The following is a 143697-nucleotide window of genomic DNA, read 5'->3' as shown; positions in this document are numbered from 1 at the left end:
TATGAACAACACGTGTGGCAAGTGACTTCATCTCAATTTACATTTATACCCCAGTTCTCCTAGCTGAACAGTACCACTATCTTAAAACAACCAAGGAAAAATATGACTGAGAATAAGGTGGAAAAATGTGAGCAATGTTCAGTACAAAAATTTTGCCTCATCCTCTCCATACAACTTCACAAGCTGTCAAATCTCATTTCTTTCTCATAAACGGTGATTTTTAGTTTTTTAGCTTTGTATGGGTATTTTGACATCCTTCCTGCAATAATGTGCAACGAGGTGAGTCACAGCTGACAAGGAGGAGGAGGGGAATACTGGAAGGCAAGTTATGAGCTAAAATCCAGGAAAGGAGCTTTTCATGAGCTGCCAAAGAAATTTTGACATTACTAGGCAATTTTAATGAGGTTATGCCCGGAAGTTTGCAAATGAACCACACAGTATTATCCCAGCATATGCCATTCATGATATGTGATGACAAATAAAGGAGTCATACTTGTGACTACTAGAAGATCCTCCCTGTCCTTACTCAGTGGGGAGAAAAGCCTAAGCTAAGCCTGTCTGGGTGCCTCCTATAGCCTTCCCAGTTCTCTTAAACAGCCACAAAACATTTGCTAATTTTTCTGAACTTTGGAGTTGCACTAAGTATTGATTCTGAAGAGAAGGAAAGACATTGTCTCAGGATTTCACACAATAAAGACTGGACCAAATGTGTCCACAGTTAGAGCAATCAGACATTTGTTTGCTTCTCTAAATTGTTTACCCAATTTGTCTTTGCAGTTTGGTGGCAGGTTGCCACCTCTTGAGAACTAGAAAGTATCCCTTCCAGAATGCAGTTTTTACAGCATGGAGTTAACAAAACATTCAAGGGCTCAATAGATTCTTGTCACTTTTCAGCCATCTTGCTTCATTAGCTATTTCCTTTGATTTCCAACTTGTCTCTTCTGGCTCCTGAAACATTATTTCTCATGGAGAATTAGCCTGATATAAAAAAAGCTGTTTGGCTTTCATTAAAATATTTTGTGGGTAGAACATTTCAATAGTGCTGCTGAGAGAGAGCTCCCCAGAAGTGTTTTTCATTCCATGCACTTTATTAACTTTAAGGTTACAATCATATGGAGGGCTGAGAATAAAAGCCTTTGCTGGAGTAGGCCAGAAGGACTTCCCACTTTGTAAAATGCACTTGGATTGTATCTTATTTTACACAATCACTTCTTCAGTTTGGAACAGTCCTTTTTTACACGAAGCCAGATTCTCTTTGACCTGGCTTATTTTTCAAAATTAATGGTATTTGCATCAGGCAGAGGAAATTCTGCAAAACTTTGTAATTTCTTTACATCACTTTGGAAGGGACTGACCTTTTGGAGAGATTTTGGTTTCTGCTACAGCAGTGTAGTAAGGGACTGGCAGCTAGCCCTCCAGTTAATGCTTTGCAATGAATCAAATAAGCATTCCTAGCCAGGGACTAAAAATACCATTTGTGGACCTGAGACCTGCCATGATAAGTGCATGGAGGGTAAGAATTCATCTCATTCAACCAGCTGTGAAAAAAAAACGTGCTTTTCTTAAAGTGTAGCACTCTCACTCCTTATGTTTTATAATACCCTGTGCAGGGAGTAAAGGGCAAAGCATATAGACAAGTCTCCAAGCAGGGTGTCCAAAGACTGGGTCAGGGGATATGGCTGCCTTGCTCTGTGACAAGCCATTCCCAGTCACCCTGCTTCTCTTGTTCCTCATTTTGTCCTGGATCTGTACTGAGACCTTGCAGGTCCTCCCCAGCCAGCTTAGGCCTCCTGCACAGGCAGACAGGGGGCAGAGGAGGCAGGCAGAGGGTGGTGGAGTATGATGAGGTTGAATGTATCCCCAGGATATGTGTGAGCCTGAGGAATAGGGCACCTCCTCCCTCAGAGAGACATGGGAACTGAAGAAGCATGTATACCAGAATATGAGCCCTTCTGGGGTGAAATTACCCATGAACAGGTCCTAGCCCTCCAGGAATTCCAAAGGGCCTGAAGGCCAAGGTGGGAAGGAGCTGGCTTGAAGATCAGGGAGGCAATATACTGAGAAATTCAGCTGTCCTGCCCCAAGAAACTTTCATCTGGCAGGTCCAAGCCACCCAGAGACATGTTCTTCTATGGCACATGGAACACGGAAAGCTCTCCAAGCCCCATGGTAGGGGAGGGACGTAGGGGGAGAGAGGAGTCAAAACTTTTAACTGAGACTAACCACAATTCTAAGAACATGCATTTTCAGCTCTTCAAACTCTCACCCATGCACTCTGTTCAAACTAGGGTAGCAGCCCTTGAAGAGCAATTTAATTTAACTGGAGATCCTTTTGCTGTTGTCTATCCCCGACATGATACCAAGTCGCCATGCATTATGTGCCTTGGAGATACATATTCCAAACTGAAGGAAAGGAGTAGAAAAACAAACGAAATATTTGGCACTGTGAGTGGCATTGACATGTGCCAGTGGAAAAAGCTTTTCACAAAAATTTAACTTGATACTACACTGTTTTTATGGTGGTGGTTTTGACGGTGGAAACACAGAATGAGACAATATCTATACGATTCCTGAATGAAATTGTTACCAGCTTTGAAACAAAAAATAGGTCACAGTCTTTTTTCCCTAAATTTGTAAAAAGCTCTTCAAGGATCATAGGCCAGCTTTCAAGCCACAGTCAATTTTCTTCACAGAAGAGGCTTTTTATCTCTCTCTAGGAAACTCACACTGTCAACTGGGAGTCTTTGAACTGATTTGGCCTTTAATAGTATTTGAAATCCTACCATTTTTGGTGATAACCCAAACTCAAAGTCAAAACACTTGTTTGTCCAATGGGCCAGCTGGTGAGGCACTCAAATGTTTCTGAATTTACATGTTGGCAAGAAAACAAACACATGGGAAAAGAATGAAGAGGAGAAATCTCCTTCATCTCTGGGCAGTTGCAAAGATGTCTGCGCTGCTAATCTCTCAAGTGTAAAGTAACTCAAGGAACAACTGCTTGAAGGGAAAGAGCTCACTTACCTCCCTTCTGATGCTTTGAGCATCTTGGTTTCTTTAGTGTAGTTCTTCATCTGCGAAACATAACACATAACCCTCATCCACACTTCAGAAAAGCCTCAGATATCAGGCTGTGCCTGTGTCTCCAAGTTGTAGCAGCCTAGGCTACACAGGCAGCTGAACAGGCATTTGCTGTCCCAGCTGAGGAAAAGGACTAAACTTTCCTCAGTTCATAGAGTTCAGCAGCATTATCTGACCCAAATTTAACCTGACTTTTTCAGCAGCCTCTTGTTATTTCCAGTGCCAGAATCTCCAGGCATTTCCTGGAGAACTGGGAAGAGCAAGGGGTGAAGTACTGTTTAACATCTGTGCTTACTGTGTTCTGTAAGAGCAAGACAGTGATGAGCCAATCAATCCAAGCAGTTTGATGATCCAATGACCTCACATGTATCTACTTTAGATTCAGCTGAATTGTCCTGTAAGCTGTCCTGCAAGCTCAGGTCTGTTCTCCACACAGAGATGTCCTTGGGGATCCCTCACAGAATCACAGGATTTTTTGAGTTGGAGGGGACCTTAAAGATCATTGATTTCCAACTCCCCTGTGTGGGCAGGGACACCTTCCACTAGAAAAGGCTGCTCAGAGCCCCATCCAACCTGCCCTTGAACACCTCCAGGGATGGAGCCACCACAACATCTCTGGGCAGCCTGTTCCAGTGTCACCTGGCTGCCACTTTCTGGAGCTGCCATTCCCTAAAGGCACACACTTCCAACAGTTCCCATGTCATATCTGCTAGATCCTTGAAGAAGTCTCAGATATCCAAGGGCATTTCAAAGAGCACCAGGTGAATGTATGTAGGGAATTCAGCCTCTGCTGACTGACTGTAACAGGACACATGTATGTTTAGACACTTGAACAGACATGTCCACCCAGTGGAGTTGAATCCCAGCCCACCTGTGCCAGTAGCACCACTGGGGACACCACTAGTTCTCTTGACATGTAGAAAAATGCAAGCTAATCTATCTTAAGCTACTATTGATAAGTAGATCTCAGGAATGTCCTGTGTATTTCTCTTACATTTTCTAGGTGTAGCTTTGAGGGCTGCACACTGCCAGATAAAGCTTAGAGGTGTCTATGATTCAGAATGCTAGGAGAATTAATTTGCCCCCAGAAGACAGCCATCACTTGATTTCCATGAAGATGACACTTGGTGAACACAGTGGAGGTCCAGCCCCAGCCCAGCCCCTGGATACAGAAGGATACTACTGTTCCTTCATAGACACAGAAATTATTTGATATTTTCTCTTGTAATCAGCTGCTAGCCCAGAAGGTCACAGGTAGAGAAGAGGAGACTGAGGGGAGACCTTGTGGCAGCTCACTGCTTCCTCATTAGGGAAGGAGGAGGAATAGGCACTCACATCTTCTCTCTGGTGACCAATGATAGAACTCAAGGGAATGGTAGGAAGATGTGCAGGGGGAGGTTTAGCCTGGACATTAGGAAGAGATTCTTCACCCAGAGGGTGGTGGAGCACTGGAATGGGCTACCCAGGGAAGCAGTAATAACACCAAGCCTGACAATACTCAAGAAGCAGTTGGACAACGCCCTCAGGGACATGGTGTGAACTTCGGGGTTGTCCTGTTCTGGGGCGGGAGTTGGACTTGGTGATCCAGGCTGTCCAAGGAAGTAGTTGAGCCACCGTTCCTGGAGACATCTAAAAAGACAGATGTGGGAACAGGGGACAGGGTTTAGTGATGAACGTGGCAGAGTTAGGGTAGTGGTTGGACTTGATGACCTTGAAGGCCTTTTCCAACCAGAAAGATACTACAATACTAGGTTTCCCACAGCTCCTGCATCCTGTTCACCAGCCCCCTCCCTGCCAGGCTACTCCTGAATGCCTCAGATTTCATTTAATTAACTGTATTGAGTTCCTGGTGTTTATAGACCATAGCTTGAGATTTCAAAACCAAAACAGCCTTCCATAAGGGTTCTTCTCATTCCCAGCAATCAGACTGCTCTAAGAGAAACTGCAGCACTACATTACAGTGTGTCATGTCATCGTTATCCTTCAAGGTAGCCACCTCACACTATGCCATGATTTCATTTATGAGAGTGTGTCCAGACATCAACATTGTAAGCAGAGACTTGCTTTTTTATGGTAACTTTTTAAAAACTTGAGCAGATTTTCAGAATGCAAATCACATTCCATCCTTTTTTGTTTTCTAATATTCACCAAACCTCATGAGCTTCATGGCCAGGCAGGAAAGTTACACATCTTCTTCCAAACGTGCCTTTGACAAAGGAGCTAAACTTAGCTGGTCATTAAAATAGTTTCAGAGTTCAGCTTTTCAAATGGCAGGGCCATTTGCCCAAGTAGGAAAAAAGAAAGTAAATGCTATCTGTCTTCTACAAAAGAGCACCTTTTTAGCAGTATGATTGGGCCATAAGCATAGGGTCCAATTTATAGAAGGAGTGACATCTATGACACAAAGTAGTGCTTTAACAAAGAGATGCTGACTTTTCTCATATGACCTTTGCATCCTCCTTGTCATAGCAATTGATGCAAATGTAGATAATTGCATGTAGAGAACTCTTCAAAATTCACACTTGCTTTTTCCACTTTGTAATGAATTAATCCTCAAAGACCCAATTTGTAAAATGACTGAAAGGTAAGTGGACTTTGGAAGAAATCACACTAATGCTTTTCAATGCCAAAATACATGTGGCAAGGTATGCCTTTTTTAAAAGACTTGAGTTAGTATTCAGGCCAATAAACTTTGTTTCCTGTAATAATAAAACACACTGACAATTCTTTTGTATCCTTATGGGAAACCGTGCAGCTGTAGTAATTTTAAATCTAGCTAAGTTGCAAGCACTCTCTCCTTTCATGACAAAAGAGAGAAAGTTGAATTGCTGCTTCTACATTATCTTCCATATGGTACCTCCAGACACAAGCCTTTGTTGATGACCAATCTGTAACTAAAATTCTCCCCTCACCTACTGCCCACCTGGCCATACATCTCACTGAGGGCCACTCCAATAAGAAGGCACGATGCAAAAGAAAGGGCTGGACAGACTGCCTGAACCAGAAGAAAAGATGGTCGCACACTCTCTAGGAGCATCTGGTTTACATCTATTTACACTTAAAACTCAACAGGGATTTCTCATTTTTTTTATCATCTGTTTTCAAGGAACAGTGCATGATATAAAGACAAGCACTGAAGAAAGCCACATGGGTATCAGGTTCTCACTAAATACCTCCTATTCCTGAGCACAGCAAAATAGAAACCAGCCAAAGACAGCTGACACATGCATCTAACCAAATCTAGTCCTTTAGTTCCAACATAATCTGGATTCAAACCAGCACTGGGAGATTAAATTAGGTCATAGTCACTGATAGAGGAACTTCCTCCTGGAAGAAAATTAGGCTGGTATACATTCTCGACTTCCTGGGATGTTTGACATGGGCAAGGATGCAGGAGAACTGATGGTAATCTAATGTCATAATGTGTGGCAGACTGAGGACTTCTTCTGATGGAAACTTACCTAATAGGTGCTCACAGAAGACTGAACCTGCAACTCCCTTGCAGAAATGTGAAGGGTTGGCTGATTCTCTGATCATTCTTGGCAGCCCTTGAGCAAACTGGTTAGACCAAGTGAGCCCAACACCAGCAATACTTGGGGGAGATACAGCTTTACCCACCATAAGATACAGACATTTCCTGTCAACAGATGGACCAACAGCTGTGAAAAGGTCAGATAAGCTGAAAAAGAATAAGCAGGAGTCAAACCTGAGCATCGTCTCAATGCCAGTGGTGGGCAGAGTAAAGACAGTGATGAGCTTAACACTGGAGGGCAGTGTTATTTCTCTGATAAATGCTCACCCAGTGATCAGTTCATTCTGAAGATTTGGAGAGCTTGGTTAGTCCTCACTGATGCTAAGACCCCCAGTAGATGCGTCCAGGTTTTCCTTCCCCATCTTCCTCCAGGCTGTCTGGAAAGTGTGTTAAACTAGAATGGGACTAAAGTATACAAACAAAACAACCCATATTTCCCTGTGAGCTCCAGTTTTCCCAAATATCACCTTCTTCTATTATGCTCAGGCAAATACAGGCCAAAGTTTTTCAGTCCTGTCTGTTGAGACAGGAAGAAAGAAAGGCAAAACATCTTTCTTTCCTGACAGATTCAGTCCAGAGTTATCATAAATTGTCTGTGTTCCTAGATCCTGTTTCAGCTGGCTGAGAAGCAGAGGAGCTGGTAATCAGCTTGCAGATTGTGTCACCACATGTTACAAGGTTCCTATATCCTGTTGCCTGAAGTAAAAATAAGTCTCCCTTTTTCCCCAAAAGGGAGACTTAATTGAGGTAGTAATAAATTATGACTGACTGCACATTACACTGATAAGCCAACCAGTTTTTGTTCATTTCTTTTCTTAAAAGATGCTTTAAAAAATTCTCAGGATGAAGGCTGTGGCTATTATACTCAAGGGGGCAATGCAACTATCTAGAAAAGGAGTCCAGCTTTCGGAGCTCAGTTAGGTGATGAAGCAAAGTGCCCCAGTACACAGAATCACAGAATGGTTGGAATACCTTCCTGATGTCTAACCTAAATCTCCCCTCTCTCAGTTTAAAACCATTACCCCTCTCTGGTGAAAAGCCCCTCCCCAGCTTTCCTGTAGCCCCTCAGGTACTGGAAGGTTTCTATAAGGTCTCCCTGGAGTGTTCTCTCCTCCAGACTGAACAGCCCCAACTCTCTCAGCCTGTCTTCATAGCAGAGGTGTTCCAGCCTTTTGATCATCTTTGTGGACCTTCTCTGGACAAGCTCCAACAGCTCCATGTCTTTCCTGTGCTGAGGGCACCAGAGCTGTACACAGCACTCCAGGTGGGGTCTCACCAGAGCAGGGTAGAGGGGCAGAATCACCTCCCTGGCCCTGCTGGCCACACTTCTTTTGATGCAGCTCAGGATGCAGTTGCTCTCTGGGCTGCAAAGCACACACTGGTGGCTCATGTCAAGCTTCTCATCAACTACCACCCCCAAGTCCTTCTCCTCAGGACTGCTCTCCAGCCATTCTCTCCTCTGCCTGTATTTGTGCCTGGGGTTGTGCTGACCCAGGTGCAGGACCCTGCACTTGGCCTTGTTGAACTTCATCAGGTTGGCACTGGCCCACCTCTCCAGCCTGTCAGGGTCCCTCTGGATGGCATCCCTTCCTTCTTGGGTGTCAACCACACCACACAGCTTGGTATTGTCAGCAAACTTGCTGAGGATACACTCAATCCCACTGTCCATGTCTCCAACAAAGATGTTGAACAGCACTGGTCCCAATACTGACCCCTGAGGGACACCACTTGTCGCCTGCCTCCACTGGGACAGTGAGCCATTGACCACAACTCTCTGGGTGTGGTCATCCAGCCAATCTCTTACCCACCAAGTGGTCCATCTGTCAAATCCATGCCTTGTCAGTTTGCAGACCAGGATGTTGTGTGGAATGGTGTCAAATGCCTTGCATAAATCCAGGTAGGTGACATCAGTTGCTCTGCCACCATCCACCATCTCTGTAGCCTTGTCATAGAAGTACCTAGGGACCATTGCAACCCTGGCACATGCTTCTTCCAGACTAAGCAGTTTGCTTTGACTCTGTCATCTCTATACAAATAAATACATGTAATATATGCCTATTTTTTCTTTAAAATCCCTTCTAGAACAAGGCATGTCACTGCATTCATTTCCACTCCCCAAGTACAAAAAGGAAGAGAGAACCAACAACATGACAGATGTTATTCATATTGCAGAAAGTGCTATTGGAAGACATCTGGATACTAAGTGATAATATCTACAAAAATCTCAATAGAATAAACTTCACAATAGCCTAACAAAAAGGTTGGTCAAGGCTTCCTTTGCATACATTGCCTGCTCCTCCCAACTCTGTTGTGGTGGTCCCATGCATCGAGGACTGCACCGGAACATTCCTCTTCCAGGCATGCACCACAAGCAGAGAAGGATTTGCATGGCATGGGAGCTGTGGGTGGTCTTAGGAGTCTGTTATCTGGAGAAGATGAAATGCTGAGTTGCTCACATCAACCTGAAGCACGCTGGCTTTGGAGGAAGTGTGTTCCACAAGGCTGCAGAGAATCAGACTCATCTGGTGTCCCTAAAAGGACTTTTTCAGAATGGATCTTCCTTTTGGCCTCTGTTGAACAATTCTTTCCATCATATATTAGAAGAAAAATAGGACTTCTAGTGAGAGGCAAATCTTCTCACTAGGCAGCTGGAAAGCACAACAAAGCTTTCAGGTCCACACGCTGCCTTTCCCATCCCGACCATGAGCCACAAGCTTCATGGAAAGCACAGGCTGGAACCAACTGCTCTAAGGTTAACATGCTAATGTTAATCAAGCAGATGATTTCAGAACAAAGGTGGCTGTTACCTGCAGAGCCAAGGAGTAGTGTGAGCAAAAGATAGTAAAGTTAGCAGAGTGAAAGCCAAGTAATTCTCACCTGAGAAACACTGAGATATTGTAGGGCAAGGGAGGCAGAAAAACCATTCTGTGACATAGATCCCAAACCTTTTAATATCATGCAAGACTTTTACTATCTTATAATTCAAATCTTAACTTTCTTTTGAAGATATCTTGTGATTACTATAAAGAGAAATTCATTTAATGATTTTACTTTGTTGAGATTAAATAATTAAATCAATCCTTCATATAAGTTATGGTGATTTTGTTTAATCTTGCCAACCCCTACATAAAACCAATAGGGCTGATCCTCTTTCTATTAAACAACAAAAACCTGCAACAGCTTGCATAGAAGAAGGATTAGATTTTGAATTAAGAACAAAACCACTGTTCACTCATCTGTCCCAAACACTGCTTCTTCTGAAAAATCAAATCCACTGTCATCTAGAACAGCTGACTATTTTCTTATGCAACCTTTTACAGCATTAATGTAATCAATTAACTCATCAGTTTCCATATTACCTCAGAGCCATGCACATGAGCTGGGAACTGTCCCTGAGTTCTGAGTTGGCAATTCCCCTTCTGTCTTGTACCTTTCCAAAATTCTGTCTTTCCATCCCGAAAGAAACAATGAGTTTTGATCAGTTTCATGCTACAGGTGTGGACTGCTCAAGTTAGCAGCCTTGCAGGAGTGGCAGAAGCCTTGTAGTGATGCTGCCAAGTTCTGAAAAAAGGTTTTTGCTTCTGCTTGTGGGAAAAGAATTGTAAGGAGGGAACAGTTACCAACAAGGGGTAATTTTAACCTGAGAATGATGACATTTGGGGTTGCCAATGTGTCAGAGGAGACCAACTCTGACCTGATTTTGTGGGTTCTCAGCCTGTTGCTCATCATGGTTTTTAAATCTTGCAAATTCAAACCTATCTATCCTGAACTCTCCCAGTCCAGGGTGAATGGATGCTAGAAGACAAAGGCAGTAGAAGCAGAGAGACTTTTCAGGATAAACAGAAGAAATTTAAATCAACATAGGAAGTTCTGTCAAGAACAAAGCCAGAGTTTCTATCTAGACATCTTTTAAAATTAGAAGGTAAAAAAGCTGAATTGTACAATACATCACCCCGGGCTGGTCAGCCTACTCCGGGTATGCTTATTGCTGCCTCTTTCACCACACCAATGGCATTAAAATCTCTGATATCCACAGACTCTCATTTTTTTACATGTCTGGTGAAAAATGCCTTGAACTTGGGACTCTCCTTTCATTGCCGATTTTGAAAGTTCAAGATCCAAATCACTCTGCTTATTGTCTGGTTTGGTTTTGTTTTTAAAAGAGCTACCACCTTCAAGATCCTGTACTTTCCCCTTTTGTTAGGAGAAATAGAGCAAGCAAACAAAATTATCCTTTATGGTTTGTTGTTTCTTGGTTTTTTTTCAACCCAGACGTGTTCACCTTCATCACATTTACCATTTCAGCTGATCAGTCTCAGCCTGCAGAGGTGACCGTTCACTCTATAAAACCAATGGATGATAATGAGGCACAGCTAATATGCATTTCATCACAGGTGTTTGCCCAAAGACACTTTGCTTTTCGATTTTCAATAAATATTACCCATAAAGTTCTTTATCCTCCTTTTCTTAAGCACAGTTTGTCACCTCAGAAACATCTTTTCCCTGCTGTCTCCTAGCAAGATTTATTCTACCTCACAGCAGCTGAGAACATGGCCAGCCTCCAAAATCTTACATCTATAGTTCAGTACCAGGCACTTCAATGAATCAAAAGAATAACTTTAAGAGAGAAAATAGCAACTCACTCGGTAAGTTCATTTTGAGTGGGTCAAGGAGAGAAGACATGTTTTTTCAAGAGGATAAGGGGGTTAACTTTGCTAAGTCTATTTTACTGTAAACCTGCATGTTTCTTACATGAGTATTTTATTAATTTATTCCTTTTGAATTGGAAATTTAATGTTTAATTTCTGGCAAAAATACCTACATTAATTCTAAAGCAAATAATGTATTTGTTGTAAGAAGGAAAGTCAAGGAATCACTCCAAATCAAAGTAAATTTGTTTCTTAAACAAAAAATGTGTTAACTATGGTCTTATTCATGTACCCGTGTGACTGATCTTCAAGACAGTTTGTACGAATAGCTGTGCACCTCCAGAAATGCTCTTTTTCCAAATATGAGATATTTCTAAACTCAGCTGTAAAAATATTTCAAAAATATTATAAATAAATAAATTCTTTCTGGGGAAAAAAAAAATGCTTCACCGAGGACAAGTTTCCTCGAAACCTAATAGCAAAGTCTTGATTAGGTAGTCATTAGTGCAGAAGCTGCTAAAGGATAAAATGTATTTGCACACACATTCATCCAGACTTACCAGGAATAGACTTATTAATATTATAATTTGTGCATAAATAACTCTCAAGCAGAAGAAAGACCAAAATACAACAAAAGACTTGTTCTCTGCCAATTATTTCTTCCTCCACTCAGTGTGAGAAAATCAGTAGAACACGGTCAAGAGCACACAAGGCTCAACACTAAAAATAAACTAACAAAAAAGTAATGTTTTCTGAGGAAATTCTTTCCTGGAGATTTGGAAAGGAAACTTCCGAGACTTACATACAGGAAACTCTGTTTTTTAGACACCTGAACTCTATGGTTGAGGAAGGCACGCTTAACATACCCCTCCAAAAAGCCTACAGTGTTGCAGTAGGATGGGTTTGTCTGCGTACTCCTCTCAGACCCAAAGTTCTGCTGCACCATCTCTTCCCTGCATGCCAGAGGACCCCTCCCTGCTGCCCAGGGCTTCTGTGGAAACCTACTGCCATCAGGAGCTTCGCTGCAGAAAGCAACCCCAGCAGAGACCTTTCTTTCAGCCTGCATGGGCCTCTCCTGACACCACATGGAAAGAGGTTCAATGTGTCAAACACCTCCCCTTCACCTCTGTCCCATACCAGCCTGAAATTTCCAAGAGCCCACAGAAAATGCCAGAACCTTTGTGACCTTTGCTACCTTCAAAAGGAGGACTTGCAGAAAAAGAAGTTCCCTCCTTGGACCTCCATGGGGTACAGTCTGCCTCCTGCTCACTGCAATCATGATTTTCATTTGCTTCAGCAAGCTCTCACTGATCAATACCGGGAGGTGCTGACTAGAAGCAGAATGAGCACAGAAAGCAGACTTGGAAAGAGCCTTCATGTTTTTGAGATAATCAGTTGGAATAAACAGTTTGGGGCCATAAAGATAAGATTAAAAATGCAGAATACTGTCAACAGGAGGTAAGGACAAAGTGATTTATGCAGCCCCCCAACCACAGCTCTCTCCATCCACATGTTGGCTGCTTTCTTCAGTTCCCACTGCCCTCAACATCCAAACTTTCCATGACTGTTCTCTGTCCCAGTGGTGATACTCTAACCTAATTCAGTAAGATGATGGATTTGCTCTGTATTTACAGCAGCAGAGGAGCTCAGCCCCACAGGGCACTGAGCCATGACCTTGGGTTATCAGACCTATATAGTCCTAGTGTTTCTGATGGGACTTGCAGGTGCTTAAAGCCAAGTGTGCAATTAAACAGTTCACTGAACTGTCACCTTTCTGTCAGTCAGCTTGGACACTGTAGGGCAGGGAAGCACCTAAAATTCTTACAGCAAAGATGTTTTCCATCCTCAATGCCTATTGAAGGAAAGTGTTCCTACAGCTATATTTCCTACTGTAACTACTACAAGGGCTATACTTCAATAATTGGTTGGGGGTCCAAGTGTATGCAAAAAAAACCACAAAAACACCTTGATGACATGAAAACATGAGGAGGAGAGAACAGAAACGAGGGAGGAAAGAACTGTCACTGTGCACAGAGGTGCAGGTACTTCTAAAACTGTGATAGAAGAGGTGGGATGCAAAACGGTGTGCAAAGCAATTGCATCCGTGCCTTGCTCAAAGCTGCTTCTGTCACTAGACTCAAGGCAGATTCATTTCCCATTCTGCAGCATTTACAATTTTTCTGTGGCATTTCCTGTTCTGAGGTATTTTTACTCAAGTTTGTATCAATATCATGTCAAGGAGAATGGTAAACAAAACTTATCACTGAGCCCTACAGCATTCCATATTTCACTCAAAGACTTTTTATGAAGGGAACATTTTTTCATGCTAAAAATATAAGATCAGTCCTGATAGTAAGTTTAATAAAAGGTCTGCATGGCATATAGTGCCCACACGTTTGATCTGAATGTGCAAAAAAGGAAGATGCAGCAAAGAAGAGAATTTTATTGTAGGGCTGCCTTTTATCAGTGAGAAAGAATCACAGAATCATAGAATCATTAAGGTTGGAAGTGACCTTAAAGACCATCAAGTTCCAACCCCCCTGCCATGAGCAGGGAACCCTACCACTAGACCAGGTTGCACAAAACTTCGTCCAACCTGGCCTTAAAAACCTCCAGGGATGGGGCATCAACAACCTCCCTGGGCAACCCATTTCAGTTCCAAAATAAACAGACATTAAAATAGTCACCATTGATCTTTTGGTAGCTAGAAATAAGATATCTAAATCTCAGTCAGTCATCCTTGGCTTCCTGGAACTGATGGAGAAAAATAGGCATCTCCATAAGACTGAGCCGCCTCACCCCGAGGTGAGATATATCCCAAGCCAAACATCTTCTCTCACAGGCAAACCTTAGGATAAGATAGCTCCTCCTGAGGAGCACTTGTCTTTCCACTAGGACTAGGAAGAAATTACAAGGTAGATTCTATTTAGGAGAAATTGTCACGCTTTTGAAATCGGTTTTCTCTTCAATTTGCCATGTCAAATTCTTTTCTTTTGTGGATCTACCTGATCTCATTTAAAATCACCTGAGTTATATGACTGGTTTAGGATATTCTTAATAATTTAAGGAAGTGCAGTTCCTATTTCAGAGTCACCATTTCTGAAGGACTTGCACAAAGATGATAGGTGTGAGCAAGACCCAGACCCTACCTATTGCCAAAGAACAGCTACAGCCATCAAGGAGGCAGCAAGCACCCATGTCTTTGCACTGCACTTGCACAGGCTTCTGAGGCACAACTGGATAATGTCCTGCTTTCCATAGACAGCACCGACAAACCCTGGAGAAGGACCCTGGTTACTTCCACTAGGTTTGGTGGGTAACGTTGATAGATCCCATATCTACTTCTGAAATCTGGATGAATGTCATGGTTTAACCTCAGCCAGCAGCTAAACACCACACAGCTGCTCACACCCTGCGGGGTGGGGGAGACCATTGGAAGAGTGACAATAAGTGAGAAAACTCATGGATTGAGATAAAGACACTTTAACAGGTAAAGCAGAAGACACACAAAAGCAAAGCAAAGCAAGGAATTCACTCCCCACTTTCCATGGACAGGCAGGTGTTCAGCCACTCTCAGGAAAGCCAAGTTCTGTCACACGGAACAGTTACCTGGGAAGGCAAATGTCATCACTCCAAACACCCTAACCCTTCCCTTCTTCCCCAGCTCTGTTGCTGAGCATGACATCATATGGTGTGGGATATCCCTTTGGTCAGCTGGGGTCAGCTGTCCTGGCTGTGCAACTTCCCAGCTTCTGGTGCACCCACACACTACAGAAACATGGGGTCCTTGATTTCTTAGCAACAATTAAAATCATCAGTGTATTATCAACATTCTTCTCACACCAAATCACATACTAAAGCCAAAAGGTAGCCCTATTCTAGCTACTAAGAAGAAAATTAATTCTATCCCAGGTGAAACCAGGACAATGAGTTATTTGGGGATTAAAATATGCAGTTAGAATCCTACCTGCAATCACCTGTCTTAGAAAAAAATCCAGTATATATTGTAGCATTTTGTTTATTCATAGCTGGCAGTGATTTTCCTGGTGGTTTATGGAGGTTAGAAATTCAATGGAAGAGTGTGTCTTCAGGATATGGGCTTTTGAGGCTGACTCCCTCATCTATAACACAGAAGCAGAATGTGTGCAAATGTAGAGATAAGCAGCAGACGACAGACATAAAAGGTACCAAGGGTCCTCTGCAATTTCAGGGTCAGTAAAATAAACCAAATGCAAATATTGAAAAGGATGTTCAAATATTAATGTGTAGCATTATCTCATTTGTAACTACTATATGCAAAGTGATAACAGTGATATTTAAACCAGCACGAAGACTGAAAAGTTCACAGGCACCAGCCCATTTGAATATGTTTTGCTAAATTTAAATTACTTAAGTATTAATCACTGTCTTTAAAAAGGATGTAAAATAACACTGAATTGAATGCAGAAACACTTTCAATTTATTCATTTTAATCACGTTTTTTTGCTACTGAAAGAAATAGGATTATGGAAATTGACAATACATGGATATCCTGAATATTTCTCAGTTAAAGGAAACTAAAAACTCTTTTGCCATTTAATATATTTTTTTAAACACATGCCCAGGAAGACATAAAATTAGACATAAACATCATGTAGCAGTTTTCATACTTGCTACTCTAAAGGGTTTGCTGCAGTTCATCCAGAAATTACAGAATTGTTTCATTAAATTGAACATAAACATCATGTAGCAGTTTTCATACTTGCTACTCTAAAGGTTTGCTGCAGTTCATCCAGAAATTACAGAATTGTTTCATTAAATTGAACGCTTGTGCTGTGCTGGACGGTTTAATGTCTATTTGATTTATCTATCTTCAGATTTACCAGATTACAAGGTACCATCTCCCCGTGGGCTCTGCTAAACAATCCATAAACATCAGATGTACCTGAATGTTGTGAGTTTTCAAAGTGCCAAATTTTCACCAATATTCTGAAAAAATAAAATAATAAAATAAAATATAAAATAAAATCTGATTGTTGACTAGAAAAAATGCTCACTTAGTTAGGATTACCAACAGCTACCTTAATCACCACCAAAAGAGAGAGTGATTATGGTTTTCCCACCCAAAAGAGAGAGTGATTATGGTTTTCCCACCTGTGCTTTTTTTCCTGTTTCTTTTTTTTAATTCCATTACAAGGACAAACTTGTCTTACAGTTTGTCCCCAGAATGAAGATCCATGTCTGCTTTCATGTTTGACAGCTCTTGCCAGCAAGGAAAGACACTGGCTGCTTTTCTCTATGAATGCCAGGGTTATCTTTAAAGGAAGGATAAACACTGAATTTGTGATCTGAACAACGGAAGTCATAGAAGTCCTTTGAAAATCTTCTTCAGAATGACAGAAGTCTGGGGAAAAAAAGATTGATGTTTCTTGCTTATCCCAATGCTGATGTGAATTTTCCCTCCCATTTCAAGCATAACTGAGGCCATCACCTCTTCAAGTTTTTGGGAGACAGCTTTAATCAGCTGCAATTTTCACAACTCAGGATTCACATCATATTTGCACCCATGTTTGTCTGTGCCTGCTCTTCCCATGTTAAACCCAGAGGATGACGTTAAGTGGCCTCACTCAACCCAGCAGCTCATGGTTGTACTCACTTAATGTAATTAAATTATGAAGCACTTTGGCTGCAATCATTCAAGTTTCCACCAGGGAGGAGAGATTCACTGCCCTGACTTGCACTTGACAAGGTGAAATCTAGGTTGCACTCCCTTTGCCAGTAAGTTTTTTTAGCATTTTTTGTCCTGAGGTGCCTGTGGAATAGGGAAGGGCACATGGAGGATCCATCCTCCCTGGGAAGACCCAAGGGCCCTGTCTCCTTCTCACTGTTTTCTCAGGGCTGTGCAAACTCCAATGGCTCTGAGGTGTGTGTCCTCCCCCCTCTACTTGGTACCTGGCATGGGGCTGGTGGACAGGGAGGAAAGAGGGCTCAGGACCCCCTGGGCAGAGGGGAAGACCAGCCTCCCCCCGTGAGTCTTGTAACCCTGAAGCTGTGGAGTTAAGTGGAGAAGAAAGGGACATCACTTGAAGAACCTGCTGCTTTATGAGGACCTGAGAGAATTAAGTCTGGTCAAAAGTAGACAAACAGGTACCCAAAGAAAGTTACATGTGGATAAAAGGAACACTTAGAGTTACACAGCAACTGAATAGGGGCTTTGACAGAAATAAAGGCAAGGAACTAGGACAAAAATTGTTGTATTTTAAGAAAAATAATAAACTGCATGCAATTAAAGCTCATCTCAGACTCTATGTCCACCCAGTGCCACTAACTACAGTCACTATCTTAAGGCTCTGGGAAGACTTTCTATCACCCTTCTAGCACCTGAAAGAGCCTACCAGAAAGCTGAAGAGGGACTTTTTACAAGGGCATGTAGTATCAGGATAAGGGGCAACAGTTTCAAACAGAAAAAGGGAAAATTTAGATCAGATATTAGGAAGAAATTCTTTACTGTGAGGGTGGTGAGACACTGGCACAGGTTACCCAGGGAAGTTGTGGAAGCCCCATCCTTGAGAGTGTTCAAGGCCAGGTTGGATGGGGCTTGGAGCAACCTGGTCTAGTGGGAGGTGTCCCTGCCCATGCAGGGGGGTTGGAACTAGATGATCTTTCAGGTCCCTTCCAACCAAAACCATTCTACAATTGATTGTATGATTCTTCCCATTCCTTCTGCCCAGGAAAAAAAAATTGACTATCCGGCTCCCACCTCAGCCAATGGAGGCTATGTACCTGTAGACCCTCCTTTCTCCACTGGCAGGACCTGGCTTCACATTAGCTCTCAATTTATGTCCTTCCTTTGAAGTCCCTCCCTTGGCGACTATCACAAGTTGTTCTAAATCTATTAACTCCACTCTGACAGACACCCTTTGACATTTCTCTCACACTGTGGACAAGTAGCAGGCCAAACTTGACCTCCCCTTGGTTTCACACAAGTGCTGAGCACAACCACTGTCAGAGCTAATCCTGCGTGCGAGTTGTAAACTGTGCAGCAATGCAGTGTAAATAACTACTTCTTGGGTGAGCTGACTGTACAAATAGAGACACGGAGGAGGAAAAGGACATGGTATTTCTGTTGTTAAAGAAGTCCAAATATTTCCAGAGAGGACCTGGAAATGTCTTAGCCAATTAGTTTCAGAAAAGTTCTTCCCCTTCACAACTTCTCCAAAATCCCCATGGTCTGAATACAGCCAGCCTGGGAGAGCAGTGGCTGTACTGAAACATCTAATTAATCCAAACTTAAGTTAGCTGCAGACCTTCCTCCACAAAGAGCTCTGAGAGGCTCAGAGCATGCACCATCCCTGCAGCACATTCAGGTTTCACAGGGAGAGTATCCTTGTGACCAGCACTATCCCTTCAGGGCAAGAGAGCACAGTTTGGTTCCACATTAATTGGCAGATCACATTATATCCATGTTTATCACTGAAAAAGGAAAATGGAGGATCTGCAACACATTTGACTGTTTTCTGTGTAAAGCCATGTTGATGTTAAGGGATAAACACCATTTGCTTTTGCACCTGGGAGAAAACCAGAGCTTGTTATGTGTCCTCTGAGGCTCTCAGATTTTTCTCTGGAAACAGTGATCCTTTTTTTGTAACCAGAGGTAGGTATTGTCATTCCTGAGACAGAAAACAGCATGAGATTTCCTTCTCCAATGTAGCCCACAGTGAGTTTAAGAATCACAGAAGATTCATGCCCAGGAGAGTTAATAAAACTTGGTTTCCTGGAGCTTTACATCATCTTTGGAGCTACCTCAGCTTTCTCCCTTGTCTCCTGCATGGCACAGCTCCAGCAGAACTCTTTTGTCAGGATGATGTTTTGCAGAATCTAACCCAGGTTAAGAGCAAAAGTTTAAATAAATTAACAGAAGTCTTGGATGCTATGGACTTGCCTTAGTGTTGATTTACTGGTGTCTTGTTGGATCACAGCCTGATAGCTACCCAGTACAACAAAATGGAAAAGCTGTTTGCTTACTGTCATAAAGCTGTTACCATTTCTTTTCCACAGAATTCTCTGTGTTTCGAAATTCACGGATGAAATCCCTACATTTGAGTTCCTATAAATCCTGGGGATTCTCAGATTGTAGCAGATCTGTTCATGTCAAGGGGTTATCAGCATCATGCTGTGGACTCTGCTGGGAACCAGCTTTGACAGTTTATCAATATTGTGAAACTAAGTAAAGATACCCTGCTGTCCAGCATCCTTCCACCCAGGAAGCTGCAGGAGGCAACTACTTAAATTAGCTGCTGGCTTCTTTCTCTTTCCAGTACACGTACTTTTCAGAGGCTGCTACCTGCTCTACAGTGGTCACTGCTGGGTCCTTTTCCATCCAAGGATGAATATTCAAACTGGCTGCTCCAGTGCTTCTCTCACTGAATCAGCTCATTCCTATATATTCAGTCAAAGTGTCACTTTGAAAGAGGCTCTGTCATATACGGTCTTCTATAACAACTGGGTGTCAGGACCAAAGAGCATGTCACAGCACACCACCATTGGCAACAAAAACGTCCTGGCAGGATCCAGCTGCCTGAATCCAAAATACCCAAGCCGAAGCCTCCCTTCTTGTGTTCTCTGATAAGCTTCTTAGACAGAAGCTGACAACCTATAGGGTGCAACTGCCACGATTTCTCCTAGGGGTTATCACCTTCTGTGATGCCTCCAGGCATTAGCAATCTCAGGCATACTTCCCAGTCCATGCAAAACATCCTTGAATGTCATATTCAGACATTTCCCAGTCCATTTTCTTACTGCACAATAGCAATGTGAAAAGCACAGAAGCTTGGATAAGCTTTTGTTAGGCCTTGGAAAGACTGCAGACCTCCTGTCTGCTGGCCAGTTCTCTGAATGCTTTTCCACAGGACTTGCAACCTTCCTTCTAGTCCATTTCCATGGCTACCAATAATCTGCTGAATATTTTTCAGACCTGGCTGAGCCAGGTATCCAACTTCGGAATATCTTCATCCTATTTACCACAAAATACTTTAAAAAGGTGTCAGTGCAGAGTGCCTTGTGTATCACACCATTTTGGCCACTGCATGGACCTAAAATGGGTATAGGAATTCTCATCATGACCACTCTGTTTTGCAACATACCAGCTGGCTTTTAGAAAAACACACATTTTTGCTTCTCATGGCCAGTGATGTAAAAATGTTTCTATGGGGATGTACCACTCATGCTCTTTAAACTAACACTTATTTTGGCTATGCTGCTTCCACTTCAGGCTGTTCTTTCCGTTCTGTTGTGTTGGTCAGAGCTGCTGACAGATGGATTGATTTGTTTGCTCCCAAATTATCAGGAAGATTCCTCTGTGACTTTTTACTGGGTAAAGAATGGAAGGTAGATGCATACCAGGGTATGGTGGAAAATAGATAGATAGATAGATAGATAGATAGATAGATAGATAGATAGATAGATAGATAGATAGATAATAAAGAACCCAGATGTAAAGTTTTGATCATGGAATCATAGAATGGTTTGGGTTGAAAGGGACCTTAAAGGTAATCTAGTTCCAAAACCCCTGCCATGGGCAGGGACACCTCCGACTGCACCAGGTTGCTCAAAGCCCCATCCAAACTTTTCTCCCCAGTCTTTCACAAAAGGATTCTGTAATCCTTCTTAATAGTCTTAATAGCTCTATCTCTTACACTCCATATACGGTGTCTTATCCCACGTAGCTCACTGGCTGAGCAAAGGAAGAGCATGCGTAAAGGCACAGACACCCAGATCTACCCCAGCTCAAGCAGAGATTGCATCTGAACACCAAGCATCAAAGATGCTTCTGCTTTCTTCAAGAGAGGAAGCATTATGTGCTTCTCTTCTAAGCTCCTGAACTGCCAGGAAAAACACGCTATAAACTCTGACACTTCTGATAAACCAGAGCATTAATAATAGGCAAGGACCAAGCAAACTGGAAGGCTCCCAGTGGATGCATGATGAAGATCTTGCTGAAATTCATATGACATAGACATATTCTGGCTTAGCAAGAGATAATATCAAAGTAATACATTAAGGATGCACTTCATGTTCTCCACTGCCTGGCTAATAAGTTAAATCACTTTAAAGGTCTTTATTTGCAAATCACATTATGGGCCTGATAACTTTACCCTGCTCCTTTCCTTTCCACCGGGAGCTGCACCAGGCTTGAAAATTCAGCTTTGGAAGAGATCAGTCATGGTAGCTGCTGAAGAGGCTCTTCTAAACACTGAAAATCTCTCCTAGTAAACTATGTCACTTACAATCATTGTTGGAGGATGTTGCATTGCTGATTGAAAAGAAAGCCTTCACACTTCAGAGCTACTTCTGAAACTAGAAGAAAAAGAAAAAAAAATTCATCAGCAAAAAGTGAATTTTTCCCCTTCATATTTTTCATTCCCACTACATTTCAAACCTCAGCATTTTTCCTTGATCTATAGATTCATTGTAAAAAGGGGTAGGGTGAACTTTTCCAATGTGCATTTTGGAATGCTTATTGTCTTGCACAAATACTTTTATTAAAGTAAGGAGGATGCTAAGGAGAGTGACAACACATTATCTGTATCAAAACAAAAGTGAAAAAAAAATAGTTGTAATATTTCATGCATGCTGTGCATCTGCAAAACACTGCAAAACAGAATTAAAGAATCATAGAATCATAGAATCATAGGATGGTTAAGGTTGGAAGGGACCTTAAAAATCATCAGGTTCCAACCCCTCTGCTATGAGCAGGGACACCTCACGCTAGACCAGGCTGCACAAGCCTCATCCAACCTAACCTTGAACACCTCCAGAGAGGGAGCTTCCACAGCCTCCCTGAGCAACCCATTCCAGCACCTTACTTCACTCTTGGTGAAAAATATCTTCCTGATTTCTAACCTAAATCTCCCCTCTCTCAGTTTAAAACCATTACCCCTTGTCCTATCACTTTCCTCTCTGGTGAAAAGCTCCTCCCCAGCTTTCCTGTAGCCCCTCAGGTACTGGAAGGTTTCTATAAGGTCTCCCTGGAGCCTTCTCTTCTCTAGCCTGAACAGCCCCAACTCTCTCAGCCTGTCTTCATAAGAAAGGTGTTCCAGCCTTTTGATCATCTTTGTGGACCTTCTCTGGACAAGCTCCAACAGCTCCATGTCTTTCCTGTGCTGAGGGCACCAGAGCTGTACACAGCACTCCAGGTGGGGTCTCACCAGAGCAGGGTAGAGGGGCAGAATCACCTCCCTGGCCCTGCTGGCCACACTTCTTTTGATGCAGCTCAGGATGCAGTTGCTCTCTGGGCTGCAAAGCACACACTGGTGACTCATGTTAATCTTCTCATCAACTACCACCCCCAAGTCCTTCTCCTCAGGACTGCTCTCCAGCCATTCTCTCCCCTGCCTGTATTTGTGCCTGGGGTTGTGCCGACCCAGGTGCAGGACCCTGCACTTGGCCTTGTTGAACTTCATGAGGTTGGCACTGACCTACCTCTCCAGCCTGTCAGGGTCCCTCTGAACGGCACCCCTTCCCTCTGTGGTGTCAACCCCACCACAACACAGCTTGGTATTGTCAGCAAACTTGCTGAGAATACACTCAATCCCACTGTCCATGTCTCCAACAAAGATGCTAAACAGCACTGGTCCCAATACTGACCCCTGAGGGACACCACTCATCACCTGCCTCCACTGGGACATTGAGCCATTGACCACAACTGTCTGGGTGTGGCCATCCAGCCAATCTCTTATCCACCGAGTGGTCCATCTGTCAAATCCATGCCTTGTCAGTTTGCAGACCAGGATGTTGTGTGGAACGGTGTCAAATGCCTTGCATAAATCCAGGTAGGTGACATCAGTTGCTCTGCCACCATCCACCATCTCTGTAGCCTTGTTGTAGAAGGCCACCAGATTGGTCAGGCATGATTTGCCATTAGTGAAGCCATGCTGGCTTTTGCCTATCACTGCCTATCACTTCCATGTGTCCCAGCAGATTTTCCAGTAGGATCTGCTCCATGATCTTGCCAGGCACAGAGATGAGACTGACCAGCCTGTTGTTTCCCAGTCTTCCTTCTTCCCCTTTTTAAAAATAGGGGCTATAAGCAGGAACCCCACCAACTGCTATGGGCTCTCAAACATGATGGACAGTGGCTTAGCAGCTACAGCCACCAACTTTGTGAGAGGTAGACCCTCTGAAGTTCTTGACAGCTATTGACTGGATGCCAGCACTGCTGGCCCAGAGGCATTTGGGCTTCTCTCTGTGCAAATGTGTTTTAAAAGAGGAGCTCTCCCAGCTCTCCAAAAATTACAGGCTTCACATGAAACCAAATCCTGAAGTCCTTCCATAAGTCCCACATCAAAACGGACCTATCGAACACATGCTAATAATTTCCTTAGCATCAAGCATAGCCTGATGTCCCACTGAAGTAGGGATTGCCAATACATGTGCTCAACTTAAAGTGCACAGTTGCATACACTCCTCAGCAGGGTCATGTTTCTGCACATGCTGAAGATTTTTTTCTGGGTGGGATTTTCTAATTTCAAAAAAATCTCTTTGACCTTAATGCAAATGCAAGCAAGAAATTCAAGACTGTCTCACTGAGCCTGCTGGACAGATTACATGGTTTTCTATGAGATCATGGGATTTCTCATTAAGCAAAAGCTGGAAAACTTATGATAAACTAGAGTGTCCTCGCAATCCAAAGGTGAATCTGCACTAAAAAGATTTGTCTGAAGACAAGGCATCAAGGAGTATAGAAAGTATAGATAATTTTAAGTTACTCCTTGGAAAAGTATTTTTATCTGATGCTTTACCTGGTGATCTTGACACCATCTAAATTAAGCATTTACAGTTCAGTTACAGATGGATACTTCAACTGTTCCAGAGGTTGGGACATATATACATATATATATATTATATATATTTTTTATTATTTATATATATATATATATATATATATATATAAAACTATCTTTGTCAGCACAAAGCCATAAAAATCTACATTAAATTAAGAAGCAATATTTTTTTCAGTATGCCTTCAGGTCTTCCTTTGTTTTGCTGTACTCTCTGAGCTCACCTGTATTCGATATTATTATTATAATTCACACAGCAGCTTGTCCACCAAATTAATTCACAATAAATAATCAAGGGATAATTTGATTATAAGTGATAATATTTAAAAATTCCTTGTCAAGAAACCAAGCCAAAGTCTCAGTATTGGCAAAGGGAGTCTTTCTACTTTCATCAGTGGATATCACATTGGACTCTTGGTTAATTGGTCTGCAGAAAAATGTGTGACCAGAGTGAAAAAGTGACTTTAAGATGTATTCACATATAAAGTTTACACAAACTTCTCCTCCAAAAATGATCTGTTGATTAAAATGTTCTGAGCCAACACTCAGCCAGTCAGTGCTGTAGAGCAGAAAAGGGCACAAAGTTTTCAGCAACAGATCATAGGACTGCAACCTTCGTACTGAAAGCACCCTACAATGATAAGGATGAAAGGGAACACCCATTTACTTGGTTGTCCTCCTATCCTCAAATGAAATACAGTAGAAGCTGAAACAGGATAAGTTCGTATTCTTTGCACAAAAATCCAGGACACGTGCTAAGAGATTCTATGGCTATTTACAGACCACCTCAAATAAAAGGAATTTTAAGATAACTCATTTCTATTCACTTCTACCTTGCAGGCAATTATGTTAAAATATCTCAGATTTATGAGCTTGCAGCACCTCAGCCTCAAAACTGATTTTTCTCTGCTGCCTGCCAACAACATTCACAAGTCATCTCTGACCCAACGTATAAGGCAGCTATACTCCAGGGTACTGAACTTGGCTTGATCTCAAGGTTAATGAGCCCAAGTTCTGGCATAATTTTGGGCAAGAATTTATCACACTCCCAGGCAGCAGCAAAGACCACTGCAACAGGGTTAATGCCAGGCAGGACTGCAGTCTCAGGTGAGACATTATCATCAAATACTAGCCTCAGGCTTTGACAACCTTAAAATCAACTGTCTGCCACTATCACCTGTGAGTTATTACTTGCTTTCCTGATTATTATGTATCTGGGGTGTTCCCACGTATCTGGTAATAAAACCTCCCCAAAGGAAGCGAAAACTACTCCACGTTTTTCACAGACACAAAGGTAGGAGGTGATGCAGTTCAGCACAGGATGTAAAGGCATACCAGGTAAAGCATATATTTCTCCTTGCACACATTCCTGCTAGCAACTGATAATGCCAGTCTGCTGATAGAGCTTTTTATTCTGATTCTGGGTATCTTTAGCTGAGGACATTCACACGGGTTGCTTTCTGTGATACAAAATTGCTTCCTTCCACACAGCCCAATTCCAGTCACTGAATTTAAAACTCGAGCAGGAACACTGTCCCAGTTAAAATATAAAATTTGCACAGACAGAGCAACTGCTCTCTTCTCAGAGACTGTGACAGTCTCGAGACAGACAGATAAGAGCAGTGCACACTGATGCCTTTGTGCAGCAGCCACTGCAAACAGCAGGTGCCATGCAACCTTATGCAACAAGGTCTTCATTTGCCAGCACCTTCTCCTGCTCAGTCAAGCAGTCCTTGTGTGATAAGAAGGCTGTTCACATAGCTTTTAAAATCTCCTTCGCAATAGACTGTCCCCATGAGGTAGTGCTAATCAACAAAATAACTAAAAAACAGGGCTGGGTGATGCTCTGTTACTCAACACCTTCTTCTCATCCCTCACAGGTATAATCAATCACCAGGAAGACCTCTCTGACAGGCACTGTCCTGAACTGTCTGTAATACTGCCTAAAGAAAATGACAAAAGTAATTCTCAAAGTAGTTTCTTCTAGTTCACATCTGAACCTCTTTTTTTGCTAGTTAAGCTGGTCAATTCCTATCCTACCACCCAGTTACAGGCAATAATGATCACCACTCTAGTTGTACCAATCAGCCAAACACTGGAAATTATTGTCATGTCTGGTCACTGAGCTGCTTTTCTAGAAAAAAAGGCAAGTCCTTCAGGCTTTTCTTATACAATCCAAAGTTTTTATTGTTCTTATTCCTATTTTATCTCTGTCTCCTACATATTCTCATTCCACTTTACAGATTGGTACCAGCACTCCAGACAAGGTCTCACCAGCACTGTGAAGAACCACACATTTATTTCCATGTTCTTTACATGTTACACTTTTGCTGATACAGCCCCAGAAAGAATCCAGCTTGCTCTCCACTCCAGCTCTCAAATGCTTTTTCACAGTACAGCTGCACTGGCAGATATTTCTCATTTTATAGCTGCTTTTTTGCATTTTTCTTTACTAGCCACACTTCTTTGCTCTTGCTTTGGTTGAAATCTCTCTCTTGTTGATTTTGGATCACTTCTCCAATATAGCTAGATTTTTTTTAATTAAAATCCTGCTCATCAATTCTTAACAATTTTGTTTCATTTGAAAAGTTTACAAGCATTTGTCATATTCCATCCTCTAAGTCATTAATGTCTATACTGAATAAAACAGACATACTTCTGCAGGACTCCACTTAAAATGTGCCACTAATTTAAGATGGAATCATCATAATTTTAATGAAGTTATTCACCCAACTCATCATCATTTCACCTGGATCATGGTTCTCTAACCTGCTTATGCAAGACAGTGCCAAAAGTCCGCTCAGGTGAAGACATATCACACCTTTTACTTCCCATTAATCAGCCAAATAGGTAGTTTAACACGCCTTCTTGACTAATCCACAGCTGCTGGCATGTATCACTGAAGTATTCACTGTATGGGCCTTTCAACTGCTTTATTCACTAGATCCTCCTTTTTCTCCTTCTCTGTGACCTTTGCAATGTCCTTCACTAGCCCTCTGGACCCCTTTTGCCAGGATCTCTGGGAGGTACTTGCAGGCTGATCAGAAACTGCTGCAGTTCCTACCTACCTACCCGTGGGAGGGCTCCTGTGGGACCTGCCAGCTAAAATGCCTCCCATTTACTTGCATATAAATGTTCTTTACCATGACCTTTTTCTTTTCTAGTGTAAACTTGTATCCCTGTGTTATAACTCATTACACTAAGTCCCCACTCACAGTTAACCTTTTGGAAGAGACTGAAGCAAAAAAGAAAAGAAAAAGAAAAAAAAAAAAAAAGGAACTGAAGGCACTAGCCTGCCCTGTGTCACCTGCTGTGCTTATGTCTCCTTCTCTTGTTTTCATACAGTCTTTCCTCAACTCCTTTCACAAGCCTCACCAGTTAGAATAGGCTTTTTGCAACAGCCTCTCTTTCCTTCCTCCTGTGCACATTACACTAACCCGGTAACTAAGGAAGGAACAGCAATCAATATCTAAGTGAGAAAATGGATGTATTAGAACTTCATCTCAAATGAGCATTCATATAAACCTGCTTTTCTTCAACACCTATTGTTTTTAAGCACCTTTGGCTGCATTCTGTATCCATACAAACAACTGGCTTACTCCCTTCAGCAGTTGTCTGGATACAGCCTGCTGCAGCTGAAACTGTGGTAGGTAGGTTTCAAAGTACATTTACAGAACAAAAATAATGCCCAAGATGCAGCTTTCCATGTCATTCATATGGACAGAAGTGGAGCCACTAAGGCTCCTTTTTGAAAAAATAACCCATCCCATAACCTAGCAGAAAAATAATAGAGCTATCCCTTCTGGCTGGCCAGAAATATGAATCTATAACATAAAGATATTGCTGGCACACATTAGCATTTTCAGGCTAAGCCTGTTATCTCTGCAGTTTATTCTGTCAGTCTTAAAAAACTGTAAAATCTTATCTTCTTTACATCATGCATTATGCAGTGGTTATATAAGATTTAATCACCTAAAGTTTTGCTGATCAACAAGTCTTGAGGGCTAGCACCAAACGTTTTCCTACACAGTATTTCTTGCCAGTGAAAAAAATGGTTTGAAAAAATTGAACCTTTCTGTAGGCACATATCACTTGCACTGAAACCTCAGTGTGTGAAATAGGACAATGAAAAGGAAAAGGGAAAGGAAAAGGAAAAAAGAAGGAAAAAAGAAGGAAAAAAGGAGAAGGAGAAGGAGAAGGAGAAGAAAAACAAAAGGAAAAGGAAAAGGAGAAGGAAAAAAAGATGCAGTCCTCTCAGGGCATTCTGCCAATGCATTTCTTTCAGTCCTTTATAAAATACAATGGTTGTGTTTTCAGCTTGAAATGGCATTTGACTTTGAAGTGTCATAGTATTGAAAAAGCAAAAGTTCCTCAAAGCATTTTAGTGTTAGCACTAAACCAAAACATTCAAGCAGATTTCCAAATAATTCTTAACTATTTTTGTGGCAAGCCTCAAAAAGTGACAGTTTTACTTTTAAAATTTTTTTTTAGCATTTTTAAAACTCCTGCAAAAAGGACAATCTGGTTCTCTCCTACTTTTCAGTGGGACTGCCTCTAATAGCATTTCAGTGGAAATACACTGAAAGGTGCTAACAAACTCCAAAGTTTCTTTGTCCTCAGCTGAACAGTAGCTTCTCATTTCCAATACCCACATTGTGCCACTGAGTCATGTATTACTTGCAATTTTCTCTGTGACAACACAAATTGACTTTGGGAATCTGCCCCTGGAGGATCTTTGGTTTTAGTTGGGAATCTCAAGAAACAAAATCAGTTTTGATTGATTTGTGCTGAGCCAGATTCCATCTGCAGACACTTAGGATAACTAGTTGCTAAAGACATTTGAGTTCTCAAAATAGAAGGATTTCATTATTTTAATGTTGCGCTGCTGTTAATATTATCCTTTGTTCTTCAAGCTAGAGTCCATCTTCAAACATCTTCTACTTCTTGCAAAGAGGACAGGGTTATCATCCTCTAATAAAGATAATATCTCTGCAGAAAATTACACAGAAATGGATTTACACTGGATTTGCAACACACAAAGGAGTGGAATATCCTATGTTTGAATGACATGATTTGTAGACACAGGAAAAACATTAATTTATTGTAATAACATTTAAACCCATAATTTCACATTAGGAAATGGAATTACAAGTGTAAGTGTCTAAAATAGAAAGTGGTTCTCTATACTTCATTTAACAGTAATGTATTTCTTCAATCATTTCAGCATCTCAAGTAATTTACTAGACACATAATGCTGGCCCTATTCCTCAGTCCACCTCACAGCCAGGTTCCTGAAGACTCTTCCCAGCAACACATCTCTCATTTTGCTGTTGTTAAATGGATACCAGGACCACCACTGAGCCAAAGACACAGATGTATTCTCTCTCCCATATGTCAAAGTGGCCTTGACTGGTCTCTCTCAGCTGCTTTTTGTGGATCTTGGTTGTCTGCAAGCAGGCTTCTAGAGGCCATCTGCAAACTCTAAGGAACAAGGCACTACCCTGTCTGTTCCACTGCCTTGTTCTTGGGCTCTTCTCCTTCTTTCTAGTATTTTTTATTTGCATTCTTGTAATGACTTTTACTACCATTTTTTTTTTTTCCTTCTATTCTTAATATGCTTAAGAAACTGCAGTACATATAACTTAGAATCATAGAATCATAGAATCATGGAATCATGGAATCATAGAATCATGGAATCATAGAATATGCTGAGTTGGAAGGATCACCAACTCCTGTCTAGGACAACCCTAGAGTCACACCATGTGCCCAAGAGCATCATCCAAACGCTCCTTGAACTTGTTCTATCCAAATAGTGACTTGCTAACTAAGTTGGGAGTGATCTGACATTAAGAATGTTTCTATCAAGTCATTTCCCCCATTGTTTTTAGGGATTCTGCCATTACATCTTTCCAAGTCCATATTCTAACCTTGGGGTTTTCCAGCAGGCAGTTGTTCTGACTGGCAGCTGCACAAGCTGTGCATGAACACATGAACATCGGCCTATTCCTGTTCCCTCACACTTGCATCCGTTGCTGGACCCTTAGGCACTCAAATGACAATTTGCATCTGCAATTACCTGTCTTTTACATGAAGTAGGAAGACGTGCACACGTCATGAGGTTTGAACAACAGCACAAAATACCTTATGGGCACTTCACTTGCCATTTGTTTGTTTGAGAAAATATTTTCAGATGTATTCACCAAATAGACTTACTTGCCAGTGCTTTGTAGTTTAAGTTTTCCTGAAGTGTGACATCAAACATTTCCAGTGCAGACCTTATTCTCATTTCTTTAAATAATCCCATTTCAAAGAAAGAACAGTGGCTTTCACTTCCAGAGAATAGATGAAATAAAAATTAAAAATTAGAAAAAAAAATAAAAATAAATTTAAAAAGCTGACTCGCAGTTATTTTTAAAGGGCAAAGACTAAAGCACAACTTCTGATTTTCTGTTTCAAGTGGGTGGAATTAATTTTTCATCTGAAATATTTTCCATTCAGACACTGGCAAAATATGTTTAATGCTATTGCAATTACGAATTGATTCATTTCCATGCTGCTATTATTTACACTCACATATGCAGCCTGCATAGGAAAAATAATAAATGTAGTTTTAAATAGCTGTTGAAGTTTAAGTCTGAATAATAAATTGGGTAAGTAACAAACACCCAGAGCTGTTAAAGATAAAATATGCAATTATTGAAAATACTATTTTACCAAGAAAATATCTCACCATGTTTGCATGGGATTCTAATTATTCCTTTAACAACTTTTGCTGAGTGCTGGGTTATTTTCAGTCCCGCTGCAATGCAATTATGGGACCAGCTGCCAGATGTTGCTGAATTACTAGCACTGGGTTCAGAAGTTCAGACTTTCCCAGTCAAGGGGCTTCCCCAAGTTGTTCATAACACACACGGCCTCAGAAGAGAGGACTCCACCAATGTGCACAGGAAGACTGAATCATCACTTCTCAGGCTAGATGAGCTTTAAAGGTTGTTTCCAATCCAAGCCGTTCTGTGATTCTTGAAGAAAGCAGCCAGCACACAAGAATTCCATATTGTTGCCCCAGTCTCTCAAGGCTGACTTTGCTAACAACCATTCCAGATTTTTCCACAATGCCTTTGAAATATATTGTGCTGGATAAAATTGGTAGAAAATACAGCCAATTTTAGGTTTTATATTTTGCAGAAGGTCTTTCAGAAGAGCGTTAGAATTGTGGCTTAACCCCAGCAGACAGCTCAGCACCACTCAGCCACTCACTCCACCCTAGTGGGATGGTAGAGAGAATCAGAAGGATAAAAGTGCAAAACTCATGGAGTGGTGTAAAGACACTTCAGTGGATAAAGCAAAGAAGCATTTCTGGATATGGCTAAACATTGGCAGGAAGGTACTTACCAATTTCCAGGAAAGCAGGGCTCCATCATGCCTAGCTGGAAGAAGGAACAACAAAATGCACCAGTGCAGGCCAGGAGGTGATCTGCTAGAGAGCAGCTCCATGGAGAAGGACCTTGGAGTCCTGGTAGACAACAAGTTATCCATGGGACAACAATGTGCCCTTGTGGCCAAAAAGGCCAATGGTATCTTGGGATGCATTAAGAAGAGTGTCTCCAGCAGATCAAGAGAGATTCTCCTCCCCCTCTACTCAGCCCTGCTGAGACCTCACTTGAAGTGTTGTGTCCATTTCTGGGCTCCCCAGTTCAAGAGGGACAGGGACCTACTCGAGAGAGTCCAATGGAGGGCTACAAAGATGATTAAGGGACTGCAACACCTGCTTTATGAGGAAAGGCTAAAAGACCTGGGGCTTTTCAGTCTAGAGAAAACAGAGGGGAGATCTAATAAATGTCTATAAATACATGAGGGCTGGGCATCAAGAAGGCAAAGACAATCTCTTTTCAGTTGTGCCCTGTGATAGGACAAGGGGCAATGGATTCAAACTCAAGCACAATAAGTTCCACCTCAACATGAGGAAGAATTTCTTTACTGTGAGGGTTACAGAGCACTGGAACAGGCTCCCCAGAGCAGTTGTGGAGTCTCCTTCTCTGGAGGCTTTCAAGACCTGTCTTGATGCCTTTCTGAGTGATCTGCCTTAGTTTTTTTGATCCTGCTCTGGCATGGGTGTTGGACTCGATGATCTTTGGAAGTGCCTTCCAATCCCTAATATTCTGTGATTCTGTGATTCTGTGAAGTGTAACTTGGGAAGACAAATATAGAATCATAGAATGGGTTAAGGGACCTTAGAGATCATCTAGATCCAACCCCCCTGCTTGGGCAGGGACACCTTCTGCTAGATCAGGTTGCTCAGAGCCCTATCTAACCTGCCTTTGAACACTACCATGGATAAGGCTTCCACAACTTTCCTGGGCAACTTATTCTGGGATCTTACACTAAGGAATTTCTTCCTAAAGTCTAACCTAAATTTCCCTGCTTCCAGTTTAAAGTCATTACTCCTTGTCCTACCACTACACACCCTTGCAGAAAGTCCCTCCCCAGCTTTCCTCTAATCCTTTCAGATACTGGAAGGCCACTATGAGGAGTCCCTGGAGCGTTCTCTTCTCTAGGCTGAACAACCCCAACTCCCTCTGCCTATCTTCATAGGAGAGGTGCTTCAGCCCTCTGATCTTCTTAGTTTCCCTCCTCTGGTCTTACTCCAGGACCTTCAAGTCCTTCTTATATTAGGGTACTGTACACAGCACTCCAGGTGGGGTCTCACAAAAGCAGAGTAAAGGGGCAGAATCACCTCCCTTGACCTGCTGGCCACACTTCTTTTGATGCAGCCCAGGACACGGTTAATTTCTGGGCTGCAAGCACACATTGCCAGCCCATGTTTAGCTTCTCACCCAAGTCTTTCTCCTCAGGGCTGTTTTCAATCCATTCTCCACCCAACCTATATTTGTGCTTGGGATTGCCCTCACCCAGGTACAGAACCGTGCACTTGGCCTTTTTTAACTTCATGCAGTTTGCACCATGACTGCAAACATCCCTCCTTCTGCTTCTTCCCCATAGCTTTTATTGCTGAGCACATCATCATTTGGTGTGTGATATTACTTTGGTCAGTCAGCATCATCTGTCCCAGCTGTATCCCCTCCCAGCTTTGTGTGCACCCCCAGCCTGCTCACTGGTGGGGTGAGAAACAGAAGTAAGTCCTTAGCTCTGTGCTAGCACTGTTCAACACTAAATAAAACATCTGCATGTTACCAACACCGTTTCGGTCACAAATCCAAAACCTAGCACCATACTAGCTAGTATGAAGAAAATTAACTCTATCCCAGTCAAAACCAGTACAGTTATGGAAAGAGCACAATCCATCTCCCACTGGTATAATTGCCTTTTGTGGAGACCAGGACAGACTTCCTCCTCTTCTTCATGAAGGAAGGGAAGGACCAATAAGAAAGATTTTAATTTCCTAAGTTATCCTGGTTACATGTCAGACTTAAGGCACTACTCTAGTTTCTATCAGATGAGGTCCAGCCAAGCCTAACTGTAAGGGGGCTTGAGTGTTGAAAGGTTCATAGTGCCAGCTAAATGAAACTCCTGAGAAGGTCTGCTTTACTGTCCGTGGCCTCTGCCCTTCACCCAGTATTGTCCTTCCCCTAATGCTTACTTGTAAGGATTAAAGAATAAACTATGTCTGCACAGGATCCAGCACATAAAGCTGTGCCCAATAACACAGCTGTGGGCAGTCAGAGGTTTGCACTGTGCCTCTCCAAGGTTCATTTATTTATGAGGAGCAAGGGTCACACCAAGCATTGCCTCCCTTATCTGTTCCTGTGACTCTGAACCTAGAAGAAGTGTGCAAAAGGCAATGTGGATGCCCCAGTGCTCCTCAGCAAGAGGTGGTCTCCACATGGTTGTGTCACTGACTCCATATAAACACAGGTGGGAGCCCACATAAAGCTCCCCAGTTGTGTCCTTTCTGATACTTCTCCATTTGGGACTTCAGCATCTGCTCATTATTCTTTTACATTTATGTAATTCCGTTTTTGCATCATTGGGAAATTTTAATTACATTTACCCTGAACTTCAACCCCCTTTACCTCCTGGTATTTGAAGCTCAACTGCATGGTTAATATGAAATGTCACAGATGCTTTTGGGTGTTTTTTTGTCCTTCTGGAAGCCCTGCATTAATTTATGGTGAAATTACAATTAACAAAATATTTTATTTTCCAAGTTGTCTATAAACCTACTCCTGCACACCACTCAGAAGTTATGCAAAATCCAATTGTCCATGGATTGTGCAGCACAGCATCACACTCTTGACCTGTTTTTTAAGAATTAGCATATACAGTGCATGCATTGCTGTGTGCTTCATCTTCATCCACAGCTAACTCTTTCACTAGGCCTGACAGGGAAAATTATATTTCTTGCAAATTACCAGCAATGAAGACAGTAGAAATACGTGTGTATGGGTAACCAGACCAAAGAATTAAGAACATGCGACTAGAAGAGCAAATATTTGATTAATTTTGTAAGTGCTCTTATTTACTCTCTATAAATGTGAAAAAGCTGAGTATGAGAGATAACTGTTTTCACTGGAGTTCAACTTCTTCAGCTAGCAGCAACATACCCAGGATCTTCTTGTAGCTATTGTGGAAGAGTACAAAATGTCTTCTCATTTAAACCAGACAAATGAAATGTGACAAAGCAGATTAAGAAAACAAGACTAGTACACTTGAGACTCCATGTGAATGCAAATTTTACTGATGGCACCCAGGGCCCTCTGGAAACTTCTGAGAGCTTGCTGCTCTACAAAATATCCACTTCTTCACCCACACACTCACTTGCTCAAGTACCTTTCTGCCCCACCCATTCTGCTCCTTTTTCCAGTATCTAAATGACTCTGTGAAGATAAGAATACTTCTCTGCTTAAATAAAGTACATCAAGAGAAAATTCATTTAGTGTGCCAGTGTTGTAAGAAGGCTCAAGTGCCTTGAAGGTTGACTGCACATGGGCTTGGAATGAATTAAAAGTTGCTTTGGCGCATTTCATGAGTGGAAGAAGCATTATTAGAAGCCAATGTTATACAAACAAGTCCCCATTCCTGAAATTTGTTCAAACAAAATAGTCCTTCAGACTGCTAATCTAACATTTCTCATTTCACGTCATCATTACTGCTCAGGAGAGATATCATCATACATTCATTGCTTGTATTTTATGTAGGATTGATGGGTACAGCCCCGATCTAGAGGGTATCACTGAACAGTACAAACTGCTGCAATTCAGTGATGAGTCTTTGTCCTCTTCCCTTGTTTTGATAGCAAGCATCTTGTACAATGTTGCAAACACTTTCTGTTTTTTAAGGTATTTTACCTAGAGGTGCTTCAAGCACTGTAAATTCCAGAAACCTTGAACTGTGGGAAGCATGAACAACAACTCATTTTGTCATGCTGGCTGTCTCTTGACTACTGTGGCATAATCACTACTGATCAGAATCATTAAGTCATTGAAGCCCTTCAGTGTTTCTTTGCTTATGTGGCTGCCTCTACTCACTAGCAAAGCATTAATCTCCCTCCACCACTTCTGTCCCAAAATAGAGCAGAATTACAGGTCTCTGTAAGCTACTTCAGAACTGAAGAAGCCTTTCTTCCCTCTGTCTCTGCAAGGATTGTCCTTGTCACACCAATTATCAACGCAGTTCCCCTCTTGAGTTTCCTGAGCCTTTTAGAGGCCGCTTGGTAGAATAGCCAGGTGCAGACATTTTCTGATATTATAAAACAGAGCAACATTGTCAGAAGATTTCCAATCACCAAGTGAGAGGAAATGGCCACAAGTTGCACTGGAGGAGGTTTAGATTAGATATTAGGAAAAATTTCTTTGATAAGGTTATCAGACATTGGAACAGGCTGCCCAGGGAAGCAGCTGAGTCACAGTCCCTGGAGGCATTTAACAGATATGCATTTAACAATCACAGAATCACAGAACGCCAGGTTGGAAGGGACCTCAAGGATCATCTGGTCCAATCTTTCTAGTTAATATTATCATTTATACAAGATGGCTCAACACCCTGTCAAGCTGAGACTTAAAACTATCCAATGTGGGGGAATCTACCACTTCCCTTGGGAGACTATTCCAATGTTTGACTGTCCTCATGGTAAAAAATTTACCTCTTCTGCCAATTGGAGTCTCCCCAGGAGAAACTTTTGCCCATTACCCCTTGTCATTTCCATGTGACTCCTTGTAAACAGGGAGTCTCCATCTTCTTGTTAGCCACCCTTTAAGTACTGGAACATGGTAATGAAGTCTTCCCTAAGCCTTCTTTTCTCAAGGCTGAACACACCCAGTTTTCTCAGCCTCTCCTCATATGAAGAGGCAGGTCCTCCAGTTCTCTGGCTGTCCTTGTGGCCCTTCTCTGGACCCTCTCAGCCTGTCTGCATCTTTTTTATAGAGCAGAGACCAAAACTGAACACAAAACTTCAGGTGTGGTCTGACAAGTGCCTGTTATTCACCAAGACCTCCAGGTCCTTTTCCACAGGGCTGCTCTCCAGCCAAGTGGATCCCAGCCTGACCTGTACTCCTGGGTTATGTATTCCCAGGTGCAAGACTTACACTTCTCCCCATTGAACTTCATAAGATTCCTGCTAGCCCACTCCTCCAGCCTCTCTGGGTCATCTTGGAGGGTGGCCCTCCTTTGTGAAGTGTCAGCCTCTCCACTCATCTTGGTGTCATCAGAAAACTTCATCTGAGTGCTCTTGATCCCAACAATCAGGTCACTTATGAAGATGTCAAACACACTGGGCCCATGTCACCATTTGACTCGGGTCTGACAACAATGCTCTCCATCCCCTCCCCCTCCCACTCAAATAGGGAAGGAGAGAGAGAAAGAGAGAGACTTGGCTGGATTGAAAACTAAACTACACAGCTTTAATCAAACACTAATGATATAAGAAAATATATACAATGATATACAAATGTGTTGGGGAACGTGCAAAAGCCTCTTGCCTCCCCCCACCCCCAGCAACTCCCATGACATTTCCTGAGCTGTGAACAGTCCTGAAAAAAATCCTGGAGCTGCTGGAGAGAGCAGAGAGTGATGAGGGTCAGGAGAGCTCGAGCCCGGGGGTCGACGGTGCTGGATGGATGGAGTCCTCCCTGGATGCCGGCCATGGACGGAGGAGAAGGGAAGAAGAAGCAGGAAGGAAGTTGTCTCCTGTGATCTCTGACCTTCCTCTGAGCTTACGTAGATATATGGAATGGAATATCTCTGGCCAGTTTTGCTGTCTGTCTAATTCAGCCTCCTACGGGGGGGGTCATAGATCTCTCCATAGTATCTGAGCCGAGAGAGTGAAGGTGTGACCTTGAAGACCCAGCAGTTAGAAAAGCATTTCACTCTTATCAGTCTTAGTTGGAACACTCTGGTGCTAGTTAAAAGAAAGCTTACTGAAGGAAAAAAAAATCAGTAAAAGGAAAATTGGCTTCATCCTAGCTTAAACCAGGACAGCCCAGTATCAATCCCTGGGGGACTCCACTTGTGACCGGTTGCTAGTTTGAGGAGAAACAATTTACTATCACCCTCTGGGTATAGTCTGTTGGCCAATTCCCCACCCACCACACAGACCACTTGTCAAGGCTGTAACGAGTCAGTTTCTCCAGGAGGAGGCTGGGGGGGACCATATCAAAAGCCTTGGAGAAGTCCAGGTAGACAATGCCCACCACTCACCCTGCATCAACCAAGCGGGTCACTTTGTCGTAGAAGGTGATCAGGTTTGTCAAGCACAATTTGCCCCTGGTAAGTCCATGTTGGCTTTTCCCAATCATGTGCTTCAATTGACTTGTGACTGTCTCCAGGAGGATTTGCTCCATAGCTTTCCCAGGGACTGAAGTGAGACTGATGGGCTTATAATTACCTGTGATCTCCTTTGAACCCTTCTTATATACATTAGCATTCCTCCAATCTTCAGGGACATCTTCCCATCTCCATGACTTCTCAAAGACTATGGAGAGTGGCTTTGCAATGACACCAGCAGCTCTCTCAACACCCTAGGGTGGGTGACATCCCAGCCCATTGATTTGTACGGGTCAAGCTCCTGTAATAGTTGACACACCAACTCTTCCTTCAATGACAGTGGGTCAGTGTCTGCATCAGCCTGGACTTTTGTTCCTGTGGCCTGGGACCCAACAGTGCTGGTAAAGATGGAGGTGAAGAAGGTGTTGAGGACTCTGCCTTTTCAGCATTGTTGGTGACTAATTCACCTCTCCTGTTTAATAGTGGACCAATATTATTCCTCTGGTTCTGCTTGTGTTTAACATATCTGAAGAACACTTTCTTGAAGTTTTTGACATCTCTGGCCAGTATCAGCTCACGCTGAGCTTTTGCTTTCCTAATTGCATCCCTGCATACCCTGGCAATGCTCTTGTAATTTCCAACTGGTAATGTTCCACTTTTCCACCTCTAGGTGGTTCTGAGCAGACCCAGTCTCACAGCTAAGCCAAGGGGGTTTCTCCCTCAGCCTACTTCCCTTTAGAGGAGATGAACTGGTTTTGCTTATCTAGGAGAGTGTTCTTGAAAAACTCTCAGCACTCATGAGCTCCTTTCCCCTCCAGGGAAGCTTCACATGGGATCCCTTCCAGCTGAGTACTGTGAATGTGCATTTCAAGCAGACATGCCTGGGCTTCCTTGTACCTGCAGACAGGTACAAGCCTTCTACAGTTTTTTTTTGCCATGAGTCTTAGGTGCTCAGAGGGCACCTGAGGCACTTGTCTTGCATGTAGATTTTCTATGATGTGCAGCTCCATGTTACAAGATTTGGTCATTTGAGTATTTAAGCTTTAAGTACATGAGTACATGTACTTAAACATCTAACTACTGACTTCAGAGTTCTAGTACTTCTCTAAATATGCCTTGAAGTGCCTGCAGAACTGAGGCCTGAGAGAACCACTGTATCAGAGAGCACCAATAATAAGTTTATTGAACTGTTTCATTAAAAACTCACCATTAAAAATCCCATAGGCAAGTCAGGAGCCCAGCAATAATCTCATCATTTGCTTTTGCATGGCTACACACACACTTCTTTCCACTCCTCTAGGGATGCCTAAAGCCACAGGTAAAGTCTGCAGCTCACAAAAATCACTTTCAGGCTAAACCTAAATAACTTGTGACGTCCACAGGCAACAGCAGCAGCTGCCTGCCCAGCACACACAGGCTGCTGAGCACTTGGACAGGGTCACAGGCAGATGTGACAGCCTGCCCTTGGCCACAGTGCTGTGGCTGCTGGGTGAGCTGCTGCAAGGCAAGGCTGAGTCTTTCTCCAGGATCTACCATCTTATTCTGGGATAAAAAAGAGTATTTACCCTCATTGCATTTGTCTGTGTGACAGAAGGCCCTGTAAAATGCCACCATTAGGTATAATTTCTTCTCAAAAAATGTCCTGTTCTATTCCATTATGCTGTCACTATTCCTTTGTTATTCCCATTTGTTAAATACCTGTGTTGGATTGGTTCTGGCATGGTTTCGGTAGCAGGCGAGGGGGCCTGGGGGTGGCTCCAGTAAGAAGATACCAAAAGCTCTCCCAGCTCAGGTGGCCAAGGCCAGAACCATCAGAGAGACAATGGATGCACCTCTGCAATTAACATGAATGAACTGATATAAGAGCTGAGCAGTGAGCAAGCAGAAAGAGCTGTGCTGGAGAGGTGAAAGGCAGTGCTGGGGTGAAGATCCAGAGGATGGTGAGGAAGAAGGGGAAGAAGGTGCCCAAGCAGAAGTTTCCCTGCAGCCCATGGCGAGAGGGCAGCTGTCCCCCTGCATTCCGTGAAGGCGCCAGGAGGGGCGAATGGCAATTTGCAACCTGTGGACTTGGATCTGCAGCCTTGGAGGACCCTGAGCCAGGGGAGGTGACTGTTCCCAACGCAGCCCGGGACTCTGTGGGAAGCCTGTGCCGGAGCAGTTTGCTCCTGAGGGACTGCACCTGGTGGGAAGGACTTGTGAAGGAGAGGTTCATGAAGGACTCTCTCCCATGGGAGGGACCCCGTGGGGAAGCAGGGCAGGACTGTAAGGAATCCTTCTTCCTGAGGAGGAAGGAGCGGCAGGAACCCCCAGCCTGTGAACTGACTCTAAACCCCATCCCCTGTCCCCCTGTGTCACTGGGGGGAAGGAGGGAGAGAAACCAGGAACAAAGGGATTTGGGCCTGGGAAGAAGGGAGGGGTAGAGGTAAGGTATTTATTTAAGCCCTGCTCTTTGTGTTGTCTGTGTCCTGTGTGCATCTGACTAGTGTGAAATTAAATTATTCGTTTTGCCCAAGCTGAGGCAGTTTTGCCCAGAACTGTAAATGGTGACCAAACCCTCCCTGTCCTTGTCTCAACCCATGAGTTTCTAGTCAGCCTTTATCCTCCCCATCCCAGTGTTGGGAGTGAGAGGACAGTTGAGTGGGTGGTCACCGGGCTGGTTCTTTGTTGTCATGTGAGGCCCAAACCAAAATACCATAAGACTATTTTGCAATGCTTAGTGTTTTAAACCTTTGGCTTTGAGCTTACATGCTAATATAGCATATCAGAGCACATGGTTTCAGCAATGCCAAAGCTGTAGAATTACCTTTACAAATGTTGCTCAGCTACCTGAGTGCTGGCCCTGTCCTTTATTGCTGCATTTTATTGCCATGTTGCTGACAGCAACACCGTATTGTATATTGGCCATCCCATCATCAGTCAACTCAGCTGCACAGCAGAAATTAATTCTGTTCTGGGACGACATCATTCAGTCACTCAGTACTGTCTAGCATTTTTTTTTTCCTTGTAGCTGATCAAGAATCTGACACCTGTTGTGCTAAATTTATCTCACCTCCCAATAGGATGAAAATAGGGATGTCTTTTGGCTCTATGATTCTTGCGTGGTACATCTATGCTACAAATGCACTTCAGAGACACAACAATTTATAATCCAAAGGCCTTAAATTATAATAGGTGTTTTTTTTTTAAGGGAAGCAACTCTCAGAGCAGGGCTTGTTTCACCCACCTGGAATTTCACAGATATGCAGACAAAGGGACTTAGTCAGAAACCCACACACTTCCAGAAGAAAGCACGAGCTATCAGCATGCTCCATACCAGCTTGTTGAAGCCAAGTATTAGGCAACATTTCAGGGCACACAAGGAGAGCTTGAAAGCCCTGTTCTCTGGCCAAGATTTTTTGAAAACAGGTCATGGGGAATGCTTGAGTTGTCTTTCAGAGGAAAAGCAGTACAAGGGCTGAGTATCAAAACCACTGGGGCACACACTGGAGAAGCCAAGACAGGGGATGCACCAAGGGAAGCTTGAGGTACTGACAAGTGGGAGGAGACATCAGACTGCTATCTGGAAGAGACATCAAGTGAAATGGTGCAGACAGAAAAAAAGTGGAGCACCTGCAAATGTGAAGAGCAAAGTTCTTTGCTCACCAAAGCCAGTGTACACACTGCACATTCATTTTCTGCTCCAAATATGAACTGGTATCAAGTAACACTTTGGGGCTAGAAAGGCCATGTTGAGACAGCCAACAAAAAGTCATATGGAAAAAATCTTACATTTGCCCCGTTGGCTGCTTCTTCTTTTTAAATCCAACTTCATAATTAAAAATCATAACCTACAGTTTATAGTACGTAACCTACGAATCAGGGCCCTGTGTGACCTGGACAACCAGCACAGCTTGAGCAAACACTTTGAGACTTAAACCAAGACAAACTTGCAAAAAGCTTCCCACACTAGCAACTTTGCTTTGCACAGGGCTGGTTGAATAATATATCTGACCCGGTGCATGCAGAGACATGTGAGTTTTCAAGGTCTGAGAAGGAAAACCAGGAGTTTAGATGGCCTCCTACCCACTACAGTGTGTTGAAAACCAGGCTGTTTCTCCAGCACAGGGGCTGAGATACCTGCAGGCATTAGTTATAACACTGATGCATTGTTAACTCATTCTGACAAATACAAAATATACATACTTTTCCAAAGGAGATTTTTATTACTCTTAGAAGTGACAGCATGGGGAAGAATCAGAAATTTAAAAATACATTGTGCCTTTAAGGATGAAAGTTAACTAGCTAGAATAGAAGTGCAAAACCACAGCTCTAAAATAGACAGAGAGGGAAAAATACGTTGCAGAAAAAGATCCATTAAACTCTTTTGAGAATGTTAAATAAATTTCCCTGTGTTCTCATGTATGAATTCTGAAGGTTTAGCTATGCCAAGAATTTATCTCTTCCTTTTGTTAGTTATACAGTGAAACTTGCAGAATTCTCAAGCACCGTTAAAGCTGATTTGAGATAATATTTCAGTAATTAATGGTATAAATGCTCCCTGATGAGATAATGAAAGGCACTTGAAATATGTCATTTTTACTTCATTGTTAGTAAAATCCTTTCACCTAGATCTTGGCCAATATAAGGAATCATGGACTCCAGTCAAGCAAGATATCTGAGCATCTGTGCCTAATCTGGAGTTATGAATAGCCCTATAAGCTTCAAAGAAGCAACCTGATTGAAGTTAGTTACTCAGTGCCCTAAAGTTAGGCATATGATTACGTACCTTACTGGATGAGGGCCATGGCAGATCAGATGTGTCTCTAGGGTAATTCCACCTACAGTAGTAGACTTAAGCATGGGTTAGCTCCAGACTGACCTACTCCAGAGTCTTTTTGAAGCTCCCAAGATCTGAAACCACCACCTCTATTTCAGCATATGAAAACAAGCTGCTCCTCCAAGATCTGGGGCGCTTCAAGAAACTGACTCAGATTCTGCATCTTTTGTGCTATCTTAAACATTCTTTGAACTTGAAAAATCCTGTGCCACAAATCCTGTGACAGTTGTGGTCAATGCTCATAAGTACAGTTGAAAATTGCATGCCACTATGATGGATGGAGCAAGTGGCCTGAGGAGGGCGAGGCAAGGTTCTCTCTGAGCTTAGCTATGTTTGGAAGCAGCACTCACTTTAAAGTTTGAAAAGCCTCTTATCTGGCTGGGGGCAAAATTTAGAAAATTCTGCCTCTGAAAAAGCTTCTGTATTAAAGATTTAGAGCTGGGGGAGAAGGGGGTGGCACGGAACCACCCACGAAGAAAACACAGATCGATTGGCATCAGTGGTAACAAGACAATTTGTTGCCTTTCATGGTCTGGCCTCTACTCTCTAAGAATCCGAGCTAACAGGACTAATCAAGGAAATGTCACACATGGTCTGACACAAGCAATCACTCTGATTTGACTCCTGACTGAGAATGATGCCTTCATTTCTAACAAATTGCTTTATTTTTATGCAAAAACATTTGCTTGTATGACAGAAATACTTGTAAACGCTGTAACTGCATCTAATTGTCTCAGAAAAGGTCATTTAGGTCCATTTTATCTTCTAGTTAATGGCATAAGACTTCAGATGTCACTTTCCTAACAAGAAACATCAGAAGCTGTTTTGCACTGCTCCTCAGCCCTAGAAGTTCTTACCCTTGATCCAGCACCATGACATACCATACAGGTCAACACTTTGGTCAGTGTAGAAATCTAGACTGGGTCCTGAAGCTTTACGTCATCCACAGATTATAGCAAAGTTGTTTGCATGGCTCACTGAGGTTTCAAGAAAAGAGACCAAGCTATTTGTTGTCACTTAGAGTCATGTAGCGGGTCTGACTTGAGCTCAGACTCCATGTTCTGAATCTTGCACAGCTGTCTCTGTGCCTTCTTCCTCATGATTCACGATCTCTGTCTGTTTTGGTTCACAGAGCAAACCATTCATTTCTATTTCTTCTTCATACTCTGTGCTTCTCTGATGCCCAAAGAGAGGGTAATGTGTACTAGAAGAAAAGCTAGCAGTGGTGGAAGAAAAGCAATGGTACACAATGCTCAGAAAACAAAACCAAACTCTGACATTTAACCCCAACAACCCAAAGGGAAGGGAAGGGAATATCTCCACTGTCCAAAAAGAACAGTATTCCATCCCCCCGGCTTTAAAGAGAAAGAAGGAGTCATCTGTTCCTAATGCTGATGAAATCTTAGCTATGCCACATTTTAACAAGAGGATAAGGCCAACAGTAATCCCTTTGTCATAACTGGGTGGTAAACACCTCTTTCAACAAAAGTGAGTTAAAAAACTTCCATCACAATAAATCAGATATTTAGTAGCACAAGCAAAGCACAGATAACAACATCACATCACACTCCTGCAATGATTTTCAATATAGATTTACATTACAAGAAACAGGATTCCCAGATCTGCCTCCCCAACCTGCATTTTAATCCAAATTGAAATGATGGCACAAGCCGTCCAGAAGACCCCGGAACATTGGATCTCCAGCTTCTGACAAGTCATGTATCCTTCTTATTAATTTTATATTTCATCCTTTCAAGGAGGTGGGATAGAGATGTTAGGCTAATCAAGCACAATTATGCTTTGGTGCAAGGAGGGATACCCAGAAAATTATGAGAAAGAGGGAGAGAAAAGGTGGTCACAGTAGGAAAAAGAGTAGTGAAACCTACCTAGAGAAAGAGAAGCAAAGGGCAGGAATCTGAGTCATATTGGAGAGAAAATATTTTCTAGTTGAATGTAGAAAGAAGTCATAAGTAATAATAACAAGGGATATTTTCAAATATCCATTGGACAATGCAAGCAGTTTGTATTGGCTGTTACATCAGTGATTTGGTGACAGGAGAGGCAGGAGATTCCCTGACTAAGAGAAGAAGAACATCCTTCCAACCTAGGTGGACATAGCAGCAGCCCATTGCTCTGGGTGATTTTGCTAAGGCTGTGGATGACTGTGCTAATGAAAGGCTTGGCTGATAGTAGGAAGAGAAGCAATGCTCTAAGTCTCCAGGGCAGAAGAAGGTGGTAATGACTGAAGCTGATGAGTCCTGGCTCTGATTTCAATGACATGTCATTACACTGGCATATACCCCAAAAATGAGATACAAATAGGGGAGAAAAACCTGAAACAGGAAGAACAGATGCAGGATAATGGCCATTGCATAAGAAAACTACAACATGTAAGACTACATTACCATGGTCATAAACTAATATAAACCCACTAATCTAATCCTGCAGCATCACAAGTGTATCACATAAGCAGGAGCAGTTGAGGGGACTGAACAGCAATGACAGTTCTCTAATTGAACTAACTAGGCAAGTCACTAGAAGAGGTAATCACTTCACATGAGATTATCTTCTCTGCAGGATCTAAAGCACTGATTTAACCAGAACCCATCTTTAAAAGGGAATACAGCTTATTCCTGTAAACTGAGAAGTAAAAGTAGTGATTCAGTTAATCAGCCAATCATGAAAGGTCTTTAGACAGGGATGAAAACCCATGCAAGCAGTGGATCCAGGAGAGATCATTGTTACTTCCTTCATCAGCCAGAGGATGGTGGAAATCCACAGGGTTAATGGTCATGAAAAACAATAAGACATGTTCAGTCCAGTGCTTTACACTCTAGCCTTTTATTTAGCTATTTATCTACTATTCTTAAAGCTACCAAGGAAGATTCATTAGTGGACAGAGTCTTGCTCTAGAAGTGATGCCCTTCAAAGGCCCATCTACGGGGCTCAATGAGGATGGGTCAGTCCAACAATAATTTTGGAAAGCTGACAAGGAAAAAACGCAGATAATTTCCTTGTGATCTGACAAACCAATGGTGTTGGCTCTTAGGAATCTTAGAAGGTAATTTTGGGAGTACTCAGATGTGCCCCAAAACAGTGCTAAGTGACCAGGTTCAAACCATCAGCTGAAGTTACATGCTCAGAGCCAGGTGCCTTCATTCCACTTAGCACTGAAAAAAGGAAGATGCACCTAATCCCAAGTAGACATGTTGCTAGGGAGCTCTGGTTCAAACTGTGCCTCTGATGAGGTCCTTATCTACTGGGCCATTAGCATTCTCATCTCAGTAGTTTAAGCTACCCCACCTACTGTAGAAGAATAAATAACAGCTTTGGAAATGTGCACATGAGACTTATAATTCTGCTTCTCTGTTTTGGACAAGGTGGAAAAAAGTTCAAGTTTTCCCTAGCAGGCAACCAGTCTGTCACAGATACCAGCAACACTCAACGTAAGTGATCTACCTCTGAACTTCCACCAGAAATCAGCAACAGGAAAAGGAGCTCCCTCTGTGTAATTTAAGGTAGAGCAAGAGACAAAAAACTGTATGTGGAAAATGAAGCAAGAAATGTGACAGATTGGAAAGGCAATGCAACCAACTTCAAGGAAATGGAAGCACAGTAAATGGTGGACAAAAATCTGTGAACTCTTCCCACAGAAAGCAGCTGAATGTTCAAGTGACTCTGGAGTAGAGAAATCTTGACAAGTACTTGACATGCCAGGACACTCACAAGTAGGCTGGTGAGATCTTGTGCCTGGGGACTGAACCCAGAACAGCTGTGGATATACCTGTATTCTCCTGTATAACAGATTAAATGCACATTAGAGAAGATTCTCTGTCCTTTATAATGAAATTACTTGCCTTTGCTGCTGTTTTTAATTGTCATTATTAGTGACTAAGACACACGAATGTCTCTGGAATGCCTTCCTTGAGGATTTAAACTTGCTAATAAGACCTCTCAACAACTAAAGAAAAGTTGCATTCGAAGAGCTGTGCCCGGTGAATTCTTAAGTATTAGGCTAATTAGTTTGTATTCTCAAACACGCGCTGTCAGCCAACACCAAACATACTGCAAGTGGATTTTGTGGCTTGAAATCTGCTCAGTTAGGACTGTTTACAGTATGGTCAACAGCAGTAATTCTGCTCCTGTTTCAGAAGGGTCACATTAGGCTACTCCAAGCTTAGCTCACCCTTCACCCTAACTGGGAACAACACTGCCCCAAAAACCACATGGGACTATAGCCACCAAAGCAGCTTCCAGCACGGAGGTTTAAATTATGAATTCAGCTAGAGTAGCTCTGTGCAAGGTCTGCTGTGGTTTTGGGGAGTGTTTGTTTTACCTACAACTCCAGGACAGAGGCTAGACAGGAGGTAAACTTACCTGGATTTCCCAGTGGATGAGCAGCTCAGTGCCAAGCTGTGGCTGGCATGGGCACCAGCAAGTACCACACACAGCCTCATCCCAAGGGCTTGGGGGCCATTGGGAACCTTCAGTAGCACCCACAGACACTATCAGGCTGCTGCAGTCTGGGCACCAGGGACACATGGGTTTGGATTCAGACACAAAAATGTTGACCAAGATCATAATCTAAGATCATCAGTGGGTTTTATGCTTGGGAGTATCAGTGATGGGAGGAAGAGGCACCATCTTTCACCTGCTGTTTGATCAGCTTGTCCCAGAGCTGGGAAGGGGAGCCATACAGTAACTGTGCGAGATGACTGTAGTCTAAGCACTTTGTATTGTACTCTAAGTCTTTGGGGACACAGGACAGAGCAATGCATAGAGCCCTCTTCTTCAAGAAGCAAATTTTGATTTGTACTGTTCTAATTCACCCATCCCTTTTATGTCAGTCTGAGCCACAGATGTCACTTCCCCTCTGGCAGGTACAGGAAGGAGATGGCCACATGTGTTGATGGCTCAGGTACTGTTGATCTCACAGCTGAATGCTGCTGCCCACATGTGCCAGCCAGCACAGCAGTAGCCTAGCAACACTGCCTGCACTGAGGTGTGGACACACCAAGTCCTGCTTGTTTTTAACAGAAAGAAAGGTCAGGTAGAAATAACCACACTGTAATTAATATATAATTGTCATTCTCTACCAGTATGGAGTTATTAATATCAGCCCTTTCAAACAAGAAATGATGCGAAGTGATTAGAACTGATCTTTACAAATAAGTAGGAAAAGCAACCACGGATTAGCTGGGTCAAAAGAAATCCATAGATCTTGCAGACACTGCCAACAATTGTGCAGTTTAATTTAATCAATAAAAATAAGATGTAGGCAAGGAAGCTCTTTATTGTAACTGTGGCATTTCATAGAAGATCTTGCAATCCCAGCTCAAAAACCCTCTACAGTACCTAGCAGTATTTTACTATGAAAAGCTGTTTATCTTGCAAGGCACTTGAAACAATACACGTTGCCAGAAAGCAGTCTGGGGAAATTACAAAGATAGAAAATGGCTTTACTGCATTAGCAACTCCCTGAATGTTTCCCTCATTAAAGTAATTAGACATTTAAAAACAAAACAAAAAAAAAACTCTTGAGGTGTGCAAATTTCAAATGTGGTTGACAGCGTTTTGGTACACAATATGATTTGATTAGTAGTTGCAACATACAGACCCACTACAGAGCATGAATAATATTTCAATTACAAAATGTATGAAAGGTAAACTTTTTACTTTAGTGGTGTTTTCAAACTTGTAGGGAAAATGAGTGGGCTGGGAAGTAGTCTTCAGCAAGCTGACCAGGTCCCGGGTGTTTAAACTGGAGTCATGATACATAATACTAATGTCAAGTGTTGCTTGGTGTGTTGTAGTCCAGTGCATGTTATCAGTGCAGCTATAACTGGAGAAGTGACCTACTTTGGAAATGTTTTCACCTAAAAATTCTCTGTTTGAAATCACAACCAAAGCACACATCATAAATAGCAATCAACACCTTTGTTAGATTTCTTGTTTGCCTTGGAGAAAGTTACGGCACTTCCTAGGTACTAAGTGTAGGGAAGGGACCTGGAATTGGCCTAACTCTTGACAACATCACTTAAAATAGTCAGATGTTTACTGTAATTTTCACTTGCTACACAGCTGGTTATAAAGCATGTAATTATATTCCTTGGTTCAGTGAAGTGAAAGATAGTAATTCCAATAAGACATTAAAACAATTCACCCAGACAGCTGCACATGAAAGTGCTCTGTTACCCAAAGTGAAGCAGCAGCTGGGAATTGGCACAAATTGTCCAGAAAATGACCAGACTCTTGCTAAAATTTAGCTCCAGTGCCTGTCAGCAAAGGCAAGTTCATTTACAACTCAACATGCTGCTTCAACAGTTTGCTTCTTCCTTTAACATTGTTTATTGCTCTATGCCTTCTTGTGTTCAAGTAATTAGGTTTTAGAGATAATTAAAATCTAAGGAAGCAAGGGAAAAATTTCCTTAGTTGTATTTCTGAAGCATATAAAAGTGCTATATTTCTTCTTTAGAAGGTATAATAAACTTACAGTAATAGCTTACTGTACAATTTAACTTTCCTAATTGTTGCAATAAAAAATTAAATAACCCTTTTTCTACTAGAAAACAAGTAAGTAAATTTAAAATGCCAGGAAAGAGTTGGTATTTCAACCTACACTGATGAATCTGTCACAGCTGGACTTTTGAAGTTCAGGTGTGTTCCCGGTGAGAGACTCAGTCATCTCCAGACTGCATGAAGACAAACGATGATGACCTATATACAATGACACACACTAGCTAGGAATACACAGAGCTTTCAAAAAGTATGTATATATCTTAAGGGGCCTAGAAGGATCTCTGATAACTTCACATTGGTTTAAAATACTCCATTGAGGCTGATGGAGACTTTAATTTAGGAAGGCGTTTGAACGTATGCTGAAGTTTTAATTAAGCCATGTATCTAACCAGGAGCTGAGGCAATACTGAATTCATGACGGTTCAGGAACATACCTGAAGTTTAAGCCACATCTAAAATCTTGCCCAGTCATGTGTTGCTCTGCTGCCATCACAGTGATAGAGTATCTGGACTCCAGCAGTGAGCTGATGAACTGTGAAGCACAAACTGATCTCCAAAGGCTGGCAACTAGTTTACTTGGACAAGGCAAGTGGAAGTGGCTGCTGGAATGTGGATTTATTTAAACTAGGTGCGGGAGCAGGTGCAGAGAAGAGCAACTAGGCTGGTGAAAGGCCTAGAGAACAAGTCTTGTGAGGAGCGGCTGAGGGAACTGGGGCTGTTTAGTCTAAAGAAAAAGAAGCTGAGGGGAGACCTCATTGACGTCTACAACTACCTGAAAGGAGGTTGCAAAGAGGTTAAGTGCTGGTCTCTTCTCACAATTAAATAGTGATAGGACAAGAAGGAATGGCCTAAAGATGCACCAGGGGAGGTTTAGGCTGGACATCAGGAAATTTTTTTACTCTGAAATGGTTGTCAGGTATTGGAACAGGCTGCCCAGGGTGGTGGTTGAGTCACCATCCCTGGATGTGTTTAAAAGTTGTATAGATGTGGTTCTTGGAGATTTGGTTTAGGGGTGAACATGGTAGAGTAGGGTTAAAGGTTGGACTTCATGACCTTAAAGGTCTTTTCCAACCTAAAGCATTCTATGATTCTATGATTTAAGAACCAGAGCTCACCCACTGAAAGTATAGGAAATGCTGATGGATATTTTTCTAAGTGTGGTTTAAAAATATATTTTAAAAATAGAATGCACTGTTTAAGATGTTATATATTATATAAAATATACACATATAGAAATAGTGATTTATCTATTTATATTGAATGAAGATATACTATATTTGATTGTAGCTTGAAGTGTTTTCCTATAAAAAGGATGATTAAGAATTTGTTGAACACTAAGAAGTAATAAATATCTGTTTAACCTTCAGATCATTACAAATAAAAATAAACAGAGTTCAAAATTAAAAGCCTGTGAATATGGCTTCTTTTTTTTCCACATTATATTCTTTTCAATCCTTTGTTACAAGCTGCAGTTTTCCAGCAATTAGTGAGAATTGTTGTTCCTCTCACATCAGCTGTGATCTGAGCTCAGGCAAAACCCCTAGTGCTCATGACTCTCCATGTTGTGCTCTATATTTCAGCAACAAAACCCCAGCTTCCTTCACATACAGATGAGTTTGTCAAAGTCAGACCTGTTGGCTACCCCACAGAGCTTGTATTCACACTTGGCTGCTTTCTGTATCAAATTATCCCACCTTTGTAAAGTTGTAAATCACTGTAGCCCTTTATCTGCTACTGAGAGCTGGATGAATCACAATTCTCCTTAAAGAGGATGCTTCCCTCAAAGCCTGCTTTGAAGAAGTAGCCTATTATAGAAGAAAACTATCACAGAGTTTATAAGATATGCACATCCTACCAATACATGAAGAAAAAAAAAGTTTTTATTCTTTTTTTCCTTTTCCCCCTCTGCAAGGTTGCTTAAGACTTCTGCCAAACCCTTTCTTAGGAGAGGAGGCAGCTCTACTCTCATGACTGAAATTATGTCATTACATTGAGATGAGTTCATTAAAACCTGCCCTCCAGGTTCTTTTCCATTGTTTCCTTTTTGTCTGCAAAGAAACAAGTAATCTATTCTGTCTTTCAGGCTGTTATTCTGTTTTTTCCTGATATTCTCATTCTTCAAGTCCAGGCTGCCTCTAGATCCCTAGGCAAGACCAGGTGCTTTTCCAGGCTTAGGAAGACAAATTCAAATGAAGAAAGAGACAAATACACCTGTTATTTTCTGAAGTACTTCCTCCTCCTTTTTTCCTTTGAAAATTTATGAACACAACCTTCACCAAGAATTACATTCATTGCTGCCTAAATGAAATCTGTAATGTGTTATTTTTAAAGTAACTTGCACTTTGTTCCTGATCCAGTTCTGAAGCTAGCCCTCCTTTGAACAGAAGGTTGGACTAGATCCTTTCCAAGGTGGCTTCCAACCTGAATTATTCTGCAGCTCTATTTGTTTGAACTCTGCCATTAATCTGCAGCCCTGGATGCAATGATTTGCAGAGCAGGGGTTAATGCACAGGCTACACAGTTACTCTTAGTCTCAGCCTTTTGCAGGGTAAGATGGCTGCAGTCATCCTGTTGGCCACTGAATTTTTACAAACAGGAAGAGTGGCTCCAAAAAGCACACACCAAGTAAAAAGTCAAGATGTTGAAACCAATCATGAAGACAGAAGGTATTAAGGAAAAGCTGAAAGTTTGAACACTAATGTTATGGATCATAATTTTGAGAAATTGATTTTGCCTCTTGATGGGCGTAACTGTGACCTAATCTATAATACAGACAATGGAAGGGAAGAGTGAAATGTCTGGAATTTTAAAAGCCCAAATAGTACTGTTGATGTGTTTGTAGATGATGTGATAACACTGTCAATAATAATGCAGAAAATGCAGAGGTTGTTAATAGATGTTTTTGCTCTATGCCAGGGAATCCAAAAGAAAATCAGACAGTCCAGGGTTTTCAGACAGAAATTAGTCTTGGGCAGGGAGGAAAGTTGGTAATTAATTCAAGTAATTCAGAAGAAAAAAATGAAGAATATATATTTTAGCCAACCAACACCATTTAAAAAAACAAACAAACAAACAAACAAAAAAACACCTCTTTGAATAAACTGATACTATTTTACATGAGGTTAAAAGTTTGATTTTTGCAGCACAATTAGTGCCATGGGCTCCTGTGATGTTTGGCTAAACATTCTGGTTACAAAGCACTATTAGAGATTGGCTGACACACTTGAAGGCTGTGCAGCCATTCAGCGAGATCCAGACAGGCTGGAGAGCTGAGCAAAGAGGAACCTCAGGAAGTTCAACAAGAATAAGTGTAGAGTCCTGCACTTGGGGAGAAAAAACACCATGCACTGATGTAGATTAGGGGTTGACCTGCTAGAAAGCGGCCCCATGGAGAAGGACCTTGGGGTGGACAACAAGTTATCCATGGGGCAGCAACGTGCCCTTGTGGACAAGAGAGCCAACAGTATCTTGGGATGCATTAAGAACAGCATGTCCAGCAGGTCAAGGGAGGTTCTCCTTCCCCTCTACTCTGCCCCCTTAAGACCACACCTGGAGTATTGTGTTCAGTTCTGGGCTCCCCAGTTCAAGAGGGACAGGGCTATGCTGGAAAGAGTCCAGTGGAGGCTAAAAGGGTGATTAAGGGATTGGAAGATCTGTCATATGAGGAAAGGCTAAGAGACCTGGAGCTGTTTAGTCTTGATAAGGCTAAGAGGGGACCTTATTAATGTCTATAAATACCTGAAGGCTGGATGTCAAGAATGGGCCAGTCTCTTCTCAGTGGTGCCCTGTGCTAGGATGAGGGGAAACGGCACCGAGTTACAGCGCAGAAAGTTCCACCTTAACATGAGGAAAAACTTCTTTACTGTGAGGGTGACATGAGCCCTGGAACAGGCTGCCCAGAGAGGTTGTGGAGTCTCCTTCTCTGGAGAATTTCAAGAGCCATCTGGATGCGTTCCTGTGATCTTCCCTACTTGAGGATCTTCAGAGGTCCCTTACAACCCCAATGATTCTATGATTCTAGGATACCTTATGTGGCACACAAGGTCAACAGATACAGAGGTACATGCAGCAGTCACTGGTCTCAGCTTCAAGATCTTCTAGATCTTCCGGTAAGTTCTGGGATCATCAGGGGAATAACAGAAACCCTGCAGAGAACATGAGGCTGCCTGCTGCCAGGGGAGGATAAGTTCAGGGGCCTAACACTGAGGCTGGGACCAAGAGTGATGGATTCCTCCCCTGCAGGATCTGTGTGCTGATGGAAGGTCTGTGTCACCAGGTAACAGCAACCTGCACAGCATTAGAGAAAATGAGGAAGGGATTGGTTGTATCTTCCCCAAGAGCCTGCTGACAAAAAACCCAAACTCCCATGAATGGAGGCAGCACAGGCAGGGTCCTTGCCTGTTGCATTGGGAATTGGAGACACACAAGATGGCAGAAGCTGGAAGTTCATGACTGCAGTTACTGAGACAGCTCTGCCTGCAGATCAGGCACTGAAGAATAGGTTCAGAAAGCAAATTGGAACAGGATAGTAGGTGAAGGTTGATTTTTGTCTTGATCTTTATAGTCAAGGCATATATTCTGGAGCACAAGAAAACAGTTCAACAGCACAGCTGAAACCAAACCAGAAAAGTACTTGCTCAGTAATGAACTAAGTATGGGTAAGTGGTAGGTCATTGTACAAAGCTGGGAGCAAACTTCTGTCCTGCTTATGGACTGGCCATTCCAGAGCTTTGGGTTATTGCTGAGTCTTACTGAAGCCACTGACAGGATTGCATGTGTATTTCAAATATGCCTTTTGGGGGGTTAGATACCTGAAAAGAGGTGCTAGTTCTAAGCAGGTCTGTACTATGAAATGCTGGGACAAAGGTAACATTGAACAACTGCAGCAATTTGCAACTATTCGGGCTAGATCAGTTACAAGAAGGATAACATCCAATGTCCAAAGTGAGACTGTTATGAAATCTTTTCCAACCCAGTTAGCTTCTAGTTTAAATTATCTAGTTTAAGTTCTTTTGGTTTTTTATAACATAGTTACATTTCATCTTGCTGTGCTCTTCTGTCTAGAGAAAAAAATTAGAGACCAAGTTCAGACATGAACTTTCTGGAGAACCAAAATAATTTTTCACAGTAATATAACCATACAGAAGCTGCAGGATTTAATGAGATGGGAAACAATATTATATGTGCCCCCTGTGTTTGCACTTAATAATTTTTAATATTTTTTTACAGAGATACAAGGGTTATGGTAGAAAACACTGTTGCAGGATGCTCCATCTCTCAATATGTCTTGCCTTATTTTCCCTCTATGATTCAACTGCTTTTTGGCTCTCAATTTTGCAGGCCCAGGCCTGGAGTGGAAATATTTCCAGGAAAAAGGAAAGGGCCTAGCAAAGTCTGAGCTGGTAATAACCTTGAGAGATACAAGCAGAGTCCAAGTTGATGTTTATAACACCAGCTGCTCTCCCATGGCTCAGCCCAGCCACAACTAGGCCCAAACTTGAGATAAAGAAAGATTAACAAAAGAGTTTTCTTGGTGAGAACATGGCCTTCATTGTTTTTTTCCACTGTTTTCCTTTTATTCTCCAATGAGATATTTTGGGGGTATGGCTAATGGTTAAATGACAGCAGTCAATCCACTTTTTTCTATAAAAGCCTGGTACCATCTTTGATCAAGGGGACTTCCCATACACTTTCCCAGGAGGTTGCTGGACCTTCTCTCCAGTGGGAACACCTGCCAGAGAGATTAATTATTGATAATTAAGACCCACTCAGGGACACCCAGATGTGGCCGGGCAAGAGTGAGAGATATTAACTCCCTTATTGTCTTTATTAGTTAACTAAACATTAAGCAGTCATTCACCATTAAGTTTTAAATTTTAAGATTCTAGGATCCTTTTAAAGTTGATAATGTTCTAGGCCTAGTATAAGACTTAGTAATAAGTAAGTTGCCAACATTTTAATGGTTAATGTTTATTGTTTGATGTAACTACTAGTAGTATATTTTATTGTTAAGATACTTTTTGCATTCTAACCTTAATTCCTGTTTCAGTCTCCCACTCTCCCCACAATTTAACTGTGCATGTGCCTTTTTCTTTAAAACAGTTAGACCCTGGTGCTGTTTGCAATAAATCTTGTTCTGTGCATATACATCTCCTCTGCTATCTCACCCTGTTTGGGACAAGCACCATCCACCCAGCTGGTGATTTGTACTCCATTCCCAGGCCCAGACTTTTCCTGTTAAACTAATGCTATTCCTTCACCTTCTTCCTTTTCTCTGTCTCTCCACTTTTATCCCTGCTCTAAGTCTTCAGACTGTGCAATGCCAAGGACACTTTGCCACATCTGTCAGATGGCAAAGACAGAGGTGTTTAGTTTTGCTGCCAGGCAGCACTGAATAAAATGTGACACAGCCTGTGCCCCTCCTTTCAGACATCAACTGCCATTCAGCTAGAAAAAACACCAGCAGTAGCTGGGAGGCAGAGAGCGAGCTGACAGGCTGCACGTGCTAGCAAGAGCACCTAATGGCTCCTGCACCCAGCTTTTCCTCAGCTTGGGAAGTTTCCCACTTCTGTAGACACTTAAAATAGTGGATTGGCAACTTTTTGAAGTCTTTTGTGCGTGCTGTTGCTTTCCTAATGTGCCTGAGTTCTTTTAATCTCTCACTTTAAAAATGCTGTTGTGTAGTAAACCCCAGGTATGAAACTGAAAAAGTGAAAGTTCATCAGCCCCTCTTCAGCTATGCCTTTGGCTGTAAATGCTCCCAGAGGCACCTAGGACTTCAAAAGTAGTTTCAAGTGCAATTCTGCTTCTTTTTTATCTCACAACTCTGTCAAAATAGTGAACGAGAAGTGAATCACAGAATCACAGAATCACAGAACCTTAGGGGTTGGAAGGGACCTTGAAAGATCATCTAGTCCAACCCCTCTGCCAGAGCAGGATCACCCAGAGCACATCACACAGGAACTTGTCCAGGCAGGTTTTGAATGTCTCCAGTGAAGGAGACTCCACAACCTCTCTGGGCAGCCTGTTCCAGTGCTCTGTCACTCTCACAGTAAAGAAGTTCTTCCTGATATTCACATGGAACCTCCTATGCTCCAGTTTGCATCCATTGCCCCTTGTCCTATCACTGGACATCACTGAAAAAAGCTTGGCTACATCCTCCTGACACTCACCCTTTACATATTTGTAAACATTGATGAGGTCGCCCCTCAGTCTCCTCTTCTCCAAGCTAAAGAGACCCAGCTCCCTCAGCCTTTCCTCATAAGGGAGATGTTCCACTCCATCATCTTTGTGGCTCTGTGCTAGACTCTTTCAAGCAGTTCCCTGTCCTTCTTGAACTGAGGGGCCCAGAACTGGACACAATATTCCAGATGCTGCCTCACCAAGGCAGAAAAGTGAGCCAGTAAATTGCCTCCCCACTGCAGGTACAAGCAAGAGGGGAGAGCAGATTGACAGTAAACACCAGCATTGTTCACGGCCAGGTTGGATGAGCAACTTGGTCTAGTGGAACATGCAGGAGGTTTTGAACTAGGTGATCTTTAAGGTCCCTTCCAACCCAAACCGTTCTATGATTCCATTATTTGTGACATCAAACTCTGCATGAGACACAGCCTTCACACCTGTTCCTAACCCTGACAGTTCAGAATTTCTTTTGATGAGAAGATTTACAATTATTTTGTGTTTGAAAAAGCAGTTCAGGGAATTGATGCAGGCTGATTGTAACCAATCACTTCAGGGCAACAAAAATCTTGCCCTCATTCCTGGGTGTTATCTCCAGCAGCACTTGCCTGCTCTGCACTTCCCCAGTGCCAAGAATGCAAAGCCAAGGAGCTTTGAGGGGGGAGGAGCAAAGCCAAGGAGCTTTGGGAGTCCTGGAGGGGGCACAGGGCTGTGAGAGGTTTAAAAGCATCACATATATTGCTTTCTGTTTTCTCAAACCTCACTTTTAATTGAAGATAAAAATAATAAGCCAAATTATCCTCTAGGGTAAGGAAGAAAGCACTGATTTCCCACACACATGTTTACGTGCTTATAGACAAACATAGTTGTTCACACAAAAAGGTCATTAATAACTTTGGGTGAAAGCATCAAATAATGGGTATCCGGTTGTGTTAAAATGTTCTCTTCACTTCTCTGCTCCTCCCTGAGGAAGCTTGTGGACTATTCTATGTGGTTTCAGTATGGCATGCACTGTGCTACTGCGTTTCTGCTTTTCCCTTGCAAGTCCCCAGGGAATAACCTCACTGTGTCTTAGTACACCTGAAAAACAGTTTTGGAGATGGCAAAGAAGATGGCATGAGATTAGGATTGTTTCTGAAATTAAGTGCTCAAAAATGACCCCTTGGCAGAACAGAGCAATTTATACTATTTATTGGGTGAGTAAACTTGGAATGAAATGCTATCTACCCCACAGTGCACAGAATGGGCTTTTGCAGAAATGTCAGCAAATCCTTTCATGCCAAGTCTTTAACAATCATTTTGAACTACACCATAGAGCAAGGGACATTTTAGTAGTTATTCTGAGTAAAGTCATGCTTTGCATCTCCACATATTCACCTAAGCCATTTTGCTTTTGAGTTGGTGACATGAGATAATAGAGAGCATGTACATAAATCTTGCATGGTGTGCACTTGATGTCTGCTGAATGTGGATGCTACTGGGATTTGGAAAATAGACAACCTCTTTAAATAAAAGTATGAAAGTCAGAAAAGGTCAGAGAAGCAGAGGAACAACAGCACCTGCTCCCTAATCCCTGCAGTAGAAATGGGTAAGGTGGTGAAAACACATTTTCAGTTACTGGTGAAAACTATACAGCATAAGAAACAACCAGAAGTCTCAATTTGTGCCAATAAAAAAAGTATCACTTCATGGGAGGTCAGATCCTTGTGCTATTTTCCAACATTTTATACAGCTGGGTCATTTTTTCCACTGTCCTGTCCTCATTTGCCCCTAATGAGCTCCTAATTGCTCTGCAGAATCCATCTCTTTCATCCCATCAGAGATTCTGCCACGTCCACCTTGGCATCACTATTTGCTTCTCACTTCCGGTGGTTTTAGCAATCCTGTCACCTGCATTTTCCTCCTGCTTTCAGACTGCCAGCCTACAGTGACACGGGGCTAATTTGAACACAAGTCAGATGTGCTTTATTAGAGAGCCAGCCCTCCTCCTTTGCTCCGTGTCTGGCAGCTATCTGTCTGTATTACTTTAGGGCTTACACTCCAGATTTTATTCCATTCTGTGATGCCTAGATAACAACACTTTAAATTTATTCTCAATGGCATTTGAGTCAAGAACTCTTCATCTCAACCACAGTTGCTATTAGTTTCCTGTGCTGTCCAGCCGCATCAAACTATTTTGGTGAACAGGGGGAAATAAATTGAGGTATCTAGCCAATATAGCAGGCTGAACTTCAAGTTCCCATCCTTTATTTAAGCTTCTTTGCTGAAAGTCACTGTTTTATTAATCTTAATCCTGAAAATGGTGGGAAGATTGAAGGAAGTAATTACTGACATTCACTACACTTAGCCAGGAAAGCCAGGAAACTCTATTAGGAGTTCTGCAGGAATACAGATACACATTAAGGAGCAAGGGGTCATCAGCAAAAGGTCCTTTTCACGAAAAAAAGTAAGAAAAAAAGTAAACTGTCAGCGATGAAAACCAGCATTAGGCTGGAAACAATCATGGAGGGGCACATGGGAACATACCCTGTGCTCAGCCATGACAAGCTCCCTGGCTGGGAAACGTGGCTCTCAGGATCAGAGTCTGCTTTGTGTTCAAGTGAAAACAGACATTAACACCAGGTGCTCAGGTGTGCAACTTCCAGCCAGGTGTTATGCCAGCTGTGCTTCACCAGGGTGCAAGTTTTTCTGGTAAGCTATGAAACCACCACCCTGGAGGTGTAATCACTCAATGCTCTCCCTGGGCAAACCTAGGAGTAAATATCGGTGCAGCAGCAGGTATCAAGTCTGTGTCTGAAAGGAAGAAGGCTTTGTATTACTTTCCTTCTTCTTCTCAACAGTACAAAAGCAGAGTAAGAAAGAGCCTCTTCTAGACATTTCAGCCCATGGAAACAGCCCACTCTGTGGCTCAGCCTTGAACAGTGTCCCTCATAACACAAGTGGAGGGGTTGCTGGGTGTGGGTACAGAACATAATAATTCCTCTAAATATTGGTTTATATAGGAGATGTTCCAGACTGATGTGTTTCTCCAATATATTAATCTAGTATGGGGTAGCAGAGATGCTGTCAAAATACACAGTTACCTACCACCCAGTAGTCATTTCCACAGGTAGCTCAGACACAGGTTTAGGGTAAAGGTAAAGCCTAGATAATGGATAGTAACAGTGCCATAAACATAGGAGATTAAGTTGTCTATGAAATAACATAACACTGTAAACAGAGTGCCTCCTCTATTACAGCCCTCTGCCTCTGGCATTGTCTGTTTGGGAGAGTTGGATTTTTTTCCTAGTGTTTCAAGGCACTGGTGCCAGACATTTCCCTTTTCCATCAGAGCACTGGTTGTGCCAATGCTCCAGCACTGATTATTAACATACAGGAGTGGAATCTAACCTGAATGCATTAAAACTGCTTGCAGTGTCTTCAGTTGTGTTTGTCTCATGCCTTTATCGGAGATCTTTTGTCCTTTCATATCACCAGTTTTCCAGAGAAGCTGGAGGTCAAGGTGTGGGAGGAAGGGGACAGAGAAACCTTGCACATTTATAAGCACAAGGAAGAATTGGTGACCATTCCTCTTCATAGTACAGCCTGCAGTGCACCTGCAAAACTGTGACTGGCAACAATTTGAACAGAAAAGGTGCTGGATGATTCATAGGCCAAAAGGATCTTGAAACCTTCCTTTTTGTCTGGATGTGTAGCAACCCCTCTGCTGTTATCTAAGTGCTCCTTTTCCTTTCTCTGATAGTACTGCAGGGCACAGATTGATGATCAAAAAAAACCCAAAAACCTGTGAGCCATGAGCAAAAGGGGATGGAAAAGGTTCTCTACTGTATGAAGTCTGTCAGAAGACTTCACTCTGTGCATGAACACCAGACTCCTGAGCTGCTGGAGCCTGGTGCCATGTAGAGCTCAAAGCCTCCTGCATTTTGCATTCCTTCTCTGCTATGATTATGACATTGAGAGATTTGTTATTGACTCAGTGTTAGGAATAAAGTCAAATCCCTCAGATAGAAATTATGAAGCCAAGTGGATTGTTTCATAGCATAGAGAGCAGCCAGGTAAAGGAGTCTTTCCTTCTGCAATTGCCGTGAAAACCTGAGAAATTCTTTCCTGCTTGGAACTTATGGGTAAGGTTGAGTGCTTCAAGTGCCCAACAGAAAGCCTTTCTAGAAACCTTTACTTTTTTTCTTTTTCTTTTTCTTTTTTTCTGTGACTTGTGGAAATAAATTCCCAATGCCTGGATATCTGGGCCTGGGAACCAACTGGTTGCACAGAACCTGTTCCTAGCACCACAGCTGTCTCTGTGGCACAGACAAGGCTGGCAAGTGGGGAACAAGATCACCATAACTCAGCCAAGCTCAAGCTTACCTTTACTTGTTTAATTTCACTGGGGAATTCATGCTGATTCATTTGAATCTAAGGAATCACCTGCCCCAGCCCCTTGGGATCAGGCAGCACCTTCAGTGCCTAAGTCACTGAACATGTTTTCCACCACACTGACTGCTGCCAGCAGGATTCAAAGGGGGAGCAGTGCCAGTGGCTCAGGCTTCCTCCTGTCTGTCAAGGAAGAACCATCCCAAACAACTGACTCCTGGAGAGAGCACAGCACCACAGCAGTGTTCATTCTACTAGCTGCAGTGTCAGGTATTAATGCCTTCACACCCAGACCTCCTTGCCCTGAGGGATGCACTCACATGCAGGACAGTTGTGGCATTTGTGTTGGATAATAAAATCACACAGTGACTGGCACAGACTTGCTCAGTCATTAAATGTGGTTCATTTCAGCTGATATATCTGCAGCAAAGCTTGTTATTACATCTGCTCCACTCGTTTATGTATTAACAGATTCAGCAAGCCAAAACACAGCATAAGTAGAAAGCCCCAAAAGAGTCCTCCAAGGAAGCAATATTTTGCTAACAGTTACAGTTTTCAATCTTTTCAGGGAAATTAGAAAAAAAATTGAACACTAGACAAGGCATTTATAAAGGTCAGTCCAGCTATGGACAGTCTGCAAATGAAAAAGTAAACTCAGAGGAGGTAATTTCCTCATATTTTTAACCACCTGGAAAATAGGTGTTCAGTCTACACCAGTCATCTGCATTTCTGTAGACAGCAATTCCCCATCTCATATCCCAAGGCATACAGGATGACTTCTCTCTGAAACTGCTTCTCTCTGTCATGAATTAGAGAGGAAGCTGAGAGAACCAGTGGAATGCAAATGCCTGGCTCTTAGGTATAGCTGGATGAGCTGACTCCTGTCTTCACTGGTCATTAGGTCTTCTCTGCATGTCAGAAAACTTCACGGCTTGTGGAAGCTACGGCACCTTAGTCTGACCATAGCCATGGTCATGACCAACATGACAAAATGAAGGTTTATTTGCAGCTGCAATGTTGAAGAACACCTAATACACCACCCCCAGCAGACAGGAGAGCACAGTGTAAAAAGCTTCAGTAAAATTAAATCATTACTCTTCACCCAGGTGTGCTGGTCAGTAGAGGACTATGGGGCCACGTGACAGCTGTGCCTCTGTTTTCAATACTACATCTACATGTAAAAGCAGTGAAGTTCCAGAAACAGTGTATAGAATCACAGAATCATAGAATCATAGAATCATTTCCCAGTCCACCTCACAGCCAGGTTCCTGAAGACTCTTCCCAGCAACACATCTCTCATTTTGCTGTTGTTAAATGGATACCAGGACCACCACTGAGCCAAAGACACAGATGTATTCTCTCTCCCATATGTCAAAGTGGCCTTGACTGGTCTCTCTCAGCTGCTTTTTGTGGATCTTGGTTGTCTGCAAGCAGGCTTCTAGAGGCCATCTGCAAACTCTAAGGAACAATGCACTACCCTGTCTGTTCCACTGCCTTGTTCTTGGGCTCTTCTCCTTCTTTCTAGTATTTTTTATTTGCATTCTTGTAATGACTTTTACTACCAATTTTTTTTTCCTTCTATTCTTAATATGCTTAAGAAACTGCAGTACATATAACTTAGAATCATAGAATCATAGAATCATGGAATCATAGAATCATAGAATGCATGGCGTTGGAAGGTACCTTTAAAGGTCACTTAATCCAGCCCCATCCCCTGCAGTGCACACTGACCTTTTTAACTAGATCAGGTTCCTCAGAGCCTGGTCAATCCTGACCTTGAATGTTTCCAGGGATGAGGCCTCCACCACCTCTCTGGGTAACCTGTTCCAGTGCTTCACCACCCTCATTGTAAAGAACTTCTTCTTAATGTCTAATCTAAATCTACCCTGCTCTAGTTCAAGACCATTGCACCTCATCCTGTCACTACACACCCTTGTTAATAGTCCCTCCCCGGCTTTCCTGTAGCCCCTTCAGCTACTGGAAGGACAGGCTGCAATGCATAACTCAGCATCCTGGCCAGAGTCTGCTGTGAAGGGCAGCATCTTGTTTTTAGAGTAGCTGTATGTATCTCTCTTCCTGTCATGCAATATATTGCTAGCTGTGGGCTGAGGCGTACAGCTCAGACTGCTTCAAACTGAAAAACATGTGTTTGTGTTATGTGGTGGGACAGGGAGAGGGAAGATTTGATGCTGTAGTGGAAGTACAGTCTGATAATGATCATTGAGAAATTCAACTCAAATATTATCTTTGGAAAAAAGGTCTTTCTCAGTGTCATAACATATTGTTCATGCCAAAGGCTGCTAAATAAACCCATGGGCTGTGTCATTAAGGTGTTGAAGACAGATCCACAAAGCCATACCTGTAAGGACCTCAGTGCTGCAGTTCAGAGCAGCACGTCTCTGTCTGTAGGCACCCTGCTGGGCCAGGGAAATCCCTCCTCCCTAGGATGCTGGAGATACCATTTTCCTCCTCCCTCTGCTCTGGCTTTCCACATGCTCCCACTCTCATTTCTCACGTTGCACTCACTACTGCTTCTCCATCTCCCAGGGAAGTTGTGGAAGGCCCCTCCCTGGAAGTATTCAAGGGCAAATTGGATGGGGCTCTGAGTAACCCGATCTATTGGGACGTGTCCCTGCCCATACAGGGGGTGCATGTTCTTTAAGATCCCTCCCAACCCAAAACATTCTGTGATTCTGTGATCTCAGTGCTGCTGGCTTTTCTCAGACCATTTCTTGTTTACTGCCTGGTCACACCTGTTGGAAGAAATAGGCTCTTCATTAGCACTTTCCTAAACTAGATGTATGTGTTACCATGGGTGTGAAGTACCTCATGGCACACTGTGATGGGTGAGGATAGCACATCTGTGATCCTGGAAGAAGGATGACAGTGGCAGCAAAGACAATTGCTATGCCTGCAACCCCATCCATATGTGCCAACCTTCTGGATTGCAGAAACCCAGCCCTGGAGTTCATTGGTATTCACTTCACTCATTGCCTAATCCTGCAAGCTTCGAAGAGCAACAAACCTTTCTCTCACTTTCCCTGTGCTAATAATTCTGCTCCTCCATATGCTGAACATCTCACACCCATTCTGGGATCCAGGAACTAAGAAATGTTACACATATATAAAATTTTACCCAAGAAAAGCTGGAGTGCAACAGAAGCCAGAGAACAAAACTGCCCTGCTTTGACTGCCGTGGGAGCCAAGAATGAAAATGTGAAACTAATATTAAACTTTCCAAAGTCCCACATTGCACAAAGTGCTCCAGTTGCCCTATGAGGCAGCAAAGCTAAATTTAATTGCAAATTGTGTCACTTTCAGGAGGAAAATGTAATGATGGTTTACACCATCCAGTGAATAAAACTGGCTGAAACACCCAACCTCGTGCTTGTAGAGCAACCCATTAGTGATGCTTCATCCCAGTTACAAAACAGCCTAAATCCTAAGACAGGGAATTTACCAACTTCAACCTTAATTTCCTTCTTTAATCAGAAGCATCACTAAGACATAAATTCATCCCAGATAGCTCAAGTCTCCTTAATTAAGAGGCTAATGGAAAGGCATGGAGTTCTTTAGAGTACAATCCAGATCTTCACTGGAGCAAATTGCTGTCTCTAGAGGGGCAAAAATAGCACAAGCTTTCACAGAAACTCTGCCAATAGATTAGGAGCTATTGTCTGAAAATGATCCAAGAAATTCACTATGCAGTATTTTTGTCAGCATGAAATCGAAATGTGATAATAAGAAAAGCTACAATAGCTCTCAGCATATTTATGTTTAGTATTTATTACATTCCCCATTTCATCTTTCTCATTTTTGTTTTTATTCTTTCTCCATTCTTTCTCTGTCCTTTTTCCCTTCCTTTCTGACACCTGACACATCTCCAGTATTCTGTGTTCTCAGACTTGCCTCCTTCCCTCCTCCTCCCTTTTGCTGTGAAAGCTGAGAGTCCTGGCCTGACCACCCCTCTTCATTGTGAACTAGGATCTTTGGAGCAATTTATGGGTATGTACACTATAGAATACACATCCCCTTTCATAAAGTGTTAATGTGGAAAGGAACATGAGTTACAGGTAGAGGTCCAGGGTGTAAAGCTGAGATCTGAGGAAAGTTTCTCCACAGCCATTGCCCCTGATGCCCAGAAATCCCATAACTGACCACTGCAGTAGTGTGTTGTTGGTTTTTTTCCTGTACACAAAAGGAAAATTACATGGAGAATATCAGAAGAAGTTCACAGAAATTTGGCTTTTTCTGTCATCCCATGAGGTCTGAGGCTGGGGACAAGCCTCTTAGGATTTTTGCCCACAATCCTGTTAAAACCAGCAGCTCTCCTCATGCACAGAAGCAGGGGCTGGTGTCTTCTCCATACACTGCCATTCACCCTCAAGTATGATCTTTCCATACTGCAAGACCAGTCAGCTTCTCCATTTTTCTCTTACTCATATCCTGCTTTTCTCATCTTCTTACCCAGTCCATCTCACACAAAGAGTTCTGGCCATGGCATTACACACCTGCAATTATAAAGGATCCTTACAGAGCACCAGCACACAACTAATCTAGTTCAACTATCCAACATCTTTGATCTTTCGAGGTCCCTTCCAACCCCTAGGATTCTGTGATTCCGTGATTCTGTGATCTTCATCTGCCAACTCTATGAGGACAGTCTTATCCTGGCAGATCTTGGGCTTGAGTCAATAACATCAGTTCCTGTTTCTCTACAGACTATAAAAATTGAATCAGATGGAAAAGATCAGCAGCCTGAGGAGTTTACAGGCCAATTCAAGGAGTAGAAGGCGAAACAAAGCATCTGAAGGACAGAGCAGCAATGCTGCAGAAGACAACATGTCAGTTGGATAACTAGGTGGGTTTTGATACACACAGGCATCCTGACAGCAGTGGGTCACACCAAAGGATCTGAGATAAGAAAGTGCTCTCACCTTTGTAAACAGATGAGCTCACTCCACACAGACAGAAGGGAAGAATGGCTGAAAGGTTGGTCACATCAATGGTAACAATGGACAGGAGTTAGGAGGAACAGGAAGAAGATGGAGAAGAATGAAACAGGCATTTGGTGCTCAAGGTCTCAAAACTGCTGCTTTCAAGAAGGCACTCAAGGAAGATAAATACTAGACTAGGTTTATCCCCAGGAAATAGGTTCTTCCATGTATGGTTCTAAGTGTTAATAGTTACTGCCTTACCTCACACAAAGTGGTGACAATGTGACACCTGTCATCTTAATTAGTAACCAAGTGCTACTGGATCCAGTGCCACAGAAGGAAGAGACAAGGCCATGTGACTGGGGGGGGAGGAGGAGGGCAGGTAAAGATGTCCATATTCATATGTCTCACCATGAGATAGCCACCGTGCCTGCCAAAAGGACACACACTTCTCCCTGCTGTCTCAGCTTATTACAAGCACATCCCAGGGACAGTGTAACATCTCCCAATGGTCTCATAGAATCATAAAACAGTGTGGGTTGGAAGGGACCTTAAAGATCATCAGGTTCCAACCCCCCTGCATGGGCAGGGACACCTCCCACTAGGCCAGGTTGCTCCAAGCCCCATCCAACCTGGCCTTGAATACTTCCAGGGAGGGGGCAGTCACAACCTCTCTGGGCAACCTGTGCCAGTAGAGAATTCACATTCACAGTAAGAATTTCTTCCTAATGGCTGACCTAAATCTCCCCTCTTCCAGTTTTAATCCATTACCCCTTGTCTTCTCATTACATGCCCTTGTAAACACTCCCTCCCCAGCTTTTCTGTAGCCCCTTCAGGCACTAGAAGGCTGCTATGAGCTCTCCCTGGAGCCTGCTCTTCTCCAGGCTGAACAGCCCCAACTCTCTCTGCCTTGAACTCATGTCCTTCATGTGTTGGGGGCTCCAGAACTGGACACAGTACTCCAGGTAGAGTCTGACCAGAGCAGAGGGGCAGAATCACCTCCCTTGACCTGCTAGCCACACTCCTTTTGATGCAGCCCAGGATGCAGTTGGCTTTCTGGGCTGTAAGTGCACATTGTCAGCTCAGGTTGAGCTTCTCAACAACCAACACCACCAAGTCCTTCTCCTCAGGGCTGTTCTAAATCCATTCTCCACCCAACCTGTGTTTGTGCTTGGGATTGCCCCAGCCCAGGTGCAGGACCTTGCACTTATTGAACTTCATGCGGTTGGCATGGGTCCACCTCTCACGCCTGTCAAGGTCCCTATGAATAGCATCCCTTTGCTCCAGTGAGTCAACTGCACCACACAGCTCGGTGTCATCAGCAAACTCACTGAGAGATCCTGCAGTTCCCTGCAGCTTTGTGCTCTGCTCTCCTCGAGAAGCTCCCTAACCCAAGGAACCACACCAGTAGAAAGCAAAAAATCTTGGAAGACAGCAGGAGGCAGCACATCCCACACACTGCTCAGTACACCCAGAGATGAACCTTCTACAAGGAAAACTGTTTGTGGGAGGAAGCACTGGCTGAACTGGGCCTTTGTTTTCTCTACTGCAAAGCCTTACCATAGCACTTGCTCAGGCTACAAGTCATAATTGAAATTATCAAAGTGGAAAAGTTGGTGGAGGAGTGGAGCTAGCAGGGAATTATCCATCAGTACATATTAAAATTGAATTATCAGAAAAAAAGCTTTCCTCTTCCAATGAGAAAATAATGAGGGATGGTCAGATGAAAAATGAGAGAAGTACAGGAAAGAAATTTTCAGTCCCTTCTGCTGCTCAGCAATCATAAGTCTTCCATTAATTTCAGTTACAGAGCAATGATGTATTAATTAGGTTTTGCCCAAGGCATGTCACTTTAATTAAATATCTATTCAAACTAGGAAAACAGGAGAATGGTTTCTTTTCTTTCCTAATTCTTCAGCAAGAGCTGAATACTTTCTTACATAATTTCAAAGAAAAACAAACAGTTCTTATTAGGACTAAGTCTGAAATCGTTAATGAGACATAGAAAGTAAATCAAAGCACAGACTCGTATAATACGTTGTTTATGAAATTTAGTCACGTATGAGCTAGAGAATCTATCAGCTTGTTTAAATAGCTGTATATTTATATTTGACATGAGATTAAATCCCCCACAGTATTTGAAATATCACAGTGCAGTCTTTGAGCCTTCACTTGCTGAACTGCATAATGATTGGTGGCATATAAACGCTTCCAGGAGGATCTGACCTGCTTCAAAATAGCCATGAGACAGCCTGCCAGGTAGAAGCAGGGTTCAGATCACTGAGATATGACTCAGCTGGTTCGTTTCTGCCCCCCTTCGATATAAATGCAAAAGCAGTGGAGGGATCCATTTCACATCTAGATCGTAGGTGCTTGGACTAGCCCCCTAAAATAAGTACCAGAGCTCCCTTCCTAAAGCACGGGCAGTGAGGCAAGTGTTCTCAAAGGTCTTCAAAAGAAGAGGAGTCTGCTTGTTGACATCTCTCTTACCCAGCACCAACATCAGGCAGAGGAAACATCCCTCTGGAGATACTCAAATTAAAATATTGCTTGAACTTGGAAGCTTTTCTCTTCCCTTTGCAGGAGTATTTTGGTATAATTGCTGTTTGACGTACAGACAGCAGAATGTCTCTGTACAAGGGATCTGCCTTGTGCCTGAAAAGGCTGTTCCTGCCTCTGCTGTTCTACCTACCTTGACAAACTGTGAAATCTCCACAAGTCACCTGTGGGGAGGGGAGAGGAAGGTGTCTGTTTAGAATGTAACTACAACTAAGTCAAGATGTGCACAAGGCACCCGAAGCCAGACTGCTTCACAAGCTGCTCATAGTTCTTATTTTGTAAACTAGAAGGACTTCTTTGTCCTCCTTCAGTTTCACATAGCACCTTGTGTAATGGAGCCAGGAATCGTATGGGGACATGCACGTAAAGTAAGTGACAAAGGCACCAACGTGAACTTTCACAGAAGACTTCAGTTCACTTTTAACAGATTGCCACTGGCAGGAACATGCAAAAACTAAATAGAATAACAAATGTGGTTTCTGGGTGTTCTGTTCTCAGGGGGTGGCGGGGGAAAGGAGCCTAAATGTAGGAAAATTAGAGTCACTCATTGGAATAAAATTGTTCACAATGAAAGCTGTAGATAACCTATCCAAGGAGGCTGGTTACGCTGTCTGTGATAAATTACATCTTTTCATACTCAGGTTTTATTCTTATAGTCTGACATCACTTGTTTGGGCTTAGACATTCATGCCTTTCAAAAGGCAGTTGGATTATTTGTGTGTATTCCTGAGAAGGGGGACTTCAGTAAAGTTCATGAAAAAGAAAATAATATAGTGGCTTGAGCCTTTTGGATCACCAAATCCACTCTGTCCTTGCAGGCTGTGCATGAAAAACACCGGCAGCTCAAGGCTTATGCAGAAGATTAATACAGTGCCTCACGACACATCAGCCACTGTCATTTTCCCCATGCAGTTATCAGTAGGGAAGTTGCACAAAATCTTGCTGTTTGTCCATCTTATAATAGCAGGTAACAAAGAAGATAATTTTTTTAGCAATGCAGATGAGCTCTGAAGCACTCCTGTCTTTCTCCAGCCATTGCAACATTGTGAATTTGTGCAGAAATTCCTCCTGAAGAATTTTATATATATATATATAGATGTTTGTTCTCGATAGTGCTAGCCATACGCTATTGTGCAAAGAGAAAAGCAAGTGATGCCTTTTGTCTCACAAATCTATTGTGTAAATACATTATGTGTGTGCTTGATGCCTCAGAGTGGCCTCTGCCATTATTGTTATTGTCAGCCCAGACGTGACACAGACAGTGCCTTGCATGAAGAAACTCCTCACCCTGCTGCACAGCTATGTCACACCCTCAAGGAGACCCGTGCCACCAGGGACTGGCTAATGGGAGGGTTCCAGCTGAGACACACTGACTGCAGTCACATGATGTGCTGGGGACTACAGCTTTTTCTCAAAAGCAACCAGGGAACATAACCCTAGAAATGTCTCAGATGTTGGTACTCTGTCTGGAGTTTGGGTGCACCAGGTTTGCTGGGTGCACCCAGTTCACCACACCCAAATGTTGCTCCTCTGCACTGCTTTGCCCATCCATCAGCCATCTCTGAAGAAACAGAGAAAAAAAAAATTAATATCTGCTAGTAATGGACTGTTTGTCCTTATGCTTTGCCCTGAATGTAGCCTGCCTAAGATTTTATGTTCTAGTTATATTCTGGGGACCTGAAGAGGTCTACAGGAAAGCTGGAGAGGGACTTTTTACAAGGGCATGGAGTGAGAGGACAAGGGTGGAATGGCTTTAAACTGGAAGAGGGGAGATTTAGGTTAGACATTAGGAAAAAATTCTTCAGCATGAGGGTGGTGAGAGACACTGGCACAGGTTGCTCAGGAAAGCTGTGGCTGCCCCATCCCTGAAAGTGTTCAAGGCCAGGTTGGATGGAGCTTTGGACAACCTGGTCTAGTGGGAGGTGTCCCTGCCCATGCAGGGGTGTTGGAACCTGATGATCTTTAAAGTCCCTTCCAACTCAAACCATTCTGTGATTCTATGATATAGTACAAGGTCACACATGTACTGCTAGTTATGTCTGGCTCCATCGGGTTAGAGCACAGGAGCGCAGCCTGCACCTAGCTAGCAAGTTGACCAGAGCTGTCCCTACTCCTTCTTGCTTTTGGCCTTCTCTACTTTCTCTGGCCTTCTGGTTTCCCAGATGGTTAAGCAAGAAATCAACCTCAGCCTCTCAACACTGCTCTCATGTCTCTGACTCCAGGACTCACTGGTTTGACAGCAAGACTCTTTTGCTACTCTTCACCCTTATTCACTCAACTACATACCACAAAGCCCCAGTAACGAAGAATAATTATTCAGTTACATGAAGGAGAACAACTTACGAGAGTAATGCACATGTAGGGCATGTTGTTGAGCTCTGACTTGGCAGAGACAGAATAAAGTTTTCTCAGGGAAGGTTTGGATCCTGCTGGAGGTTCTTGAGAGAAGCATGGGGATTTCCTCAGGGCACCTGAGAGAGGAGGTCTTGTGACCTACCCTTCAGGCAGCAAGCGGGGAGGTTGCACAAGTGGGCAAAGGCACAAGGGAAATTCCAAAGCAGAAAAGGATAGGAACAAGTAACAAGACCTTCCAGAGTTCCTCAGGGAAAATTAATGAAGGGATCTTGTGGGAAAGGGTGAGACTGTTGTGTGACAAGCAGAAAATGAGGAGAGTTCTTAAAAGGTCGGAGGTGACAGCACAAAGGATGTTTAAACTCCTCTATAGTGCCCAGGACAATTGGTTGGGAGACAAAACACGGCCACTTAGTAGCATAAGTACAAGTTCCATGCAGAGATGTGAAAAAATATTAATTAGTATTTATGTATACAGCCTCAAGTGTTGCTTTTAAAAATCTCTTGGTAGCACACAAGCACGCAGATGCAATTCTTCTCTAGAGTTACAAGAGATACTGCACCTACCTGGGCTCAAAATGGGAACTCATACCTATGTGACTTTGCCCAAAATCCCACAACTGCCATTTTGGGTATTTCAAAAAGTGCCATAAGACAGAGCCACATGGCTCTGCTGCAAGAGTGCTTTAGAATATATCAACTGTCCAGAAGCAGAAAGGTCATAGATAGCATGACAGGATATCAGTTAAATGCAAACGCAGAAGAGCTGTTCTGCACAGCAAGGTGAACTTCTAGGGTGATATTCAGAGCCAACAGCTTCAATCAGCTTCAGAGAGGATTTACTCACCTACTCACAAAATCACTGTATTTGTCTTCAGGTATAATTTGGTAGGTGATCAATGTCAATGAAAACCCAAAGAGATACTTTGAGAAGCAACATGTAAGCACTTGAAATGGAGCCAGCTCTGAATCACAAAAAGACAAAGCTTCTTCATCTGAATCAATTTAATCACTGAACCTCAGCAGATGTGGTGAAAAAACAGTGAATTGTATATTTTAAGGTTTTCTTTTTCAAAGCCAATAGATCAAAAAAGTGTGGAAGAGTCTTACATGAAGTCTCTTGCATTCTTTTTGTTCTAAAACCAACATGCTTTAGAAACATCTCCCTTGGCAATGATTCAACACAAAAAATTGTATAGTTAGGGATGTAATTGTGCTCTCTGAAAAAGTTACAGGAAAGAGGAAGAAAGATAACACTTCTTTTTTGCTTATGATGTTTTTTTAAAAAAATATCTACTACCTATAATGAAAAAAACCCTAATAAAGCATATCACAATAGTCCCAGAGATAACAGTGCTTGCCTCTTAGGTTTATCAAACCAGGAATGTTCCCTGCTGAAAAAGATAGAGCAGAAGCATGCATAGGATTTTGTCAGTTATTTGCAGAACTGACAGGGTCATGTATTCAAAGATGACCTCATTACCTAGATGTCTTACGGTTATGGTAAGAGATAGATTGCCAGCTGGAAACAACAAAATACATCAAAACTGCTTTTTTTACTGGGCACTGTGCATGACCTCATATAACCAAACCTGCATGTTTTCTGACCAGATTTGCAAGAATCCTTCACTTCAGATGTACAATTTGTAAAGCATTTGGGATCCAGAAGCAAAACAGCTATTCTCAAAAGTTACCCTATACCTGTAGATGGTAAGACACTGTTGTCTCTCCATTTACCATCCACTTCTGAACACTCTGTGTGGGAGTAAAACAAATGAAAGGCTGGACAAAACCTGCAGCATTTTTTCTCGAGGAACTCGGAGGACAGGAGTTTTATTGTAGAGATGTGCAAAAAATTTCAAAAGCAAGTAATTATCACAGCTGTCTCAATTCTTTATGGCCAACCTGGGACACTTCTTGCAGCTCTGGTGTGAATGTTTTGCTTTAAAATTCAGCCTCTCCAGCAGGTCACGTGTAGGAAACCTGGCCTATGCAATGGAAATACCTTCTGTCCTGCATGCTTGTCCACGCTTGTGCAGAGGAGATGACCAGCTTCAACAGTAACGAAGAATTGTTTTTGTAGAATAATCAGTAATGGAAAAGACTAAGAATGAGCTCAACTGTGTCTGAGATTAAATCAGTGTTGACCATGCTTTGAGAAGGTTGGACTAAAGACCTCCTGAAATCCCTTCCAGTCTGTGTCATCTGTGATATGTCATCTGATCACAGTTCCTAGTGATACCTCTGTTCAACTCACATGGTTACAAGGCACAGGAAGAAGGAAATCCACCTGAGATCAGCAACTCTTACTAGGCACAGGGCTTGCCACTGCACTTCTCCTATGCAAATGCAGAAACAGAGAAACAGATGAGGCTAAGCCAGGCTAAGGAAGAGGACCTAGAGCTCTAGGCACTTGGAACATATAATAAGGGTTAGGTCAGCTCACAGCATGAATCCCCCTGGCTGACAAAAGGTTCAAGGGAAGCAGGAAGAGAAGGGCATCTGTCCTAGACAAACTCAAACTCTGACAGACAGGCTGATGTCTACCTCTAGGTTTCCCTGTGAAGGGCAAGTGCTTTGTCTTAATAAGTCACTGCTCACTGATCTGCAGCACAGGCCTTCCTGAAAAGAAGAGTGAATAGCATTTCGGTTAGAAGCAGCTTTTAAAAGAGAAAATAATAATGATGCCTTTATTTGAACCCTAAACTATCTCTCTGAACAAAAAAGATGATTCCACAAAATTGGTAAATGGCTTCATGCTGCTCTTCTACTTCAAGCTCCATTGTACTCGCTTATGTTTGATTCACTGGAGAGCAAATATGTGTTTTAAGTGAGATGGAATTTGAAATAACAGTTCTGAAACAACAAAGTAGCTTCTGAATTGGTTTCAGATTATTTAGATTTACCTCTGTGAATACTGTTGGTGAGAAACTTTTCAAAATGAAATAACTGAAAACAAACTAGCTGGTCTGGAGCAGCCAGAATAGATGTAAAAACTCAAACTTTGAATTATTTTCTTTTAGTAAATCACTCTTTGTGCCCTGCCTGAAAGCAATGGATGCATCGTGCTCTGCTATGCCAGAGAATACAGGAAGGACACATGAGTAGGTTTCAAGGATTGGAACAAACATCTGAAGCTGGGGCCCACCAAGCATTGTAGGTGCTCTGTGTGTGCAAAGTGAAGCACTGATTTGAAATCCTGAAGGTCTCCACAAAAAAAAAATTGTACAAACAAACTAAAAACAAACAAACAAAACAAGATTTAAAACTTCTCAGATCTCATTTAAAATGTACGCATGTCAGTTATTAAAGTACTATTTTTCTTTATGTCATTAAAATTTTTAGAAGAAAACCAGGGAAACCAAGCTATGCTGAGCAATTGTCACTAGCAGCTGTATTGCTCCAGGGCAGGGAACAAGTGTGCACACTGAGCTGCAGCCAGCAACTCAAAGTTTAAAGGGTGTAGCAGGGTTATCTGAAGAAGACAGCTGCAGTGCAAAGGGTGTCAGGCTTGCAAAAAGTTTAATAAATACTAGTTTAGATCATCAAGCTCATTTGATTGTGCACTTACAAGCAGCAATGGATGCATGAACCAACAGGCTTTGTCACCACAGACAACAGATGAAAAGCTGAAAAAAGGACTTAAGTCTTGTATTCTCTTAGCTGCCTTGCTTGATGTTGTCCTTCTGGATTATTATTAGATTGATGTTAGGAAAGTCCATTCTAAATGTGGGTTGCCCAGACAGTCCAGTCTGTCCTTGAATTGTTCCGGCAGCAATCAGAGTTCACTGGTTACTACTGAAGTGGACACCCCATCAGGAGCCTTTTTTCTGATATCTTTTCCCATCCTTTCAAAAAGATGCTGATTCCAGAATGGCACCTAGGATTCCAGTGTGGGTCTGACTGATCAAGCAATGGTAGTGACATGTCCTGATTTGCTGGTGATGTCAAGGAACAACTTGAGTTCTCAGCTCCCCACTTGCCCATGGATCATGATGGCTTAAAGCCAGGCTGTTTATTTCCTATAACAAAACAAACCATATTTTTAAAGTGTTCCTTTTTCTTACTATTATTAGTATTCACTATGCTACTCTGGTAATCTTAAAAAACACATTAAAAATAGAAAGAAAACTTGTAATTTCTGGAATAGTCAAACTATGTTAGCATGTACTGCAGAGCAACAATTTCAAGATGACAGCAGCCCGTAAGAGCTGGGGCATGGGACCTGGTGGACTCTTCCACCTCATCCTTAATCAGAGTCAGATCTTTACATCTGGCTACAATAATGTGTTGGGTTTTTTCCACTTTCTTAAAGACACTCTGTAAAAGCAGTCTATATCCTTCTTCTCTGTTAAGCAGCGCTTCAGAGCAAGTTGTAGTACAGAACTGCTTTATAGGGCAGCAATTTTGGTGAGAAGCTTTCCAACAGATGGAAACCATGAGCTCTTTTCTCATTTCCTTATTTGGAGACTCAAGAATCTTGCTGTAAAATACAAAGAATAAAAAATAATTCAGTAGGATTTAGCTGTGTGTCATCATGGTAACTGGGGAAAGGAAAAAGTCACTAAGGTAAAAAAAAAACCACAGTGTTTTTACAAATAAAAAAAAAAACACAAAAAATAATTTTTTAAAACCTGAACAAACAAAAAGCCTCTGAACTGTTTCAAAGGGAAAAAACTTTCAGATGTGGGTGGGTCCAAAACAACCAAAGACACATATCCTGTCACATGCCAATTTGTTTGTAACCATAAGAACACAGACAAAGTCAGCACAAGTAAAACAAACCCAGAGACTAATTTTCAGGATGCACTTCATTTCATCAAGTGTATGTTGCTGCCATGAGGCAAAACAGCCAGAGAACATGAGCAGTGTCCTAGGGAAGTGGTGGCAAATGACACAACAAAGGCAACCTTGTGCAGGCTCTATTTTATCACTTCTATTTACCTGTGTTATGCTAGAATTGAATCACATCATTTTATGGCTTTTTTTTTTGGCGGGGGTGGGGGGAGGGTCTTAGGACACTCACCTCATTCACCCTGAAGGCACTCAGCTCATGAGCAGCAAGTTAGCACATTGCTCTCTTCTTGCTGCTCAGAGTTCACCCCTTGATGCATAAGTGAGGTAGTTAAGCCCTGGTCTGGCCACCAGTTGGATCCCATCATTATCATGTCAGTTTCTTCACCTGAAGTTCTTTCTGTCAAGAGCACATTCTCCCATTTCACAGGTGGCAGGAAAAGCTGAGAAGACAAAGAGCTGAGGGTTATCCACAAATTCCAAGTTCTCAGGTTGAGAAACCCAGGGTTGGATCTTTGAGTAGTTGGTATTAAACAGCATTTTACATGCACAGTCCAAAGCCACCCATCTCCCACTGACCAGAGTTTCATTTCTTAGCATGCAGGCCTTGAGTCACAGCTCAGCTCTCCAGAAAACAAGGAGCATGTGAGTGGGAAAATGCTTGACTGAAAGGCATTCACATCACATCGCTGGCAGAGGCACGGTCAGGATCCAGCTCTCTGAAGAGGCACTGGGGTTGTTCCTGGGTGCTCCCTGCTTTGCCCATTGCACACCAGCCAATGTCTCCCACAAAAAGCAGTTTATAGTCTTGTCTTTATGGGCTTTTCAGAAAGTATTGCAGAGATTTCTTCTTCAGGGTTTTATATGTGAAATCTTGGAAAACACACAGAAACAATTCCCAGCTGACTTTAACTGAATGCACATATAGAGTTCCCTGGTACAATATACATTTAATGCACAGATAAAACAAAAAGGGGGAAACACTTCCATGAATATTTGGAAAAAAGGGGAATAATTGGGAATAATTACACATGGCTTCCTCAAATAGCATTAGCCTCAACCACTGTTACACAAAGAGGTGGTTTTGGCATAATACCCCTGTTTCCCGTCATTGGCAGACAAATGTAAGCATCTTCTCCTTCTGCGGTCATTGCTCAGTTCTCACATCGAGACCGTGTCTCCTGGACTGTTTAGAAATGGAAAGGACCTTAATGTCCATCCTGAAGACACTTGAAAGGCCTCTCAGTACACAGACATTTGGCACTTTTGTGTCCAGCAGTCTCCCAGTGCTTAAAATGAACATGGCACGTGGTTACACTTTTCCAATAACTTGAAATTTTAGTCTTGCCTTGGCAACCGCAGGACAGTGGAGGCTTTGTCTGGAGCTGGTTTTAAGTTGTGCAGTTATCCTGGGTTTTGCACACTGTAGTAGACCACTTATTTGTTCATCCATTTGTGTAAATAATACATGAGTAAAACACACTTGAGACTCCTTGTTCCATAATGAAAATACATCCATTATAACCGGATGATTTATTCTTAAATTTCAGCCTGGCAACCCAAACCAACATGGTAAACATTGCAAAAACAAAAGCAGAGCTTATCAGCTGGCACTGCTCCACTGCCCTCCTGCCCAAAACAGAGCTGACATTTATGATTATTGCTGCAAGTCTCTCTCAAAGTCCTCATTCCCAGGTTACTATGTAGACTTTTAAATGCTTTGAGCAATGCCTTATTATTCACAGAATTAATTACTAAATAGCATCCTCAAATGCTATTGTAGGAACTTGGCATCTAAAAGCACCTATTTATTCAGTTCAACAGCCCACTCCAGTACCTAACATCCCATGTTTGCAACAAAAGATACACAGGAGAGTTACTTTGAACTGTCAGCCTTGGTTTTCCATGGCTGCTGTAGAGTCCTAATGTGAAAGCAGGGAATTGTATAATTCATGACCACAAGCTGTCTCCACTTGGAATTTTCTCTGGAGGACTCAAGACAACAAAGCAAAAAGCAAAGCAGTTAGTGTTGCAAGAGCCTCATCTCCAGGCTGAATGCAGAAGGGACAGACCTCCCTTGCTGAGGAGCAAAGGTGGAAGCTGAGAGTGCTCGGGCTCTTCAGGGAGCACTCTGCACCATGGGCCTTTTGTAGAAAGAAAAGGGCCTGCTTTCTGGCCATGCCATGTGGCTTTTCTGACTACTCCACACTGATTACGTTCTTTGGCAGGGTTGGCACCTGAAGCTGCACATTGTAAATCAAGCCATACTACATGGCCAGTAAATGAAAAATACCACTCTGAGTGTACAGGTCAGTGAGCCCACAGAGCAAGCTGCAAACTAATGTGGTTTTATAATTCTTTTGAGTTGTCATTGTGTAGCATGTCTCTGCTTTGAAGGCATGGTCATGCAAAGGCTTTCAAGCTCAAGATGCTGAGAAGCCGTGGGCACTACATCAGTATGTCATTAGCTACGTTCATCTTACCCTTCAAAGGCAAATTTTCTGTCTGCCTGGCTGCTCAAAGCAGGCCAGTGTCTGGCCGCAGGCTGCGCCAGCACTTCCTTGTGTTACCATCAGCCAGGTTGCTACATTTCAGGCAAATAATCTTGCTGCAGGATGTGGCTGGTGCTCTCTGCTCAGAGAGAGCTTAGTACTTGTGGAGGACAAGAGTTGCCGCACACATGGGAGCCTTGCAAAGCCTGAGCAACCAACAAAGGGCACAGGAGCTGCAAATGCACAAGAACCTCCCAGCTCCAGCTCCTTCCCAACCCCACAGGTACCTTGCACCAGTGTCACAGAATCACAGAAACATCACAGTTGGAAAAGACCTCTAAGATCACTGAGTCCAACCATCAGTGCTGCCATGGGGTACATGGGCAGCCTTGACTGGATTTCTTTTTTGTTATTGTTTTATTATTGCTCTTTTTACTGTTCTGCTATTGTTTAGCAAAAATGAGAAAGGGGCAACATAGGTTCAAGCCTTTTTGGGTTAAAAAGGACTTAGAAACCATGTCTCTTGTTTGCTGAGGAAGAACCCAAATAAGTTACTAAAAAAGCATTCAATCTGTCCTCACACCCTCTCTTCTAAAGAGAAGAAGGCCACTAATGCATATCAAAGAGCAGGTAGAAATACCAGGGGAGCAGGTAGACAGGTATTTCAGGAATAAATTCAGTTCTTTTTTATTTTGCCACTCAGACAGATGAAGGATGCTAATCCTTCTTTGAGGCAACAAGCTCTCCCTCCTTCACTGGTTAGGTGTCACTCAGTCTTGTGAACCACCCTCTTGGAGACAGAAGCTCTGTTCTAGGCACTGCAGCACTTCAATATCACACTACTAAAGCCCTCTTTTAGCACCTTTCTTCAAACAGCCACAGGAACAGAGTTTTATTTTTTATGTTCAAGATGCTCCCCAGGCTTCTGGCTTGAAGTGTCTTGGCAAGGTCTACCAACCTTCATGCTGCAGAGATGCCAGTATAGAAGAAAAAAATTCATGAAGTGGCTGAAAACTAGAAAAGACTCTGCTTTAAAAGGAAATATAGAAGGTAGTCTAGAAGAATGCCCTTAGCTCTCCTGGATGAGTGGGTTCTTGCTGCATATTTTTTTTTAAATGCAGATTTTAGACATCATTTCCAGCCATCAAGAAAATAATATTGTAAATATAAAGCTTCACTGAACATGAACAGGGCAGGTGGCAGAAGGAGGAAAAGGAAGAGAAAAATATGAAAACTAGAGGTGAACATGATGTCTTCTTGTCCTGGATGTAGAAGTCTCCATGTATAAGCACTCAAATGGACACATTGCAGCAAAAAGTCTTTCTCTAGCTCTGGCAAACCCAACACCTGGTGCAGTCACCCCTAACACCACCCAACCCTGATGGACTGTCCACAGCATCTTTGCACTTCCCGAGACACAAATGGCCCATAATCTGGGAGATCTTGCTGCAGTGGACAGACTAGATTGAAGACAGAACAGTATTGCAGAAGCCCCTCTTTGCCTTGCAGCTTGAAGGGGGTGCAGGGGAGGGTCTCCACTGTGCCCAAGGCTCTTTGGGTGCCATCACAGCTCCTCTGCTGCACCGATACCAGCTGCAGCTTCCTAAATGCACAGCTGGGGGGAAGCCAAACCCAGCAAAAACAGTTGTTTCTCCTCTTTCAGCTTCACCCACCATAGATGCTGCAGGGTCTTTCTTCCACAGCCACCTCTTCCCCAGCAGGTTCAGCAGACCCAGAGACTCAGCATGCTGGATTTGTAGCTCTTTCAAAATACTTCTGTTTTAATAGTAAGGCATTGAAATATTTCATGCACTATTAAATGAGTGTTTTGGGTTTTTTTTTCTCCACTCTGTTAGGTGGTATCTGGAGAAACTCAGGGTGATGGATGAAGGTTCACATACAGGAAATTTTCAAGGGAAACAGCAATCCTGAGGAATCTGGGTGGGTGCTTTTCCACAGAGACTGAGCTATCTTGTCCCTTCTTCCTCTGAGCAGGGGGATGCAGAACACAGGAGGCTTTGCCTGTTTGATTGCATCTCTGCACACTGTGCCAGGCAAGGCACCAACTTTGAAGGTCAACACTGTCATCCAGCAGCAGCTTTTCCTCAAAGGTGTACCCATTCTTGTATCAACAATAATCTTTAATAAAAGTAACAATTAAGCAAGGAAGCACCTAATTTGCTTATTTGGTCTCTCTCTCTCCCTTGTGCTGTGTTGTAGTTTTAGCTGCACGTTTCATAATGCTTCCTTCCTTATGCCTTCCTTCCTAATAATGCTGTCTCTGTGCCATGGTTTCAGTTTTCACTAATTTTCTTCCTTTCTTCAAGGCAAGTTAAATTTCCTGTGCTTCTTTCCAGACCATGCACTGGGTTATTGTGCCCAATTTCATTTTGTACTAGATCTTTTGGACAATAATCCACAGGCCCCTTGTAATGGAAGAACCATAGCTCTTTGAACCATGTTATTCAGCTACTTCTTGGCTGCACTTAAAGAAGTAACTAATACAGAGTAGGGGTTGACCTGCTAGAAAGTAGTTCCATGGAGAAGGATCTTGGAGTCTTGGTGGACAACAAGCTGTCCCTGGGACAGCAATGTGTCCTTGTGGCCAAGAAGGCCAATGGTATCCCAGGGTGCATTGAGTGTGTCCAGCAGGTCAAGGGAGGTTCTCTTCCCCCTCTACTCTTTCCTAGTAAGGCCACATCTGGAGTATTGTGTCCAGTTCTGGGCTCCCCAGTTCAAGAGGGACAGGAATTTACTTGAGACAGTCCAACAGAAGGCTACAAGGATGATTAAGGGACTGGAACACCTACCTTATGAGGAAAGGCTGAGTGACCTGGGCCTGTTTAGTCTAGACAAGAGAAGACTGAGAGAGGATCTTATTAACGTCTATAACTATCTGACGGGTAGGTGTGAAGAAGAGTGGGCCAGCCTCTTGTCAGTGATGTCGTGTGATAGGATGAGGGGCAACGGACACAAACTGGAAAACATAAAGTCCCACCTCAACATGAGGAAAAACTGTACTGCGAGGGTGACAGAGCACTGGAACAGGCTGCCCAGAGAAGCTGTGGAGTCTCCTTCTCTGGAGACTTTCAAGACCTGTCTGGATGCGTTTCTGTGTGACCTACTGTAGGCGTTCCTGCTCTAGCAGAAGGGTTGGACTTGATGATCTCCAGAGGTCTCTTCCATCCCCTAACATTCTATGATTCTATGAAAAAATCAACCTGAAGGACCACACCGCCTCTCAGTCCCAACCTTATACCATGGAGCATCTCACTGAATTATTCATAAATAACGACCTCCTGCAGGGCAGTCAGGAGCAGGACTATACAAATATTGCTGGGATGTGCTACAATGGTGCAGCAAGGCTTCAGCACCAAGGGCCTTAGAAAAACTTTTACAAGGTGAACTGGCACTGTCAGTGGAAGAACAGTGGTGGTGGGGAGAACAGTAGAAGTTCTAGGAAACGAGGTAACAGGAAAGGTGATTAATTAAAATTCATTCATTTAACTATATAGGAATTTTATCCCTCCCCCTATGTTTGACTATTGTTTTCTTTCCCACAAACTATAGATTTCTCATTTCTTAATTGTGAATTTTTTACTGCTTGAGTGAAAATTGCATTGACTTTTTATACAGGATCCCAGAAACGCTGTGTGTCAAAGGTTTCCAAGAAACTCTAGTAGAACAGGGTACAAATCCTCCAGTAACATTAAGCATACTAAAAATTGAGTTTTTACTGAATAAAACATGAAAATGAATAATGCAGTCTGCACAATATTCCTTGCATTATTATTAATTTGATGGTAAATTTAATTAACTTAGTGCTGCTTTAAATTTTAATTTTCTTTCTGCTATGAAATCTCTGGCAAGAAATGCCAAAGGGCATTACAGAAATTTTAGAGAAATTACTGGATATTGGTGTGGGTGTGGGTGAAGAGGACACAGCTGGAGTTCTGGATGTAAGGCACAGGCAGCTGTGGAGGAGAGTAGAGCACAAATTTTGGTACCTGGGTCTTCCAAAACCACCAGTAATTAAACATCAAGCAATGTTAATGCTGCAGGTGAGGAGGAACAAACAAACAAACAGAAACCACCCAGAATTTATTTCTTCCACCAGCTGGGGTAAACTGAGGTAGATTGGGAAGATGCAGTGTCCTAAACAGCTTTGCTTAAGAAAGGTTGCCAACTAAGGTGTATGTCATTGGAGTCACAGTGATTTTCAATGAAAATTTACAAGTTTGAGCCCAATTTGGTGACTGGCTCATCACAAAGTCCTTAAAGCTGACTGGTGTCAGCAGGCAGCATGAAGGGAATTTTTTATTAGGAGAATCTCCAAAAAGACCCAAAAGCTTGCTCAAGCAGCAAGGACCATCATTAATAAAATTGTGCCTTCCCAGTTGCTTGGATGTAAGTGTCCTGGTGATGTGACCTCCAGGCTCTCAGCAATGCTGTGATTTGACAGGTTTTATCTTCCAGATTATTTGCCCACAGGGCTGCAATCCTCATCCTGCAGCTGGCATCTGTCTTTGTGTACACACATCCAGCCACTAAAGACCTGCTGGAGGGAAGACTTTTTCACTCACTCAACAGGCAGTGAAATGCATCCCAGGAAGAAACAATCAGGAAACTACCTTTTATCTATCTATATTTATTTGGCTCCAGGTATAGCAGGCTAGAATCAGGCTACTCTTACAAAGGGCAAGAGCCTGACTGCCTTAAAGCCAAGGATGTCCAAGGTAGTCCAAGGGCTGTGAGTCATGGACAAAGACACTCAGAATGGGAGTGATCAAGGTGAATGCAGAGTTATTCTGAATACTCTAGTTACTCTAGCAGCTAATCTTGTATGGTTCAGTAAATGTGGGTACACAAAATATATTTCTGTGATCCTTCAAATTTTTCTTAGATTTTCTGTTGCACGAAGGAGAAACATAGTCTGCTGTATTGCAAACCTGCTTTCTAGCAAACTTTCCCCATTTCCTCAAGATTTTCATTGGTAAATTAAGTAGTTGTGTTCCTGGCCAGCTGCCAAGTGGCTCTTTTCATTTGCAGCTGCAAAGCAGAATCCTCCTAAATAGGAGCTGTCAGTGACAGCTGAGAAATTACTTTTGTCTAGAAAAGAGTACATTTGGTTCTTTGAGGAATCAACCTTTTTGGTCTGGTTTTCCAGACCAGTGGAGCACAGTTCCAGCATCCTCATGCACATCTCCCTCAGTTTTGATTCCCAGCCTTCATCCTTCCAGCGTCACAACTAAGATGCTTGGTCACTATCTGCAGTCAGATGATGGGTCCCTGTCTCCTAGGACCTCCCAAGACAGGGGCTGCACTGTGAGAGAAAAGCCACCAAAATTGTCTCCTGTTCCCCTCCATTACGGTATATTTCTCTCTGAGACAGAGAAAGCCTGGTAAGAAGTCACTTACTCCCAGCTGGTTCCTACTTCTGAGGCAGGAGGGTATCAACATGCATGGTCTCAGCCAGAAACTAGTAATAAACCTCCCACATTAGTCTCTTGTATCAGATACGACTGACACCTTGTACAGCAATAAGAAACATAAGGTTGAAAGCTCAGAGATGTTCCGCTTTGCTATTTCCACTTTTCCTTTTCAGGGACTGAATAACCTTTCAGCTCTTGGTGGATTAATGATTTGTTCATTATCTCATTGAGAACCTACGAGGACAACTTATCTGCCACAGGAGTATGAGTGCTTCCCATATGGAGAAGACATGACCTTCACCATGGGTTAAAGATCCATCAGAAGTGGGTTTGAAAGAGGGATACAGACTGGAAAGATTTAAATCCAAAGAGTATGCCATGAAGACCTCAAAGAAAGGTTTAAATACTAGCATATTTAATCAGTCTTGGCATGCAAAGTGGGAGCTGGACAAACAAGCATAGCCAAGTGCTGAGTAAGATGAAGACATGATCTTAGAATAGTTTTCTTCTGTTTTCCTAACATATTTTTATAAGCCTGTATGACAGAATTCTCTCTTTTAGGTCCATTAACTATCTACTTTTATTTGTTTTAACTAGAACCTGGCATCACTTTAGAGGGATTTCATTCAATTTCTACCAGCACAGGGACTGACATTTTGAGGGTGTTCATGCAAAGACCTTGAGGTCTCACCCAGGCATCCAAGGGCACCAAGTTACATCTCCACCTGGCTAGATGACCTTTAGGGTTTACTTCTGCTCCTCATATTTGGTGTTCTCTGTTCTCAGTAAGTACCAGCTGTTTCTTCAGTAACTGGGTGGCGTTCAGAACAAAACCAAGAAAGAGCAAAGAACTTGCCTGTTAGAGATACGTAGTTACTCAGTGAAGGAGAGAAGCCCTGGGAGCTTCTGAAATCAATGAGAGGCATTCTCTAAGCCTAATGCTGATGGTCGCTCTTATCATCAATAGAGATAGGCTCTTCTCAAGCACAGGCTTAGGACAAGGGCCTGACTTGGGAGATCTCAGGCACCTCGAGAAAACCTGGAGTGAGGCTGCTGCTCCCTTAGATCAAGCTCAGTTTTCCCCTTTAATTATCAAGAGAACCAGACACTGGCCTCCTGGCACTGAAATTAGCTTTCTACACCTTCACCTTCCCAGTATGGCATCTACTTGCAGGTCTAGGCAGCTATATGTACTACAGTTCTTTGCAAAAAACCTTCATATCTTGAAAGCAGACTTTCAGAATCTGTAATGAAGGTATTTTAACTCAGTAACATTTAGGCTCACTCCAATACTAACTTTCAGCATGAGCAAAAGAAAATCTACCCATAGCATGGCTTTGCTTTATGTATTTCAAACGATTCTATTTTCAGAGTTATAATAGCACAGGTTTTCCCTAAACCAAATTTTCACTTTTATTAAAATTTATTATTCTTATTTAATTCCTTTTTCTAGAGGCTGGTGGATACTCCTTCTCCTCATCACTTCCGTGGGAAGGTAAATAGCTCCCTCAAGTGCCCCACTCAGTCCCTCATCTGAGGGAAAAGTAGAGCTGACACCCCCCCTTGGGAATATCTCCATCTGTTCTGCAATTCAAATTGCTTCTGATAACCCAGAAGTTGGAATACGAACAAAAAACATAGCCCAGGAGAGCAATTACCACCCAAACTGCAGCCTTTCCCTCCCTCTTCTTGAAGTGCAATAAAAGTGGGAGAAATGCTCATCTGAATAAATGGAAGTTTGGAGAAGGAGAATAGGTTTCTAAGTAGGAAAAAAGCCAACAACATAAACTAAGAATATGTTTAAAATAATTGTTTCATTGCAAAAAGTAACTTTTCTGTATCTCATTTTGGAAGCTTTTGTCCTGTGACAAATGTCCTGTGAAAACTGACATTACAGACATCAGTGGAGTGAGAATCCCATGCTTCAAACTAACCCTTCTTGGTCTGGTAGGAAATAGTGGTAAAATAGATATGACAACTGATAGATACTGCTGCCAAAAAAAACAACAACAACAAAAAACACCCAAACAAAACAAACAAACAAACAAACAACCACTTTTGTCTCATTGGAAAATTATTCTTTATTTCAAGCTGAATTTACCAGCATGTCAAGAACTTCTACATATCCAACAACCCTAAAGGTTGCTCAGGGCAATCTATAGGCACCACTGAGAAGAGTCTGACTCCATTTTCTGGATAAGATCCCGTGAGCCTTTTCTTCTCCAGGACAAACAGTTCTAGCTTTCCAAGCCTTTCCTTAAATGAGAGGTGCTCCAGTCCTTTCATCATCTTCGTGGCCTCACTAGACTCACTGTAGTAAGCCCATGTCTCTCTTGTGCTGGGGGGCCCAGCACTGGACCCAGCTCTCCAGATGTGCCTCACCAGTGCTGAACAGTGAAGAAAGATCAGCTCCCTAGACCTGCTGGTGAAACTCTGCCTAATGCAGCCCAGGAGGCTGTTGGTCTTCGCTGCAAGGGCACGTTGCCAACTCATGGCAAAGTTTGCTGTCCAACAGGAGGAGCCCCAGAGCCTCTACTGCAGAGCTGCTTTCCAGTCTTCCCCCAGTTGTCTACTGGTGAACAGGAATGTTCCTGCCCAGGTGCACGACTTGGCATTTCAAATTGTTGAACTCCATGAGGTTCCTGTCAGCCCACTTCTCCAGCCTATAGAGATTGCTCTGGATGGTAGCACAACCATCTCATTGATCAGCTGCTCCTCCTAGTTTCGTGACATCAGCAAACTTGGTAAGGGGTACACTCCGCTGTCCAGGTCATTAACAAAAATGTTAAAGACTATTGGCCTCAGTATGGACCCCCTGAGTATAACACAAGTGACTGGCGTCCAGCTGGACTTTGTGCTGCTGATCACAATCCCTTGCACCCAGCTGTTCAGCCAGTTTTGAATCCACTTCTCTATCCACTTACCTAGCCTGCAGCTCTTCCCTTTCTCTATGAGAATGTTATGGGGGACAGTGTCAAAAGACTTGACACAGTCCAGATAACAACGCACACTGCTCTCCCCTCATTCTCTGCTCTAGTCTATTCATCATTTCACTGCAGAAGGCAACTTTTGGTCAGGCATGATTTCTTAGAATCATATCATCATATAATCATTTTGGTAGGAAAAGACCTTTAGGATCATCAAGTCAAATCATTAACCATGTCCCTAAGCACCACATCTACATGTCTTTTAAATCCCTCCAGGGAAGGTGACTGCACCTCTTCCCTGGGCAGCCTGTTCCAATGCCTGACATTCCTTTTGCTGAAGAATTTTTTCCTAATATCCAATCTGAACCTCCCCTGGCACAACCTGAGGCCATTTCCTCTTGCTCTATCACCTGTTACTTGGGACAAGAAACTAACATCCACCTCATTACAACATCATTTCAAGTAGTTGTAGAGAGCAATGAGGTCTCCTCTCAGCCTCCTTTTCTCCAGGCTGAACAACCACAGTTCCCTCAGCTGCTTCTTGTGAGAGCTGTGCATCAGGCCCTTCACCAGCTTCATTGTCCTTCTTTGGACATGAAGAATCATGTATTCTTAACCATCTCTCCTGCATTTTGGAGCATAAGAGGGTGTAACAGCAAGCACACAGGCCATCCATGGCAATCATCCTCAGCGCCAGAGAGAGGTCCTGTGCACATTTCATTGACTAGTGTGTATGTGGCCATCGAGGTCTAGGTGTGCTGTAGTCTTCCTGGAGCAGGCAGAGTTGTGTGCTGCACTTGAGTGCTGTTCAGGTACCACAAACAAGGGGAAAAGATACAGCTCTGCTTGTTCAATTGCTGCTTAGCAGCTGTGTGAACTTGGGGCATTTGCTTTATCTTCACCATCACTCCCACTCCTCTGCTAAGCATGGGCATGTGAATGGCTCTATGCACGAGACAAATTTATATCATCAGGAAAAGGCAGTTGCTGACAAAAATACTACTCTGAAATGTGACCAGAAGCTCAGTCTTGAGCTAGTCAAGGGTCTTCGATATTTGAGTAAGAAAAAAAGGTGCAAAGAAGGCAAGTGTCAAAACTTTGCTATTTTGGCCCTTAATCAGTTTGAGCACTTACATTTTCTAACATTAATGGGCAGTGGTGTGTTTGGAGTCATTTGGCATCATCTCAACTCTAGTCTTGGGGCCAGAGACTTTCCCTTTGCAGCCTACTCCAGTTCTTAAGGATGACCTTCTAGTTCCTGAGGGTGCCCAGGAGAGCTCCAGGCAGCCACAACACTGCTCAGCTGCTTCCTGCTGGTGTGTGGGGCACATAGGACCTTCGTGTGCAAGAGATGTGGAACTGCAGCATGCAGGACCTGCAGGATGGCTGCCTTCCCAGCAGGCTGGCACTGCAAGCAGATGTGTGTCAATGGTGCAGACCTCTTACAATGTGCAGACAAAGATCATAAAAAGTGTTCTTGGTAGCCTTGTTTCCATTTGCCAAATACTCTGTTACTTTCCAGGCTGCATCTAGATGAAATGAAAGGCAATTCCACTTATTCCAAGGAACTACTGGTATACATGTGCTGTTAGCTCATGCTTGGAGCAAGAGGTATCACATGAAGGTGCTAGAAAGCTCCAGACTTGGCTGTCTCCCTACCAACCAGCCACCACCAAGCCCTGTATGCCCTCAAAATGGTCAAAGATGGACTTGCTCAAATTCAACGAGGACATGAAAAGGTGGTGAAGGCAGAGGAAAATGAACTGTGAAAACAGATAAAAGCCTCTATAAATAAAGTTGTTGTATTCATCTAAGGGGTGAGGCAATAATAATGTACTTTGGAACATTCAACACAAAGTCTCAGTGCTCCAGCAGGTTTGGGCTGATTTAACTCCCTTAGTGTGCATGTCAACTGGTGAGAATCATTAAATGCAAAATGCAGATCTGGTAGGAGAAGCTGTGCTAATACTGATGAAGTTGTGTAATTACAGGCAAGGACTAGTAAACCCAAAATACTTCCAATCAACCTGCACTTTTCTGAGCAATGTAAATAGGAGGGAAACCTAAGCCCAGCAGCCATGCAGTGGAAAAAGAAGAGGAAAGAGCTTTCTTACCAGTGGCTTATAGGACTACCCTCAAGTCCTGGTTTTGTGGCTCAGGTATGGTGTTATTTTCAATGAATACAACTCCATTCTCTCTACAGCCCGAACTTTCTAAGTGCATAGATCACTCCCAAAGCTACAAGCCACCAATAACTCTGCTGACCTAGACCTTCTGCAAGCAGCACTTAAACAGATAACAAAATTAGCTGTAGCAGAGATGTCTCTTGTACATCACCTCTCTCTCTTAAGCGGTGCTCAAAACAAGTGGCAATACCAGCTCTTCACCCCACCAGTATATCTTTTCTGCTTAAAAGGCTCATGAACAATGAGAACACTTATCATTAATGCAGTGTACTTTGTACCACAGTAGACTGATAAACACTGTTCCCACATTCATCTATATTAATCTCACTCTCACTGTGTTTATATATATAGACACACAAGGACATACACGTACGTATATAAAACTACTTGCATGCTTGCTCTCTCTCAAAATCTGGGTGAAGTAGTTTCATGGTATTTTCTAGAAAAGTCTTTCAGACTGTGCCAATTGAGATCCCTTCTCATTTCCCTCCACATGTTGCCCTTCAACATGTGCAGAAGTCAGCCATTATTGCAAAGGAAAGGACAGACGAAGATTTCAAGCAGCAGCAGAAGCTACAGGAGGAGACAGAAACTGTAGAAAACAGGAACACAGACAAGGCCCCTCTGTTTTTTAACTGCAGTGCAGATGGAGACCAAACCAGGTCACTTTAGTCCAGAGCATGATACAAGTTCAGAAGAGGGAGTGCAGGGAGGAACAAAACAAAAACTTACTGAATTTCCCTTAAGGAAACCCAATTACCAGAAATGGTGAAGTTTAACACATAACACCCTGGGCTCTCTTCCTGCACTTTTGAGTTTCTGTGTTCCTAGAGACAAGGAGCCAATTACTGCCTGTAAAACCAAAAACAGCATTCCAGAAACTGTCTGCCCTGCAGACACAAAAGTCAACAATTTTCCATTAGGAATAAACTACCCCCTCACTGTGTATCTATTCCCTCAGTTTCTGTAGAGATCTGTAGAGTTTCTTGTACTTTGTCATCAGTTTCTTGTAAATTTGGCATTAGGTTAAAAAAAACCACTCAGGTCAAGAAACCAATTCTTAGTAAGGTCTTCTTAGATTTTTTTGTGAGCAAAAACATTTACTGGCCTCATACTGTCCATCACACCTGAGTGACTTCACTCCTCCATTCCCTGTTCTTCACGGGAACAAATACCTGACTGCCTCATTGTTCCCTGCTTATGGGAGTATGTTGCCACTGGTTATAAATGGGATAGGAAAAAACCTCACAAAACCAGCATTTGAACACCTGTGTTCATTAGGTTTCCCCCCTCATTAGGTTTCTTTTGCACTTTAACACACACTTGAAGAAAATCTTTCATTATATTTTAAGGATTGCTTAATTATGGCCTGTAATTTTACAAGACTAATTATTCTAATTGACTAAAAAAACCCTGCAGTTTAGTTTGCAGTGTGTTTCAACTATTCACCTCAAATGAAAATAAAAGCACCTGAGGTGCTAAAGCTCACCTGCAGACTAGTAACTCCAGGGTGCAGTCGCTACCAGTAGTTTTGCCTCAGTTGTATCCACCTCTTATTCACAATGCTCTGAACCCCAAATCCCTGCTAACTGGGAGATGATATTTGTGAGGCATCATTATTGCTTGTCCAGATCTACTACCTTTCCCAGGCATCCCCTAATAGCTGAAAATTTTACCTGACCCATGTGGTCACAGTCCCTGTCATGCAGCAAGGCAGTAACTGGATTTCAGTGGTTCTTATAGTTCATATTAGAAGTTTCGCAGCAAGAACACACCAAGGATGCCAGTGTCTACACAGACTTGCTGGAACAGCAAGGCTTCAAATTAAATCTAGTAATAAACTCCTCTCCTCTTTTTTCCTCAAGTGTTTGGAACTTCAACTGATTGCCAGGTAACTTGGTGGGAAGAACAGATCCTTGTCTCCTCCTTTCCCTTGGCGCCAGTCTTTGTTCACTAGGGAGGCCGAGCTGCACTTTTTTTCTTTTCCCTACCTCCTCTCACAAGATGAAAACCTTACCACAGATCTTTCACACAACACTGGCCAGTACAGTTTTCTTACACTGCATCTTCCCGCGATTGGGATGTAGCAGATACTAGAGATACCACGTGTGGGGATAAGTCTCTGTCAGGATAAGAGGTTAGTCCAACAGACTGACATCATGTCTTTAGAAGGAAGCCTTGTTCCCTTGAGGCATGGGGTGCCTACTACAAAACTGTGCCAATTCACCACCTTCTGCCTACAATCCCTGCACAGCAAAAAAGTGAGGTATTGCTTCATGCACATCCTCCCATCAGCTTTCTCTTTGTTCATATCAGCTTGATATTTGAATTTAAATATTTGTTTTAAAATAGTACTACTACCTTGCAACAAAGCCTCCACTAAATCCAGGGCTACTCTTTCATTTGCACAAGGTAAGTTGCTAGCTACTTACTTCAAGTTTTGCAGTTTTGCTTTTGTGAAGGTGGAGTTTTTGTCTTTGCTGCAGGGAGTTCTTAAAAGGGTTACTCTACAGGCCTTATCCACATTAAATGCATTAGACCTATTAGTAATTCGAAATACAGCTTTATTCCAAGCCCCTTCAGAGCTTCATTTTTTGCTTTTCTTTCAAACTGTCAAACACTGGAATTCTACAATAAGAATTGTTTTAACCAGATCTGAATATGTCCACCAACAGTATCTATATTAACACTACTTAGAATCCTATTGTCTGTTTTTCAAGAAAGCTCTATTATTTCACTGAAGTATCACAAGAGAAAGTGGTTTAATACATTATATAGAAATTGGTTGAGACAATATTTTTTTGAATACTTATAGAATAAGATTTACCCATAATTTCCACCAGAGCTGTCTTCAAGCACGTTGGCCACAACGTGCCATAAGTCTAATGCTCGAGGTAGCTGTGGAACACGAGAACAAGTAATTTCTGAATGTCAAGGCTGGTAGTGGTTACACTATTCTTACTAAAAGGCATTTGCTTTTATGCTATCTCAAAACAGTTACAAAACTCTTCATTGATAACAACAGCATCAAAAGGCAGCAAGTCACCTAATACAAACTCCTTTTACTGCCATTAAAATTCCTGCTCCTTTGAAGCTCTTATCTGTAAGAAGCTGTTTACACATTTTTAATATTTTACTTACTTTGTTAGAAATTTTGCTTTTGACTGTAGGGACTAACTTTAATACGTTTCCATTCTTACACATCTTTGATTATTAATATTGCAATACAGGATGGGTAAGGAGAGTTTTTATAAACCTTACAGGAGATTCAGATAAGTTTCTGCATCAGCTTTGGGCTTTTCAATCATGAACTACACAACAAATGAATTAACATTTCTTGGTTGCAACATAATTTGGTTTAGACAAAACAGTCTGAAGAACGATTAAAATCTACATATAATTAGAAGGTGCCATAGCACTCTCGTACCTTGTTAATTAAAGCAATCTCCATACGCCTACTTAGTTTCAATATATATAACACAATCAGTCAGTCAATAGTTCTGTTTCTTCATCAAGTGCAATAACAAGAACTGATGTTTCCAGGCCCCTGTCTTTGGAAAGGGGCATATCTGCCACCTATACACACCATTGACAGATGCCAGCCTGGACACAATCCTTTGTGTTACTGTTCACACTTGTCCCATACCTTCCTCCCATCTGTGACACTATATTCAACCCCTCACATACTGCTGCTCCCAAAAGGAAATGTTTTCAAATTAGTAAGTGTTTGGATTACAAAGCCATAAGCGTTGCTGAAGTAACTGGGTTTAAGATAGTTGGTTTAACAGTCTTCTGCCCTACAGATTGTTATTTTAGTATTAAGAGTGATTTGGTACATTCTGAACATCCTGGTCAGCAAATTGTATGCAGCCACTTTCTGATCCCACACCTATTCTTCATCCTTTGTTAAAGGAATACTATGGGTTTTAGAGTTTCCCTGAAGGCAAAACACTGTCTTCTATCAAGTCTGTTACTTGTGAATGTTACTGAGGATGTCAGCATTTTACATTCCTCTCAGAGATGGAAATTACTTCGCCTTGGCTCTCTCCCCCCTGCTCATCTACATTTAACCATTCAAACAAGGTGTAAGGAAATTCTGAGCTAACAGAAGAATCTAGTTTTGCCTCCATTCTAGTCCAGTATTTATACTAAAAGTCCATTTTCATTTGTCATTTTTACCAAGTCACTTTTGTCTAATTGCTCCTCCCTTTGATTTAGAAAGAATTAGGCTGGTATGTTTAAAAAACAATGACCTCCTTACAAACCTGGAACATTATCATTCTACACAGACTTTTAAAGTAAAAATATAAGGATAGATGCAAACATGCATACTAGGTATTAATCGTAACCTCTACATTATTCAATGCTTAACAAATCTATTTTGCTTAACAAATCTATTTGAACTAGTCTCCAAATCCATTCAAGGTCATTGAATAAATGCAATTCCAAGCATACCCACAAGCCTAATTTAGCACATGGGAGCCAGTTGTCAAAGATCAACTAGGATAAAAAATGATCAGGTTTAAACCAAAACTGAGTTTAATTTCTGCAGATTTTCATCAGTACTCAAAAAAACCTACTGAAATACATGCTAGTTTAAAATTGTTTCATTTATCACCCTACCTACCTCAAAATCATGTATAATGGACTGTAACTTTCTCCACATTTTCATATAATCCTTTTAAGTCCTTAGTTTGGGATTACAGAATCAAAGAACTATTCAGGTTGCAAACGATCCTTGGGATCACCAAGTCCAACCATCATCCGTACTACAAAGTTCTCCCCTAAACCATATCCAGCAACACCACATCCAAACGACCCTTAAACACCTCCAGGGATGGGGACTCAACCACCTCCCTGGGCAGCCTATTCCAGTGTCTAACCACTCTTTCTGTGAAAACATTTTTCCTAATGTTCAGTCTAAACCTGCCCTGTTGCAGCTTGAAGCCATTCCCTCTTGTTCTGTCACTGATTACCTGAGAAGAGACCAGCACCAGCCTCTCTACAATGTCCTTTCAGGTAGTTGTAGAGACTGATGAGGTCTCCCATCAGCCTCCTCTTTCTCAAACTAAACATTCCCAGCTCCTTCAAGCATTCTTCATAAGACTGATTCTCTAGGCCCTTCACCAGCTTCGTTGCCCTCCTCTGTACTCGCTCCAGCACCTCGATATCTCTCTTGAATTGAGGTGCCCAAACTGGACACAATACTCCAGGTGTGGCCTCACCAGTGCTGAGGACAGGGGGACAATCACCTCTCTACTTCTGCTGGTCACACTGCTTCTAATACAAGCCAGGATGCCATTGGCTTTCTTGGTCACCCAGGCACACTGCTGGCTCATCTTCAGCCACTTGTCAATTAGAACCCCCAGGCCCTTTTCTGCCAGACACTTTCCAGCCACACCTCTCCAAGCCTGGAGCGTTGCCTGGGGTTGTTGTGGCCCAAGTGCAGGACCCAGCACTTGGCCTTGTTGAAGCCCATGCCATTAACATTAGCCCAACGATCCAATCTACCCAAGCTTCTCTGTAGAGGCTCCCTGTCCTCATGCAGATCAACACTCCCACCTAGCTTGGTGTCATCTGCAAACTTACTGATAATACACTCTATGTCCTTATCAAGGTCATCAATAAAGATGTTAAACAGAAACGGTCCCAACACTGAGCCCTGAGGAACACCACTTGTGACTGGTCCCAGCTGGATTTGACTCCATTGACCACCAACCACTCTTTGGGCCCATTCAGCCAGCCAGTGCTTGATCCAACAGATCATGTGCTCATCCAGGCCACGAGCAGCCAGGTTTTTAATGAGTTCTTATTATGTGATTTCCCATTTTGAATTCCCACTGTAGACAAGTCTTTATTATTTCCTGATAAAAATATGCAGCCATTAGTCAAGAATACAGCATTTAAAAAAAAAAACCAAACTACAAAACATAAACAAAAAATGAGTAGCAGTAATTTAACATAATTTGGAAACTAAGAGGTGGACTTGGATCGTCACAAAAGTTCCAGGTTCTATGTAATGCCAAAATCAACAGCATTGTGACAAAAATGGGTGGTTAATACCACCCTTGTTCATAGAAACAACATTTCCCCAGAAAGCAACATTTTCCTGCCTATTTGTTTGTGCAGAGATCAGTTATGGCCAACTTAGGAATATGTTACATGCATGGTAAATGTCCAAGCTTTTCAACACAGTGCAAGTTCATATTTTTAATCACACAACGCAATTCAAGGAGGAAAAAAATGAATATATATGCTGTAGTAAATTTACTCCTAAAAAGCTTCTGGCTTGCTATCTTAAATTATGGTTTAATCCATGAGCATATTCAAGTTATCAAAATGATGGCATATAAAGAAAAAGTCAGCAGAAGTTTGGGAGACATTTATTAATGTACAATTTCATTAGTGATGTACAATAGACATTTTAATTCTCTATGCATTCTGTCTCCTTGAAGTCTGGTAAATGCCTGTTCATATATAAAACTACACTATGCTTTTATTTTTTTGCAAGAACTGGAAATCATGAAAATTTAAGTGCTACAGTATATTTTGTAGTGATTAAACACAGTTTCCAGAAGAGTTACCAGCCACTTCAGTGAAGCACTTCTGAATATGTTTCTGATCAAGTTCAAATGCACCTGTTTTATAAATAATGATTGGTTTATTCATGTCCGTTATACTGCTAAGTAGAACTGTCTCCAATATAAAATACCGTTTTATTACTTTTCTCCACATGGACAACTAGATAATCTAGTCATATTTACTTTTAACCATGTCTAATACAAATTTACAAGTAAAGTAACTTCAGAGTTTTTTTCAGATTAATTATTTTTCAATCAGAAGCTTTACTTTGGACAACGCAGAAGAATATTGCAAGTGACATTCTGCAGCAGAAGCTGGAGGCTTGAGAACAACAACTAAAAAGGACTAAATATCAGCAATACACACTTTTACAAGAACTCTGACCATTCTGAATGTTAACATTAAAGACCAGGTACTTCAGCTTGTGTGCCCATCAAACAATCAAAACCTCCACACAAAAAAATAAATGAGTAATATCCAGCAGAACACAGTATTTTAGAGAACATGTTAGACACTTGCATGACATTTCTCAGATCAAATTGGCAACTGAAATTTAACATCCACCTGAGCTTGTTTTGCTAAGCTTACTATTTCAGAGAGTTTCACCACCTGTAAAAGAGAAAATAAAGAATTTCAAAACAACCCTAACTTGAGTGAGCTGGACAAATCTTTTTAAACACAGTAATGCTAGAGTCATCAGCAAAATCTTAAAATAGGGGGGATTATTATTTAGTCCACTGCTTAATCACTTTTAAATGAAAGATCAGTCAAGTCTTTTAGAAAACACAGTTACACAATGTCTAGCTCTCATTTACAACCAAATATCTTGATAAAATGTTACAACTCCTAAAATTAATGTGTCACTGTGTCTTCTTGGAAGGTGCTGGGGTACCTAATCAGAACAGACTCTATACATCTAGAAGCTATTTTTCCTCCAAGTTTTTGTCACAAACATTTCTGAATATTATTTTAACACTATATGGAGCCTCAAATTGTCTTGCACAGTAAACCAAAACCTCTACGAATTTTTTACTGCTTAGAATCAAATATTGTAAGTGAATAAGTGGTTCTGTATGAAAAAAATACTCAGAACTGTAACCTTCCCCCTAACAGAAAATCCATCAGATGCCCTCTAATTTTCTGCAGATCAAAAATGTTTATCTTCACTGTTGCAACATGTTTGTAGTATGTTTTTCCTGCCTGCAGTACCTAATTTCAAAAGCACCTAAAATACCAGTTAGCCAGAATAATTTACAGACATCTGCTGAATATTCAGGTAGAAGAAAATACTTTTAACATCACTGCTTCAGCTGCTCTGCTTATTACTCTGATCTATCCTCATCCATTTGTTTATTCCACTCACGGTACCATGGCACATCTTACCCTGTTTAAGAAACTACCTATGGCCATCATATAAAAACAATTATAACCCTCTCAAAAAGTGGTTCTATGGATAACTTACGGTGACAAAACTAATTTTAACTCAATTTGCATGGTTCCATGATTCAGCTAAGAACTTCAGATTTAGTAGCAGCTTTAGGAGATGCATTATCTAGATGCAATATAGGTTAAAGATCCATATGTACTCCTAAGGAAGATTTCCACTGACCTAAACAAAGTTTGATCAGTCTAGCAAGACTTAAAACTATTCCTTAAAACAGAGGGCTCTACTGTCAAGCTAAGCAAGTTCTTCCTCCAAGTAATCCACAGCTGCCTCTAGAGCTCCAATCCCAGGAAATAACACATATACACATACACAAAAAATTACCCTATGGGGCAGCAGGGTGATCAACTATGCTTGGCTTTAGTCATGCACACTGAAAGACAGCAGTCTATCAAAGGAAGTGTTACATCGCATTTTTTAGCTACCCTAATTTAAGTCTTTTCTTCCAATTAATAAAGCTAAGCTCCTACCCATTCCCCAACTAAGGAGAGTGACTGATCTGGTCATTTATCTGTTTTATTTTTTTAAAAAACCTCTTTTTAACCTGCTTCAGGCCCTCATAATTGGCACCTAAGCTACTTTAGCTGACTGAACTGAGTTCCAGCTTTCTGCAACAGACACTATGTTCTGAAAATAATAGAAGTAACCACTATCTTACCATTTTTGCAGCTTCATCCAAGTCATCACATGCAAGGATTTTGAGGCCACTTGCTGTTATTAAAGCTTTGGCATCATCAACTCGTGTACCTCAAGAAAGAGATAAAATGCCACTCTTACAGAACAAGAGACTACTACAACCAGAGTATTCTCATTATTTTCTAGGAAGCCTGTTTAAAAAGTTAGTAAATAAATCTAGAAGACAAACACATTAGTAGTGATAAAAGCAGGAAATCTCTTTTTATTACCATGCCAATCCTCATCATCTAAATTCAAGGTTTGCCTTCTTTTTCCATAGTCTCTAGCTTACAGGCAACTTGCTAATCAATATATAAGCTCAAGAACATGGATAGAAACACATTCAACATGTACAGAAATATATTTAACATGTACTGAAGGACACTCACCTTGCAACCGTACCACAATAGGTATCTTGAGATCCAAATCCTTCACTGCCATAACGATGCCTTGTGCTATCACATCACATCGCATTATGCCACCAAAAATATTTACCAGAATAGCCAGTACCTACAGAATCAATTACAATGTTCATGTTAAAAATGGCCAGAGGCACATTAGATAAATGCACCACTCAGACTTCCAGTCTAAAGAAAATTCAAGCTCCAGAAGTGTAATCAAGCACTTTGCAAAAGACTGAACACCGATGTTCTAGAGAGCATCAGCAACAGAAGTACAGTTCTAGGAAGTTGTATACAGAACAGTTACTGCAGGAAGACCCTATTGCAAAAATGCCTGTCCCAGGAAACTTCCACGTTGTCCTTCAGTCCAGCAGAAGTTGCAGGCAACAGCCATTTCTCTTACTCACAGTGTGTATTCTGTGTAGCTGCTTGAAAAGAAACACCTATCTTCTCTACAAATCCAAATCTGTGTGTTACTTCAGAATATTCCAGGCATGATTATGAGAGAGCTGCTTGATTTTCTTAAAGAAGATAAAACAGATGAAAATTAAGTAAAGTTACTTAATAACTTTATTTGTCAACTGTTTATCTTTCTATTTCTAGATAGACTACCTCCTGTAGTAGCACCTCCATATACTGAAGAAGCCATGCTAAAGAACAGAGAAAATTTACAAAACTCATACACAAGACATTGTTTATACAGTACATGTTTTTATTAAAAATGTTTTATTCAGGAGGACTAAGCCTGAAGCTAAAGGGAAGTCTTGTCCCATGCAAGTAGTGGAAAGGAGGGATAAAACAATTACAGTTAATGGTGACAGATGAAATAAAGTAGGAGCAGAAATGGGTAGACAGCCTTGGAGGATAAACTCAACAAGACAAAAAATTAACACGTAACTGGTTAATAAACAGTAGCTTTGTTCTCATTATCTTGCAACTAGACTAGGCCATCTGTGCAACACCATTCTTGCTTTTGCTACCTAAAGGGCAGAAGCAACTTAGACTGTCACCCCAGAGGGATGTTCTAAACAATCCCTGAACTGAACCCAGTGTCAGCCAGAGGTGCAGTCCATGGGCTGTATTCTTGTTTGACTTCCAGCACCAGGAATCTCAGCCACAGTCATTGTTTTTTGATAAAACAGTAAGCAGCTGAATGAAAGCAGAAGGAGAAAAATATATTTAAGAAGTCTGTTCAGATACCCCCTTGTCCTTGCATCAGCAGAGACGTGGAATTACAAGAACTTGTCCCAGATAAACAACCTCCACATTCTTCCTTCTTTCTTCTCCTCTTCTGTCTGTAATTTGCATGCTCTGTGCCTGTCCCACTCACTTTTTCCTCAGTTTGTTGGAAGAATGTGAAGAAAGAACAAGTCTTACGAGGAATGAACTGAAGGAATGGAGGTAGTTTAGACTGGAGAAAAGGAGGCTGAGAGGAGATCTCATCACTCTCTACAACTACCTGAAAAGACATTGTAGCCAGGTGGGGGTTGGTCTCTTCTGCCAAGTAACAAGTGATAGAACAAGAGGAAATGGCCTCAAGTTGTGCCAAGGGAGATTTAGCTTGCATACAAGGAAAAAATTATCCACCAAAAGGGGTGTCACACACCGGAACAGGCTGCTCAGAGAGGAATTTAAAAGATGTCCCGACATGGTGCTTAGGGACATCTGGATTTCACAGTGCTAGATTTATGGCTGACTCTGTGATCTTAAGGGTCTTTTCAAATCTAAATAATGCTGTAACACTCTCAAAGACCATGTCAGACCCTGCATTCTTTAACAAAAAACTTTCCAATGGGGAAGAGTCTAAGTTTATCTGTAACATCACTCACACTTTGCTTCTGGCCTTTTCCAAAGATTAGCAAGTGATGCATGAAATTAAAATGTAAAAGTAGCATGCCATTATTAAGTCCTGCAACTCATTCCCATTTTTTCAGCTACCTCTTCTTCACATTTTTCTTTCATTTTAGAAAGTCCTAAACTGCCCACAAGTTCCCACTGGGAACCTCTTTGTAGGCCATCAATTCAGTCCTCTCGTCCTTCTGGGATGATAAAGCTCTTTCTCTCATTTCAATCAATTTATTATTTTAATAATAACTTCTGATAGGATAAAACATTCATGCCCTTCCAAGTACATTGCAAAGTTATTTTATTTTACATTACATATAACTAGTACCTTAGAAACTAGTCTGTGGACAGCACTGTTAACATTCATCTCTACAACTCTATGTCCAAAACAGACCCAGCTGCAAATCAGGCCCCCCAAAGAAATGTGGAAATCAGTACCAATAGTGATTTCTGTTTAAACAGCAGCTGTGGAGTTTCTGACTCAAGTATTTCTGGAAAGATTCAAATACAGCCATAACTTCAAATGGAAGACACAAAACTGGCTACTGACTACACAAAAAACCTATTTTATAAAAGGGAAAAAAGTTCAACAGGTTTTCAGGCCTTCTTCACTTGCACCAAAGTTAAGCTAACATCTTCATTTTCTTCCCTTTTTAATTCTGTGCTTATAAAAATATGTTTTTACATGCACTAAGCATTGTCTTTCAACTCATAGCCTGTGTTACAACTGTGTAGGACCCCGATATGCCAACTTTTCCCTCACCTTTTTATCAGAGGTAATAAGCTTAAAGGCTTCTGTCACTTGCTGCACTGTAGCACCACCACCAACATCCAGGAAGTTTGCCGGAGTTCCGCCGTGAAGTTTAATTATATCCATTGTGGCCATAGCTAAGCCAGCACCATTAACTATATGAGAATAAAGATAACATGTAGGAATTTGGTTTATAAATTCATTAGGTCATTCAAAATTCTTTGAATAGAACATACCTAAGCAGCCTATGCTTCCATCCAATCCTATATAGTTGAGATCTGCCTTTGCAGCATCCTTGTCTCTTTGATCCTCCTGCGTCCAATCCTGCATATCAAAGATCTTCTTCTGCCGATAGGCTGAATTACTGTCAAAGTTGATCTTTGCATCCATACACATCACTGAAAGGGAAAAATAAGCAAGCAAAAACCAAACATCATTTAACACCACAATAATACCTCAACTGCTATGTGAGTATGTTAAATTCTGCTAAGTCGAACTTGGCAGCTAGCTCCTGCAGTCCAAACTTAAAAGTTTTGCTGAAAATACACACTTGTTACTGCATCTCAATGCAAGATTCTCTCCAGTTTACCCTCACAATCAGTTAAGCCCCTTTAACTGCATAAAATGCAAAGACAACTGTATTTCTTGAGACAGCCTAAAAACCAAGAAGCTTACAAAATCTGGGCAAATTATGCTTCAGTAATTGGCATAAAATTAATACCTACAGGTCTCTGTTTTGGATTTTTTAAATCCCTCCTCATTTTCTGCTTTTAGATTAAATATATAGTGTGTCTGCATGCATGAAAGCACACAGAAACACAATGAAATAACACCTGAGTTGGAAGAAAAGGTGTCAGAAGAATACACACAACAGTAAATTTCATGCAGATACAGCAGGTTATGTGGAAGACCTAGAGTATTTTTTACATTAGAACTAAGTTTCTGTCTGTACAAAGGTAGGACTTAATTTCTACTCGTCGCTACAGACAACATAAAAACGACAAGACAAGAGGAACATATGAAAGAGACTGCTCCATACTGTTCATTTAAGCAGTATTGTTTTTTAAAAACAGTAACAGTAGAGTAATTAAGCTTTGATGAAGGAGGTACATTTGTGCTTGAATTTTAAAACTGTCATACCTGAGTTCAAGTACAAATATGCTCCACAGACTTATTTTTTGGTGAGAGGGGAATGGGCTGTGCTTGAATATTAACTATTCTGCAACTGGATATGCTAAAAACCTGACAAACATCAAGGTATCACTTATACACCTACAGTCTTTTAATACACCAAATATCAAATTCCATCAGACATTCTGATGCCCGAGTAGTAAACTTCAGAGATTTTCAGAAGGTGCTACTATTCTGGTTACCTTTTCAGTACCACCTTTGAATACACGAGATGGCTCAAGTTTCAGTTCATCATTTTTGAGAAGACAGTTCCCAGAAATGCCTTACACTGGGTAGCCAAACACTCAAGAGTGGAGGATGTGTTCTTTTTAAATAAATAAAAAAATGAAGCTATTTAAATTTAAGATCCTATGTAGCAATTAAGAGCAGGTATTTACTATGCTTAGATTCTCAAATGTATATGCTTCATTAAATTCATTTTTCAATATACCGTGTTAATGCTAAGTCCCCTCACTGTATCAAGCTGAAGTTTTAGCAATGCAAAGCAACTAACTTTGATTTACAAAAATGTCAAGCTGTTACATGAAGAAAAAAACATTACCAACTCCTGATGCATCTTCCACCATAGGATTTATTTCTATCATGGTAGCATCATATTTCAGAAAGAGATTATATAATTTGATCATATTTTCAGCTGCTTCATCCACGAGATTCGAAGGAAATCCCATTTTTTGGGCAAGCTGGAAGTAAAAGATGGGTTATCAGTTAACTATATTCAGGGTTTGATTTAGTTAAAAATTAGTAATGTTCCAGTTTAGCCAATATTTCAATGTCAAATGAATTTTTAGATTTAGAACCTCTCCAGTCTTGCTGAAAACAAACTGGTTTGGGTTTGAAAAGATTGTTTTCAATACACAACATGGCACCTATCCTAAAAAAGAACTAGTAGAAAGTTATCATCTTATGCCTTTACAAAGCTATATAAAAGCTACATAAAGCGTGGCCACACAGAGTTGGACTGACATTGACAATCTCCTAAAAGTACTTAAATATCTAGTTAAAATCTGTTTCAAAATGTCAAACGGGTACAAGACAACTCAGCAGGTTGAATGCATGCACACTTTATAAAATTCAGAAGCAACCCTCCCATCCTCACTAATGTGTACTTTTTCCACATTAACAATTACCCTAACAGCTTGCTCCTTTTTTATGCCTTCTACTATATCAATGGGTTCCTTAATTATCGCATCAGGATTCTCTGCAGCAACATCTTCAATATTAACACCACCCTGAGAACTGCCTATCAGCACAGGACCCTAGAACAAAAAGGGGAAAAAAAAAAAGCATAAGTAATTTTATACCACACAATTGAAACTTAGTTCTTCTCATAAGATACCTCACAGCAAGAAAACCTTGTTGTTAGTTGGAATATTTTGGGGGGGAGGCATTTTACTTGCATGCTCTTCCTGAGGAGAATGTTACTATCTATTTCATAAATCTATATCAAACCTTTTAATAATACTTTCCAAATGTTAAGGTGTATGTTGGGTTGAATTTCTTTTAGCAAGGAAAACTTTCCTTTTTATATATACTGTAGCAAGAGAGCACTTAGGACACACTAGCTCTAAATTTTGAAAGCTTCAATTAGGTAATCATATGCATTTTATGTTCTAGGTTGTCACCAAAAAAAGAACAGCCGTCTCACCTCCCTCTTCTCCAGTCACCCCTACACAAACACACGTTGAATGATAGCCATTTATACACTTCACCAACTCCAAGAACCAATCTAGGTCTGCAGAGCTTAGTGACACATGACTGCAAACTATTCCTGTTGAGTAGAATCACAAAGCTCAACAACTAGAGCCATCACCGAAAATAAGTCACAAAGTTCTGACAAACCAGCCCTCAGTTACTCAGTAATAAAAGAAATTAAAAAAACAGGATTTGTAACACTTGCAGCAGAGATTTTTTTTTTAAAAAAAAAAAGCTAACTAAACATCAACAAAAGCATCCAGGACTCACTACCACAGAATCTAAAAAGCTCTCCACATGGGAACAGTCCTCCAGTTTACAGTAAAGACATACTCACTTTTATCATCTCAACCTACCTTCCCTTATCACCACCCCTGCATGGATTCTGACAGCTGGTGGTACTAAGGCAGGATTTTGTATCAGCACAGGTCTTAAACATTTAACAGTCTTATAACTGTTGACAATTAACTACAGAAAGTAGTTCAGAGAACAATAATCACACCACTCTCCTCCCATCACTATCCTTCTGAACAGAAACACAGATGGTGAATTATCCTACACCTAATAGCAAGGTTCAACACAATGAACGTTTCTGGATATCTGTATCTTGAACAGAGTCAAGAAGTTACAAACACATTATAAAAATAACTCATTGTTCCATAGAATTGGCCAAAGTGAACAGTTTTGCTGAAAACATATGAAGTCCTGCCCCTGTTAGCAAACAGTACCCAAGACATCAAGTTCCACTTTCAAATATTTTACAGACATTTTTCCCTCCCTAAAAGAAGAGGTTTTATTTCCATAAGGATGCTTGCTTGAATAGTACACAATTTAAAGACTATAAAATCCAGGCATTTACAGTCTTTTCATGCCACCTTGTGGTAAATCTGGGGTGTGAACAGTAATATTTGGATCTTCACAGCTTTATTATAGAGTTTAACAGAATGTAGGTGCCCGAGTCACATAACTGTAGTAAAAGCCAATACAACTAATACTTTCCTATCAGAAAGAACACTACAGAGAAAGAGAAAGGAACATATACAATATTAAATCCCTTGCTTTGCAGTAAAAAAAAAATAACAAGAGTAAGACTAGTTTCCTCATTTCTCCACAGAAAATTATTTCATACTCATGCCAAAGATAGTCCTCAAATTACCAAAAGTAGTGCCTCTGCAAACTCTTAAGTATCCAGATAGACCAGCCTCAATTCTTTTTGAGCTTCAGAAAATAAAGTTCCAAGATCTGCTTTACCATGGCTTTGCTGAAGTTATTTAGCAATTCATACTCGATGCTCCATAATGTCAGAAAATACATCGACACATTTCAGGAACTGGGTTTGAATTCTAGTCTAAAAAACTAGAAATCCACACATACAGAACACACAAGCAGGACAGACTATGGTTTTCATCTTCCTGAAAGCTCCGAAGACAGACCTGTAGGCCCAAATCTTCTTACCAGCTCCTGAACAAGTATTAGCATAAGAAAGCTGCCAGTGCTCTCAAAATTGAGGGACTCACCTATGCACCTCTAGGAACCTCCATATACTGGGAAAAAGGATGTTTGATTAATCCAGAACCAAGAGCTCTTCCAAAACACTTCTACTTATCTTGTTCCTAACACTCTGTAATTGGTGTGTACATGTACATACAGAGCTGTATTTTTAAACACAACTCCAGTATGAATACCTGGTAGATAAAGCACAAACTAAAACCAAAATTAAAATAAGCCCCCCATTCTACCCATCTCCCCTTCAGCCATATGACTCTGAACTTCAGCTGGGCTACTGATATTAATTTCTTATTCCTTAAATTTAAATTGTAGCATTACATTTCTAAGGCATTTAAACACTAAGGCAATCATATAGTCAGAGATACTGGGAATCAGATTTTAGCTCATGTATATTCCTGACTTTCAAAACCAAGTGACTACCACAGTAAAGAGTACTGAGGGTTCTTTTTTTGTAATTCAGCTATAACAAGTTAATTAGTTTACTTTTTTTTTTTACTTACTATTTCTAATATTACTCACTTGAAACGACCTTTCCATTGTTATTGCAAAATAGTATTCTCTCCTGGGATATCTGCGCTCACAGATAAATACTTGATTGCATATCCTGCCCTTTTCTCCTGTCTGCTTGGTAAACAACTTCTTTCCAATCATTTTGGAGGAGATATCTTTTGCTTCTTCTGGACTAGAATAAAAGAAGCTCAGAATGTGACAAAGAAACTGCTGGAAAAACAGAAGTAGCATTAAAAAAATCTTATCTAATTTTTGTTATTTTAAGGTTAATAATTAAATACTGATTTTAAACTGATCCACAGGTTCAATTCATAATGTGAAACTTTGTAGCTTTTCCACTTGGTCAGACAATTTAGAAAGAACTTACGAAAAAACTATTTTCACTCCTCCCTTGAGGCCACCTTCAAATGTTCCTTTTCCTCTACCACCAGCTAAAACCTGTGCTTTTACCACAAGGTCCTTTGAACCTAGAATGAAAGAAAACCCACAATTTGTCATCTGTGACAACTAAAACAAATTACCCCAAAGAGATTAATAAAGACTGTTATTATTTATCCCCGCTTCTTCACCACCCCCAACCCCCGGATTCAAAACACAAATATGTAAATCAAAAACTACATTGTAACTCACAGAGGTTATTCCAAAACACTCAAACCATCCACAAATTGCACCTCTAGGCTCTTCTGTGAATGAACCTTGGTGTGTTAGTATCCAGAAGTGTCGGTACATCTTTAACGTGTTTGAATCATGAATTACGATGAGGTTAGTATCTCACAGAGTATTAACAACACGAAACAAAGTATCTGACACACCATAATCCAAGATTTTCCTCAGTCAAGTACAAACATCCTATATCTGTAACCACTATCTTCTCAGCAATGATAAGTAGCTATGGCACTTACCCAAGCGAATGTGCAGGTCCACTATGGCTTCCACTCAGCAGAGCACTGATGCACAAACTCAAGTGCTTTGCAGAAGCCAGAGGCCTGAGCAAATCCACCACTGATCCCAGAGTAGGCAGGGTAAGCCCTTTAGTTGCCTTTAACTGTTTTAAAATTTCTTTCCAAAATATTTTTCTGTGTATGGGAGACTGCACATTTGGGTTTAAAAGTAAATATTGAGAATACAATAAATACCTACCAGGATATTCTGAAGTGTCATTGAAAGACAAAAAGGAAAGAAGAAAGTTCATCAAATCATTTGAAGTGATGAAGGGAGAAAAACAAAAGCCTTGAGTTATTACTGAAATAACACTGACTACAGTGCAGAGGGCAAGATATAAGTGCTGCCCTATTCACATTTGTGTGGCACATCCTGTCTTTTCTTATGTCAGTATAAGCTGAGCCACTCTGTTTTTTCCAAGCAAAGAACAAACTTCTTGTTGTCTTGGATGTGAAAAGGCAGCCAAGAAAAAGCCTAAGAAAAATTACAGTACTTGAGCAAAACTAGCTGCTATGCGTACTGAAAAATACTACATCAGGCAAAGAAGTTGTACTGATCTCTATTTTGATCTGCACGCCGCCTGGCCAGATAAAATTCAACTTGCATAATATCACAAGCTGGGGTGGCTATAAGCAAATGGAACGCTTAAGTTACTACTCCTAGCTACTTGTAGATTTTATTTCTTGACCATCTAGCTAACAACAGATCTCTGAATTCACAACCAATATGAAGTTCTGTGGCACAAGAAGCATAAAGGTTATAAGTACATGTTGATGTGTGTTGACTTACTTACTATATTATATTATATATTGAATTCCTGAAGATAACTGTTTATTAGAGCTACCAAGAATTGGTAATCAAGTAAGTTAACATGCTTTATAGAAGCCATGCAAAACAAGACTTTACTCATAAGACCAACCTTTATGCAATATATTGAGTATAAAGTTTGCTTTAGGAAACACTAAGCCTCATGTATACATAAGATTATAAATAGCAGCTTCATTAATAAATGAAGTCATATATGCCAATAGGCAAACTTAAGCATAAAGTTCCATCCATTTGAACACAACTTACACCTTGCACATACATACAAATACAAAATTTGGAGGAGCTTGACTAATTAGTGTTAGTACAAAAGAGAGAGTGAATAAACTTTCTTCTCTGTGAAGAGATTTTTTTTTTAAATTCACACCACATTTGCTTTTGCTCTCGCTCTCTTGATTACAGAGGATCCAACTGGACTCCTTCGGAAAGATCTGAACTGACAAATATTAAGGATTTAAAATATTCACAGTATTATTTAATTTATTATTTTGAGCTTTCTACAGAAGTTTTATATCCGACAAAGATTCAGAATAGACATATTTAGCAATCAAGACTAAGAGCTTTAATCCACTGTGAAATTCAGAAGGGAAATCCTATTTCTCCACCGTGTTTTTCATCTCCTACACTAAGTCCACAAGGTAAAAAATGCATCTTCATAAAAGTTTTTAGGAAAGCTACTAAGTTCACCCACAGACACCTTCTTTGTAGCAATTATTCCTCCTAGTAATAAAAATCAGAGTTTGAACAACTCAGAACCAGATGCCAACTAAACCTCTCAGCTAGAACATTAAGTTTACCTCTGGGCATAATTATAAGAGTAATTTTTAATGTGAAAGACTGGTTACTAGGATGATTACTAAAATAAAGAGCTTCTGTTACATGAAGATGCTAAAAGAAGTTGGCACTTCTTTAAATCTATCAAAGGAAAACCAAGCAGGAACATGATTATGGTCCTTAGCCATACCTGTTGAGGGACAGAGCAAGGGACAACTACAAACACATCATACTCTCTACACCAGCCAAAAACAAAAGCCACCTACTAACAGAAGTCAGTTTTAAAAAGATGCCAGAAAAAAAGAGACACTTCTTTACACTGAAGATAGTGAAGCCTGCCAGGAGACATGAAGGAATAATAAGAGATCAAAAGAAATAGGGCAGTGAGGTCCCCTCTGATATTTCTAAAACAACAATTATGAATGCGGGGGGGGAAATGAGTGGTATGGACTGCATAAAATAGCCAGGCTAACAAAATCCCTAAATAGCATGTTCTTTTGCCACCATGAGAGACAGAGTATTGGGATAGACACACCACTGCCCTGATCCCACTGAATATCTCTTAAGAATTTAATGATTATTCATTAAGACACTTTGGCAACATATAAAGACGAAGAAAAATAATGTGTGAGAAACAACTTTAAATGTTTTGCAATCAGTTTTGGCCATAACAAATTTGTCATTGGACTACCCTTTGTACAACAATTGTGGCACTACTTAAGAAGGATATTAATTACTTGTCATTTGTTCTCCTACAGCACTGCAAGCAAACTAGTTGCTTGACTGCATAAACACGTAACACTTCAATGATTATTTGACCAGCCATGTTTACAAGCAATTAAGATGCAGAGATGTACCTGAAACAAAATTTAAGATAACATGACCCACGAAAACCTTAAGTCATGCAGAAAGTTTATTGTTTGGTAAACATTTTTTCTTATGGCTCCTATTTAAAGTGACCCTAAAACTAGAGGACAGAAATGTCTGGTCACCCACCTCATCTGCAGTGTCACAGCTGCAGCACTCACACAATCTGACACAGCAGAGAACTGCTGATACACTACTGTGTATGTTGGAAACCAGCAGCTAACAGTTTTCTACTCCCTACCAACAGCTGTGCCTTTCTGGTTTGCTACAATGCTTTGAAAAACTGCTAGCAGTTTCTGCCTGGATCAGGTATCCACACAGAAAGTTATGATAGTTTATGCCAGCCAAACACTACAACACAGCAGCAGTCCTACCCTGCCTCCTGTCCACACTTATTCACTCATCTCCTTTCTTGTGCCAGCATAAGCATTTGTGTGATCGTGCTTTGAAGCATATCAGAAAAGTAATTCCACTGAAGGCAAAAACTAATCCAACAGGCAGTACTTTTGCAAGCCTGTCCGCCGTGTGACAAGGACATGCACAGGGACACTGAAGTGAACGGGACAGAAAGCAGGACATCCTATTTAGCAGCAGTAACAAGATCTAAGGCCTTAACGCTGGGCATTACAGACCTTTTAGTACAGCTAACGGCTCAGATAACCAAGCTAAAGGCCAATGCAGAAAGCTCAGAACAATCACTTGTTAAGAGCTGCATTTCCATATTAATGGCAGTTAGAACTAAAAGCACTGGTAAATTAAAAACCCTGAAAAGAATCAGAAAATGTTTAGAAAATTAAGAGTAGAATGAGAACGGATGCAATACAGCCAGGACACAGATCTTCATTTCGAGCAATACTGATATTTATTGACTGGAATTTCTGAACCCAGAACCTAAGCTTTCAAACTGAGAGAAAGGTCTTTTTTCCTTGCACACAACCATTGATCTGTGTAAACTATCATGTTATTATAAGCTTATTAAGAGGTGAGAAGGCTTGTTGTTCCATTGTGCATTTGAAGTTTCTGAAGTGTTCTGTGCAAGTATAAAATCTAATAATTAGGATAATCAACCTTCAATAAAATGCTCTGCTTTACCAGTTTCAATTCTGACTTTTGCCTAATCATTTTAATTGCCACTTCTCTGCCCAATACTGACTGGAGCAGCTGCACTGCTCTCCTCTAATAAACACTTCCCTGATGACTATGCAAGCCTAATACATTCTGACAAAACAGACAACAGTAAAAGGCCATGACAGGTTAACAACACAAGTGCCAATGAAATTCTCAACTACCATTCAACTGCAAACTTACCCGAGGAGAGAGACATAACTTTTGCCTCAGTAACTCTACTCAGTAGTTCTACTAAGTATATATCTTAATTTATAATGCAAACCATTTTTTTTTCTTGTTGCAAACTTTAAGTTTAAACAACATCATTGTATTTACTGAAATTCGGTAGGGAAAAGATGGGCTTGTAACTCACAATGTATTACCAACAGACATTTCAACAAAGATTATGCCAACCCTAACGCGGGCAGAGAATCTCTTCTGAGTATAATGGCTGTATTTTGTTAGTAAGTATGGTAATTTTGAAGTTAAATTGTAAATAACATTTTTTCAGCATTTTAAACTTTTGAGTGTTGCAAGAATCATTGCATGCAAATCAGAAGTATGACATCTTAAATAATTACACGTCAGGAATCTTCATACTTCCACTGATAGGACCATACCAGTGAAGAGAACAAACAAGGTGTTTCACACCTATTACAAAGTATTTTCTACACAAACACTTCCTGACATTAATCAACTGCATCAAGTTTTTCATCAACTCACTCGACAGGTTTGGTTTTGGCAACAGCTGAAGTTAAGCAATTAAAATACAGCCATCAAAATCTGCTAGTTAGACAAGTTATTTGAACTACTGAATTATTACCAACAGCAGTCTTTGCCATTAGGACTTTGAAGGTGTGAAGTGCTACAGAGGAAAGCAAAAGCTGAAGCAAAATGTAAGCTTTGGGTGGCAAAAACGTAGTGTCTGCCAGAATTCAAGTAAATATTTGGTTTCCAGACTACTATTGCTGGTCATCTAGAGATTTTGCCCAGGTAAGCAGGAACATAATTTGAAAAATCTATTTAGCACCAACCACTACAGTATGTTTTTTTAGCAGCTGGGGGTTTTCTGGACAAGTTTGCCACTGTAGATCATCATCCATGTTCTACTGCATTTGAATAAAAGCTCTGGAGCTTCTGACATTACAGATAACACAGAAAGCATCAGTTAAAACAGTCAAGCGCATAATTCACAAACAGGGAAAACTGATAAAGACAAAAAAAAACAATCCAAGAAGTATAAGGAACAAAAAACTAGATGTGAGCTTCCAGTGTGACACAGAATAAAGAAGAAAACCACAAACTACCAAGGAAGGTGTGGTATACACTAAGGAGAAAATCACCCCAGCTTTTGTGCCACTGTGCATGGAATAACTATTCATTTGAAGAACTAATAAAGAAAAAGCTAACACTTTACCTAAGAAAATCATTGCACATGCTGTACTAAGATTTGGCTTCTAACTGTATCAAGCCTGAAATTAACAAAACTATTTACAAATCTACCCAAGTTTACACACTACTATTTTTTAAAAAAGATGCAGGTAGTATGTGTAAGCAATAGACAAAAAACAAAACAAACAAACAAAAACAAAACACACACACAAAAATTTAAAGAACTTTAAAAGTCTGAAAAGAAACAACTATTTATCACAGACTGCAGGAATACAGCCAATTACTTGAGTCATTCTGTAGAAAGCATACCAAAAAAGATCATTCCTGATAAGGTGGACTACATGTCTTAAATTACAAGGGCAAAAGTAGCAGCAGACTCTATTGCTTTCAGTCTCCTTCCAAGAGAAGGTGAAATGGTATGTTTCTCAACACCTTCTATTCAGAGCAGCTCTTTATTTTACTAAAATCTGACAGTCTGCCATGAGCATAATGCAGTGGGATTCACTACCTTAGAATCCTACAGAAGTACCAGGAGACATTAATCACTTCAGAAGTCTATTTCTATTCATGATGATTTGAGAGGTAAGATGCTTTACCTAAAAGAAAAGCAGGTTTTTTCTACAGGCATTCAATATGCCACTTCCTTCCACACAACTGTTAATAGATGAAGGTGTCAAGAAGCATCAAAACTTCAGTTACAGTAACACACACACTTTCACAGTTGCTTTTTTAGCATACAGCAATACTATACATTTCAAAGAATGTGTTCTGCTGAGCTATCTGCTATCACATTGATGAAGAATCTGCTTTTCAAGAAATATTCCTTGGGTTCATTAGTCACGTTCTTGATAACAAATGCACATCAGCCTCTAAATCAGCACTGGTCACAATGCTAGCTGGAATGTACACACAGGCTGAAGGTGAATCATAAACTTAGAGGCAATTATTAAGATGGCAGCCTCTTTTCCACATTCTGGAACAAAATTCACTCAGCTGGCTTTTTAAAAATTTAACTAAGTCGCTCATGTAACATATGAAGAGCCACACATTGCAAAGCCCAAAAAAAACTTTTTTTTTTTTCCTCTTTTAAATCAATAAACCCTTTAAAGATTTCATCAGATAAAGTCTGCTCATCTTTGAGTAGAATGCATTCTTTCAGTGGCAGAGATGAGATATGGAGGCCTTGAATGGAGACAAGGAACTACTGGAGGAACATTAAGTGAGCAGTGACATTTGCAGGAGTTCCAAACCTACGCCCAGGGACTGAATTTCTCAGTAGTATCATTTTGAAAGAATAATAGTGTAATAGTTTAATATGTGACAACGATTTACTTGAAATGAAATGGAAGGCTCTTTACAGGGAAAAGCTGTTTGTGATAAGTAACAAATTCAAATTACAACTCTCAGCAGCCAAATATGAAAACAAAAAGGTATATGCAAATCAATGTTGTAATAGTTACAATGGCCAACCTTCCCATGACACAACAGATTATTTGTTTCAAGTAGAAGCAAAAAAAATAATTTGCAGAATCCAGCTAAAACAGAAATTGGAGTTGACTCAAACCATAAGTGATTCGTCATCATTGCTCAAAAGCTGCTCACAGCATCTAATTGCATCCCAGTTTCCTTTAAAAACACTGGGAAAGTGTTAAGAGGGAAGAAAAAAAAATGCAAGCTCAAATACTGTATTTTACTTCATATACATTTCAAAATCACTTAATGTATATGTAAAACGTTTGCTCTCTTTAGGATACTTAGGTCTTTAGCAGAAAAAATATTAAGTACAAGAAAGACTGGGGGAGCAGAGAGAGAGCAACCTTTCCAGCTTCCAGACTATTTAATTTAAGTTCAGACCTCACGATAAGCATAACTTAGAATTGGGGCAAATGTCATTATTTTTGTTATTTAAAGAATATTTAGTGCAATCTTCTAATTATGCTTTAAGATGAGCTGTAACATTCATAACCCTCAGCTTGATTCTACCATAAGCTAGATACCTTGCAGTGACAATAATCCTTGGTATGGTTAGGCTTTGGCTTCATAAAACAGGGTTACACTGATTTGGCTACAGTCACAACTACACTATGATCACCTCTGGTAGTATTTGCTATACACTAGGAGAAAGTTACCATTTTTCTAACTGGTGTTAGGAATCTGCAAAAGGAAACAAATCCAATGCCAAACTCCAGTTTACAGAGAGCAAGTTTATGACTAAAGGTTATCACGAGCATGTGGATCAGCAGTAGGGAGGCAGAGCAAGCAGTGATACCAACTATCTTTGTAACAGTTTAGACAAACATTTGGAAAACCAGTTTAACACATTAAAAAAGTGAAAGATCATCCCTTATCTACTGACAACAACTCTTACACAACGAAAGATAAACAATGAGCAGGTGGACAAGAAAGTGAGATATTTTTCTTTCGGACAGAAATTCTGTTTGGGGTTGGTCTGTGTTCTTTGGGTTTTTTTAAAGTAGATAGTAAATGAAAACTAATGGGGAAATGGCTATAATAACAAAGAAATCCAAAACCCTGGAGCAAAGTATTATCTGTCACCATTCAGAATGAGTTCTGGACATTCTTTGAGCAATGCCTCAAAAACTCAAGCTCCTTCAGTATGTTCTCCTTTTGGGAAGCCATCCTCATCTCAAGTACCAAAGAAAGAAAGCCATAGCATCAAATGCACACCAACTTGAAGTATATGGCTGACAACCAGAAGCCCCGAATTCTTTTATTCTAGCTTACTAAAGGATGCTAAGTCATACAATTCATAACTTCATTCTTCTGACCTCCAAGAAATGGCACAGGGTCACATACTCCAGCTGAAAGGCACACCTATGATGTCACATGGATGAGACAGAGCTACAAGCCAGCAGTCAGAGAGATACCCACTTTGCCAGAGGACTCTTCACTGAACAAGAAACAAAACAAATGAAACCTGACCCACGAGTTTCCCTGCTGTCTATTAAGGAGCACAGACAAAGGCTGTCTTATTTGCCACTAGCAGGAGGTCTGTGCAAACATTAATGTAAGCAAAGGAGTATGTCCAAGTTGTGAAGTTTGGATCATGCTACAAGCTCACCCTTAACAGAAGGTGACTGTCTGAATTTTGTAAGCCATTCTCAGCACAGAAGTATTTTAACACCTCTTTCATTCTAATTAACTTCTAATTTTGTAGAATTTACTCTCTAAGGAGAACAAGACAAAGGCAGCAGGCAGATAATACGTGAATTTCTGCGACATTAGAAGGAAAAGCAGCTTTTCAATTCCTTTCTACATTACAAAGCAGCGTAACACTCTAGAATAAAATTATCTTCTTTTCCAGATCTCATTTCTTACATTAAGTCTACACTGGAAACTGAAACAAATCTAACAAAACCTATAACCTCAGGAATCAGTACAAAGGTATCCATTTGGAGGTGAAAAGAGATTTAAGCATTTGCATATGAGAGCAGAATACAAGCAATGTCCTTCATCAAAGCTGTGAGACAAGCGTACTATTTTCCAGGCAGAGGGGAAAGCTTTAAACTAAAAACAAGTGTTAAAACCTCAAACAACAGAAGCTGACTTCCATATTATATCCAAATTTTAAAAAATTTACTATGACACACAGTAAAGTGGAAAATTAGTAGCCAGAGCAAAGTCCAAAATTAAAGCTCAACTTTAAATGTATTTAAGCACAAGGCAAAGGAAACTGGATGCTTTTTTGTCGACAAGCCAGAAATGTAATACATAACTACAATACACCAAAGTTCTCCCCTCCTCTCCTGCATGAAGTAGTTGCATTCTGCCAGAACAGCACGTTCTCTAAGCACTGGTATTTTTCTCTTCTTCTGCAGCCTAAAGGTAAGTACCCTTGGCATCTTCTGTTCTATAGAAGATCTTGGGACAACAGAAGCCTTATCTGCCACCACCACTGACGCTCTTCACACATTTCCTCTAACCTTGCTTGAGAGCAAAAAGAAATCCAGTATATAGTAGATTCTATTACTCATCTCAGAGAAGTTTAAGAGTTATATTAGACTAGGCTAATACAATTGATACCTGCCCCATTCCTTCTAAATAAGACTCACAAGTTACAGGGAAAGTATCTGCAGCCTTTGGGATATGGGAATGATGGTGCCTGAAATGCTATATTCACAGCCTTTAATGGAAGCAGGATCAAGTCCTTTGCCATTGGAATTTCAGGGACACTCTTTAGCTTCAGAAACAAGCCTCAATACACAACTGAGGGTGTCTTTAAAACTAGGTCACTTAACTGATTTCACTGTGTTCGTGCACTGAGCAACGTTAAGCACTAGTAAACATCAAATTAAGAAAATGGCAGCTCCAAGGCAGACTCAAATTTGCAAGAAAGTTGCTTCACAGAAAAGGCTCTCTTAAAGAGAAGGTATATTCAGAACTCCAAGAAATGTCTTACCAGGAAAGACAGAAAAAGTAGTTACACCTTGTATCAATCCCATGCCTATATTGTATATGTTCTCTTTAATATTATACCTATTTCTTTTGCTATTTTGTAAGCTTCATCTGGTGTCCTGGCTACTAGTCCATGTGGAACAGAAATGCCAGCCTCCTGCAAGAGTCCCATGCTCAGGTATTCATGCAGAGACAGCCTCCTCTGTTGTTGTTGTTGCACCTGAAATCCATGATTATTGAGTATTCCTGGACTTCCACCAAGTACCTGAAGAAAAAAAAAAAAAAAAAGGAAACAAAAAGAACAAAGAACATGACTGTGTCGTGAAAAATCTGCCCTCTTTGTTTAGACTTTAAAACCATCTACATATTAAACAAGTACAGTTCAGTGCATCAATGCAAACACCTGAACACTTCATCTTACACTCCTTTAATATTACCCTTCCACATTGGTCATTCATGTCAAGTCTGGTATCAGATTTGAGGGATTTTATCAGGGCATTGGAAAGGGCTGGGGAGGTTGCTAGCAGCAACAAGGGTCAGAAGGGTTAAAATACCCTTGAGGAATCCTGGAAGCATAGGAGAATGGAGAAAAGCAGGCAAAATAGGTTCATTCAAATGTTCAGGAGATTGTCTCTATCTGACAAACTAAGAACTAAGCCCTGAGGAAGAGGGGCAGTGGAAACTAATTTACACCACCTTAAGTGGTTTGAACCTAGTGAATTTAATTTGCTACAGAACAGACTCCTCAGCCCTCATATGACTATGAGGTAAACCATAAAAATCTAGCTACGACCTATTTCAAATATCTACACCGAAGCAGAGGGTTGCCAAAGATGCAATATAATATTTCAAATGCTAAGTAAAATATAACATGCCTAATATTCAATCCAGGAAGTTGCAGTGTGAAATGAGTTTTAATTTCATCTGCACCAAAAATTTCCAATAGATATTTTGTGTACAGTAATTCAGGGAGAAAGTGGGTTGATTATAAAACAACAGAAGCAGTACTACATGAGCAATGCCTTTTGAAAAAGAACAACTAGCAATGACCTTTAAGATTACAGAGATTTCCAAAGGGTACCTTGTAAAGTAACTGCATTTTATAACAAGAAAATTACCAGCACGTAAAAAAAATGTCTGCTGCACTTTTCTTATTTCACTATAGAGGAATAAGACCTTAATTTTATACACACACAAAACCACAAACCTGCTGATTTCTGCCTATCCATGAAAAGAGAATAGCACTGAATGATTCAAAAGACTACAAAACCAGCTTAGATACAAGCAAAATTCCAGCATTTATTTTTAGCTTTTAAGTACGTACCACTGGCACAAGTACCACAAAAACCAATCTGCATTAGGAAGTTTATAATAGACTGAGTTTTGTTTCACTTTAAATGAAAAACTCAAGAGCTTTACTATGGCATTCACGTTAGCGAACCGACAGGGCCTATTTAAGCTCCCAAGGATTCCTTCTGCAAAGGGGAGGCCCCTTCCTTGGCATGAAACCCGGGAGAGAGGTGCTGAGCGCGGTAGCTGCCGTTTCTGGCGCCCGGCGGGCCCTGGGAGGCTGCGTGTAACAGGAGAGGGGAACACAACGCGACCTTCCTCCGTATGTGGAGAGAGAAGAAAGTCGCAGGGAGAGTGACACACTTCAGACGCCAGAGGTGGTTTGCTTGCGCTGCTTCCCAGGGGTTCTGCAGCCACAAGCAAGGCCGGATCCCGAACACGCATTCACAGGTAACCAGAGCAAAGGCCGGCGAGATGCCGGCTGGAAGAAGAGCCCAGTGGCACCGCCCGACCCCTCCTGCGGGCAAGGTGACGGCGGGAATGCAAACACTGGGATTCCCAAGACAGGTACGGGAGTGGGGTTTGGAAGGGAAGGAGAAGGGAACCACGCCGGGCAGACCTGCCGCAAAGGAGCGCAGCAGCCGCGGGGAACCCGCGCCACGGGCGGGCCCACGGCTGCCAGCCCCGCGCCCGGCGCGCAGGGACGGGCCCGGCGGGACCTTGGCAGGAGCAGGACGCGACGGACGCTGCTCCCGCCGCCGCCGCGACCCCTGCCCGCCCCGCCCCGCCCCGCCCCGCGCGGCCGTTACCTTGGCCGTGGCGCTGCCCAGCGCGGCGCGGAGGCCGCTGCCCCTCAGCCCGGCCGCGCCGCGGCTGCAGATGATGGAGGCCGCCATGGCGCAGCCCCTTCGCCCGCCGCGCCCCCGCCCAGCGCGCACGCGCCACCACCGAGGCGCGGCGGGGGCGGGCAGAGGGACCGGGTGGAGCCGGAAGCGCCGGCGCGACTCTCCTGCCTCACTGACACCGCCCGCGGCGCCGAAGGGGGAGACTCTATGGTCTCGGAGGGCCCCGCCCCGCCCGGCTCGGCCCGGCTCGGCGGTGCTGCCCCCTGCCGGGGCGCGCCGGGGCGGGCGGACGCGCTGCCCGCCGCCTTTCCCGGCCTCGCGGTTTTCAGCGATTCTGGTCTGAAAAAAAGATTCCTTTTTCCGACAGGGATCCTAAAAAGGGTTGTCATCTCCCCACAAGCGTCCCGCCCACGCCGGCCCGGCTGGCGTCGTGCGTGTCAGAGGCGGGGAGAGGCCCGCAGCCCCCTTCTTGCCCGCCCTGCCCGGAACCGGCTGCAAAGCGGGAAGTTTCTCAGTGGTTTTGTTCTGGGGAACTTGTTGTTTTCGTATGCCAGGGCGTCTGGGTGCAGTGACTCGAGCGCAGCAGTTACCGAATTGAGCTGAAGAGCCAGCGTTTCCAGGTACTTACCGTGCACCCGCCTCGGCACCAGGCTCCTCCAGCGCCGCGCGGAGCCCTCCAGCCCGGCGCAGCTGCAGGCCCAGCTCTGCCCGCGCAGGCCGCGCTGGGGGTGTGTGTCCTGAAGCCACCCCGAGCCATGCTGCTCATGGACCTCAGCGAGGGACAGATGTCTCAGTTCTGCAGTCCCAGCCTAAGAAGGACATGGAGCTCCTGGAGCTGCTCCAGAGGAGGGCCACGAAGATGATCAGAGGGCTGGAGCACCTCTCCTGGGAAGACAGGCTGAGAGAGTTGGGGCTGTTCAGCCTGGAGAAGAGAAGGCTTCAGGGAGACCCTGTAGTGGCCTTCCAGTGCCTGAAGGGGCTACAGGGGAGCTGGAGAGAGACTGTTTGCAAGGGCATGAAATGATGGGACAAGAGGAAACCATTTCAAGCTGAAAGAGAGTAGATTTAGATTAGATGTCAGGAAGACAGTGTTTACCATGAAGATGGAGACACTACTAGCACAGGTTGCCCAGGGAAGTTGTGGATGCCCCCTCCCTGGAAGTGTTCAAGGACAGGGTTTTGTGCAGCCTGGTCTGATGGAAGGTGTCCCTGCCCATGCCAGGGGTATAGATGATCTTTAAGGTCCCTTCCAACCCAAATCATTGTGAAAATAGTAATTAGGAAAAGAGTAGTAGGCTGGGAAACCAGAACAAGAAATGTCCTCTAACAATCATAAGAAAATATGCAGTTATTTCCAAATACCATGGATGTCAAAGCTAGATCTGATCTGAAGGAAAGCCATGCTGGAGCTGTGATTCTCATTAGTTTTGTAACTGGAATTACCCAATAACTGGACAAGTTGCATTTGTTTGTTCTGAAACTGATAGTGCTCTATCATTGCTTCTTCTTGGGGGAGTATTGCAAAAGACAGAGTAGCCATTGTTCAGTCATTTTGCTTCTGGTTCTCTGTAGTCTTAGTGTTATTGTCACCTGTTGGCATTGCAGCAAGCTCAGCAGAGTGTTTAGACCCTCACCTCTGATATTCAGACATGCAAGGTAGGAATACATGTCACTAAACCTGTAAGGAGCTGTAAAATTTTCATACACCATCCAAAATTTTCCACCACAGCTGATAAAATACTTCCTTCTGCCAAGGGGGGAAAAGAAAAAGGCCGGGGATGGGGGTGGAGGGGCAGGGGAAGGATTTAAACTCTGTGCTCTTTCTCCACCAAATTACCTCTGCTCTGTATGCACAGTGGCTCTTCACTAGTCACCAGACCTGCCTGTGGCTCCATCACAGGACAGTACTTGCATGTCTTTTCCACATACAAACTTAAGGAAATCTCATTACTCCGGGAGACTCTCCAAAATTATGTTCCCCCTGGAAAGGGGAAGAAAGGATATGCAATAAAGTTTACAAAGGCAATGTAAGGAAGCATGGCAAAACTTAAAACCTTAGGCTTAAAAGCCCTAAGCCTTTCAGACACCAGTACCAGCTACAGGTCAGGAAACCAGACTTACATCCTCATTCAGGTGCTTGCTACTGCAGGAAAGTTGGACAAATCTTTCTGGGTTTAGACTTGTTGCTTCTGCAAAGAGTTGTGAGACATTCAGAGTACAACTACTATGCATCTTCTTCTCAGTATGGGTGACTTCTTCCAGTTGTAAGATGAAGAAGAGTTTTCTCTTAGACATCAAACCAAGAAATGTTACACGGTCTTGCAATATTGAAGGACTTCTAGAAATATTGAGGCAGCTGCTGCTGCTGTCAATAGTCTGATAAACAGCTGTCAGTATTGCATTGCCTGGTTTCCTTCTTAGCTGTGCAATCTGATCTGAGACTCCACTGCAAAAAAAAAAGAATTTTTCTTCTTTCTATCTGGTCACCGATGCCACCATCCGGCTCAGACTGTCAGTACAGGGTGGTCGGGAGTTAACGTAACTCAGACCTTAAAAACATCAGGTACTGGAAATTACACTTTCAGTTTGCTTTCTCAGAGAAAGAGGAAAAGAGAATTATTTTGGCTACAACCAGGCAAATTCCTACTGACTACAGGTAAAGTAACTCCGGTTTGCATAGGTTTAGCCTAGTTCAATACCTGCCCTACACTCATGAAGATTGTTTAAGAAAAGGGGAATGGCCTGTAGGATTTTTGCTGAATAGAAAAACTGGTTGGATGGCCGGGTCCAAAGAGCTGTGTTGAATGGAGTTAAATCCAGTTAGTGGCCGGTCAGGAGTGGTGTTCCCCAGGGCTCAATGCTGGGTCTGCTCCTGTTTAACATCTTTATTGATGACTTGGATGAGGGGATAGAGTGCACCCTCAGTAAGTTTGCAGATGACACTAAGCTGGGTGGGAGTGTTGGTCTACTTGAGGGCAGGGAGGCTCTGCAGGGGGATCTGGACAGGCTTGCCTGATGGGCCAAGGGCAATGGCCCTCGAGGTTCAATAAGGCCAAATGTTGGGTCCTGCACTTTAGCCACAACAACCCCCAGCAGTGCTACAGGCTTGGGGAGGAGTGGCTGGAGAGCTGCCCAGCAGAGAGGGACCTGGGGGTGCTGATTGACAGCTGGCTGAACATGAGCCAGCAGTGTGCCCAGCTGGCCAAGAAAACCAACACCATCTGGCCTGCATCAGGAATAGTGTGACCAGCAGGACCAGGGAGGTGATCCTGCCCCTCTTCTCCACCTCGGTGAGGCCGCATCCTTGAGCACTGTGTGCAGCTTTGGGCTCTGCAGTATAGGAAGGACATCAGGGTGCTGGAGAGAGTACAGAGAAGGGCAGCTAGGCTGATTAGAGGTCTGGAGAACAGGTCTTATGAGGAGAGGCTGAGGGAGCTGGGGCTGTTCAGCCTGGAGAAGAGGAAGCTAAGGGGAGACCTCATGTCTCTCTACAGCTACCTGAACAGAGGTTGTAGTGAGGTGGGTGTTGGCCTCTTCTCCCTAGTGACTAGCAATAGGACAAGAGGAGATGGGGTCAAGTTGCACCAGAGGAGGTTCAGATTGGATATTAGGAAAAATTTTTTCGCTGAAAGAGTGGTGAGGCACTGGAACAGGCTGCCCAGGGAGGTGGTGGAGGCACCATCCCTGGAGGTGTTAAAAAAATGGGTGCACGTGGTGTTCTGGGAGATGGTTTAGTGGTCACAGGGGTGTAGGGCTGACAGTTGGATTTTATGATCTTAAAAGTCTCTTCCAACCAAAATGACTCTATGGTTCTATGATTCTGACAGATGTATAGGTGTTTTGCTAAATCTCCAGAAAATTATAGATTCCTTCCATTTTGAAATTTGAAATTGTAAGATTTCTTGCTTAAGTCAGAACAAGCTTTAACACAGGATCGAGGCCCTCTGTGAAGCTGTTTTTAAAGCTATGAAGGAGGGAAAAGGTACATTGCAAATGAGATAGACAGAGTAAAGATGTTTTGACAGACAGACAGCTGTTTGAGGCCAAATTAAGCATCCCAGGAGGCCCAGGCATTATGAAATAGATATGAATTTGCTTTATTATGGCTTTACCACAACAACCTAGTAATGATGGCACAATCTGACTTGCTCCTCAGACCTTGTAAGCTCCACTGATTGCTATTTAAATTGAAAAACATTAGGACAGAGGGTCCTGCCAACAAAGCCACCTGAGCGAGAAAGCCAAAGCTTCTGCCAAGGCCATGAATTTAGAGGGCAGAAAATTCCCAAGAAAAACAAAATTGGAGATTTAGCAGGGACTTAAAAAGCATCCCAGTATCTGTGGAGGAAACCTCACTGAGCTCTCCAGAACACTTTTAGTGGAAGACAGGAGGAAGGAATTAACTTTCTCAGTATGGTAGATCAGTGAACTGGTTTAGCTGGCAGACTAGCCAAGGTCAGAGTGAAAAACCTGACTTGAAGCAAAGTGAGAATAATTCTTCAGTGCTGTCAACATTGCTTTACATAACATGTCTTGCAGACAGTGAATTCTCTGCATTACTTGTCTGCTGGTGTACTGTCATGTTTGACTCTGGACAAACTGGGGGTTGCTAAGGGGAATCTCAGGGGCATCTAATAACATGAAACTATCCACTGCACCCATCTGCAATATGAGCAGGTAATTCCATCTGTTCTTCCAATGACTGTCACACAGAAAAGGCAATCCATGGTCCTTCCCTGAAGGAGCTGCAGCATCTCTCATGCAAGAATTATGATACCTTCACCTGTTCTTACAGTTGGGTTTTGTATGCAGTCTCAGGTCTGGATGGGTGCAGTTTCCTACAGGGGACAGTATTAACATTAAGCACCAGCTCACCACCTCTCCCAGTACAAGAACTGTGAAACATCAAGGAAGGCTGGTAGGTGAAAGGTTCAGTGTAAGCACAAGAATTTTGCTCAGAAAAGTGATTCTTCACATAGTGTGTCATTAAGCTGTGGAGCACCTTGCCATGGATGCTGCTGGAAGTTTTCATGGGCTCGAGAAGAGTCTAGGTAAGCTTAAAGAAGAGAAACAAGAGAGTTAGTAAATAGAAGCCGTGTTTGCCTTGAGAAGTCACTGAGCCACAGATGGCTGTAGAAGAATTGCCAAAAGCCCTGTCATGATTTCTTGCATATTACTTTCCAGGCACCCATTCTGGACTGCCAGGTAGTCTCCTAGATGGATTTTTGTCCTGAGCTAATGGGCACTTTCATATTTTTCTGTCTGAGGCTGTACTGAGATTGAATATGCCAGAAGTTTCATAGAAGCTAGAGCACAATCTATCTTTTCCAGCCTATGACTTGCCCGAGGTCACTTAAAATGTTAATGGCAGAGCCACAAGTAAAACATAGTTTTCTCACCAAGTACACTCACTCTTGATGACTCAGTCTGGTTTTTACACAGCAGAGCAAAGAATTAACAAGAAATGAAGGCAGTAAAACTCCCTCATCACAGTACAGCTCTAATTTGCCCTCTTGCTCTTGCATATGCACACCATGATTCTCTGTGAATTGTTGTGAAGACAGTGACAACTTCTGGGCTGACAGCATATCTTGATGGCAGAAAGTACTCTTAATGGAACCAGTTATCAATGATAATTCCATTACTGATATATATATAAAAGAATATGCTGGTATTAAAAAAGTACAGGAGTTCTTGATAGTCAGTGAAGGTTATAGGAATCAAACTTTTTTTTCACTCAGCTAGGCTCTTTCCAAAGTACGGTATTAAAATCAAGGATTTTCTGTTCTATGATAAGGAACTATGTAATTTAGAAAATCTTATTAAGTCTCATGAATCCTGATATTAAAAGGTAATGAAAAAACATTGTTTGGCATTTAATGTGAAGTCAGGATTGTGGAGAATGATGCAGATCATAAATTTATCATAAACACAAAGGTCAGGGCTTAGGCAAAGATGAAGTAGACTTAAGTTCTTCAAAATTTCCCTTCTGTTATATGGAAACTCTTCAGTAGACAGATTGTGAAAATTCCAGTGTTTCAGCTGGAGGTGAGCAGTCCTCAGTTCTTTTCTTTACTCAGTCTTCTCCAAAGCTTCATGTTTGGTCACTCCATCGAATCTGTAATTATGCTGACAGACAGGCCAGTGACACGCTAGGGATACTGTGAACCCTTGCCTACTTTTTATCCACAGATTTCCTAACAAATAATTGCTCTAGTACTATACTATTTGACAGACATGGAAGAGACCAAGTTTAGATGCAAAGCTTGGGAAGGAAGTCAGGCCACATGGGACCTAACCAGTGACCCCACTATGTCAACCCACCTCTCTTTTCCTCCACTTCCCAATGAGTTCAGGCAGGCAGATCAAGTTCATTTATTGTCCTGCAGTGAAATTTGGATAAACATTGCAGCACTGAACAATGAAGCTAGTCTTTATCATCATAATGCACTGACTACATCTGTAGGTCTAAATCCTATCTGAGCTGTAGAAATCAGATCAGGGGTATGTAGCTCAGGGTAAATGTTCAACAGCTTATTATTGTGCTAAAGTACACTGTCTAATTGCAGGCAAAAATCAGTGCAAGACATTACCACAGAGGACTTGCAAAAGTCATAAAAATGAAAAGTATTAATTCTTAAGTTTTTCTTCTCTTTTAAGAGTTGGAGCAAAAGCTGCTTTCTCACCCATCTTCTTTCCTTTTCCTTTATTATGTTAAAATGCACTTTGTGGACTTCAGGAAATTCTAGATGGGAGACATACAAAATATCAAATCTGTTATAAACTGAAGGGGAAAAATTATTTGACAAGCAATTAATATTAAGTATGAAAGCATATTTGCAATTGCAGAGAACTAATATGAAGGAAATTAAATTAAAACATCTGAAATTACAAGAAAGCAAACTAAATCGTATCTAAAGATCACAAGAGTTCTTGTTTGCCACATGTGTAGAAGGAGAAAAAAAATAGTGGATTTAGGGGTCGAAAGACAACACATCTATCTTGGTAGATGCACTTGTATGGTAGTGCATCTTGGCTTAACAAATTGCATGACAAGCTGTTAAACACAAAATAACTCCTGTCAGCTACTCTGTGATGTTTTATGCAAGTAATTCTAGAAATAGATTTTAAATATTCAAACTTCTATTGCAAGGATCTGAGTTCTCTTAAGTTATGTGAGAGCAAAGTGCAAAGTCTGTTTTACTGTTGTAGAACCCAACTCTACTGGAGAATCCTGTTTTATCTAAAATCTCAAAAGCACTTATTACACAATATCCTGGTAGAAGATATAGTTCCCAACTTCCTGCAAGACTCTGCTTATAAGCATGGCAGGATTTATTCCTGTTCAATCAAGACAATTTAGTGATTGAATCTAAATAGAAAAGGCAATAAAAGAAATGCATTTGGTTTTTCTTCTTTTTTTTTTTTTTGTTGTGGGTTTTGTTGTTGTTGTTGTTGTTTTTCCAAAGCAGCTACCCTTAATATTTGAACTACCTATTAAAAAAATCCAAACAAACAAACAAACCTGAAATTAAATGTGTAGGCAAAATTTGCATTGGCACTTTCAAATATAAAGGGTGCACCCTTATTATTATAATGTGTACCTTTTGTGCAACTTCTTACACTTTTAAGATGGCAAGCTTGAGGAGAAAATAAAGGAAAAATGTCAGTAATGGAATTACATTATTCCCATTGAAAGAGAAGGCTGGAGCTTATCAACCTCTCCTAGTTACCACCTTTCCTAATGTTAACAGTGGCATAGCTGGAGTGGTGCTCTAGCTATATTGACCTGGTGAATGCAGAACCACAGCTTTGTAAAGCGGGATGGCCATCTTCATGGAAAAGACTCTGGCACATGAGTGTCAATGAAACAACCCAGGAGAGAAAGAGGACAAAAGCTCCTGTCTTAAAGAGCGTGCAGCATCCTTCAGTAGCAAAAAGGCCAGGATTTTCACCCAGAGACACAGAGACCAAATACTTTCTTGCAATCAGTGCATCTCAGAGGCAGCAGATGACAGCTCATTAGATCATGCCTCAGCTTTATTGATTATCTGAGCAGTTTTTGACTGAATGCTTACTTCTGGAGACTTAACTGACTTGCTGATACTGAACATGACATGGGCACAGAGCCCTGATTTCTCAGCTGTGAGGCAAAACTACCTCCCAGTTCTAACTGACAGTATCTCAAGGAAAAGCAAGTAGGTAAATTTAAGCTGAAGGGATTGGAATATGCCATGTGAGGTGAAATACTCAGGTATTAACAGCAAGCCATTAAAAAGCTCTTTGTGCAAATGGCACAAGGATTTACTGACACTAACTTGAAGAGATTTTTATCTTTTGACCGTTGAGCATCTTTTTCTGCCTGAAAGGCTTTTTTGTTCCCAAACCCAAATTATATGTCCCCAATGTATTTCCTAGAAATAACTGAACTAATTTTGCTGAAATTACCCTCAAAAGTTGATGCACAAATATGACGTGCTAGAAATGTATTAATACTTACGGTTTAGGTTAGTAATCTTATTAAGCTCAAGGAATTAGAAACTACTAAGCAACTTCAACTATACCTGACATCTCCACAAGAAATAAAAATCATCCCACATATTCATATTGGTGTAGCACTGTACACCTCAGGAGATCCCAAAGGATGTAAAAGATCCAGGCCTCTGTGGTCTTAAGAACTTTGTCATCCTTTCTTGGCTTTAGGGAGACGAACGGTCTTCAAATTAGTGTAGCTGCTCGTATCAGTCAGGAGCTACTTGCTTCCATGCAATTAAAAAATAATTACTTAAATCAAAAGGTGCAGACCCCTTAATGAATTTCTGTATTTTTGCAAACACGGGGTACATGAGTTTGTAAGCACAAATCTTATCTGCTGCCAGAATAAAATCCTGGAACAGTTTACGTTGGAAGCAGTCTCTGAAGGCCACCTGCTCCAACCTCTCCTCCTTGCATCATGCCACCCCTCAAAGCTGGGCCAGCTTCCAGCAGGCCACTCAAGGCTGTCCTGCAGTGGGTTTTCAGCCTCTCCAAGCAACCTCCTCCAGTGCTCTGCCAGTCTCACCCCAACACTCTGCACTAGTGGAGACAAGTCAGTCTTCAGGAGACCCACTTCAGCTCTCAATTCAAAGGAGTTCTGGTGCTGCTTTATTAGGTGGAGCTCACCTCCCTGCACAGTAACAGGTAATGGTATAAATGCACTTTCCATCCAACTAAAATTGCAGCAGAATATTACTGATTTATTTTTTTAAAAGTATTGCAGGATTTTATTATGTATGTGATCAAGACTTATTTACACTTCAATATGAAAACAACGTATCATATGTCGCCTAGTTTCTGGTACCTATTTCTATCAAGGTGTAACATTACAGCAAGGAACAATTTATGCTAAGAAATGTAGCAATTTAGTGGAAGGAAGCATGGGGTGTATTGGAAATATTTACACTGAAATACAAATGAGGAAACAGTTATATAAAGTTTTAAATTTTCAGTATTAGGGTTCAGAATAACAACCAGCTGCTTGAATGCAAGAAAAGGAAAATCCATACAAGTTCCAAAGCTCCTGTGTCAGTCAGCTGGCTGGCAGGACTTTGATGCCATACAATGCTGCCATCTTCCACCCGCCTTCTGAATGCCAGCTTTGCAATGTGAAATATTTAAACATGATCCTTACATCTTCCAGTTCAGATTTCTGACAAGGGAATGTGTACTAGATTCCACAGCCAGGGAACCACGTGACATTCTCAGAAAAGCAGGTGTTTTCTGGTTGTGTAGCTGCATTTCAAGCAGCTTTTGTACACTGTGCTTTTCTGACCTAAGTTTCTCCATGCGTGTTCTTCTTAAGGAATGGCTGCATAGTCATGGCAATCTGACAGAAATCTGACCTGTCATTAACATGGTTAGTCCCATCATTCCTGTTCCCAGCTGCTCATACTTGCTGCCTCCCTTGTGCCAACTCAATGACTCATATACCTGAGCTGTAAATCCTACCAGAGATCCCATCCTGCTCAAAAAAAATAGTATTTTTCCCAGTTTGCTGAGTTAGGTTTGGCTTCATCCTGTGTTTAATCGGCTCTAACTCCACCTCAACCCCTCATCCTATTGCCCACAGCACACTAGGAAACAAATTAATTTCTTCCTTTTTTTGAGCCAGATCAGGTCCCTCATCCAGTTCACTGCACAGCCACTTCAGCAGTGAAAGCATGAGGCACAAGTGCTTGGGTTTGAAAAGCAGGTGCCCCTCTTTCAATAGCAGCCAGGACACGTGCTGGTTTAAATACACTGTTTTAACACTTTATCTCACAGAACTTTGTCACAGGAAATATGAAAAAACAAGTTTACAAGAGAATAACCTTGCAGGCTTTTCAACATACTACTGTAGTAGAAGATGAATTTTTACTTTCTTGTTCTTTGCTTCTTCTTTGCTTCTTTTCCTTCATTGGATTCATCATCACACTCAGAAGCAGTAACATGTATTTACTTCACGACACGTGCAAAACCTCAGTGCATGCCCACAGCTGAAATAAACTCTGAAGAAAAAGAGACTAGAACAGATTCAGCTAACAAAATTCTGGTTTATTTTCACAGAGTATTCTTAATGTTAATGACTAGAAACCTAAGATGAAGAAATAGACAACTAAATAGATCTGTATAAAAGCAGATTTCAAAACATTACCAAAAAAAGTTTTGCAAAGTAATACTTCATGTCCTTGTGGCAAAGGGAAAATCTTCACCTACTAACAAATACTACAGTCTATAAGAAATTCAAAAGGTTTTGTATTCTATGTATCTTTGGATATTTGGAAGAAATGGTATCCTGCTACTATTGACAAGCATAATGACTGTATGAATTTTTTCTTAAAAAAACGTATGAGCAGAGTCGCCCTCAAAGTTGCTTGTAAATGCTGTTTGCTGTAAGGCACAGGAAGTGGTGTACACAGAAAGTAGAATTTCTCATGTAAACAGCCTTGTGGTGCTTTAATATATTGGTCCAGCATGAACTTTGTGGGTGAGGAAAAGCCTTTGGTAGGATTTTTGTCAGTGCCATACACTGCTCTGACATTTTCCTTCATGCCAGCCCTGGAACTCTTCTGAAGCCATACTAAGCCAGTTCAGGACACTGAATGCCAAAAAACTAATCCCACAAAACACAGCGATTAATTTTCAGCCAATTTGGCCTTATGATGTTCATAAGGAAATAAAAACATCCATATACAGGTATTTCGAACCTTATCAAAAAGGTAATTGAAAGTCCTGCAAAGAAGTAGTACTTCATATCCCTGTTGTGATTAATAGGCCGATGGATGAAAGGGGAAAATCTTACAAATACTAGTTGTTTATAAGGAACATTGTTTTTCAAATCTCCATAATTATCTTTCTAAAAATAAAAAAATAAATTGTGAAACTGAAGGTAAACACGGGCTAGCAGAAATTTGTATTTCTTTTCCATCATTCAGGGACTGCTACTCTGCGTCTTGGTCTCTGCTTAGCTAGGGTCGTAACTTATCTTTCCATGATCTTTCAGGGACACTTCAGGGTAAAAACTCTTCACCAGCAGGAACTGCGGACCAACCCAAGACGGGGGCACTCCTTAAGTTCTGAAAAATTCTGCAGCCAAGAGGCCAACCAGACCTCCAGGAAACTGAGCTGCGCCCACTCTGCTCGCTTTCAGGCGCCCCTCGTTTGCACAAACGCTTCTTCAGTTCTCAGTGACCTCACTAGTCCCTTGCACTGAGGCAAAAAAAAACCCAAAAAAACCACAACAACCAAACCCAAACCAACCCCCCCCCCCGCCCCCCGAGCACCGGGGCCCTCCCCCCCGGCCCCGCTGCGCGCACGCGCACCTCCCGCACCCCAGCGCCGCCCCCTCCGCCCGGGCCGCGGCCTCCCGAACACCGGGCCCGACGGCACCGGGCGCCCCGGCCCGCAGCAGCCCGAGGGAGCCGCGTCTCCCAGCCCCGACGGCTGCCATGGACGAGGCGCCGCAGCCCCCGCGGCCCGGGGTCGGCGTGGGGGTGGTGATCACCAGCCCCGCGCACCCCAACTGCGTCCTCCTGGGCAAGAGGAAGGGCGCGGTGGGGGCCGGCACCTACCAGCTCCCCGGAGGACACCTGGAGTTCGGGTAGGAGCCCCGAGCACCGCTGCCCCCCCACCCCGGGCCGGCCCTCCTCCTCCTCCTCCCGCTCCCGCATCCTGACCCCCCTCCCGTCCGCAGGGAGAGCCTGGCGCAGTGCGCGGCGCGGGAGGCGCTGGAGGAGGCGGCGCTGCCGCTGCGCAACCTGCGCTTCGCCTCCGCCGTCAACGCGGTCTGCGCGGCCGCGCAGTACCACGGCGTGACGCTGCTGATGAAGGGCGAGGCCGCGCCGGGGGCGGAGCCGCGGAACCGCGAGCCCGCGAAGAACGAGGGTGAGGGCCGGGGGTGCCACCCGGGGGTGCCACCCGGGGGTGTCTGTCTGTCAGCCGGGGCTGCGGGGGTGTGTGTCTGTGTGCCACCCGGGGGTGTCTGTCTGTCTGTCAGCCGGGGGTGCCACCCGGGGGTGTCTGTGTGTCAGCCGGGGGGGCCTGGGCTCCAACGCGCGGAGACCCGCGGAGCCGGTTGTGTCACCGTACACGCCGCAGCGGGTTCTAGCTGAATTTCGCTCCCGTTTCCGCCGGTGCCGCGCCGAGGTGAAGGGAGGAGGGGCCACAGGCACGTTTGTTCAGTTCCGGGAAAACATTCCCGGTAGGGTCAAGACTCAGGGGGAGGAGAGTTAACAAGTTCGAGCTGACTGCAACGAGAGACTGTATTGGGAGTGAATGCACAATCCCGCCAGACTTGTAAAAGCTGGGTTGTTACATCATTAATTTTCCACTCTGGATTTTTTTCCTTTCTTTGTTTTTCTTCCCCCTACAGGTTGGGAGTGGGTTAAGTGGGATGAATTTCCTCCAGCAGACCAACTCTTCTGGGCCTTGCGCTGTTTGAGAGAGCAGGGTTACAATCCCTTTACAGAAGAGCTCGATCATCTGAAGGGGTACACGGGGAGTCACCAACTAGGATAAAAAATAACTGTACATGCACATGACGAACTAAAGGACAGAGCTGCTTTTCTGGTGCAAAAGACAAAAGGATGTATTGTGCTCACACAGCCCGTGTGAAAATACTACCCTTCCCAAAGGCAAAAAGATATTTCCGTGCATGCACCATATTTTACACAACAGTTGCCTCATTCCAGAGCTATTTCTACCTGTAGTGGTTAACAATTAATATCTTCTTTTACAAGAAACATTACAGTGTTTTATCTGGTTAATCATTATCCAGATAAAGAGCCCTTTGGAAGTTTACTTTACAAACATACTCACTTGGAAACAGTTGCAGCAGGAGGCCCAAGAGAAACAGATTTGTTTAAACCAGGGTCCTGCTTTCAATGTAAAATTACTTTGTATATCATGTTGCCTTCTTGTCAATATAAAATTTTTAAACTTAGCTTTGTCTGGTAGCTTCAGTAAAGATACTGTCACAAGCAAAATTCAGGTTTTCCAGACAATGCCCTGTTCTCCTGCATACAGTAATATATACTTGAAAACTGGGCAATTGTAAACATGAAAGGGCTGTGGTGGCTAATTGTAAGGAATTAAAATTCCCTGACCTTTCTTGTCATCCCCCCTCATTACAGAGTTCTGTTTGCAGCCTTGGTTACATTAGAATTGATCTGTAGATGAACTTCTCTGCAGTCAATCACACATTTTGGCTAATTGGCTCATTTTAATTTTTTTTCTCTTTAAGGTTCTTTTAAACCAGTGTTCACCTGTTTCCTTTAGTTATCCCCATTGTAAAAAATATTATGAAATACCTTTATGTTAAATAAAGCATAATCAAAATAGTGAAATATTAAAATTATCTGAAATTATGAATTTACTTGTCAGTGTTTAAAATAAATGCCCTCAAAGGGTTTAAAGCTCTTCTTTACTTTGCACATATGTTTTCCTAAATATAAGTGGCTCTTTTTGGTGAGAAGCAGAGTGATACGAGGTGTAAGGATGCAACTGACAATCCCAAGCCTTCTGCTTAGAATTTGAAGTATCAAGTACGTGCAACTTCCCTTAGGACAGATATTCTTTCTCTGAAGTGAAGATAACGTTATAAAGCAATTTTCAAATGGGAAATATCACTGAAAACTCCTTTACTACTGTACCCTTGTAGAAAGCTTGTTTTTTTCTATTAAAAAGTGGAGATTTTCTTCCTGAAAGCAACTTTATGTACACTGAAAATTATTCCATTCAGCTGTCATTAAAGAGGCTGTAGGAAGAGCTGACAGATGTCCTGCCCATCTGTCCCAAATAATGAAAAGTAAAATGATTAAAATTATTTAGTGCAATTTTAAATTTTAGAAGGCATCTACCTCCTGTTGGGAAAACAGGGGTCAGTGTAAAATAGTTTGTCATGTAATAAATATTTTGTTACCATTCATGGTTATATTCATTCTGTCTTTTGTAAATAGACAAGTTGTTACTGAAACGAGGACACCAACAGTGTCTCCATATGTCAGGGTTTCAGTATCCTTTCTTAGGGGACTGATTAAATGACTACAGTGCATTACTACAATCTGCTGTCAGCAATCCCTCACTTAAATAACTTACTTTCTAAGTGTCATGCATTTGTACTTCCCTCTCCTCCCCCCCCCAGATCTGATTGTCAGTAGTTTTTAGCTGCTGAGCCTCAGTGCTTTCAACTAAATGTTACATTTACTCTCGGTTTTGGTACTTTTACTGAAGAGGAAAATCTATCCTGTACACAGCTAAGCCTCTGAATAACAGCACACGCAGTTAGAACTTCGTTGTTTGCTAAATTGCTCATAATAGGCAGAATTCACCTAAAACAGCATTGTGGTTACCTAGCTCTGAGAAAGATACTCCAAAGTTTGGAGGACAGATGTAAAGAAACTCATTAGGCTGCATCTTAGATCCAGAGTCTGATTTTAAGCTAACTTAACAGTGGGCAGAGCTGTCTTCTTACCTATTTCTTAGATATAACACAGAGGTCCTACTGAATCCTCTAATAGACTAGCAAGCAATCCAGAAAAAGAAGTGGTCGTTACCTCTGTTCACTCTTACTTATGTCAGGAAACAATCACCAACCTCAACAATATTTCAGTTAGTGAATCACATGATGGAGCCATGCAAGAGTTTTTGGTAGACTGTACATTACACTTTCCATTACTATGATTTCTCTTTGTATTTCCTTCCAATAAAAGAATCTCTGTATAAATAACCCAAAAGAGACTAGTGATCTTTGGCTGTTGTCATAAAATGTGTAAGGGAGGGGCATTTAGGGAATAAAATACTAATTTAATGGTACAAAGCATCAGGAAACTGCATTTTGTAGTATTGTGTATGATTCTGATCACACATGTTTAAGAAAAAAATGTGAACTAGAACAGGAGTAGGCAAAATTAGGATGATTGAGACAGGGCACAGGTATTGGGATCAACATGAATTATAGAGGAAGAGTAGTTCTCAATAAAGACATTGGGGGTAAACATGAAAGAAGAAAATATTATACTGCATAAATATTAAAATGTGTTTCTATATGCATAACTTTAGACTGCAAAACAGAGGTGAAATATTAGTAACTCTGAAAAAACTTCCAAGAGGAACAGCTGAGACAAAACCAAATTCCCCATTTCTCTTAAACAACACGTCCCTGTATTCATCTCTACATCTTTATGAAACTTTTATATATGTTGGTCATACATGGCAGTGTTATTGACAGCAATATTTGAATGGTTGTCTGAGCAAATGAGGAAGGATCTGATTTATCAGGTGCTTCCTGTGAGGAATCTACAAAATGGAAAAGTGAAGAGAATTGTGATCTGTGCCTCAGAAAGCCTCTTTGCAGGGCAGAAACCTGAAACTGCCATGAGCAACAGTTCACATTAGTTTTCTCATTTGATCAGAGGGTTACTTAAGAGAACAACAGCTGTCATAAAGTGACCCCTTAAGCAAAAAAACAAGAGAAGAAAAGCCAAGGTAAGTTCCTTTGGAAAGATGAAAGAACCTTGTATCTGAGGCAGGAAAAGCAGCTGCTGAAGGAAACAAATTAGCAGGTGACAATAACAAAGAATCTGTTAGTACGTTGAACTGAAAGGAGCTGAACCTGCAGCATTCCCCAAAGCGGCATCCCCAGGACCCCAGGAAGCTTAACTGAAATACAGGTGATACCATCCAAACAGGCACTCCACGTCACTGCCTCAGGGTCTGCCCAGTTACCTGATAAAGCTGAAAAGGACAGACTCTCAGTTCCTGACTGCTCAGCTGCTTCTCATACTGACTTGGCATTTTGCAAAGGGGAAAAGGGAGTACAAACTTCTGAAACTAAATCAGAATTCAGCCTCATACCAGGATAAAATGTGCTGAGTATTGAAGTTACACAGTAACTCAGATATTTAAGATTTTAAGTTTGTAAAGGGAAACATAAAGTTACATCAAAGCTGAATTTATTTATGACAAATCATTTATATTACAATAATTACAAACCTTTTTACACCTTATTGCCGTACTTTTGTTCTCGGCACACAGATGGTAAAGAACATAGATTTAGACAGTAGTAACAAAAAAGATATTAAAATTACAAATTTCATGTCTCATTTCTGTGCCATAGAAAAGGCTATCATCAAAAGAGTAAATTTACTAACAAACATACAAGGGGATTCCCCTTACACCTTTTTTCCCAGGAACTTTTGTCTAACGTATAGTAAATATATACACACCCGTCTCTTGCAAACATACACATTCACACATATACATAATCACTGGAAATTTGACATTTCTTCAGCAGAAAGTTCCCAGTCCTTTTACTGGAACATCTAATGGAAAAAAAAAATCTAAAGTCTGTGGTTTTAAATGAGTCACCCTATTTTTGAGCCAGCTGTTCTCCCTACACAAAGCCACCAGAGTGACAACAGGGTATTGCAGTTTGTGGCCAACAGCATCCAACCTACCTTCACCACAGAAAAGGTCTACTAAGGATACTGTCCCTCTTGTACCTAGTCTGAGTCACTGCTGCTGCTCGAGGAGTCTGTGGACATAACTTCTACATCATCTTCATTTTCTTTATTGTGTCCTGGAGGCTCCAACAGAAAGTCATTACTATGATTAGGAGGTAGCATGTTCATTGACATATCACTTGATTGCCAAGGATACTGAGGAGCGAGCACATCTGGAAAAAAAAAAAAAGGCATAATCAATCCAACTATCAGCTTTGTAGATCAACAAATTCAACAAGACACATCAACCAGAATTCCAATTTAAAGTTAAAACAAATCTTCAAAATCTTCCTGAATTTTGGACAGATGAAACCCTCATTGAGGTGCTGCCTAACTCAGAAGCACACAGACCCCACAGACAGTAGATTCTGATCTTTTAAGTCTGCAGACACCAGAGATTCCACAGATGAGCTATAGCGACAGTCCCCCAATGCCAAGATGCATTACCTATCATAGAATCACAGAATGGTTTGGGTTGAAAGGGACCTTAAAGATCATCTAGTTCCAACCCCCCTGCATGGGCAGGGACACCTCACACTAGATCGGGTTGCTCAAGGCCCCATCCAACCTGGCCTTGAACACCTTCAGGGAAGGGGCATCCACAACCTCCCTGGGCAACCTGTGCCAGCATCTCTCCACCCTCACAGGAAATAACTTTTTCCTCATGTCCAACCTGAATCTCCCCTCTTTAAGCTTCCAACCCCTGTCCCTTGTCCTCTCACTACACACCCGTGAAAAAGCCCTACCCCAGCTTTCTTGTAGGCCCCCTTCAGGTATTGGAAGTTTGCTATAAGGTTATAATGGAGCCTCCTCTTCTCTAGTCTGAAAAACCCCCAACCTCCTCAGCCTTTCTTCACAGGGGAGGTGCTCCGGCCTTCTGGTCGTCTTCGTGGCTCTCCTCTGGACATGCTCAAGGAGTTCTATGTCCTTCTTATGTTGGGGACTCCAGAACTGGACACAGTGCTCCAGGTGGGGTCTCGAGTAGAGGGGGAGAACCACCTCTCTCGACTGGCTGGCCATGCTTCTTTTGATGCAGCCCAGGACACAGTTGGCTTTCTGGGCTGCCAGCACATGCTGACGGCTCATGTTAAACTTCCGGTCCACCACTACCCCCATGTCTTTCTCCTCTGGGCTGTCCTCAATCCTTACTCCACCCAACCTGTATTCGTGCATGGGATTGCCTTGACCCAGGTGCAGAACCTTGCATTCAGTCTTGCTGAACTTCATGCAGTTTGCATGAGCCCACTTCTTGAGCCTCTCAAGGTCCCTCTGGATGGTACAGATCCAACCCACCAGCAGATGCAAGGACTTAATGAAACCTTTATGCCAGTTCTGTGCTCATTTTAAGAAGAGCAACAATAGTACCAGGTGGTATCATTCCAGCTGTGGCGAAGTTAACCAACTTTGTCCGAATTGCCTGAGTTAGGCCAATGTTTTACATTCTGTGCCCATGCTTCAACAATGGAACCAGTCCACTATTAAACCAGGTTGCATGTGTGTGCTAAGCAGCCTCAAGGTTTTGAGGCTATCAAGCAGCCCAGTGGCTGGCTTGCAGACTCAGCAAGGACTCAGTAACAAGACATCTCTCTGCAGAAGCCTCTAGAAGGACTAGATCCCATAATTAGCATTCTCAGGACATGCCTCCACACACTACCAGATCCAGGCTCCCTACACAAAATGCCAGGGAAGCTTCTACTTAGTTTTAAATGAAGTTCTGGTGGTTCCCTCTTACCTGACAGTCTAGGAATTAAAGTATTTCCTCTAGCAATTCAACTAACAGTTTTACATTAGGAGCTTAAATCCCACATTTTCCAGCTTCTCAAGGAAAATTCTTAAAAGTGTGGGCTTTCAGTTCTTACAGAGACAGCACTCAAAATTAAAGGAGCAAGTCTGCATTCCCTCAGGCAGAGGAGCAAGCCAGAATGGGCTCTATCAAAAATTTATACAAATATATGCTTAAACTCCATGAGGAAGACACAACATCTCCTCTCACCCATATTTCAAAAGAAAAGTTAAGTGGGCCCATCCTCAGCATTTCCCTGGTGGGTTGCTATGAACAGATGTCAAGGTCCCATTCCTATTGACTTCACTAACCCATTTTCTTCAAGGCCAGAGGTTCAGAAAGCAAGATAATACAGAATTTCAAGTCACTTCCTAAGGGGCAACAGGATTAGACAGATGATTGGAAACACAAAATCCAAGTTTACTATTTATCCAATAGTGGAGCTGCAATCAAGGGGGTTTTTTTATGTATTTAGTATAATTTTTAAAACAAGCTTTCCAGAACACCTGCAAGTGGCTTAACACACAGGTAACAACTGTTACAGATCTCGTATGAATCCAAACAAAGAATTTTTCCATAAGTTAGTCTAATCATAGTACAGTTCTGTACCTCCACATGTACAGAACCACTAAATTCTTGATTGAGTTACTGTAATTTATAGCTAAATTCCACGTTCGCATGAATAAATGAATCCCACTAAAGTTAATGAAAGTGCCCGTTTCACTAAGCAATTAAGGGATTAAAGCTTAATTCCTACACTCCAGGTGCTACCTCACCAGCTGTGCCTTGCAATGGCTTTTCAATCCAGAACTTCTAAGCAAATAGTCTTGCTACAGAGGGTGCAGACTTAAAGGAAGGTAGGGAATGACAATAAACCTCTCCTTCCAAACACGTCTTTCACAATTACATACTTTTTGTCATCTTCGCTAAAAAAAGTTGGCTTTGAAAATGCTTCTTGCTAATATGGTTTGACATCACTTAATTTACAGCAATTTAAAATAAGAGAATTGAAGGGGAACAAAGTGAGTTTTACTTATATTGACTTGGATGTAGTGTCTTCATTATGATTTAGCATGAAATAAAACCATGCCATTTCCAATTGATAACTTTATTTACTAGATCTTCACTGCTAAGAAACAATGGTAGGCACAGTTTTCATTATTTTAACTCTGATTAGTCTTTGCTAAGGAAAACATGTAATTGCTATGGCAAAGAATAAGGAAGAGCAAAATAAAACAGTTTCTCTTACCTGGGAGTCTGCCTGCTGCAAGTGCATCCCCTGGTAAGTGTCCATTGACTCCATTGGTGGATGGGTTGTTCATCTGACCCAAGAGACCACTCCTCATTTCTAGATCTGTAGGATATGGTCTACGTGGGTCCCCTTTAAAAAAAAAATGTTTTACAATATTTAATAATTGTCTTGCAGATGTTAACAACTTCTTCAGTGCCTAGTTTCCTGACAAAAAAGGCCATACTGTGATTGCTTGTGTCAGCAGTGAGCATCACTCCTGTTTTGCTAAAGCCCAAGTCTCTATCTTTTTCACTTCGACTAAGTCACTTAGATCTTGCTTCAAGCTTGGCAGAAAAAGCACGCTTAAAAAAACCCCAAAACAACAAACATACACACACAACCCCTCCCCCCATGTTTAGAAGATAGGTATCTTTGCTCTCCCTGCTACATCACAGGAAAACAGCAAGGACAGGAATTTGAAAAAAGCACACATTCTCATTTTGGACGAGAAGGACAGTTCCCAAAATTGAAATCTGACATAATGAAAGCCCTGCTTCTTACTCCACTGATTACTAACACCCCCTGTAAAGAATATTATAAGGGACAGGAAGAAACACAACCAAGCACCCAGAAGTGTCTTTAATATACTTGGTTCTTAGTTATAATTTGGAACAACATTCAGGGAAAAAAAGCAAACAAAGGAGAGCAGAGGAGGCCAGTCAATGGAAGCAGTTTCACAGCCTTTTGAAGATGTACCTGAAGTCTACAGGACTTTTCGCTATCAATTTTTGTTTAAAATATAAGCTATAACAGCTGAAAACAATGTTAATCTAATGAACTGCAGTGTTTTTCACTATATAAAAGCATTATAAGATCAGATACTGACCATGCTTTATTATAAAAAAAGAAAGTCTATTGTCATTAACATGATAGTTACCTGGTACCCATGTCAGAGGGGCACAAACAGCATTGCTAGCACTGATCCTATGGGCATATTTAATTATTTCTTCAGAGGAAATGGCACCTGGAAGAAAGGAAGGAAAGCTATTACCTTTTCAAGGTAATAACTCAATTATTTCAATTATTTCTAATATTGGACACTAATATCAGAAAGATTGACAATGTCATTTTGTCAAACATGAGCATGCTTTAAATCAGTGACTGCTTAGAGGATTCTTAGATTATGCAAGGACAGGCTTCGTAATTAACTGATGTTACAGCTATGACTTCAGTACACTTTCAAAGTCAACACTTCTTCAACCTTGTGAGAAACACAAACCAATCTTTTAAGCAGTGTACTTAACAAGCACAATTTGTAAGAAAACTTCAGCACCTGCTTTGTTATGGAATTTTCTGGAGTAAAGATTTTTTTTGTTTGTTTAATAATTTTAACAGGTGTAGAAGCCCTTCTACATATGTGCCTGTTTTACAGTAACAGAAACTTCATGAGATTCCTTGATTTTATACATTAAAGTATAACAAAATGATAAAAGACACTAAAAAAACACCAAAAAAAAGAGAAAATGCCTCCCACAAAAAAAAAAAAAAGGCAGTTTAGCTTGGTAAGTGCCACAGAGTAGCACGAATTGCTACAAATACTAACTAGTATCACCAGCTAGTCACTGTGAAATACAACATACATGCACACATTCTTTCCCTTTCCTCAGCAGATCCACTGAGGCAATTCATTGAGACACATAGTAACAAGAGGTACTAATGCCAGACCAAGAAGAAGCTTAATATTAAAGATATGCTTGCCACAAAAAATAATGCCTGGCTTTATTCTGAGTAAATGGTTATAGGTTCATAATGAAATGGGAATTTGTTTATAGGTAAAGCATCTAAAATCTGTGATGGTAGAGTTACAAAGATAAAATAACCCTAAGTAGATATCACTAGCAACTTCCTTTACAACTGCATTTATCTGGTATGTACACTCATGGATACTCACCTTTTCTTGCCTTTTCAATTGATTTCAGTTTTTCTTTTGCTTGATAAACAGCTGTTGCCTAGTTGTAAAAAAACCAAGAAATTAAACAAACCTTCAGTGCATCTTTAATTTGTAAACATCTACATAAAGTTAGCTCTGTGAATAAACCCTTGCATTTAATTGCATTTTAAGAGAGAAAATATTCACTGAACATTTTCAAAATGCACAGAAATAAAGTAGATTTGGAAGAAAATTAGCATTATAAAACAAAACTGAATACCATGATAACTAAACAGGATTTGACTACTGAAAAAAAAAGACCCAAACGACTAAGCTTTTATGAAGTTTTAAATATTTAAATCTTCTCTAACACAATATAATTTCCTCCAGAATCACCTTTTTCACAAGTAGATGCTCAAAAGCAAACAGATCATTATAAACTTACCAGTATGTGCTCTGCTTCTTTTAGTTGTTTCTGCAGCTGCTGAATATCATTATCTCTCTTTTCTACTACCTTTTCTAAAAGCTGCATTTCATGATGGATTTTCCCCTGATCAACTGCCAACTTCATTAGCTCTTGAAACTCTGCATCTCTCTGAATCAGTAGTTCCAGAATCTATTGAATAAGAGTTTTGTAGAACTTTTAGTTAGAATAACAACACGCCCTCAATCCTGCTGCAAAGAAGAGCAACTGAGATCCTTAGGAATATTTCTGTTTACATTAAAAAAATGAAACTCTTTCTTCCCCTATTTGCAGAAGCAGCCTATGAAGCATAAAACAAATGAACAAACAAACAACATGAGAATCAAGAATGCTTTTGTAGTGAGGCCAAAACCTCATCATCATCATTAGCCTGAGTATAGGCAAGGATGAAAGAAGACAGAAAGTAAAAAGAAAAAAACTACAAGTACAGCATTATGCTTATCCAGAGAAATACAGTTTAGAAACTCAGCTCACCTGGCTCTCCTCTCCTGGTTGTGAAAGCTTCTGGTTTCTTGAAATTGCCAAAATTTCAATTAGTTCCCTGAAAGAAAAACTCTGTGCAATTTTCTAGGGACATTATTTGTAAATCACATCAAAAGATCCCAAAATTGTCATAGTACTGATATAATTACAAAAGTATTCATGGACTTGAGTATTTTATCGTTGTATACTACAGCATTGGCAGAGATTTTTCCACTGAAAGTAATTCTGTGATTAGTCTCATGATTGGGGCATGTTTTCTTCTTTGTTCTTTGAGCTCATGAACTGCTCATCTGTATTTTTACTCATGACACATGCTAAGTTCCTACCAAACCACACAAGACATAAGGAGAAGCTGAGAGAAGAAACAGCACAATGTGACACATTCATCTCCTATTTCTACTGCCTTTCTTGCAAGAGGGCATGAAAGTTGTCTTCACAATTTTTCTCCTGTTTTTCCCCTGCTTTTGCCCAACAGAGCACGTTTCACACTTGGTTTTCGAGCAATTAAGTCTATGCTTTCAAACACCTGAAGAGTTTTTTGTGACACTATTACTGTAACAACAAGTACTTCCACAATGGTGTATTAGTTGTATATCAAATACACAAAAATACCAAAAACAAAGAAAAAGCAATATTATGGTCCTAGGTTAGAAGTGCTTCTCAAACAAACATCTTGATCGTGCTTCTAGGTACCCGTTTACTTTGCCACCATTCTGAAAAGCCACCAAGAACGTCAAAGGGGACTCACTAAACAACAAGACCACAGTGCAAAAAGGCGTGATCTGTAAATTCAACAAAACTTATTTGGCCTCTTGGGCTAAGGATGGCAGTTCAAGACTGTGCACGAGTAACTGTCCTTGGAACAACACTGATTCTTTGCTTTGTCCAATTCAAGCAGCTCAAGTGGGAGCTACGATAGAAAAGTGAGACCAGAACCTTAAAATGAAAAAAGTATTTTTTCAAAATTACTGCAAAAGCCTCTCACCAGCAAACCTCTAAGTAGCATCTCTGCTATGTCTCTTAATCACTCCTGAACATTAAAATAATTTCAAACCATTAGAGAATAAAGAAACTTGTCACTATCATTAAAGCTTTATTCTACCCGACCAATAGTGAGCAGTAGCAAATAACATCTGTTGTAAGTAGGTCAACGATCACCAGCAAGGCTGATCTCACAGAGGGTTTGAAATTCTGTCCAGTGCTAGCCAGATAATGCAGAGATTCAGCTTCAAAACTATTCAAAGGCTACATCACAGACATGTTGCTTAATTTCTGCCCCTACCACCCAACCAGTACCATGACCGAGTTCCACAGTGCTGCAACACTTTGCTGATCAACAGTAAGATTCACTGAACGATGCTGAGGGTTGCTCTGGATTCACTGTGGCAGAATATTAGTCCCAAGATTAAAACAAGAAAAGGTTTAGATACAGAGCTAGCAAGTTTTGTTGTTTGTTTTGTTTTCAAAAACACATTCTCCAGCAACTCATATGACACAACAAAATCTAGCACTGAAAATAAAACCTAAGCAGAAACAAGAGCTATTGGCCAATATCTTTCCCCTGTCCTGCGAGTGGCAATGGTACAGAGTGAGCCAGCCACATAGTCACTACGTGTTATTCCTTTTGAAGTTTTCCTAAGCTCCTGCTCTCCTCTAGAGGAGGAAAATAATTAGGAACCAGTTGAACTGCACCGTTTAGCTGTGCCTCCATAGCAGGGTAGACAAGCGGGACGAGGGTCATCAGTCCCGCCTGGAGAGCACGGGCTGGGCATTGGTATCACCCCGAAGACGAGCTCTGCGTCCTGCTTTGGCCTGAGTTTAACACCAACCCAGGCAATGGCCAGAACGGCTTAAACCATGCGAGACCAATCGCTGAGGACTTCTGACTGAAGCACGACCCGGAGGGAATAATAAAAAGCTTAAAAGAGATTTAAGAGCAAATGCAGATGTCGGCCAAGAAAGGCAAGCGGAAGAATAAGGAAGTCCTGCTCCTGCTCTGACACCAGGAGCGCAAGCGGCTCCGACCCTTCCCCGCCGGGCCAGCGCAGCGGGCCGGGCCGGGCCGGGCCCCCGGGCGCAGCTCCGGCCCCGCTCCCGCCGCAGCCCGCCGGGGGACGGCGCCGCAGCAGGAACGAGCCCGCGCCAGGGCCGGGCCGGGCCCGCCTCCCGCCCTGCAGCCCCCGAGGGGCCGGCTCGGGCCGCTCCCAGCCCGAGCCCCGGGCAGCCCGCTCCTCCCGCCGCCCCCCTCGCAGGCTCCGCACGCGCCCCGCGCCGAGCCCCCCGCTTGGCGCCATCCCGCGCAGCCACCGGGTGCGGGGCACGGAGCTCGGTACCTGGCCAAGAGCTCCAGATCCTCCAGCGCCGCCAGCAGCCGCTCCCGGGTGCTGCTCCGCTCCCCGCCGCCTCCTCCCGCCGCTGCCGCCGCCGCCATCACGAGCCCGGGCGCGCACCCGGCCCAGCGCGCCCCCCGCCGGCCCTGCGCGGGCGGCAGCGCCCCCCGGCGGCCCAGGCCAGCGCGGCAGGCGGCGCATGCGCAGGGCGGCCCGGCAGCCGGCAGGGCGGTGCCGCCTCCTCCCCCCGCGCGGGAGGCGGGCAGGGTGGGGGGGTCCCGGGGAGGCGGGCAGGGTGAAGGGGTCCCGGGGAGGCGGGCAGGGCTGAGGGGGTCCCGGGGAGGCGGGCAGGGTGGGGGGGTCCCGGGGAGGCGGGCAGGGTGAGGGGGTCCCGGGGAGGCGGGCAGGGTGAGGGGTCCCGGCCGCAGGGCCGTCCTGCCGTCCCTGCCCCGCCGCCCGGGCCGTCCTTCCCTCCCCCGCCCCGCCCCGGCGAGGCCAGATGCGTGTGTGGGAGCCCTCTGCTGGAGCTGCGTCGTCAGGCAAGGGTTTGCTCCTGTTGCTCTTCCGAATGCCTTTCCAGTCCCTGGATTTCCACGGGAGAGCCCCTCAGTGAGATTCAGATGTAGGCTAAAGGCACTGAAAACAAACGGCAGGGGAAGGGCTTCTGGCTGAATGACGTCTTAATTTTTTAACTCGGTTTTTGAGAGTCCCGATGTCCAAAAAAATCCTTTTGGTGCTTTTTATCAGATGGAGGATGAAACGGTGCTTTACCAATGGCTGAAGGAAGTGCCTGATCATGAAAGCGGAACAAAACCCCGAGCTGTAAACCGGGCAGACCCAGGCGCTCGCTGTGCCTGGGCTGCCCCTGCAGCGCCGGGCGCTGCCGGCGACCTGCGGGCCTCTCTGCCTGGAACTCACGGCAGCTTCGCGTCCATTGCAGAGCTCTGGAGACGACGACTGGGGCAGGCAACAGATGCAAATCCTGCCCCCAACCCTGCCAGCAGTCGAGCTATAATTAAA

At 42.0% G+C, this 143697-nt stretch overlaps 3 protein-coding genes and 1 long non-coding RNA gene across 6 annotated transcripts; 1 reads left to right on the top strand and 3 right to left on the bottom strand.

Annotated features, from left to right (window-relative positions):
• Window positions 1–74032: 74032 nt before the first annotated feature.
• On the bottom strand, window positions 74033–78042 carry LOC127392007 (uncharacterized). The gene is made up of 2 exons (XR_007891162.1): window positions 75556–78042; window positions 74033–74551 (listed from the first exon to the last, which is right to left on the bottom strand). It is a non-coding gene; the product is annotated as an uncharacterized LOC127392007 (long non-coding RNA).
• Window positions 78043–94721: 16679 nt separating this feature from the next.
• Window positions 94722–117518, bottom strand: SUCLA2 (succinate-CoA ligase ADP-forming subunit beta). The gene is made up of 11 exons (XM_051635125.1): window positions 117383–117518; window positions 115365–115548; window positions 105328–105427; window positions 104970–105132; window positions 102377–102505; window positions 101791–101929; window positions 100295–100456; window positions 100071–100213; window positions 97451–97571; window positions 97045–97133; window positions 94722–95551 (listed from the first exon to the last, which is right to left on the bottom strand). Exons 1-11 carry the CDS (start codon window positions 117467–117469, stop codon window positions 95477–95479), a joined length of 1392 nt encoding a protein of 463 aa, XP_051491085.1. The 5' UTR covers window positions 117470–117518; the 3' UTR covers window positions 94722–95476.
• NUDT15 (nudix hydrolase 15) lies at window positions 117468–131861 on the top strand. The gene is made up of 4 exons (XM_051608593.1): window positions 117468–117755; window positions 129217–129536; window positions 129630–129820; window positions 130308–131861. Exons 1-4 carry the CDS (start codon window positions 117468–117470, stop codon window positions 130451–130453), a joined length of 945 nt encoding a protein of 314 aa, XP_051464553.1. The 3' UTR covers window positions 130454–131861.
• A 2009-nt stretch (window positions 131862–133870) lies between these two features.
• On the bottom strand, window positions 133871–142847 carry MED4 (mediator complex subunit 4). Of its 3 annotated transcripts, none has more exons than XM_051635293.1 (7): window positions 142681–142847; window positions 140339–140405; window positions 139826–139996; window positions 139402–139459; window positions 138388–138474; window positions 137469–137600; window positions 133871–134609 (listed from the first exon to the last, which is right to left on the bottom strand). In XM_051635293.1, the coding sequence occupies exons 1-7, from the start codon at window positions 142776–142778 to the stop codon at window positions 134437–134439; spliced, it is 786 nt and encodes a 261-aa protein (XP_051491253.1). In that variant the 5' UTR covers window positions 142779–142847; the 3' UTR covers window positions 133871–134436. The 3 variants fall into 3 exon arrangements, with proteins under 3 accessions (XP_051491253.1, XP_051491260.1, XP_051491254.1); XM_051635300.1 differs by lacking the exon at window positions 142681–142847 and adding an exon at window positions 142177–142258; XM_051635294.1 differs by lacking the exon at window positions 142681–142847 and adding an exon at window positions 142040–142164.
• Window positions 142848–143697: the final 850 nt, after the last annotated feature.

This window comes from Apus apus, chromosome 1, assembly GCF_020740795.1.
Source record: "Apus apus isolate bApuApu2 chromosome 1, bApuApu2.pri.cur, whole genome shotgun sequence".
NCBI lineage: Eukaryota > Metazoa > Chordata > Aves > Apodiformes > Apodidae > Apus > Apus apus.
The sequence above is the reverse complement of the archived record's forward strand: the minus strand, read 5'-3'. Positions and strand labels throughout refer to the sequence as shown.

Bases quoted from the DNA above. Each gene is read 5' to 3' on its own strand.
- NUDT15 (XM_051608593.1), top strand. From the start codon at position 117,468: ATGGCGCAGCCCCTTCGCCCGCCGCGCCCCCGCCCAGCGCGCACGCGC. The intron at 117,756-129,216 runs GTCTGAAAAAAA...CCGCCCCCCGAG, and splicing joins CGCGGTTTTCAGCGATTCTG to CACCGGGGCCCTCCCCCCCG. The intron at 129,537-129,629 runs GTAGGAGCCCCG...TCCCGTCCGCAG, and splicing joins GGAGGACACCTGGAGTTCGG to GGAGAGCCTGGCGCAGTGCG.
- SUCLA2 (XM_051635125.1), bottom strand. From the start codon at position 117,469: ATGGCGGCCTCCATCATCTGCAGCCGCGGCGCGGCCGGGCTGAGGGGC. The intron at 105,428-115,364 runs GTATAATATTAA...CTTTCATTCTAG, and splicing joins CAAAATAGCAAAAGAAATAG to GTTCAAAGGACCTTGTGGTA. The intron at 97,572-100,070 runs GTGAGGGAAAAG...TTGATTCTGTAG, and splicing joins TTATTACCTCTGATAAAAAG to GTACTGGCTATTCTGGTAAA.
- MED4 (XM_051635293.1), bottom strand. From the start codon at position 142,778: ATGGCGGCGGCGGCAGCGGCGGGAGGAGGCGGCGGGGAGCGGAGCAGC. The intron at 140,406-142,680 runs GTACCGAGCTCC...TTTTTCTTTCAG, and splicing joins GATCTGGAGCTCTTGGCCAG to GGAACTAATTGAAATTTTGG. The intron at 138,475-139,401 runs GTGAGTATCCAT...CCTTTCTTCCAG, and splicing joins AATTGAAAAGGCAAGAAAAG to GTGCCATTTCCTCTGAAGAA.